Source organism: Eleutherodactylus coqui, chromosome 5 (assembly GCF_035609145.1).
Source record: "Eleutherodactylus coqui strain aEleCoq1 chromosome 5, aEleCoq1.hap1, whole genome shotgun sequence".
NCBI lineage: Eukaryota > Metazoa > Chordata > Amphibia > Anura > Eleutherodactylidae > Eleutherodactylus > Eleutherodactylus coqui.
Genome location: NC_089841.1, coordinates 254068086 through 254212264, shown reverse-complemented (window position 1 = coordinate 254212264; position 144179 = coordinate 254068086). Strand labels below are relative to the sequence as shown.

At 45.9% G+C, this 144179-nt stretch overlaps 1 protein-coding gene and 1 long non-coding RNA gene across 8 annotated transcripts; one reads left to right on the top strand and one right to left on the bottom strand.

Annotated features, from left to right (window-relative positions):
- The first annotated feature begins 57182 nt into the window (after positions 1 to 57182).
- GATAD2A (GATA zinc finger domain containing 2A) lies at positions 57183 to 128950 on the top strand. 7 transcript variants are annotated; one of them, XM_066604519.1, is made up of 11 exons: positions 57183 to 57436; positions 108636 to 108883; positions 115090 to 115216; positions 116432 to 116572; positions 117393 to 117509; positions 118038 to 118202; positions 120864 to 121122; positions 121550 to 121839; positions 122640 to 122823; positions 125087 to 125155; positions 126837 to 128950. In XM_066604519.1, exons 1-11 carry the CDS (start codon positions 57395 to 57397, stop codon positions 126962 to 126964), a joined length of 1770 nt encoding a protein of 589 aa, XP_066460616.1. In that variant the 5' UTR covers positions 57183 to 57394; the 3' UTR covers positions 126965 to 128950. The 7 variants fall into 7 exon arrangements, with proteins under 7 accessions (XP_066460616.1, XP_066460615.1, XP_066460614.1 ...); XM_066604518.1 differs by having other exon boundaries at positions 118035 to 118202; XM_066604517.1 differs by having other exon boundaries at positions 118014 to 118202.
- LOC136628536 (uncharacterized) lies at positions 93260 to 104292 on the bottom strand. The gene is made up of 3 exons (XR_010792885.1): positions 103834 to 104292; positions 97702 to 97780; positions 93260 to 94063 (listed from the first exon to the last, which is right to left on the bottom strand). It is a non-coding gene; the product is annotated as an uncharacterized lncRNA (long non-coding RNA).
- Positions 128951 to 144179: the final 15229 nt, after the last annotated feature.

Here is a 144179-nt window from a genome sequence, read left to right as displayed (position 1 = left end):
TGGCTGTTTTCCCAGAAGCGCAATATCAAGATGTTCAAATGTACATAACTTTCACTGTCCCAGGCCGGAAATCCGGACTTCCCATATATGGAGAATGCATGCTTGGCCGTTTTCTTAGAATTGAGTGGGTGATTCTTTGTACTGGAGTTAATTGAATACGTGATTTTCTGTACATAAGCCAGAGGCGCCATAAGCAAGATATCGGCTGTTTTCACTGTCTCAGGCCGGAAATCCGGACTGCCCATATATGGTTATAAGCCCATCACCCCTTGTTGGTGATGGGACAAAGGGTATAAGATCTCATGTAATCTGTAATAAAGCACGTCGGAAAAGCGCAGCCATGTCCCGTGTGAGAAACTATACCAGACCTCCGTGTGGTGTTTTCTTCTTTCAGACGGCAGCGGGGCAAGTGGGGTGGGCCTGATTGGTGCTGTACTTAGAATTTTATTACCCTGACATTAGGGGTTATTTTCCAGTGAGCCTTACATAATAAACTATTAAAGGGGTGGTCTCGCGAAACCAAGTGGGGTTATACACTTCCGTATGGCCATATTAATGCACTTTGTAATATACATCGTGCATTAAATATGAGCCATACAGAAGTTATTCACTTACCTGCTCCGTTGCTAGCGTCCTCGTCTCCATGGTTCCGTCTAAATTCGCTGGCAGCTTGCTTTTTTAGACGCGCTTGCGCAGTCCGGTCTTCTCCATTCAGCACGAGCCGCTTCAGTGTGCTCCCCGCTACAGCTCTTCTGCGCATGCGCAGACGAGCTGTCACTGCTCGGGAGCGCGCTGAAGCGGCCATTCTGCACCATCCTCTGTTAGAGGAAGGTGCAGAAACTGGAGCTGCCCAGCGGAGAAGCCCAGCCCAGCCCAGCAGCCCCGAGAAGCCTCCCAGGTAAGTGATGGGTCGGGGGGGGCTGCCGCTGCGCCGGGGGGGGCTGTCGCTGCGCCGGGCTGCGCCGGGGGGGCTGTCGCTGCGCCAGGCTGCGCCGGGGGGGCTGCCGCTAGGCCGGGGGGGGCTGCCGCTAGGCCGGGGGGGCTGTCGCTAGGCCGGGGGGGCCTGCCGCTAGGCCGGGGGGGCTGTCGCTGCGATGGGGGGGCTGTCGCTAGGCCGGGGGGGGGGCTGTCGCTAGGCCGGGGGGGGGGGGCTGTCGCTAGGCCGGGGGGGGGGGCTGCCGCTAGGCCGGGGGAACTAGCGCTGGGCTCCGGAACCTAGCGCTGGGCTCCGGGGCCTTCACCTGGGCTGAGGGTCTAGCGCTGGGGAGCCGGGGGCTAGCGCCGCTTACCTGCTGCCTGGCGGTGGGCGTCTGGTCGGCGGCTGCGGGGCGTCTGGTCGGCGGCTGCGATGCGTCCGGTTGCCATGGAGACACAGCTGGCGGCGTCTCGGGAGCGCGCACGTCGGGCTGCAGCGAGCGACGGGGAAAGAGCCGGCGGCCATCTTGAGGAAACTTTTATAAGTTGCTGAAACGCTGGAACGGTAAGTACGAACCAGCTAGAAATGTCATTTACAGGGGGGCTTAGTAATGTGTGTTTAATGGGGGGGACTGGGCAAAAAAAAAAATTAACTGCTTCCTCGAGACATCTCCTTTAAAGCTTGCATGTTACATCGATTTCTTTCAAACTAATACTGTAGCCCTCCCTGGAAAATGAATCCCTAACCCAAAATCCAGGGCCTGCAAACATCTCTAAACACTCTGCTGCTAGAGCCTTACTGATGTCAGCCTATCAGGAGCCAGGGGTGTGACAGGGGCGTTCACCCTGTCAAACCCCTGGCTTCCTGGTGGCGTCAAGATACACTAATACCGAAGACATCTCCAGAGCATCCATCCTGGAATCAGTGCAGAGTCGTCCCGCTCAGGTCCTGGATAGCAGGTGAACTACTTGTCTATGGAGGTGTGTCAGAGATGGGCTCAGCTCCTATCTGCTGCATGCTGATCCTCCCCCAAGTTTGCTGATCCCCCTGATCAGTAATGCTGTACAGCCCCCTACTCTCCTCTTCCCATTGCTACAACTGTAGTCCTCTATTACCAGACAGCATCAGGCTGTTACTACTTGTATCCAGTATGGAAAATAAAGAAAAGCCTAAAATTGTAACAATTGTTTCATGTATTTGGGAAAGCAAACAAACAAAACCAGAGCGTTAAAAGATGATGTATAAAGTGTGTGCACCACCTAGTGGTCAGACAGTGGTGATTTCCAATGACTGTTTCTGAATTAGATAATTCCTGCAGAATGTGAATCAGTGTTAGTCTATGTTGTGGGAATGTCTATACCTATATGGTTAATAACTGTAAGTCTTGCCATAGAATTGATAGAGTTATATAGCAAGGATCAAAATAGGCCTGTTATTAAATTGATAGATTTTTTTTACATCTAGGACAGAAAGGTCTGGAGTCTGTTTTCCCCTCCACTCTCTTTTGATGAACCTCAGGGTGCCTATCCACTTGCGATTTTTTTTCCTGTGATGTTTTGCGTTTTTTCTCAAGAGCAATTAGTATAGAATGTGTTCTTGTTCATCTGGGGTTTTTTTCCGTTTCGTGGGGGTTTTTTCACATAGGAACTGTCAGTTGCATATGTCTCCTTATTTTTCTCTTAGGCCTCATGTCCACGGGGAAAATCAGGCCCGCTACGGATTCTACATGTAGAATCCGTAGCGGGTCCCTCCTGCCCCGCGGACATGAGGGCTGAAAATAGGAATTTAAAAGAATTTACCCATCCGTAGCGGGCGGGGAAGGTCTGCTGTTCCTCACGGCCGGATCTTCTTTTTCGGCCGGCGGATTAATTCGTCACGCCGGCGGCACGTCGCCGGCACGTCGTCGACGTGCCGCGCGCATGCGCCGGGCACATCCGCCGAGCCGAAGCAAGAAAGATCCGGCCGTGAGGAAGAGAAGACCTTCCCGGTCCGCTCCGGATGGGTAAATACTTTTAAATTCCTATTTTAGGTCTCCCGCGGATCCGGACGGCTTCCATAGGCTTCAATAGAAGCCCGCGGGAGCCGTCCCCGCGGGAGACCCGCACGAAAATGGAGCATGGTCCAGATTTTTTCATGCTCCATTTTTTTAAAAATCCCTTTTATTGACCATCCGCGGGTATTTATCTACCCGCGGGTGGTCAATGCATCCCTATGGGGTGCGGATCCGCATGCGGGAGATCCGCTGCGGATCTTAAATCATATTTTGCCCGTGGACATGAGGCCTTAATGCACCCATGATTGTCAATGGAGGGCTGCAAAAACGCGCAAAAAATGCTGTGAAAAACGCGCGGAAAACGCGCAAAAAACGCACGAAAACGCCGCGTTTTTCACGCACGAAAATCGGCAACGCAAGTGGGTAGGCGCCCTTAAAGAGAAACTGTCATCGACTATGACTACCACAAACTAGTTTTGGTGCTTACAATTTAGGTGACGTGGAGTCCAGGCACCCTTTTTTCCTACTCACCTGGTCCCCCATTCCTGAGGTGTCCTCTGGGGAAGTCACTGTGCACACGCCCACTTTAACTATTTTTAGAAGGCTTTGCATGTATGTGCATTCCCATTCATCTCTATGAGAGTTTGAGGCCATCGTTGCATTCAATCTGACGTGACTGCAGGTGGGAGACGCATCCCCCCAGTTCTCCAGCATTGTGGTGGTCTCATCGTTGAAACCCCTACCAATCAGACTTTTATCACCTATCTGGAAAATGTCTCTCTTGGCACAACCCCTTTAATCTAACTAGATTTCAACTTTAAAGAGGTATTCTGGACAGAAAAAAACTTTTCGCTATGAGATATGAATGTTTAGGCTAAACAACGTACTAAAATATTCGCTGAATTCAGGATTTTTTGTAAGACCTTTATCTCACTCACCCCTAGCCAAAAGTCCTGCAGTTTCTAATTTTCCACTGTGTGTCATTCCAGTACTCCATCTTCCCTTTTGGGATACTACTTCGTATTTCACGGTCATGTTTGTATTAATGCACTCCAGATCTGCAGTCGTCTGATCTAGAACCGCAATGACCAAGTGTTGTTATGTTCTGGAGACATTAAGACCAAACTCAATGCAAGAAACCAAAGTTTTCAGACTTACAGGGAAAAGAGGAAGCAGATGATCATAAGAGAAGCCTGAAGAGGTCAGGACAAAGCTGGTCCATCTCAGGGCAAGGTTGGTGTAACCCCCAGGGCTTGGCTGGCATTAGCACCTGGCTAACCTGGACAGGTGCTGTGACCCACTGACTCTAAGGGGCCCACTCAAGGGAGGGATTGATCCTGTCTTCATGCTTTTAAATTATTGAGGACATGGCCTCAGTAATAAATTGTCTTCCTTGCTATTTCATGGTCCCTTTCTATTCGGGCCAGAAGGTGCCAGAATAGGATTTCCTTTTAAACACTGCAAGAAAAAAAGGGGACTTTTTGTCATGCCTCAGGGTAATCGCAAGAGGCAAATGGGTATAAAAAGGTGAAACAGGGTGATGGAGTTATGCAAAAGGGGGGTAGAGGAAGAAATTTCCTCTTTACCACCTATCAAATAGATGATCCGAGACCAAAACAATGACTTCATTTCAGTATAGGGGTAAGATTACAGGCTTTTTGGAGAGTGCCTAAATTTCAACCATAAAAAAGGAGTACTGCATAGATAGAGCTCATTTCACACACCCCTCAAATTTTCGCAGTAGCCTCTTGCCCCTCATCTCAGAACAGCCTAATGCAACAGGGTCGAGATTTATTGCGGCTGGAAGCAGCAGCTCCGATTCCTTTAGCTGAACAAAGGAAAGGGCATTACTCCAAACTAATCATTGTCAAATAGAAACGCAGCGGGAAATTTCATAAATCTGAAACCTTTTGAACTAATCATTAAGGTACAGAAGATTCAAGATGGAGTCAATAAACTTGACAGTAAAATTAACTAAAGAGGGAGGCCTTTATGGCAACTGCAGACCTAAAGGACTTTCACGTTCCAATTCATTCCCAATCTCAGCAATACATATGTGGAGAGAAGTGGGCCATTTTCAATTCAAATGTCTGCCTTCCGAGATATCTTCTGCTTCCTGTATCTTTACAAAGATAATGGTGGAACTTGGCCTAAGGAAAAAATCAATTTATAATAATTCCATATTTGGAAGATATTCTGGTCATAGCTAAACCTGAGATACATAACTATCCAGCTTCTTCAATCACTGGGTTGGATAATCGGGAAAAATCAGAAACTACTCCCATTCAGAGAAAGACCTTTCTCAAGATAATCCCCACAAACAAAATGCAAAGCCTTCAGCTTCAGATCAGAACCTTTCTGAAACTGAGGAGTTCCATCAGAACGGCTATGTGACTTCTAGTGAAACTACCCTCTTGTGTCCCAGCAGTAGTGTTAGGGACCGTTACACATGACCGGTCACATTAACCTTTCAAGCCTTGGGTTCCAAATTAGTTTGTACCTGGATGCATCAAGGAGGCCAAAAACTATATAATTTATAGTTATGAGTTCCCACAGATACGTAGAGTTGAGCCGCGGCAGATATACAGCTCACTCTGCTTAAGGCGTGCGTACTCTGAGTGTTTATTGACTTGGTATATTTCTAATACAGGAAAGGAATACGTCATTAGTCACGGGGTTAATCTTATTGGGTTAGAAAATAAAACATTACAGCATAGTGTGAGAATATATATGAAATGTCCTTCAAATGTTAATGTTATCTCGTCCTCCCTTGTGAGTTTGGATGGTCGCAGCATCTTATTAGCACGATTCGTTCTTTTCCCAGAGCTCAGGGCGTGGGTGGGTTTCTTCTGATAACGATTTTTTCAGGCTTGGTTCTCGGAAGAATAAAAACAAATCATTAGACATTGCACCGAATCTCATGCTCTAAAGCTATTTCTGCTTGAATTATTGTTTCACTACACACAAGCTTATTTACATCTTATAATGCTCCATTTTGTATCTAGCGGCCATTTTGAGACAGATTCTTCCATTTTATGAGCCTGTACTTTCTCAGTAGCATGGGCCCAGTTTCATACAAAAAACCCCCAGAACACAATTCTTTCTGTTTGGGACAAGAAGCGGACTTCGCTAGAGAAGATGGTAATGGGGAATACCTTAAAAAATGTCCCTATACTGGTGGCTATCAACCTGACAAGGGAGGTATGTTGGTTTCAAGATCCCATGATTCAGATCACAACAGATGCCAGCTCTTTTGGTTGGGGGACCCAGATGCAAGAAGAACTTGGTCTCAGAATATCAATCATCAGTCTTCAAATTTCAGAGAACTTTATGCAATATGGAAGACCCTTAAGCAGTCGGCAGACATAACCAGAAATCAACACTGAAAGATATTCTCAGAGAACCTCACGGCAGTAGCCTGCATTCGTCACCAGGCATCTACAAGGCATACCTCCGTACAGAGCATTGCGCAAAAGATATTAAGTTGGGCTGAGAGAAGCCCTAAATGCAAAAGTGGAATTTCTCAGCTGTCAAATACTAGGACCCAGGAAGATGGTCTGGTTCCCAAGTGGCCTTTCAAGGCTAGATGTTCAGGCTAAGGAAAACTTAGCTTTGGGACGAAGTCCTTTCTGCAGTAGTCCCTTCTAAATGCATTTTGTTGGTACTTCTCAGGTGGTGCTGTTGTGGAAACGACTGGGAAAAAGACGTATTAGTCTTACCGATAATGCAGATACTTGGAAGTCTCCACAACTGCACCCATACATTTCTTTACAGATTTTGTTTTGGTGAACATATGTAGGTTATAAATTTGGTTCCTACCCTTGCTGATTTGTTGTAAATCGCAGAGGAGGGTGAACAAAAATGAATAAAAACATGTAGTAGGCCGGTGGGCTTTAAACCTCTTTTTTCCTTCCCTTTTAGGAGGAAGAGATCTCAAGTGGTGCTGTCGTGGAGACTTCCAGAAAACCCGATTACCAGTAAGACTAAGGCCTCCTTCACACGGGCGACAAAGTTGTGTGATTTTGCCACGTTGCTACAATGCTACAAATCGCATGTATGTGAAGCCCCTGCTTTCCTATGAGTTAATTCACACATGCGATGTTTTGTAGCACGTGACATCCTGACACAAAAACCTCGCGGGTCCCACGATATGCACGTGACTCAAGAGGTTTTGTAGCCCATGTTTCCCTGTGAAGCCTTCCTCTCTGTTGCACTGCATTCTACAAAAAAGCTATTTTTGTGCAGTGCGATGCACCGTTGACTGTAGAAAATCCTACTGACAAACCCTAATCTACGCTCTGGTTGCAGGGGAAAAAAGGGTACATTAGCCCAGTCGCTTCTTCTCTCTAGGTCCCTGGCACTGTTCTCCTTCATCTCTTCTGGCCAGGAATTGACAAATCCCCGCCTTCTGAAAGTGCTGCCTCTGATTGGCTGACACTTAGCCAATCAGAGCCAGAGCTCGATGAACCAATCACAGCCAGTCATCGAGCGCTGGCTTGGATTGGCTAAGTGTCAGCTAATCACAGCCAGCGCTTCAGGGAGGCAGGGATTTTTCAATCCCCGGCCAGAAGAGATGAAGAAGACCAATGCCGGGGACCAGGAAGAATCTGCAGCAGAGCCCCAGACAGTGCTTCTAGTTGAAGTATACTTTTTTATTATTCATTTTCTGCCGTTAGGGCTTATTTTAAGGGTAGGGCTCATATTTTTAAGCCCTCCTGAAAATCATTGCATGTGGTGCTACAAATTTGTGCGACTTTGTAGCACCACATGAGACTTTGTTGCACTACATGGACCAACGATTTAGCCTATGGCTGATGCTTTTTGAGGCTTTTACGCCAACCATGCTGGTGGGCGTTTTGGGTTCTTATGTGTGTTTTGTTTGTTTTTTAGCCTTGGGCTAATTTTTTATTTAATTAATAAAAGTTATATTTTAGAAAGAAATCTAGTTTTTCAGTGAAACACTTTCTAAGTTAGTCTATCCTGCTAGAGTGATTTACTTCCAGTGAAGGAGAACTCACGACCTCCCATGGTAACCTGTTCCACTCATTGATCCCCCTCACTGTCTAATATCTAATCTGTGTCTCCTCCCTTTCAGTTTCATCCCATTGCTTCTAGTCTTTCCTTGTGCAGATGAGAATAGGGCTGATCCCTCTGCACTGTGACAGCCCTTCACATAATTGTAGACAGCTATTAAGTCTCCTCTCAGCCTTCTTGTTTGCAAGCTAAACATTCCCAGATCCTTTAACTGTTCCTCACAGGACGTGATTTGCAGACCGCTCACCATCTCTTCTCTCTGAACTTGCTCCAGTTTGTCTATGTCTTTTTTAAAGTGGGGTGCCCAGAACTGGACACAGTATTCCAGATGAGGTCTGACTAAGGAAGAATAGAGGGGGATGATGACCTCACGTGATCTAGACTCTATGCTTCTCTTAATACATCCCAGAATTGTGTTTGCCTTTTTGGCTGCTGCATCACATTGTTGACTCATGTTTAGCCATTGATCAATTAGTATACCCGTCTTTTTCACATGTGCTACTGCTAAACCCAATTCCTCCCATTCTGTATGTGCTTTTTTCATTCCTCCTATTCTGTTAGTTGTCGCCCACTGTTAAAGCTTTCTAGAGCTTTTTGAATTCTCTCTTTTTTTTCTCCAGTGTTAGCTATCCCTCCTAGCTTTGAGTCGATGGCAAATTTGATTTTTTCCCCTCTCAATTCCCTCTTCCAGATCATTTATAAAAATGTTGAACAACACCGGGCCTAAGACAGAGCCTTGTGGCACCCCACTTGATACATTCTTCCACTTGGATGTGCAGCCATTCATGACCACTCTTTGAGTACGATCACTCAGCCAGTTGTGAATCCACCTAACAGTTGCCTTGTCAATCCCATATTTGGTCCTTTTTTTAAATAAATATCGTATGAGACACTTTGTCAAATGCTTTACTAAAATTGAGATATACTATAGCCACCGCATTTCCCTTGTCAACCTAGCTAGTGATTCTGTGAGAAATACTTCATCGCGTTCTGAAGATACAAGTCTGTTGCAAGACTGAGGCTCTTTTAATCCATTCTCACCCCATGACATACATGTATGTCATGAGAGGGAAGAAGTTTCCACAAAATGCTATACATTTACGGCTGAGGCCATGTCACCTGCAGTGGAAACCAGCTATAATTGAAAGCCAGGGCAGCTGCAATGGCAGGGATTGGAGAGAATACCGATCCCTGCTGATGACCCTGCTGCGAAAAATGTTATTCTTCTGTGATGTAATCCGCCCTCTCCCAGCCAGTCACAGAGGGCTGATAGGTTGCCATGGTAATAATGCGGGTCTATGGCTTCCAGGTCTTCCATAGCTTCTCGTGTAACTGAATATAGATAATACACTGCAGGAGAGAAGTACTGCAGTGTATTTGCTGAGCAATTATAAGATTGCAGGTTCAAGGAATATATAACAAGGTAGAAAAAAATTACCAGCTTTTGTTGACTCCACAACTGGCCCTACACTCTATCATGCAGGGCAGCCTTTCTTTTGTTAAAAAAATATATTTTCCCTATCGTCTCCACGACAGCACCAGCTGAGATGATCTTCCCCTGATAGGACAGGAAACACACTTAGAGGTTTAAAGTCTGCCCCCTTTCCTCAGTATTTTCCTGTCCTGTCAGAGGAAGAGCGTCTGTGAGGTGCTGGGTGCTCTCTGAATTCCTAGTGAAAGAGGATTTAAGTGTGGGAACCATACCTTGCCTCCTCTCCTTCTTGCGGGGGCTGCATCTCCCTGCTTTGGCTCGGCGGCATGTGGTGGCCGGTCCCAGCGTTTCCGGGTTACATTATCGTGTGTGTTTCGGGGGGGGGGGGGGGGGATGGGTGAAGTGATTGACTCTGGCAGGGGAGGCTTTGGAAAGGTGGCAGATTCAAAATGGAACCGAGAGAAGCAAGGAGCTGCTGCTAGAGATCTCGGGACAGTTATGCAAGTCCTGTGAAAGTAAGCCTGCAGCACTACCTGACCTAGGATGAGTGCTGCAACTTCTGGTGTTGTAAGTATGTTTTATTAGGCGGACAAATCCATGGCAGGATCCTCTAAGTCTAAGCCCAAAAAATGTGCTACCTGTATGAGGAGACTACCACAGGAATATTCCAAATTACTGTGCAAGATCTGTATAGCCCGTTAAAGAGGAGTCAGCGGGCTTTATGAATGATATTAAAATGCTGGTGATGGATGAAGTCCGCTCGGCCCTGGATGCGACTCCCTCCTTTTCGTCCTCTGCCCAGGCAACTAAAAGACCCTACAGTAGAGGGGTAGATTCAGACTCTGAAAAAAGTTTTAGGCTTTCAGAGGGTAAATTGGAGGGGGTGTCAATGGATTTCTCCAATGAGGAGGAATACAGAAAATTCCTTTTTAGTTCTGAAGGCATAGAGGAGCTAATCAGGGCCATCAGAGGCATGCTTAATGTGGAAGATCCTAAGAAACCAGGGTCTATTCAGGATGAAGTTTTGGGGGGTCTAGGGGAGCAGCAAAGATCCACCGTCCCGGTACATAAGAATATTCAGAAAATGATCAGGAAGGAGTGGAAAAAGCCTGATGTTGGAGGCAGTTATAAGTGCATTAAGAGGCGTTATCCGTTTTCTGATGAGATATGCACAGATTGGGATAGCCTTCCTAAAGTTGATGTTCACGTGGCAAAGGTGGCGAAACATAGGTCCCTTCCTTTTGAGGACGCCACACACTTGAAGGATCCAATGGATCATAAGGCAGAAAGCCTCCTCGAAAAAACTTGGGAAGCGGCCTCCGGTCTGCTTAGGCCTGGTGTTGCCTCCACGTGTATGGCCAAAACTCTGCATGTTTGGCTTCGGCAGTTAGAGATGCATGTCCAAAACAAAATGCCAAGAGAACAGATCTTGGATTCTTTGTCAATTCTTTAAATGGCAACTAGTTTTCTGGCAGATTCTGCCACGGAAACTGTGTGAGGCTGGCAGCAAGATCTTCAGCGCTATCTAATTCGGCTAGAAGAGTACATTGGCTTAAAAGCTGGTGAGGTGATACAGTCTCTAAGGACAAGTTATTCTACCAGTCTTTTCATGGTCAGTTCCTTTTTGGACCTGACCTAGACAACATTTTGGAAAAGGCATCAAATAAAAAAGGGGGGTTTCCGGAAGGGAAGACCCAGAGACAGAGGTCTTGTTTTCGGATGCCCTAGGTAACAAGAGAGTTATCGCAGCAAGGGTAAAACAGGGCACTGCAGCTATCCGAAAGGGGGGAAGGGGAAAATTTTTCTCTTCATCCCCAGTCAGTCGGCTTTTTAGGGGCGTAAACAATGATGCCATTACAGTTGGGGCGAGATTGCAGGCATTTTTGGAAAATTGGGCTTTGGTAAGCGGAAATGCTTGGATCTCAAAACCTTTAAAAGAGGGATACCACATAGAGTGGGATTCCCCACCCCTACAGTCCTTTCAGATTACTACAGGCCCTCCTTCCTAGATGTCTCTTCTACATCGGGGAGTTAGAGATTTAATACAGCTCAGAGCAATTGTACCAGTGACCCAGGAGCAGCAAAAGATGGTCCATTATTCATGTCTTTTGCTCGCCAAGAAACCGAACGGGGATTCCAGATTAATCGCGAAACTGAAACCGTTGAAGAAATTTGTGAAATACAGACAATTCAGAATGGAAACTGTGGGATCAACACTAAAATTGATCAAGGAAGGTGCTTTTATGGCAACCATAGGTTCGCGGTCAACATGGGAAAGAAGGTAAGGCACTTCCAATACAGGTGCCTCCCTTTCGTGATATCTTCAGGCCCATGGATCTTCACAAAGGTGATGGTGGAATTGGTGTCTATTTTAAGAGAAAGATCATTATGATCATTCCTTATTTGGATGACATCCTTATAGTAGCCGACGACAGGGAGTTGCTACGGTCCCACGTCAATATTACCATCAAATTACTTCAGTCCTTCAATGTTCCTTTTTCCGGTTACTACAGAGACAGGACCTCCTGTGAGTCTTTCAACTCCTGGGAAAAAATGATGTACCATCACGGCTGCCATGTCATTGTTGGGAAAATTGACAGCTTGTATCCCGGCGGTGGTATGGGCTCCACACTATTCAAGGACACTCCAGAAGTTTGTACTGTCTGTCTAGGACCGAAGACAGACTTCTTGGTCAAAAAAGTGGTTTTGACAAATACGGTAAAAAGTTCTCTATGCTGATGGTTGTTAAAAACCAATCTAACAAGAGTAGATTGGTTCCCGAACCCGGTGATAGTAATCATGACGGATGCCAGTGCCCAGGGTTAGGGGGCTCAGGTACATGATTATTTCCAGAGAACTTGGTCCCGGGAAATCAGGAAGATGTCAAATTTCAGAGAGCTTCTAGTAATCTTGAGAATCCTACAGAGATCCCAGAGTCTGATACAAGGGAACCATTTAAAAATCTTGTTGGACAATGTCACGGCCGTGGTATATATGCGACATCAAGGGGGAACCAGACATCCCTTGCTACAAAAGATAGCTCAGGAAATATTTCAATAGGTGGAACATCATGTCCACTCGGTGGCGGCAGCCCACTTGAGGGGAATTCAAAATGGTACAGCGAATTTTCTAAGGCGCAGGTGTGTGGATGTAGGAGAGTGGTCTCTTTCACAGGAGATTTTCCAGGACATAGTTCACAAGTGGGGTGGCCCCCCAAAAATTTGTTCGTCACCAGAGAGAATCGAAAAGTGAAGAATTTTGGCTGAGCGCAGTGACCAATCAGAGGCAGCTCTCAGCTGTCATTCAATAGCTGGGGGCTGCCTCTGATTGGTTACAGTGCTCAGCCAATCAGAGGCAGCACATTCAGCAGGCGGGGATTTTAAATCTCTACCTGCTAAATACTCCTCAGAGCAGTGCAAGAGAAGAGCTGGCTGGATGCGGCTGAGCCCCAGCAGCTGCAGAGAGGTGAGTATAGATTTTTTAAAAATGTTTTACACATTTTTAGGATGGTTTTCAGGGAAGGGCTTAAAATATAAGCCCTTCCCCGAAAATCACTGCAGTGCTTGGCGGCAGCCCATTGCTTTCAATGGAGCTGGCTGTATTGCCGGCTCCATTGAATTCAATGGGAGAACATTGTTCTTCTCTGCCACAGCTGTGGCAGAGGATCACAATCTTCACTATATTTTCTCAATAGGGTCGGCGCTGCTGCCGCCTGCCCTATTGAGAGCAAGGTGAAACCCTGGATGCAACAGCATCCAGGGGTTTCACATACACAGAACACCGGTTTGCCGCAGAACGCAGTTACATAATTTTCGCCGCAGGCGTTTTGCAGCATGTAAAATTTGCAAATGTGACCGCTGCTATTGAAAAGCATTGGTTCTATCTAGTGCGAAATTATTGAAGTGCTAAAAAATGCCTGTTACAAACACCCGTGTGACTGAGCCCTTAAGGTACAGGTGGCAGCGCTTAGTGTTTTTTATGACAGTAAGTTGTCAGAGGTCAGTTGGGTCACTAGATCCTTGAAGGCGGCAGACCATCTAAGACCGAGTAGTAAACCTGGTTCCTTCTTGGGACCTAAAGTTTGTGCTTTTGATACTATCAGGACCTCTGTTTGAATCAATAGGGTCTATATCCATTAGATTTCTAACCTGGAAAATTGTGTTTCTAGTAGCCATCACTAAAGCCTGTAGGGTTGGTGAGATTCAAGCATTGTCAATTGAAAAACTCCTTTTTTCAGAGACACGGGCAGTAAGATTGTGTTCAGGTTAGATCCCTCTTTCTTACCTAAAGTAGTATCTTATTTTGACAGATCTCAGGAGATAATTGTCCCTTCATTCTGTGATAAACCAAGGAATGATAAAGAACAGTCATTGGATGTGAGGAGGGCAGTTCTTCAGTAGATTAACTTCACAAAACAGTGCAGGAAGGATAAAAATTTGTTTTTATCGTTTCTGGTGAATAACAAGGGTAAGAAAGCAACAGAGTTCCATTGCTAGGTGGATTCATTTTACCATTACGGAGGGTCTATAAACTGTTAGACAAACCAGCGCCAGAGGGCTCAAAGCCCACTCTGCAACACCCATGGTGGGATACGGCAGGTAAATGACTTGCCACCCAAGCATACGGCTGGAGTTGGGAGGGTGTAGTGCGTGGACCTGTCACGGTGGCACTTACCAACTCCTGGGCCAGGAGGGAGTTACTGCAGCAAAGGATAGGCCAGTAGTCCTCAGGATGAGGGTGTATTAGTTGTCAGTTCGTGACGCTACCGTTCCACACACCAGCATTCATACACGGCGGATTAATAAACACTTGACAAGTATATTGTACCTCAGGAACGGTTGAGGTCCGGTAAAGCTTTACTGAGTTTAACTTTGCAAAACAGGTAATTACAGGTACATTGATGGCAGCAGTTACAGGCAGAAGCTCAGAAGTTGGGAGGCAAAAATACACAGGAACAATACGGCCCTATAGTCCACGTTATCTATATGTCACTGGTCCTGGACACAAAATATACTCCGGAAGAGGCAAAAAGACAAGATCCTCTCCACATACTCTCTGACAAGACAAAATTACTTAGCAGAAGACTTAGTTTAAATGCACCCCGCACATTGTCTGTGTGATTGTCATAATCACGGTACTTCTATGTGGTGATCCATTGGCGGACGGCCACATAGGAAAAATAGCTGCCGCATTGTGAACGGGTACCTGTTTCAGTAGCAATTAGGATTTGGTGTAGTCTCTCTCTCTCTCTCTCTGGATGGTGCTCACTCCTCTACATCCACACTCCATATGCTACGGGATGTCGTTCCTCCTTTTCCATCTTCACCAACACGGGAGCTAATGGTGCTCCCATGCGGCTTTGTGTTAGCTCCGAGCAGCAGGTAAGATGGAACCCTGCTCCAACAGAGAAAGAAGAAGCCCCCTTCCCGAACTCAGACACTCACATTTATAACCCTTACGTGTACCACATGACGCTATAAGATAGATACATCCAGTACGCACCAGAGCTGACAGGCAATGATTTTAAGGGGGTTAACCCTTCAGACGCTGCAGCTGTGCAACACACATACAGAAAAAAGACATGACAGATTTGCACAGTGCCTCCACATAAAACAGATCTGTATGCCAATTATGGAGGGGTCCAGGATGTTGTTCTGGGACACTACATACTCCATCAGGGCAGTCAGTGTCTGTTTCTCGGGCAGAGAATGCTGCTCCATTCATAGACCAAATATGCAGAGCTGCAGTGTGGAAGAGGCCACTTACCTTATACATTATAGGTTGGATATTTGGGCAGATGAGGACTTAGCCTTTGGATGCAAAGTCTTGTCTGTGGTAGTCCTGCCCTAAAAATTTTGTTTGGCTGGTATATCTCAGCTGGTGCTGTCGTGGAGACGATAGGGAAATTTAGATTAGTCTTACCGGTAATCGTTTTTTCGGGAGGTCTCCATGAAAGAGGAATCATTTTTCTTTTTGAACTAAGTTCCTACCTCCTACCGGGTACTTCTAAATACTGAGGAAGGTGGGGAAGGGAGGGAGCTTTAAACCTCTCGGTGTGTTTCCTGTCCTATCAGGGGAAGATCATCTCAGCTGGTGCTGTCGTGAGACCTCCCAAAAAAAGGATTACCAGTAAGACTAATCTAACTTTAGGGCTAATTTACATCTGCGTTAGGAGATTCTGTTTTCCTGCTCTGTTCAGGGAGTAGGAAAATGGAACCCTCTGGCCAAATGGTTCTTTCTTACGACAAACCCAAAATGTGCCGAACACTTTCTCCCCATTGACTATAATGGGGGTTGGTTTGATTTCCAGACAGCAGTCCAGCATTTTGCCAGAGTTTACAGGATGAAATACAGCTGCTTTCTGCACTGTTTTGTCTTGTTTTCTAGCAGAAATCAACAGCAAAGTCTTTGAATGGAACCTCTGATGCTGATGTGAATGAACTCTGATAGGACGTTATTCCTTGGCACAGAAGGAGCACACAGCCATCTTCACTGGTGGAATTTGGTGGCTGAAGATTTCCCTAATCCTAGTAATAACTTGCGTATAGCTCTCATGGTCCTCTTTCCCGGACACCTTAATCTCAGAATCTTCTGGCGTACGTCATGTGGGGCTACAGGGTATTCCTCTTTCTACCCTCTCTTCCATCCCTTCTTTTCCTCACTTCCCCTCTTTTTCTTTCCTCTCAGGATCTGAGGTTTTTCCGTTCCTGGCAGTTACAGCAGGAGCCTGGCTATCAGTAGTCAGCTAAGCTACTGCCATAAAAAGGTATACATGCAGGTTTAAAGCCTATTAGTGACCGCCATAAAAGGGCATATTGGTTGGTCACGAATCGATATAAATGGCTAGAGGGTTTCTGGTCGATGTGTCTGCTGAATTAGGAATTATAGCAGCTAGATTGGTGGCAGAATAGTTTTAGGTTTAGCCCTAAATATTACATTTTCTTAAGGGGTAGTGGGGAAAAAAAGCTACGCACAATTTTTTAAGCAACTTCTCCTGAGTACAGAAATGCCCTATATGTAGACATGAACTCCTGTTTAGGCACACGGCAGAGCTCTATTTGTCACACAGATTTAGCTGGAATGGTTTTGGGTACCATGTCCCATTTGCAGAGACTCTGATATACCAGTACAATGGAAATCCCCAAGTATATGTAGGTTGTGTGACGTACATGAGGGCATAATCATTTTTTTCCAGAGGAGGATGAAAAAAACTGCAATTCCTTCATTGTTGTACAGGTTTCAGGTTTTTTTTCATTCACTGTGCAGGATAATTGGCATGTTGACGCTATTTTATGGGTAGGTAATTATGGCACTGTGAAAATTGCCATACTTTTTCCTATAGTTTACAACTTTTGCACAGCAAAGGAATTTTTTGTATCATTTTGTTTTGCGCTGTCTTTCAGAGTGTTAGTGCGAAAGAAATAAAGTGGCCACCACTTAATATTCATCAGAAGGTGCAATAACTGTGTCAAGACAACAATGGAAATTGCAAGAAGGAGCGACACAGCATGAAACATGCACACTCTAAAAATGCATATATATATATATATATATATATATATATATATATATATATATATATATATATATATATATATACACACACACACACACACACATACAAAACCTTATATAGGACACCACCGTTAAAAGCACTAAAATTCAAAGGAAGGGAGACATCAACAAGATTATCAATTAATATGACTACATAAAACCAATATAAAAATGGGGTGTAGGCAGTGGCAAAAGATGATTATGCACAAGGCACCAATTTCATGTTTGATAAATGAAGTATAAGCCCCTTTAAAGGGTTGTCCAGTTATAAACTATTGATGGCCTATAAGTAGGATAGGCCATCAATAGTAGATCAGTGGGGCGTCTGCTTGCTAGGCCACTGAACTCGTACTCTGAGTTGATTTCTACAGGAAGCAGACAACGCCATTCCTACTGCAGTGGCCAGGCTTGGTTTTACAGGCAACGTTCCCATAGGAGTGAATAATAGCTGTACATATAATACCAAGGTTGGCTACTGCAGTGGGAATTGAACTGGCTACTTCCTGCAGAAATCGGCTCAGTGCACAAGCACACCCATCCAGTGAACAACTAGTGTGGTTCAAAATGTATTTTATTTATTTGTTCATTTGGAACAGTTTTCCACCAACCTCCTGCCAAAGTGGGCAAACCAGTGGGCAAGACTACCAGATATGAATGAAAAACACCGTAGCTCAGATAGCGCCAAGGCATTAGAAGCGGGTCATCCATCTAAGCATTTTTGAATCCTTTACAGGAAAGGAGAGCTGCAACGACAATTAGGGGGGGGGGGGTTCTCACAAGGAGAACGGGCCCCAAGGAAAATAAAACAGAATGTTTTATAATAAAAATGTTTGCGCTCGTGAAAATGAAAGAAAGTAGCCCGAATTTGTTGTCAAGTCCGGTGGAAGAGAAATCAAGACGGCACTTACTCAGGAGGAGGGGGTGTATGGAACAAGAAGTCCCCTCCTTGAAGTGTCGACTCCTCAAAGAAACTCCTAGTCGCGGATAATACTGCCACAGGAGGATTAGGTCTTCGTTTTTATTGTAAAATAATGTTGGCAACGTGTTTCAGTGTAAAGGAACACCTTTCTTAAGCCATCAATAGTTTACAACTGGACAACCCCCTCAAGAGTGTTATATTTGTATTGTACAATGCCCCCAATAAAGTACAATTTTTTACAAAGTACACTGCATGCACTGAAAACAATCCAAGAAAGACAAGGTGCCTAAGAAATGCCAATGGCATCCATGTGAGCCAATTAAAAATAACTCCCAATGGTAGCCAAAACATGGGAAGAAAGAAGCACAGACCAAAAAGTAAAGCCATTGCCTACAGCTACCATGTATGGAATCTTTCTTTTTCTTTTTTAAAATTTTTATGGTGTTTATAGTGTGCGATAAATGACTACATATTTTACAGTGCAGTTCATTACAAATGTGCACAAACTGATTTTGTTTTATTTCTTTTATTTGCATTTTTTCAATAATGGAGTTTTATTGGGAAAAATGTGATTTCTGTATTCATTTTTTTACACATAAAAAAAAAATTTAAAATGTTTTTTGTTACACCATTCATCCTACAAAAGGCCTTGAAGCTGCAATCGTCTGATCACTTATTATACAGTAACTAGCTGATAAACCTGGCTTTGCCCGAGTTAATTTGGTACAGGTGTGGACCTGTTTGCATGGAAAATTTTATGAAATCAAGGTTACTTTAGGGGAACCGAGGAATAAAATATGTATACACATAGAGGAGCGTTAGATTCTCCTCAGGCTGCATGTACCAATGTCCCTCTGCAGAATATGCCACCCCCCCTCCTCATTTAGGACCTAAAGAATTCTCGCACCAAATTTCACACTTGTACAACACCAGGAAGTTACATTACACAGGGGTGCACTTACTTTTTCAATTAGTGTTGAATAATCATGTTGTGACCCCTTTATTTTTCCTATTTAGAAACTAAAAAATGATCGTGCCAAATTTCATGTTTGTAAGACACTGGAAAGTTAGAGAATTAAAGGCCAGTCAGTCATTGAGGAATTTCACCTTTAAGCACTTAGGGACCACCCTATTACCAGAGGTAGCCGACATCCTGGAGCTGTCATGGGGAGCCGGGGGAAGCCTCAGTTCCCCTTATTGATCGGATACATAAGGAGAGCTTAGGATACTCACCCCCGTTCTCTGCGATGTCCAGCTGGGATTCTACTCCTCCAGGACTTGACGCCAGCGTCTGCGCATGTGTGTGAGACATCATTACGTCACGCGCATGTGCAGAAGTCCTGGTGGATCGGAAAATTCAAAAACTCCCTGCTATTACGAGTAGCCGAGAGCACAGAGCTGTCACTGGGCACCTCTGTATGGGGTTCCCGGTCACATGATCGCTGTTATCATATAAAGGTTTAAAAAAAAAGTTTAATTTTCATCTCCCGTCACAGATCATATCTGTGAGGGGAGATTAAATTACATACCTAAGGCCCCTGGATTTATCCGCACACCTTACCCCAGCTTCTGCGCACAACCCCATCGCCAAAATGGCGGATGCATGCGCAAAAGCCATGGATTGCTGGTGTAAGTTAAAATTTCCCTGTTCCTGGCTAAGCGTAGCCGAGAGCCTCAAGATATCACTGTGGGCTGCAGTACGAAGTACCTGATTATATGATCGCTGTTTTCCAACGGATAACAGCAATCATGTAAAATTAAAAAACTTTGAAGTTTCACCCCCCCCGTCACGGATCCAAGCAGGGGATGCAAATCCTCATTTTCATGTGCACTATAGTCTTTAAACGCTTCCCGCTATATGACATACATTTACGTCCTGCAACATTAGGGTATGTATACAAAGAGATCATGGGGTGACCTCTCTTTATGCAACACGGGCATCAGCTATTAATTTCAGCTGACACCCGTGGGCAAAAGCTGCAATCAGCCAAGCCTTTAAATGCCGCTGTTAATTCTGACAACGGCATTTAAATCCCCCAAACGACGTTTGGGTTCCCCCCCCCCCCCTTCGCGATGAGATTGCAGGGAGACGTGCGGGTGTCATGGCTGCTGGGGTCCTTCTGAAAGGCCCCAGGGCTGCCTTAGCGGACTGCCCATCAAGCAGTCCCTGTGGGATGGCTTGATAGACTGCCTGTCAGTTTGCAGTATGATGTAATGCTATGGCATTACATCATACTGCAGGAGCAACCAAAGCAACCCAAGTTGTGGTCCCCTAAGGGGGGCTAGGTGGGTATGTCTCTGATCAATTTAAAAAAAGCATTAAAAGTTTAGATCACCCCCCTTTTGCCATATCTATAATAAAAAAAATCTAAATCATAAAACAAAAATACATATTTGGCATCTCTGCTTCAGTAAAAGTCCCATCTACCAAATTAGCACATTATTTACCCCGCACTATGAACTGTAAAAAAAAATAAAGACCGCTAGAAATGCACTTTTTCAGTCCCCCTGTCTCACAGAAAAAAATGCAATAAAAAAGTCGTATGTATTCCGAAATTGTACCATTGTAAACTACAGGATATCTCGCCAAAAAAAGAGCCCTCGCACAACTATGTCAACAGAAAAATAAAATTGTGCGTAGAAGATGGCGGCAGAAAATAATTTTAAAAAAATTAAAAGTCTTTGAAAATAAATAAAAGTAGTACAGCAAAAAAATAAGAAAAACTATACAGATTTGGTATCGTAGTAATCGTACTGACCCATAGAATAAAGTTATCAGGTCATTTTTGCTGCAGTTTGTGCGCCGTAGAAACAAGATGAACTGAAAGATGGCGGAATGCCGGGTTTTTTTTTAAATTATACTCCTTAGAATTTTTTACAAATTATTCAGTACATTATATGGTACAGTAAATAGCACCATTGAAAACTACAACTCGTCCTGCAAAAACCAAGCCCTCATACAGCGACGATGATGAATAAATAAAAGAAGTTACAATTTTTTAAATGGGGAAGGAAAAAACGAAAATGGAAAAAACAGGACCGTGTCATTAAGGGGTTAAAGTTAGAGATGAGCGAGCACCAAAATGCTCAGGTGCTCGTTACTCGGGACGAAATTTTCGCAATGCTCGAGGGTTCGTTTCGAGTAACGAACCCCATTGAAGTCAAGGGGCGACCCGAGCATTTTTGCATATCGCCGATGCTCGCTAAGGTTTCCATTTGTGAAAATCTGGGCAATTCAAGAAAGTGATGGGAACGACACAGCAACGGATAGGGCAGGCGAGGGGCTACATGTTGGGCTGCATCTCAAGTTCCCAGGTCCCACTATTAAGCCACAATAGCGGCAAGAGTGGGCCCCCCCCTCCCAACAATTTTTACTTCTGAAAAGCCCTCATTAGCAATGCATACCTTAGCTAAGCACCACACTACCTCCAACAAAGCACAATCACTGCCTGCATGACACTCCGCTGCCACTTCTCCTGGGTTACATGCTGGCCAACCCCCCCCCCTCCCCTGCACGACCCAGTGTCCACAGCGCACATCAAATTGTCCCTGCGCAGCCTTCAGCTGCCTTCATGCCCCGCCACACTCATGTCTATTTATAAGTGCGTCTGCCATGAGGAGGAACCGCAGGCACACAATGCAGAGGGTTGGCACGGCTAGGCAGCGACCCTCTTTAAAAGGGGCGGGGCGATAGCCCACAATGCTGTACAGAAGCAATGAGAAATATAATCCTGTGCCACCGCCATCAGGAGCTGCACACGTGGGCATAGCAATGGGGAACCTATGTGCCACACACTATTCATTCTGTCAAGGTGTCTGCATGCCCCAGTCAGACCGCGGTTTTTTATAAATAGTCACAGGCAGCTACAACTGGGAATCCCCAACTCCGCAATGGGAATTCCGTGTGCACCCACAGCATGGGTGGCTCCCTGGAACCCACCGGCTGTACATAAATGTATCCCATTGCAGTGCCCTGGACAGCAGAGCTAACGTCAGATTAAATGCAGGTGGGCTTCGGCCCACACCGCATGCCCCAATCTGACCGGGCTTTTAAATTCATAGACACAGGCAGGTACAACTCCCTATTGTGAAGTCCCTGTGGACCGACAGCATGGGTGGGTGCCAGGAAGCCACCGGCGGCACATAAATATATCCCATAGCATTGCCCATCACAGCTGAGGTAATGTCATGTTTAATGCAGGTGGGCTTCGGCCCACACTGCATGCCCCAGTCAGACTGGGGTTCTTTAGGATTGGACACATGTAGTTACAACTCCGTGTGGACCGACAGCATGGGTGGCTCCCTAGAACCCACCGGCGGTACATAAATATATCCCATTGCAGTGCCCAGCACAGCGGATGTAACGTCAGCTGTAATGCAGGTGGGCAAAAAATTAATTGGATTACACTGTAGGCGAGGGCCCCAAAAAATTGGTGTACCAACAGTACTAATGTACCTCAGTAAAAATTGGCCATGCCCAACCAAGAGGGCAGGTGAAACCCATTAATCGCTTTGGTTAATGTGGCTTAATTGGTAACTAGGCCTGGAGGCAGCCCAGTTAAAATAAAAATTGGTTGAGGTGAAAGTTTCAACGCTTTAATGAGCATTGAAACGTATAAAAATTGTTTAGAAAAATGATATGACTGAGCCTTGTGGGCCTAAGAAAAATTGCCCGTTCGGCGTGATTATGTGAGCCTTCAGGAGGAGGAGCAGGAGGAGGAATATTATACACAGATTGATGAAGCAAAAATGTTCCCGTTTTTAATGGTGATATAGAACGATACTTCCATCCGCGGGTGCAGCCTACGTATTGCTTAGGTATCGCTGCTGTCCGCTGGTGAAGAAGAGAAGTCTGGGGAAATCCAGGCTTTGTTCATCTTGATGAGTGTAAGCCTGTCGGCACTGTCGGTTGACAGGCGGGTACGCTTATCCGTGATGATTCCCCCAGCCGCACTAAACACCCTCTCTGACAAGACGCTAGCTGCAGGACAAGCAAGCACCTCCAGGGCATACAGAGCGAGTTCAGGCCACGTGTCCAGCTTCGACACCCAGTAGTTGTAGGGGGCAGAGGCGTCACCAAGGACGGTCGTGCGATCGGCTACGTAATCCCTCACCATCCTTTTACAGTGCTCCCGCCAACTCAGCCTTGACTGGGGAGCGGTGACACAGTCTTGCTGGGGAGCCATAAAGCTGGCAAAGGCCTTGGAGAATGTTCCCCTGCCTGCACTGTACATGCTGCCTGATCTCTGCGCCTCCCCTGCTACCTGGCCCTCGAAACGGTGCCTTCTGCCACTAGCGCTGTCGGATGGGAAGTTTACCATCAGTTTGTCCACCAGCGCCCTGTGGTATAGCATCATTCTCGAACCCCTTTCCTCTTCGGGTATGAGAGTGGAAAGGTTCTCCTTATACCGTGGGTCGAGCAGTGTGTACACCCAGTAATCCGTAGTGGCCAGAATGCGTGTAACGTGAGGGTCACGAGAAAGGCATCCTAACATGAAGTCAGCCATGTGTGCCAGGGTACCTGTACGCAACACATGGCTGTCCTCACTAGGAAGATCACTTTCAGGATCCTCCTCCTCCTCCTCCTCCTCTGGCCATACACGCTGAAAGGATGACAGGCAAGCAGCATGGGTACCCTCAGCAGTGGGCCAAGCTGTCTCTTCCCCCTCCTCCTCATCCTCCTCATGCTCCTCCTCCTCAACGCGCTGAGATATAGACATGAGGGTGCTCTGACTATCCAGCGACATACTGTCTTCCCACGCCTCCGTTTCCGAGTGCAAAGCGTTTGCCTTTATGCTTTGCAGGGAACTTCTCAAGAGGCATAGCAGAGGAATGGTGACGCTAATGATTGCAGCATCCCCGCTCACCATCTGGGTAGACTCCTCAAAGTTTCCAAGGACCTGGCAGATGTCTGCCAACCAGGCCCACTCTTCTGTAAAGAATTGAGGAGGCTGACTCCCACTACGCTGCCCATGTTGGAGTTGGTATTCCACTATAGCTCTACGCTGCTCATAGAGCCTGGCCAACATGTGGAGCGTAGAGTTCCACCGTGTGGGCACGTCGCACAGCAGTCGGTGCACTGGCAGATTAAACCGATGTTGCAGGGTCCGTAGGGTGGCAGCGTCCGTATTGGAGTTGCGGAAATGTGCGCAGAGCCGTCGCACTTTTCCGAGCAGGTATGACAAGTGTGGGTAGCTTTTCAGAAAGCGCTGAACCACCAAATTAAAGACATAGGCCAGGCATGGCACGTGCGTGAGGCTGCCGAGCTGCAGAGCCGCCACCAGGTTACGGCCGTTGTCACACACGACCATGCCCGGTTGGAGGCTCAGCGGCGCAAGCCAGCGGTCGGTCTGCTCTGTCAGACCCTGCAGCAGTTCGTGGGCCGTGTGCCTCTTCTCTCCTAAGCTGAGTAGTTTCAGCATGGCCTGCTGACACTTGCCCACCGCTGTGCTGCCACGCCGCGCGACACCGACTGCTGGCGACGTGCTGCTGCTGCTGACACATCTTGATTGCGAGACAGAGGTTGCGTTGGAGGAGGAGGAGGAGGGTGGTTTAGTGGAGGAAGCATACACCGCCGCAGATACCAGCACCGAGCAGTAACCGCGTTGGTGAGGGCACGTACAATGTTGCGGGAGACATGGTCGTGCAGGGCTGGGACGGCACATCTGGAAAAGTAGTGGCAACTGGGAACCGAGTAGCGCGGGGCCGCCGCCGCCATCATGCTTTTGAAAGCCTCCGTTTCCACAAGCCTATATGGCAGCATCTCCAGGCTGATCAATTTGGCAATGTGCACGTTTAACGCTTGAGCGTGCAGGTGCGTGGCGGCGTACTTGCGCTTGCGCTCAAACAGTGGCGCTAGCGATGTCTGGACGCTGCGCTGAGAGACATTGCTGGATGGGGCCGAGGACAGCGGAGGTGAGGGTGTGGGTGCAGGCCAGGAGACGGTAGTGCCTGTGTCCTCAGAGGGGGGTTGGATCTCAGTGGCAGGTTGGGGCACAGGGGGAGAGGCAGTGGTGCAAACCGGAGGCGGTGAACGGCCTTCGTCCCACCTTGTGGGGTGCTTGGACATCATATGCCTGCGCATGCTGGTGGTGGTGGCTCCCCAGCTGATCTTGGCGCGACAAAGGTTGCACACCACTGTTCGTCGGTCGTCAGGCGTCTCTGTGAAAAACTGCCACACCGTAGAGCACCTTGACCTCTGCAGGGTGGCATGGCGCGAGGGGGCGCTTTGGGAAACAGTTGGTGGATTATTCGGTCTGGCCCTGCCTCTACCCCTGGCCACCGCACTGGCTCGGCCTGTGCCCACACCCTGACTTGGGCCTCCGCGTCCTCGCCTGCGTCCACGTCCTCTAGGCCTACCCCTACCCCTCAGCATGCTGTATTAGCAGTAGTGCAGAAACAGAACGCTGTAATTAAATGTGCCACTTATTGGCCTGTGGTTGGAGGCTGACTTCGCTTACGGAAGGCACAGCAGAGCCAGGAAATAATTTTGCACAAGCCTGCTGTAACACTTAGCTGGCTGCGTATGAATTAGGAGGACAACTACCCCCAGCACAGACCCAGTACACTGAGGATAGTCACAGGCAGCCCAAATAGATTTTTTTTCCCAAATGTTTTTGGAAAGGCCCACTGCCTATATTCAATAAATATGTCTTCTGTCCCTGCCTCACCACTACTGGCCCTGGAGTATGTAAAATAACTGCAGACTGTTGCACTGTGGACTGGAATACAGCGGTAATGTAACAGCCAACACAGAGCCAGGAAATAATTTTGCGCAAGCCTGCTGTAACACTTAGCTGGCTGCGTATGAATTAGGAGGACAACTACCCCCAGCACAGACCCAGTACACTGAGGACAGTCACAGGCAGCCCAAATAGATTTTTTTTCCCAAATGTTTTTGGAAAGGCCCACTGCCTATATTCAATAAATATGTCTTCTGTCCCTGCCTCACCACTACTGGCCCTGGAGTATGTAAAATAACTGCAGACTGTTGCACTGTGGACTGGAATACAGCTGTGATGTAACAGCCAACACAGAGCCAGGAAATAATTTTGCGCAAGCCTGCTGTAACACTTAGCTGGCTGCGTATGAATTAGGAGGACAACTACCCCCAGCACAGACCCAGTACACTGAGGACAGTCACAGGCAGCCCAAATAGATTTTTTTTCCCAAATGTTTTTGGAAAGGCCCACTGCCTATATTCAATAAATATGTCTTCTGTCCCTGCCTCACCACCACTACTGGCCCTGGACTATGTATAATTACTGCAGGGCGCAATGCTCTGCACGGCCAATATACAAAAAAAAAAAAAAAAAAGTGCAACACTGCAAAAAGCAGCCTCCACACTACTGCACACGGTTAGATGTGGCCCTAAGAAGGACCGTTGGGGTTCTTGAAGCCTAAAATACTCCTAACACTCTCCCTATAGCAGCTCTGGCACCAGCAGCACTTTACCTGAGCTATGTCAGAATGCATGTGTGGCGAGCCGCGGGAGGGGCCGATTTATATACTCGGGTGACACCTGATCTCGCCAGCCACTCACTGCAGGGGGGTGGTATAGGGCTTGAACATGGCAGGGGGAAGTTGTAATGCCTTCCCTGTCTTTCTATTGGCCAGAAAAGCACACTAACGTCTCAGAGATGAAAGTGAAAGTAACTCGAACATCGCGTGGTACTCGTCACGAGTAACGAGCATCTCGAACACGCTAATACTCGAGCGAGTATCAAGCTCGGACGAGTACGTTCGCTCATCTCTAGTTAAAATGAAATATTTTCAAAAATATGACATTTTATTTTTTCTCCTCTAAATTGCATTAGCTCCTGAAAAAATACTGTAGGGTCAAAATACTCCTGACCCCCCTCATTGAATACATAAAAATGTGTATTTTTTTAAAATTGGATCAGTTGTGGGAGTATCTATCCTTCTGACACCTATGAGCCTTTGCAACTTTGGCTTGGTGCAGAAAAACAAAATGTTCCTCAAAATGTTAATAATTGGGTTTGGCTAGCACACAAAGCGTTCATGAGGGGACAAATCATTAAAATTGCGTCACATATTAACCCCTTCATGACATGGCCTATTTTGGTGTTGAGGACCAAGCGATTTTTTGGTATTTTTCCATCTCCATTTTTCAAAAGCCATAACTTTTTTATTTTTCCGTGGACGCGGCCGTATAAGGGCTTGTTTTTTGCGTGGCGAGCTGTAGTTTTTATCGGTGCCACTTTTGGGTACATAGACAATATCGTAAAACTTTAATTATTTTTTTTATGATAACAGGGAGAGAAAACGCATCAATTCTGCCATAGATTATTTTTTTTTACAGCGTTAATCATGCAGCATAAATGACACACTACAATTTTTTCTGCGGGTCGGTACGGTAACAACGATACCAAAATTGTTATCTTTTTTTTAGGTTTTTACACTTTTTTGCAATAAAACCCCCTTTTTTTTGGAAATCTTTTTTTTTCTCTATAGCTGCATTCAAAGTCCTGTAACTTTTTTATTTTTCTATGTACGGAGCTCTATAAGGGCTTATTTTTTGCGAGACAAGCAGTAGTTTTTATTGGTACCATTTTGGGGAATGTACGGCTTTTTTGATCACTTTTATTGCATTTTTTTTGAGGCAAAATGCTAAAAATTAGCATTTTGCCTCTGTTTTTTAGCGTTTTTTAAAACGCTTTTTGTCGTACAAAATAAAACCCGTGTTCAACTTTTTGTACACGTCATTACGGACGCGTCAATACCCAATATGTGGGGTTTTAATTTTTTCCCCCTTTTTTATGTTAATATTAGAAAAAGCATAAAAAAAGGGTTTTTTTTACATTTTTCTTTTTTTTACACTTTTTTTTTTACACAATTTGAGCCCCTCTGAGGGACTTACATCACTGTACCGATGATCGCTGTCATAAGGCATGGCAGAGCTACTGCTCTGCCATGCCTTATCGCTTGTACAGCGATTATAGGCATAGGCAATACAGGACGCCAGTGTCTGGCGTCCTGTTGCCATGGTGACAGGCCGGGCTCTCGCGATGACATCGCGAGAGCCGTCCGGAGACATAGAGGGAGCGCGATCCCTCTGTGAACTCTTTCCCTGCCGCGATCTACTTAGATCGCGGCAGGGAAGGGGTTAACAACGGGGGGCGCATCTCCGATGCCTCCCCGCTGTTGCAGCGGGACGCCGGCTGTGACTGACAGCCGGCTCCCACTGCGGGATAGCGCAGGATCATATGTGATCCCGCGCTATCTCCAGGACATAGGTTTACGTCCTGTTGCGGGAAGTACCAGGCTGCCAGGACGTAAACTTACGCCCTGCAGCGGGAAGGGGTTAAGCGAGAGAAAGCTGGAAAAGTAGCTGACCTGGAGAGACGGCTAGGCACCTTGGAGCAAGCTAATCAACAGCTTCCAAGCCTAGCCTTAATTAAAGAAATAAGAGACATAAAACTACAATTAAACCTACTCTACACATCCCAAGCTGAGAAAGCCCTCCAGTGGACGAAGGCCCACTATTACCGGCTGGCTAATAAACCTGATAAACTACTAGCTGCCAAGCTCAGGCAAAGAGAGAGGCTCAACACAGTCTACTCTATACGATCCAGTAATGGGACGTGCACCTCAAACCCCCGCAAAATCGCCCAGACATTTCGGGAGTTCTACAGCTCCCATTATAAACATAAACCACAAAGACACCCATCAGCACCACAATCCTTCTTGAAAGGAATTTCCCTACCTCAACTAGGCCCTAATCAACAATCTGATCTAAACCAGCCCGTTACGACAGAAGAAACCATAAAAAAAAACAACTGGGCAAGGCCCCATGGCCGGACGGGTTGACCGCCCTCTACTATAAAAAGTCTGCAGAATCCCTTTCCGACCCCCTAGCACGCCTGTACAACGACATCCTATTGGGAAAACACATACCCAAAGAATTCTTAGACGCTCACATAGTAGTAATTCCTAAACCCAATAAAGATCACACCACCCTGAAGAATTACCGCCCCATCTCTCTCCTAAACCTTGATTATAAAATATTCACTAGCATCCTTGCCACCCAGCTAAATAAATTCCTCCCCACCCTGATCCACAAGGACCATGTTGGTTTTATACCCACGCGTCAAGCCCGAGATAACATCAGAAAAATTTTAAACCTAGTCCACATCTCACAAACTCAAAAGTCCCCATTGCTCCTCCTAGCACTTGACATAGAAAAAGCATTCGATAGCTTGTCATGGGAATATCTATTTGCGGTCTTAGACAGGATGGGTATGAGAGGCCCATAAGTGGCAGCCTTGAGATCCCTGTTCTCCTGTCCGTCTGCGAAACTGAAGCCCCCCAGTTCAGAAAACGACTCAATTCCTATTCAGAGAGGGACAAGACAAGGCTGCCCACTATCACCGGCCCTATTGGCACTCCCGATGGAACCTTTGGCCTCCCTAATTAGACAAAATCCGAACATATCGGGCCTTAGATGTGGGGAAAGGGAATCTAAACTGAGTCTCTTTGCAGATGATATTTTATTGTCTCTTACCAGACCCCTAACCTCCTTACCCAACCTGATTAGAGCTCTTGACTCCTTTGCGGAGATGTCAGGCTTAATGGTCAATATGGACAAGACTGAGGCTCTCTATATTAATATCTCCAACCAGATGAAAAAGCTGATAGACCTCAATTTTGGGTTCCACACTACCTCACACTTCCTTACATACTTAGGTATAAAACTAACCCCCGATCTAGCCTCGTTATACAGATGGAACTATCTCCCATTATTTAAATCCGTTAAGGCAGATCTGAGGAGATGGGACCAGCCCACCCTATCCTGGATTGGAAGCATAAATGCTATCAAAATGACAATACTACCACAACTTCTCTATCTTTTCAGATGCCTCCCCATAAACGTTCCGGCGGCAGATTTGAAAGAGATCCAAAAGGCAGTCTCCCAATTTATTTGGAGGGGAAAGAGACCAAGAATCAGGCAAAACGTTATGCACTACCACAGACGGGTGGGCGGACTATCTGTACCCAACTTTCAAAAATATTTTACGGCGGCCCAATTGTCTCAGATTCCCCCGATATTCGCAGGGGCGGGAGCACCAATCTGGACAGAACTAGAGGCCTCTATGATAGCCCCAGTGGACCTCCATACAGTCTTCTTGGATAGGGGCTTCAAGGGCCCGACCTTACGACTACTGTCCCCATTGACAGCTCATCTTTTTGACATCTGGAGAAAAACTAGATTCAAATATTCCTTGATGACAGATTTCCTTCCCCTTTTACCCATTATCCCTAACCAGGATTTCCCTTTGAGTACCCAACAGAGGGCTTTCCAGTGGTGGAGAGACAAGGGTATAACACACCTACACCGATTCCTACAGTTCCAAATGCTCCTTAGCATTCCCCAGATCACTGAGAAGTATGACATCCCCAACAATCGATGGCTCGAACTTTACCAGAGCCACAGTTTTGTTAGCGCATTGGTGCCTAGGTCGACATCTATACCCAATAACACCACATTCGAAAGGATATGCCTATGGACCCCCCTCCAACCGGGGACCATTTCCTGTCTATATGCATCTATGAACCAACCACCTCTCGACAGAAAACTTCCGTATATGATTAGATGGGAAAGAGACCTTGATATTTCTCTCTCATTGCCACATTGGCATCATTGTTGCACATTTGCATCTAAGGGCAGCCACCAGGTGACATTGGCGGAGACCTCAATTAAGATTCTTCACAGATCCTACTTGGTCCCGGAAATAATCAGTAAACACGATCAGACCCGTTCTTCGTCTTGCTTTCGAGGCTGTGCGGAACTAGGCTCTACTGTGCACACCTGGTGGACCTGTCCGAGGGTGACATCCCTCTGGAGACAGGTAGCTGGCCTAGTATCATCAGTGATCGGTAAGCCCTTTGACCGATCCCCAGCGACATGTTTGCTAGCGGATAAACAACTAGGCTTTAACAATCAACAGCATAAACTGGCTCAAAACATCTGTATGGCAACCAGAGTATACATACCCTCACAATGGTTATTGCCCATATTGCAGATAGGCCCGGTCAAAGCTAGAATCTCGCTGATGATGGCATATGAGAAGCTTTCAGCTATCAGAGAAGACAGGATGGAGCTGTTCTTGAAAACATGGCAACTGTGGTCCGACTACTTAGGAGTTCCAGGTCTCACAGAGGCCCTCGAGCAATAACCTTGGAGCCCTACGGAAAGCATAGATAGCAGCAGAACTAACGTCAAAAATAAATTACATGGTTTGCGGAAGTTGTTGCCTGGATACTTGACTGAACTTGCTTTTGTTATGTTTTGTTTTATAAACCTTTTTATATTGAAATCCCCCTGCGAGGGGTGTGTGTCTATATATATATATAGTTACTATATTGTAATAATTTGAGAAAAATTAATAAATCTATTTGAAACTAAAATGTTAATAATTAATGTTACATTTGTACGTCTCCTAAATAGTTTTTTTTAAAAAATACTTTTTCAAATGTTCGTGCAGAATAAAGCATACAGAAGGAAATATGTACCTCATCACAAATTTGTACAGTATGTACAAAAGACAAGGTCAGAAACACTTGGAGATGTAAAACCCTTATGGAGTTGTTTAATGCAAAGTGACACGTCAGATTTCCAAATTTTGGCCTGGTCATTAAGGCACAAACAGACTTGAACACTAAGGGGTTAATAAATCATATATATATATATATATATATATATATATATATATATATATATATATATATGTATATACACATACATACATACATATACTAAATTACCTATGTAATGCAATTTATTATCTCTAACTGCCATTTTTTCACTGACAGACCTACTAGACCGTGCCCTTCTGAGCAATTGGATCACAGTGGCGCTAATGGTGTGAAGGAGAGAGCACCTTCTACAAACCCCTTAGATGCCACCATTTGCCTTGGCCATCACATTTATAGGGTTATATGGCCGGAATTGGAACTAGCTCTGAGAAGTAGACCCCCTCTATCAGTTATAGCTGACTCTTGCTCAGCTCCTGAGCCCACATAGCACAAGTGCTGTACAAATGCAGCAACTTGTGCTAACACATTGGCAGCTTTGACGTATATTTGTGTGTCACATTTCATCAAGGGTTAAAAGCACTTAAATAATACATAAGATGTATATTTTAAGAGTTTTTGATGGAATCTGTTTTGTGCATAATAAAGGTGTTACCAAACTACTAACGAAATTTTCCTGGGACGAGCTCCATTGCCCAAAACTATATAGCCTGGAAGATTTCCGGGCTGTTTCAATATGGGACCTGCAGAGCACAATGCCATAAGCTGTGGCATTGCGCTCTGCCTGCACAGACCCACACAGAGCAGTGCAGGACTTTGAAAATAGAAGCAGGAAGATAGATCCGAGCTGCCGGGAACTTCCCGCTTCTAACTCCTGCACTGCTTTGTTTACAGGTTGTCATAGAGACCATTGGCTTATCAGAAGCCGGGCGATGGTCTCCCTGGCAGGGTAAGGGCTGGTGCTTGGCTGTCAGAGGATGTGTCTCTGTGGAAGTCCCCTAAAGAGACAAAAAGTTTTTTTTAAAGTTTAAAAGGAAAAAAAAAGGAAAAAAATTATTAGGAAATTAAAAATAAAAACACTTTTCTCACTTCACTTTGTAAAAAATTAAAAACAACGTTACACATGTGGTATCCCTGCATTGTAATGACCCAGAGAAGAAAGTTAGTACTTTATTTAACCCCTTAACGACCCGGCCTTTTTTTTTTCAATTTTTCTTTTTTACCTCCCCCCGTTTAAAAAATCATAACTCCTTTATGTATCCATCGACATCGCTGTATGAGGGCTTGTTTTTTGCGTAACGAGTTGTATTTTTTAATGTTCCTATTTAAAGTACCATATAATGTACTGAAAAACTTTTACAAAATTCTAAGTAGAGTAAAATGGAAAAAAATTACATTCCACCATTTTTTAGTACATCCTGTTTCTACGGCGCACAAACTGCATCAAAAATGACATGATAGCTTTATTCTATGTGTCAGTATGATTACTACAATACCAAACTTGTAGGTTTTGTTTTTTTTGCTGTAGTACTTGTATTTTTTTTCAAAGACATTTAATTTTTTAAAATTATTTTCTGCGGTCATCTTTTGCGCGCAATAACTTTTTTATCTTTCCGTCGGGATGTCCTGTATCTTACGTTAGTGCTAATTCGGAATACATACGACTTTTTGATCGCATTTGATAGCTTTTTTTCTGGGAGAAAAAGTGCATTTCTGGCGTTCTTTTTTTTTTTTTGGACTATGTTCACCGTGCGGGGTAAATAATGCACTACTTTGATAGATCGGACTTTCACGGACGCGGCGATACCAGATATGTATTTTTCTTTTATGATTTAGATTTTTTTATTATAGATATGGCAAAAGGAGGGTGATTTAAACTTTTATTACTTTGGTTTTTTTTTTAACTGTGAAAAAGTCACGAAAAAGAAAAAAACTATTACTATTCGGTGTTGGCATAATCGTACTGGCCTGTAGAATTACTTTATTATTTATACTGTTCAGAGAATGCAGTGAAAAATAAAAATAAAAAACATGCCAAAATTACAGATTTTGTTAATCTTGCCACTAGAAAAAATGGAATAAAAAGCAATCAAAATTTTACATGTTCCTAAAAATTAAATAAATGAAGACTGGAGTTCGTCCCGCAAAAAACAAGCCCTTCTAGAGCTCTGGCAATGGAAAAAAAAATAATACGGCTCTTGGAATGTGGCGACACAAAAGCAAACCTTTAAAAAAAATGTTTTAAAATGTACAAAAATAGCAAAACATAAAAAAACTGTATAAACTTGGTATCGCCGGAATTGTGTTGACTCATTCTGCACACTGAGCACCGCAACAATGAAATCCAAAAAACAAATGGTAAAATTTCTTTTTTTTTCCCCCAATCTCCCTACAAATTTTTTTACAAAAGTTATGCAATACATTATATATACCCAAAAATGATGCCATCAAAAAGTACAACTTGTCCCGCAAAAAAAACAAGCCCTCATATGGCCGTGTCAATGGAAAAATAAAAAAGTTGTGGCTCTTGGAACGCAACTGGAAAATTAGTTGAAATTAAATGATTGGCCTATTTCAAAAACCTGCCCTGGTGGGTCTGACAAGGTGGTAAGAAACCCTCCACTCAAGGGGTTAAGTCTCCTCTCAGCCTTCTTTTTTGCAAGCTAAACATTCCCAGATCCTTTAACCATTCTTCATAGGACATGATTTGCAGACCGCTCACAATCTTGGTAACTCTTCTCTGAACTTGCTCCAGTTTGTCTATGTCTTTTTTAAAGTGGGGTGCCAGAACTGGACACAGTATTCCAGATGAGGTCTGACTAAGGAAGAGTAGAGGGGAATAATTACCTAACATAATCAAGACTCTATGCTTCTCTTAATACATCCCAGAATTGTGTTTGCCTTTTTGGCTGCTGCATCACATTGGTGACTCATGTACAGTCTATGATCTATTAGTATATCCAAGTCTTTTTCACATGTACTGCTGCTTAGCTCAATTCCTCACATTCTGTATCTGCTTTTTTTTATTTATTTTGCCCAGATGTAGGACTTTGCATTTCTCCTTCTTAAATACCATTTTGTCAGTTGCTGCCCACTGTTCACGTTTTTCTATATCTTTTTGAATACTCTCTTCCCTAGTATTAACTATTAGAGATGAGCGAACGTACTCGGATAAGCACTACTCGTCCGAGTAATTTGCTTTATCCGAGTACCTCCCCGCTCGTCCTGAAAGATTCGGGACGCGCTGCGGAGCGGGGAGAGCGGGGAGGAACGGAGGGGAGATCTTTCTCTCCTTCTCTCCCGCCCGCTCTCCCCTGCTCCCCGCTGCGACTCACCTGTCAGCAGCGGAGCGCCCCGAATCTTTCAGGACGAGCGGCGAGATACTCGGATAAAGCAAATTACTCGGACGAGTAGTGCTTATCCGAGTACGTTCGCTCATCTCTATTAACTATCCCTCCAAGCTTTCTGTTGTCAGCAAACTTGTTGTCAGTTTCCCCTCAATTGCCCTTTCCAGATCATTTATAAAAATGTTGAACAACACTGGGCCTAGGGCAGAGCCTTGTGGTACCCCACTTGCTACATTCTTCCACTTGGATGTGCAGCCATTTATGACCACTCTTTGAGTACGATCACTCAGCCAGTTGTGAATCCACCTAACAGTTGCCTTGTCAAACCCATATTTGGTCATTTTATAAATAAGTATGGTATGAGATACTTTGTCAAATGCTTTACTAAGGTCAAGATATACTATATCCACTGCATTTCCCTGATCAACCCAGTCGGTGATAGTAGGAAATGAGATTAGTATGACATGACTTGTTAGTTACAAACCCATGCTAGCTCTGGTTAATTACTCTATTTTTATCCAAGTACTTGCATACATGCTGTTTAATAATTTGTTCAAAGATCTTTCCCAGTACTGAAGTCAGGCTCACAGGCCTGTAGTTTTCTGGATCCACCATTTTCCCTTTTTTGAAGATAGGGACAACATTTGCTCTTTTCCAATCTTCTGGGACTTCTCCTGTTCTCCAGGAATTTTCAAAGATTATGGCGAGTGGTTCAGCAATTACCTCCGCTGCTTCCTTTAGTATCCTAGGATGTAATTCATCTGGACCTTAAGACTTGAATTCATTTAAGTTAGCTAAGTGTTCCCTCACCATCTCTCTGCTTATAGATAGTCTGCATTCTTTTATTCCTTCAATAGCATAGGGAAGATCAGTTGATGTTCCATCTACTTTCCGAGAGAAAACAGATACAAAATAGGAATTTAAAAGTTCGGCCTTTTCAACCTCAGTCTTAACCAATTCACCATTTTCATCCTGAGAGCAACCAATAGCATCTTTGACTTTTCTTTTGCTTTTGACATACCCCCCAAATCCTTTTTTATTGCTTTTGGCCTCTGTTGCAAGCCTCAATTCATTATTATCTTTAGCTTTTCTGACACTTGTAAAAGAAAAACACAAACAGAAAAACAAGCTAATTTACTATTTTTTCCACCCCTCAAAAAATAAACAAAATCAATAAATAATGTGTCTTTCCTTATGGTGCCCTTGAAAAAACAAGCTCTCATATGATTACATAAATGGGAAAAAGGTATGTCTCTTGAAATTTGATAACAAATAAACCCAAGACTAGTCGCTACATCCTGAAGGTCTAAACATGAGCAGTTGATAGTTTCTTGTAACTGGAAGGTGGAGTCAATTCTACTGGTCCTGGGGCCCTGGTTTGGTATCAACTATTGACATAATTGTACTGCCCTGTAGAAAATTTTTTATATTTTATTCTGCATACTGCACGCCATAAAAAACTTAAAAAAAACACATCAGAATTGCAGATTTTGTTATTTTTTTCCTCTACAATAAATGTTATATGTTTCCAAAAATGGGATCAATGAAGTCTAGAACAAGCCCTCAGAGAGCTCCAGCGATGGAAAAATGAAAACTCTATGGCTCTTAGAATGTGGAGACTCGAAACAAATTATTTGTTTTTAGTATACAAGAATAGCAAAAAAAAAAAAAACTATGTAAAGGTAGCGGGACACATAGCGGAGCTGCTGCAGATTTCCAGAGTGGAAAAAAATCCACAGCCAATCCTTTACAAAAATCATGCTAAAATATGCATAATTTGGTATGGAACTCATCACGCATTTTGGTGTGGAGTTGCAGCATATTTCATACATTCAATTTAAATTCAATTGAAGGGGTGAAATGCACAGCAAGTCGACACCAAAATCCACATTGAATTGCATAGATTTTGAAGTGGATTTTGGTGCGGGTGTGCTGCGGTGATTGCATCCTAAACTTGGCATCTCCAGAATCGTACTGACACAGAATAATGTAATCACGGTATTTATTCTGTATGCGGAGCGCCACAAAATTTAAATCTAAAAACAATGGAATGTCTTGTTTTTTTCCAATCCCACCCAAAAAAATTATTTAAAATAACAAAAAAGGATTGTATATACCTGAAAATGATGCCATTAAAAATACAATTTCTTGCACAAAAAAACAAGCCTTCATATTGCTATGTTGACAGAAAATGAATGATATAGAAATATGCCGATGAAAATGAATGATACCTGAATAGGGTGGTGGTTTGGTGTGTTGCTTTGGATATTTTTGACAAAGTGGCTTAGTGCTGTGGTTCTGGGTCCAAATTCCACCAAGAACAATATTTGCATGAAGTTGGTATGTTATACTATCTTTAACATTATAATATCTTTTTCTGGGATGATTTAGTGATCCTGCATTGAGCATGGGGGGGGGGGGGGTGGACTAGATGGTCCTGGAGGTCCTTTCCAAGGTACCGGTGTATCTTGTCTACACTGGAAGTAGGGGTGGAGACATGGGTTGGCTGGGTACAGTAGTAGGGAAAGGCCAATTGCTCCTCTGGCATGTACGCTTTTCGCCGGACTGCAATCTGCGATCCTAGCGGCTGTTTCACAGCTGGTGGCTGCGGTATGCCATGTCAGCTCCTGCCGACCCCTGTGACTCTTCCCCCGCCGGTCTCCGACTTTTACAGCTGCTGGCTGCGGCATGTTATCTGTAATCCTGCCGACCCTGTTACTCTCCTGCCGTCGCCACTCAGCTACCTCCAAATGTCAGTGTTCAGGACCCTGCTGTGCTGCCTTGTTGCCACTGCCACCGGCAACCCTGTCACTCTCCCCGTTCTCCCTGCAGCCGCTGTAGAGGGGGACCGCTGTCATTCTCCTCCCTCTCTTCTTCCTGTGGCCCATGCAGACGCGGTAGCAGCTTCTCGGTTTCAGATGAGGCAGGAGGTACAGCTCAAGAGGGCACGCCTGTGGCAGTTAATCAGGCACTGGGGGCGTGTCCTTCAACTGAGGACTGCCAAACCATGTCTCCACCCATTATTCTGGTGGAGACATAATGCACCAGTACCCCCTTCCAACTCTACCATTCTATGAAACATTGGTTATTAAGGTCTAAAGCACCTTTAACCAGAAACTATTTTCATTCGAAAAATGAGCAAAAATGAATGATAACAGTCCAGTGGAAACATGGCGAACGACAAATCATTCGCTCATCGTTTGTTGTTCATTTTCTGCCGGCAGAAAAATTATTAGTAATTGTTTGAATTTCATTCCATCTAAACAGTCATCGCCCAGTCATTCGCAGACTCGAGCAGAGGGGTGATTATTTGTCAGGACCCTTGAATTTAATAGCCTGTAAATCCCCTTTTAGCAGCAATCATCTCCACCAAACGTTTCCTGCAGCTACAAGTAAGATTTGCACAATGTTGACAAATTTTGGACCATTCCTCTCTGCAAGCGTGTTTCGCTTTATAAACATTTATGGGATGCCTTGTGTGCGCTTCAGGTTGCGCCACAACATCTCAATAGGGTTAAGGTAAGAACTGTGACTTCGTAACTCCAAAACACAAAGCACCTTCTTTTTCAGCTATTGTTTAGTTGATTTACTTGCCTGCTCTGGGTCATTGTGTTACCATACCTCTCAACATCTCTTCATCTTGAGGTCATGGACTGCTGCTCTCACATTCTCCTGGAAGGTCTTTTGATAAACCTTAGAATTCATTGTTCCCTAAACGATTGCAAGGCGCCCAGGCCATGAGGCAATGCATAGTAAGGGTTAAATGGCTTTAGCATTCACATCTTTGAACATTCTTTAAACTCTTGACAACATGATGTACAGTTATGTCCTGTGCGTTCAGGGTTTGTAAGGACAGGGATCGGTAGCCAATCCCGCTCCCAACAATGCAGGTGACAACTGGGTCTTACAAGTGACACCCACTGGTAACAGCTGCGATCAGCCTGAATGCTGATCGTAGCTGTTAACCCTTTGAATGGTGCTGTCAGTTCTGATTGTAGCATTTAATTCGACTGATTGAAGTTCGAGGGTCCCGAATGGGTTCTCTCGTCCATTCTGCACAATGCGATCAAGAGGTTGCAAAGGCAGCTTGGAGCATTCTGAAGACAAGTTCAAGTCCCCTATGGAGACTAGAATTGCGCTTTTTTGATCACTCCATCTTCAAGAAAAAATGTAATAAAAAAATTGTATATACTCCAATATGGTACCAATAGAAACTACAGGACATCCCGCTGAAAATGAATCCTCAAACAACTATGTTGACAGAACAATAAAATGTTATGGTGGTCAGAAGATTGCGGCACAAAATGATTTTTTTTAACAATTCTGTTTTTTAAAACTAGTACTGCAAAGAAAAAACAAACATAAATTTGGTCTTGTCGTAATCGTACTGACTCTTAGGGCTATTTTAGATGACTGTATATCGGCCACGTATTCACGCCGGCCGATATACGGTGTCTCTCTCTGCAGGGGGAGGAGGCTGGAAGAGCCGGGAGCAGTGCTCTGAGCTCCCGCCCCCTCTCTGCCTCCTCTCCACTCCCTCTCCGCCCCTCTGCACCATTTGCAATGAGGGGAGGCGAGATGGGGGCGGAGCTAATTCGCAAAACTTAGCCCTGCCCCCGTTCCGTCTCCTCTTATTGCAAATAGTGCAGAGGGGCGGAGAGGAGGTAGAGAGGGGGCGGGAGCTCAGAGCACTGCTCCCTGCTCTTCCTGCCTCCTCCCCCTGCAGAGACAGACGCCGTATATCAGCTGATGTGAATACGCGGCCGATATACGGTCGTCTGAAATAGCCCTTAGAATAATTTTACAGCATTTTTGCTGCAGTGTGTACACCGTAAAAGACCCACCCACAGATGGCAGAATTCAATTTTTTCCACAACTTATACTGCAAAAAACAAGCCCTCAGAGGTGCAAGCTCCTCCATGCACCAACACAGAAATCTATACCAAATAGAAGCTGGAACAGATTTCTGATATAATTTACATCATTTTCTGTCATAAATATACATAAACATGTCAGTCCAGGGTGCCCCCCCCCCCAACAAGTCCCACCTACGTTTTAATAAAAGTGTCAAGTGAGCCACAGAAAGCCAACAAACAAGTGGGCCACAATGTGCAATGCCATGTTTGACGAAAACCAAACACAGCATATCAGTGCCAACACCTAAAACCAACTGTCAAGCATTGTGGTGGAGGGGATCATTTGGGCTTGTTTTGCAGCTACAGGATCTGGACACTTTGCAGTCATTGAGTCAAACATGGACTCCTCTGTATACCAAAGTATTCTAGAGTCAAATATGAGGCCATCTATCCAAAAGCTAAAGCTTGGCTAAAATTGGGTCATGCAGCAACTTAGTAGCATAGTATGTTAAGCCAAATGAAAACAACGTCCATCTAGTTCAGCCTGTTTCAACCTGCTTGTTGATTCAGAGGAAGGCAAAAACCCCAAGAGGCAGGAGCCAATTAGCACTTTCAGGGGGAAAATTCCTTCCCAACTCCCTAATGGCAGTCAGAATAATCCCTAATCAACCTCTGATAGTTCTCACCTGTCTGTAAGACCCAGATCAACAACCCGCTGGTCACCTAAAATCTATATCCTGTAATAGCCTTCCGCTCTAGAAAGAAATCTAGTCCCCTCTTAAATTCCTCTATTGATTTTGCGATCACCACATCCTCAGGCAGAGAGTTCCACAGGATAATGATCCCAAGGACACCAGCAAATCTACATCAGAATGGCTGAGAAAAAAAATATCAAGGTGTTGCAATGTTCAGTCAAAGTTCAGACCTCAACCCAATTGAAATACTGTGGTAGGATCCTCAGGCCGGGCTCACACGGCTGTACGCGGAATTCACTTGCGGAGGCCCACAGTAGATTCCAGCTGTGAGCCCGGCCGTGACTCTGCGTATGGCTGCATAATGTATGGCGTATGACTGTGTACTCACGCAGCGGTGATGTGCAGTACAGATTTTTTTGTTTGCATTTCCTACGCCGGCGCTTAGCGATGACGTGGATACCCACAGCATTAATGTAACTGCGTATAGGCTGCGGATATATCTGCGACCATAGAGCACTATGGGCTCTATGGTTGCGACTTCCACGGTAAAATAGAACATGTTGCATTTTATTTTTCGCGAGCGGATTATGCAATTTAGACCCGCTAATGTGAGCGAAACTGCATAATCTAAAGCATTAGATTGAACTGAGTATTACCAAGGATCAATCACTCAGTGAAATGGCAATTAACCCTTTTCAATCCAATTTGTATCCTGGTTTTCCTAGGGGGCTTACTCTTTTTCTGCCGTTATACAACAGCGCTATCTGCTGGCTAAAGCCAGTACTGCATGAGGTGACACGATGGATAGGCTCCGACAGCAGAGAGGCTGGCAATATACAGTAAGAGAACCCCGACGGACGTCTTCCAACATCGGAGCTGTACAGCCTTAAATCATAATGTCTACACACATCAGACAGTGGATTGGAAAGGGTTAATATCTGCTTGTGTGAGACAGGCCTTAAGAAAGCCGCGTATAAACGAATGCCTGTGAACCTCAATGAACTGAAGCACGTTGTAAAGAATGATGCGAGAGACTGACAGTCATACAGAAACCGATTACAGCTGCTAAAAGTGGTCACAGAATTGATTCATGGGGGGCACTTACTTTTTCATAGTGTAATTTATAATGTGTTGCTGTTCAACTGAGGTTGTACTTACCGAATGTTAAGACCCTCTAAGGACCAGATGTCTTCTTATTATGGCCATGACACATAAAACCATACAATTCAGAGGGTGTACTTAGTTTTTCTCAAACCTGTATATGAACATTAAATATATATGGAAACATCTGTTGGCTGAAAAGTAAAAATGTTATGGTCTTGGAATGCCGCAATGGAAAAACTATTTTTTAAAAGCAAATTATATTGTGGGAAAGTAGTAACACACAAATAATGATATAAATTTGCTATTGCCTTAATTGTATTGACGCGTAGAATAAAGGTAACGTCATTTATAGCATACAATGAACGCCGTTAAAAAACTATTTTTTTCCCATCTCTCCCATAAAAAGTTACTAAAAGTTAAGCAATACATTGTATGTACCCCAAAGTGCTACCATTTAAAAATACAAGTTGTCCTGCAAATTACAAGCCCTCATACGGCTATACTGATGAAAAATATAAAAGCTATGGTTCTTGGAACACAATAATAAAAAAAAATGACAATCTGGCTGGTCATTAAATGGATTTTCCGGGAAAAACTATTGATGATCTATCCTTAGGATAGGCCATCAATGGTTAAATCACTGAAGAACCAATCCCCGGTGATCATCTGATTGCCTGGCCCGCTGTCAATGCAAAGGGGTGGATGTACGTCCTAGGACACAGGAAAGGAAGTGGCCTAGCTGGCTTCACTCTCATTGAAATCAATTGGCGCTGAAGCGGTTATTACATTTTTGCACCCATCTCCAGTGTCAGAAGTTTAATAGCCACTTCAGCTCCCATTGATTTGGGAGATAAAGCCAACTAGGCCACTTCCTCTCCTGTCTACCATCACCTACATGCAGCCCGCTGTACTGACATCGGGCCGGGCGATCAGGTGATTGCCACGGATCCCATGGGACAGTTCCCCAGTGATTAACTACTAATGACCTATCCTGAAGATAGGATCAGCTCCTCCTGACACATGTAAAGAACAGCACAGGAAATGTAGCACCACACTGTACTGTAAGGCCTTAGTCAGACGGGCGTTTTTTCGCGCGAATTGCGGATCGCATGACGGATGCGCATCCGCAAATCGTGTGACCGGTGCGCGCAAGTCGCCCGCAAATCGCCCGAAAATCTGCTCCTAGCCGCGTTTCATTAGAAACGGGCCGGAGCTGTCCAGCGCATTGCATTCAATGGAGACGGCAATACAGCCGTCTCCATTGAAAGCAATGCGCTGCGGGCGAGCCCGGGTTGAATTGTCGGTAAGGGCTTAAATATATAAGCCCTTCCCTGCAATTCATCCTAAAATGTGTTAAAATAAAAAAAAATTGTATACTCACCTTCTCTCGGCAGCCGGAGCTCCGCGCGGCTGGCCTGCAGTGGGTGTGAAGGGGGTGTGAGTCAGACCTGCGCCCTGATTGGCTCAGCGCTGAGCCAATCAGAGGCATGCCTCACTCACACCCATTCATGAATTCATGAATGGATGTGAGTCAGACCTGCCCCTGATTGGCTCAGCGCTGAGAGGCAGCAGTCACTCACGCATTCATGAATTCATGAATGGGTGTGTGAGTGTTTTCAGCCTCTGATTGGTCAGGGCTGTGACCAATCAGAGGCAGATCATTCAGCAGGCGGGGATTTTAAAGCCCCGCCGGCTGAATAGTGCCAAGAAGCAGTTCAGGAGAACTGACAGCGGCCGCGGCTGGACTCCGGCTGCAGCGGAAAGGTGAGTATACAATTTTTTTTTATTTTAACACATTTTAGGATGAATTGCAGGGAAGGGCTTATATATTTAACCCCTTCCCGTCAATTCACCCCGCGCACGCCGGCAGCCCATTGCTTTCAATGGAGCGGCTGTATTGCCGCTCCATTGAATTCAATGGGCAAACATCGTTCTTCTCTGCCACAGCTGTTACAGCTGTGGCAGAGAAGAATGATTTGTCTTCTATATGTTCTCAATGGGGTCGGCGCTGCTGCCGCCGGCCCTATTGAGCGCATATACAGAAGAGAACAGGAATCGCAGATCGCAGATAGGTGCGATCTGCGATTTTTTGTTCTATAATTTATCGGACGAGCGCATAAAAAGCGCTCATGTGTCCGATACCATTGCAAAGCAATGGTTTTAAAAAATCGCCGGACGCATGCGCATGCGCAAATCGCGGGTAAAAACGCCCGTCTGACTAAGGCCTAAAGAGGCGCTAGTAAACAGCCAATCAGTGCATGTACTTCAGTATACGGGTGTTTTAGCAGTGAAATGTCCATGCTGATTGGCTGGACTTTCCAGAAAATGCCACAGATCTGGACTATTTAATCTGCATGTTGTATTTGGTTTCAAGTTACAATGGCTCAGGAAAGACCACTGTACACTGAAAATATTGCATCCTGAGGCCATTCTAACTCGAGGAACCACTGTAAATACATTCAAATCTCCCTGCAGATTACATTCAAAGTTTTCCCTGCAGTATAACCCAAAGCCCCCTCATAGTATAATTATATTCAGAGCTCCCCAGTGCAGTATAATTGCACTCAAGGCCCCTTCATAGTATAATTATATTGAGAGCTCCTCCCACAGTTTAATTACATTCAAATACTCGTCACATAATTACATTCAAAGCCCCCACCCCTGCAGTATAATCACATTCAGAGTCCATCCCCGAATGGACTATAGTTACATTCAGAGCTCCCTACCACTGTATAATTACATGCATAGATATGGAGGTTAGTGGTTGACTTTGGAGTCGAGTCTCTTGCCTTCACAACCCTGTCTCAGTAGCCATTACAATCTGTATTGTAATCTGCCACCCCTCTGGCTGATGACTGGCTCCCACCCACTGAGATGTTTGCCACAAACACCACACCCACCCCTATCCAGCACTAGACAGGTGTCTTGGGAAAGGAGGGTAAAACAAATAAACTGAAAACATAAGTTCTGGCAGCTCCTAGGCTCGCGCCCCCACCATAGCTGGACACCCAAGGCACTGGCCCTACAGTGCCTAGTGGCAAATACAGCCATGCCAATAGTATAATTACACTCAAAGCTCCCCTCACATTATAATTGTATTCCAAGATGCCGACGCCGTATAATTATATTCAGATCTCCACAGTAATCATGACAAACTAGTAAAGTCAGCTCAACCTCCCGCACCATCCATATTAAGGAATTGAACCCACTCATCCCGCACACAACATCCATAGTAATGAATTGATCAATCATCCCCTTTGCCATCCATAGTAATGAACTGAGCCTGCTCATCCTCCCTCTTGCCTTCTATAGTAATGAATTCTGCCTGCTCAACCGCTCCTTCTCCCCCAGTAGTCACTTTGACCATAGCCACTGGCAGCATTGCTCATATTACTTCCTACGGAGTCAGCAACTGAGCCCACACCATTATGGCACCGCAATGGTACAGTGGTTCGTAGGAAAAATCTGCTCACTGATATGGGTTACAGTGCAGAAAGGAGTTAAATAATAAACTTCTGGCTGTCTGCATCCACCATAAGGCTGCCTGTCCACTGGTGATTGTTCATTGCGTTACCTGCAGCAATAATCCGGCTTCAGGTAACGCAGTGAACGCTTTCCATCAGCCGCGGCGTCCATGAGGGGAAAATCATAGCGATTCTCCGCTCACGGGATCTAAATCACGCCACACCGCGATTCTCCGCGGTAAACCTATCTGTCTGATAGGCTCACTGCTGAGACCTGGCAGCGCTCCGCCCTCATCCCCCGCGGTGGAATATCGCTGGCGATGTCCTGCAAAGACCATCGACAGAAGGCCTTAAAAGTTGCTCACAACATACCAATTTATACAGCTCCTCAATGTTACCTATATCAATCCATATGTAAGTAGCTCCCCCTTGTGTCTGGAATCTAGTACTGCTCTATGTTTCAAAGAGTCTGTCACCAAAATCTAATATGCTCTTTCTAATCTACATCCGTAGGCACCTTATTTACAAATGAAGGTTATTCTTGGCGAATACGTGGTTGTGACTCCAATTATCAGCAAATGGCCTTGGCCGTGAGAACATGGTGCCTCTATGCCAGCTAGGCTGAGAGGAACCTTTGTAGGTAAATCTTCCACACTTGGAAAAATACTGCCCCTCGTTTCTAAGTGCCATGTGGTATTTAGGGGGGGTCAATGCACCCGTGCACTCTTTTGTAACAGGGCATCTATACCTCGAAGGGATTGTCCAATTCCAATTCTATCCGTTTAGTTGCCTCCGAGTCTTGGATACTCTGCAGACCAAATCTCTCCATGCTTCTCCATTCTCCACGGCTGCTTTCAAGTGCCTGATGTCTATTCCCATGTCCTTCTTGATGGTGTCCAGCCAACGTGTCTTTTGTCTTCCCAGGTTGCCTTTTACCACTGACCATTCCAAGTAGCACTTCTTTTTCCAGTGAATTCGTCCTCATTACATGCCCAAAGCAAGTCAGTCTCTGTCTGGTGATCTTATGGGATACCTCTGGGTTTGTACTGTCCAGGACAGCTTTGTTGGTGACCCTAGCAGTCCAGGGAATTTGTAGAAGTTTTCTCAAAAACCACAGCTCAAAAGCATCAATTTTTCTTCTATCTGCTATCCTCAATATTCACGTCTCACAGGTATATGTTGCAATCAGGAAGACGATGGCTGTAATTAACCTTCATTTGATGGTAACTAAGACATCCTTGCACTTCAATATTGGATCCATGCTTACCATGGCTGTAACTCCAGTGCTAATCAATGCTTTATCTCACCTGTCGAGCTGCCACTCTAATCGATGAGGAACCCAAGGAATATGAAACTATTAGCCACTTTGATTTCCCCATTGTTGACCTTTATATGGATTTTCTTGTTGGCAGTGGTCATGATCATTGTCTTCTTGATGTTCAGATGAAGTCCAAAGGGATTGTACCAAGATATAAAGTTAACCACAGGATAAGTCGGCTAGGGTCTGACTGCTAGGAATCCCACCGATAAGGAGAACAGGCATCCAAATAGTCGCCACACGAAAGGAGCAGAGGATGTGCACATGCCGTGGCACCATTCATTTAAATTACAGTGCAATAAATTGCCGAGTACAAGTGCTTGGCAATCTCTGTGGCTGTCATTGAAATGAATGGAGTGCTGGTGCACAAGCACATCCTCTGCTCCATTCATGCAGGGACCGTTGGGACCCCTGTTGGGACCCCTGTTCTCAGGATCGATGGGGGTTCCAACAGGCATACCCCCACAGATTATAATGTTATTCCCTATAGGGGATAACTTTACATCTTAGTATTAGGAGGGAGTGACGTGAAGTAATGTACCCCAAATGTTTTCTTATTATGTTTAAGACAGTGATTATCCTTAGTGCTGTAATGATGTTATTTGGTGGATGAAGTCTGACCTCATCTGGCCAGGATTTGTAATGTTTCAGTTTCCAATTGTCTAATAATGGTTTGTTCTTATCGGACAGAGGAATCACGTGAGGAACATGGGAATGCAGGACGTTTTAAAAAAAAGGGATGTTCTGACGCCTTGACATCAGTCCATGCATGCAGGGGGTAGCAACAGGAGCCTGCTCTAGTACCCTGTTGGGCCGCCTATATCTTGGATACAAGATGCAATACAGGCGGACATGGATGTGTACAGGTTTTGTATGGGTCATTCCAGGTCAACTGGCCTAATTTGGGGGAGGGTCCCTGCTCGGTCACCTTCTGATATCCAAGCTAGAGGTGGCCAAACAGTGTTCTAGAGCCTACATGTCTGCCCATATCACATTTTGTATCCAAGCTAGAAATGGACCAACAGGGTACTACAGCCTCCATGCCCGCCTGTATCAAATCTTGTATCAAAGCTAGAGACGTTCCAACAGGCTGCTAGAGCCTCCATGCCCCCCGTATCGCTTCTTGTTTCCAAGGTAGAAGCGGCCCATAGGGTACTAGAGCCTCCATGCCGTCTGTTTCACATCTTGTATCCAAGATAGAAGTGGCCCAACAGAGTACTAAAGCCTCCATGCCTGACCGAATCACATCTTGCAACCAATATAGAGGCGGTACATCAGAGTACTAGAGCCTGCATGACTAACCGTATCACATCTTGTATCCAATCTAGAGGCGGTACATCAGGGTACTAGAGCCTACATGCCTAACCGTATCACATCTTGCAACCAATCTAGAGGCGGTACAACAGTGCTCTAAAGCCTACATGCCTGCCCGTATTACATCTGGAAACCAAGCTAGAAATGGCCCAACAGGGTACTACAGCCTCCATGCCTGCCTGTATCACATCTTGTATCCAAGCTAGAAGCGGACCATAAGGTACTAAAACCTCCATGCCTGCCTGTTTCACATCTTGTATCCAAGATAGAAGTGGCCCAACAGAGTACTAGAGCCTCTATGCCCGCCTGTTTCACATCTTGTATCCAAGATAGAAGTTGCCCAATAGAGTACTAGAGCCTCCATGCCTGACCGAATAACATCTTGCAACCAAGCTAGAGGTGGTATAACAGGGTACTAGAGCCTCCATGCCCACCTGTATGACATCTTATATCCAAGCTAGAAGCAGACCATAAGGTACTAAAGCCTCCATGCCCACCTGTTTCACATCTTGTATCCAAGCTAGAGGCGGCCCATAGGGTACTAGAGCCTCCAAGCCCACCTGTTTCACATCTTGTATCCAAGATAGAAGTGGCCCAACAGAGTACTAGAGCCTCCATGCCCACCGGTTTCACATCTTGTATCCAAGATAGAAGTGGCCCAACAGAGTACTAGAGCCTCCATGCCCACCTGTTTCACATCTTGTATCCAAGATAGAAGTGGCCCAACAGAGTACTAGAGCCTCCATGCCCACCGGTTTCACATCTTGTATCCAAGATAGAAGTGGCCCAACAGAGTACTAGAGCCTCTATGCCCGTTTCACATCTTGTATCCAAGATAGAAGTTGCCCAACAGAGTACTAGAGCCTCCATGCCTGACCGTATCACATCTTGCAACCAAGCTAGAGGTGGTGTAACAGGGTACTAGAGCCTCCATGCCCACCTGTATCACATCTTGAATCCAAGATAGAAGTGACCCAACTGAGTACTAGAGCCTGCATGCCCACCTGTATCACATCTTGTACCCAAGCTGGAGGCGGCCCATAGGGTAATAGAGCCTCCATGCCCACCTGTATAACATCTTGTATCCAAGATAAAAGTAACACAACAGAGTACTAAAGCCTCCATGCCCAACTATTTCACATCTTGCAATGAAGCTAAAGGCCGTACAACAGGGTATTAGAGCCTCCATACCCACCTTTATCACATCATGTATCCAGAAGGGCAAAAAAAGGGTACAAGTGTGTAGTTCTCCACAATAAATGATCCTTTTGCTTTGATATTATAATCACTTCCTTATATCAACGTTACAATCACACAGAGAAAGTTTCATTCAATTCAGACAACTACTTCCAGCGGATAGATTTTTTTTGACAATGGGTGTATTTTTTGATTGCTGTGGTTCAGACATGCACAAAAAATGCAGAAAAAAAACAAAGGCTTACAGGCTTATATAAGTTGACACTGAGTTCGGGAATGTGAGTATGATCTGGAGGACTACTTCGCGTGTAAGTAGAATGAGAGGACTAGTTCTCTCATTCAATGCATGCACTGTATATTAACACAGGGTTGGAAAAATTAACTACGCCTAGCGTTTCTGATACCGGGCTCAGTACAATTACAAAAACTGGCGTAAAAAAACTTCTTAAACGTCCCCCAAAGGCCTCATATCCACGGGCAGAAGAAGAATTAAAATCCGCAGCGGATTTTAACTCTTCTCCTGCCCGCGGATCCGCATCCCATAGGGATGCATTGACCACCCGCGGGTAGATAAATACCCGCGGATGGTCAATAAAAGTGATTTTAAAAAAAATGGAGCATGAAAAAATCTGGACCATGCTCCATTTTCGTGCGGGTCTCAAGCGGGGACGGCTCCCGCGGGCTTCTATTGAAGCCTATGGAAGCCGTCCGGATCCGCGGGAGACAAAAATCTGAATTTACTCACCCACTCCGGATCTTCCCTTCGCCGCGGCTTCATCTTCTCTCCGTCGCGGCCGGATCTTTTTTCTTCGGGCCAGTGCATGCGCGGGGCACGCAGCCGACGTGCCCTGCGCATCCGCCGGGCCGAAGAAAGAAGATTCGGCCGCGACGGAGAGAAGATGAAGCCGCGGCGAAGGGAAGATCCGGAGCGGGCGAGAGGTGAGTTAATTCTTATTTTTATGCCTCATGTCCGCGGGGCAGGAGGGACCCGCTACGGATTCTACATGGAGAATCCGTAGTGGGCCTGATTTTCCCCGTGGACATGAGGCCTAAGTGTGGAAGGCCAAAAAAAACACATGACTATCCAGTTTAGCCTATTATCCTCCTAGAGGAAGGCAGTGAAAACCCATGAAGGGGAAAAAATTCCTTCCCCACTCCAATCTGGCAGTCAAAATAATCCCCAGATCACCGACCTGTCTCAGTGATATAACATATTATTACACTCTAGAGAGGAGTTCAAGAGCCTTTCAGTCAGAGGCCAATTTCACACGGCCAAGATAATCGCCAAGATTTGTGTGTTGTGAGAAACACAAATCTCCCACGAATATAAACCCCTTTCTTTTGAATGGAGCCATATACATGAGCGACACGTCCTATATTTTCGCGTTCCTCGGAACACATTGCCCATTGTTTTCAATGGGACAGGAAAACACGTCACACGGCCTGTGACATGCATCCGAGTGCGATGCGAGGTTTCCCATTGACAACAATGAGAAACACCGGTGGCGCTACTTCCCAGATGGCGAAAGCATATTTTTTATGCGTGAAATACAGCTGAATACCATTTGATTTGAATTGGGGTATTCAGATATTCATATTTATGCATGTAAAAAAAAGTTGCAGCATGTCGTATTTTGGTCTGTATTGTGTACTGAAAAAGACGATTAAAGTCAATGGGAGTGCGTAAATATGCATCAGAATATGCCTTCTTGCACTTTTTTGTGTGCATGAAAAACGCAATGAACAAGCATGCAAAAAGAAAGGAATACACCCAGTTTTGTGTGTAAAAACACTGATTTTACAGACCAAACTGAATACTCCCCTATGAATGAGCCATTGTAGTAAAGAACCCTTTCTATGTCGTGTATAAACATTCCTTCCTCTGGACTAGGGGCGTCACATTTTCACGCCACATCAGCCTTATGGGTGCCTTCAAAGGGTCCATTGTAATTGTAAGACAGTATAGTAAAAGTGTCCCCCATAGTGGCCGCAGTAGTAATAGTGATCCTCATAGTAATAGGGTCCCCACAGTGGTCCCAGTAGTGATAGGGACCCCCATAGTGGCCCCTAATAGAGATAGTAACCCCAAAGTGGCCACAGTAGTAACAGTGATCCCCATAATGACCCCAGTCATAATAGTGGCCTCAGTAGTGATTCCAGTAATAAAAGTGACCCCCATAGTGGCCCCAGTAATAACAATGACCCCCATAGTGGCCCCAGTAATAACAATGACCCCCATAGTGGACCCAGTAGTGATAGTGACCCCCATAGTGGCCACAGTGGTAACAGTGACCCCCCCCCATAGTAACCCCAGTAATAATAGTGACCCCAGTAGTAAGTGACCACAGTAATCAGAGTGGCTCCAATAATAAGAGTGGTTTCCATAGTGGCCCCAGTAGTAAAAGTGCCCCCTATAGTGACCCCAGTAATAGTGTCCCCCATAGTAGCCCCAGTAGTAAGTGACCAGAGTAATCAGAGTGGCCCCTATAGTGGATCCAATAATAAGAGTGACCCCATAGTGGCCCCAGTAGTAATAGGGTCCCGCATAGTAGACCCAGTAGTAAGTTACCCCCATACTGACCCCAGTAGTAATAGTGACTCCAATAGTAATAGTGACTCCAATAGTAAGTGACTCCAGTAATAAGAGTGACCCCCCCCCCATAGTGGCCCCAGTAACAACAATGACCCCCTTAGTGGACCCAGTAGTGATACTGACCCGCATAGTGCCCCCAGTCGTAACAGTGACACCCCATAGTGAGCCCAATAATAATAAAGATCCTAGTAGTAAGCAACTCCAGTAATCAGAGTGGCTCCAATAATAACAGCGACCCCCATTGTGGTCTCAGTATTGATAGTGACCCTCATAGTGACCCCAGTAGTAATAGTGACCCCCATAGTGAACCCAGTAGTAATAATGACCCTAATAGTGGCCCCAGTAGTAACAGTGACCACCACAGTAGTACCAGTAGTAACTGTGGCCCCAGTAGCAACAGTGACCCCATAGTGGCCACAGCCACAGTAGTAATTGGCCCCTGGCCGGCCAGCATTCCTTCAGGCATTCCAGTCACCCAGCCGCTGCTATGCCTGTAACCGCTAGCCTCTTCCCTTAGTATCCACACGGCGTACAGGACAGCTCACACAGACAGGGCAGGGAAGTGGTCAGCGGTCACAGACTCTGCACCGTTGCCAAACCGGAGCTGCAGTCTGTGTGAGTAAAGTGCCTGTTAGGGTTCTTTCACACAAGTGTATATCGCCCGCGCTTTCACGTCCGGCGGATATACACTGCCCATGTAATGCATTAGTTTCTAATGCATCAATGCAGATGGGTGTATTTTAGCGCCGTAAATACGGCCGGCCAGCAAAGGTACGTCGGCCAGGAAAGATAGTTCAGGAACTATCATCACAGCCGGAATACGGCAGCGGCTCCCATAGATTCCTATGGCAGCCATTGGTTGCTGCTGGAGAAGGGAGGGAGTTTACGACATCGGGAACTGAATTAGATTACGTACGTAAAATTTGGACGCTAATTCTTTTGCGCTAGAATTGAACAATCAAGTTGCGACCCATTAGCTTTTACTATTTATGACATAATCAATGCTCGTGCCAAATTTCAAGTTTTTAGGACATCGGAAAGTGAATTAGATTCCGTACGTAAAATTTGGACGCTAGTTCTTTTGCACTAGAATTGAATAATCAAGTTGGGACCCCTTTACTTTTCCTATTTTGGACATTATCTATGCTTGTGCCAAATTTCATGTTTCTAGGACATCGGGAAGTTGGAGATTTAATGGCGAGTCAGTGAGGGCTTTCGTCTTTCTATAGTTATTAGTCGCCCCATAGCCGTCTTTTTTCTAAACTAAATAACCCCAATTTTGGTAACCTCTCTGGGTATTGTAGTCCGCCCATTCCATTTATTACTTTAGTTGCTGCCTTTGTACCCGCTCAAGCTCTGATTTGTCCTTCTTGAGTACTGATGCCCAATATTCCATGTGTGGTCTGACCAGTGACTTGTAAAGAGGAAGAACAATTTCTCATCATGCGCCCCTAGACCTCTTTTGATGCACCCCATGATCCTATTTGCTTTTGCAGCAGCTGCCTGACACTGGTTGCTCCAGTTAAGCTTACAGTTAAAAATCCCCAAGTCCTTCCCCATGTCAGTGTCCCCCAGTGGTTTCCCTCGTAGTGTGTAATGGTGACATGTATGCTGGATGCATTCAGTGGCAGTTTTGATGGCATACAGTGGGGGAATGACAAGGAAGGTACATATAAAGGCTCTTTCACATGGGCGTATGCGTATTTTGGTCAGAGAATACGCAGCATACTCAGAGACCTAAATACACTGTTTCCCTGTGTGTTTATGCACGTAAATATGCAGCATATCTACACGCATTAAAAAACACAAAATCCCATTGATTTTATGCGTAAATATGCAGTGAATACGCAGGTTCCTGGGGTAGTCACACATGCACATTCATTTCCATGCGCGATTTCTGTGCGTGATACCCAGCAACATAGGTCATGCCAACTGAAAGTCGAGTGAGAAACGTAAGTAGCTATGAATCCATTGATGTACGCATGTAAGATGCTGTGTGAATACATGTGTGTGAATGCGCAGCACTCACAGCCTGAATTTCGCTCCTGCCTTGCGTTTTTCTCCTACTTGCATAAATACGTAGCGTATGTACGCACATAAAAAGGAACGAACGGAATTGCATTGATTTTGTGTGTAAATATGCAACAAATATGCAGATGGGACATGCTGCGTTTTTTCATGTGATTGGAAGTTGCATGAAGAGTACACAGCTGTGAATGAACCCATTGAAATCAATGGGGTCTATTCACTGTATAAGGCCGGCCTCACCCGGATGGGTCGGACTTCGGCTGTGAGCCGGCCGGTGACTCTGCGTTCTGTGAGTACCTGTATTGAGGATGATGGCAAAGGCTGGCAGGCGCTCATGCACAGTACAGGTTTTCTTCCCTTTGTTGGTATTTTCCGTGCCGTTGCTTAGCGATGACGCAGGTTCCCGCGGCCATACACAATGTTAACTGCATATGAGCTGCGGGTCGGACGCCTCCATTGACATCAATGGAGTCCGTCCACACAGATTCCGCGGCAAAATAGAGCATGTCGCAATTTTTAATTTGCAATTCGTATTCACAACTGTGAAGGAAGACTCAAAAGTCTGTGCCTTTCAATGCCCGCGTTTTACCTTAGTTCGTCCAATTCAAATCCGGTTGTGTGAGCCTGGCCTCATGCAGGTGTATGTGAACGCACCCTATGGCGGGCTTTACACGAGCGGATGAGTATTTACGCACGTGTTTGTGCTGAATGAACGATGTTTTTCTGCGTTCGCCTCGGTGTATCTTACTGTGCTTTTTGCGCCCACAATGCATGTTCATTTGCGCGAGGCAAGCGGACGCACCAAATCAAATGGCTACTTAGTCTTAATGATTTCCAGATGTGTTCCTTTTTCCAGCGCAATTAGTGTTTCACGCATCTCTTTGCGTATTGCGTGCGCATTTGTGCATCACCACTGACTTCTAGGTGGACCTTTTGTTCGCGACTATGGAGAAAAATATATGTGCACGAACGAGGGTGATACTTTGCGCACACAGGGCCAGTTCACACGCTCCCTTTCCGTGGATTGAAAGGCTAATTAGCCTGAGGTCCAGATGTCCCCCCACGCACACCCGTGTTTTGCGCAGTGTTTCACGCTTCCCCTTGCGTACTGGCGCATCTCCCATAGACATCTATGGGGCTTTGGTGCGCGAGTAGGCAGCAAAAGAGAGCTGATCCTACTTTTTTCCGCATGCGAAATATGTGCTGATGGAAGCGAACCCACTGAAGTCAATCGCTTCTATTCTCTGTTTTGCGCACAGATTTTGCGCGAACAAATACCCACGCCAACACGGTTGTGTGACAAAGCCCTTACACACATCAATACACGGCAAATTTAGGCGTGTGAAAATGCACTAAATTGCGTTAATTTTGTGCGCAAATATTTAGCAGATGTGCCGGTTTCCACGTATTTATGCAGTGCGCTTCTCTGTACCAAGATAGGGCATCCTGCGGTTTTTTTATCACGTAACCAAAAGTCGCGTGAAATACAGCTGCAAATAAACCCATTAACCCCTTCCCTCCCCATGACGTAAGGGTACGTCCTGGAAGCCTGGTACTTCCCGCAAAATGACGTAACCTTACGTCATAGGAATAGTGTGAGATCATGACTGATCCCGCTCTATCCCGCAGCGGGAACCGGCTGTCAGTCATAGCCGGCCTCCTGCTGCAACAGCAGGGGGCATCAGAGATGCGCCCCCCGCTGTTAACCCCTTCCCTCGCGGCATGGGAAGGGTTCACAGAGGGAGCGCGCTCCCTCTGTGAAGTTGCCGGGCTTTCGCGATATAATCGCAGAGAGCCCAGCTTGTTGCAATGACAACAGGACGCCAGATACTGGCGTCCTGTGTTGCCAGTTCCTGGGATCGCTGTATAAGCGATAAGGCATGGCAGGACAGAAGTCCTGGCATGCCTTAGCACAGCGATCATCAGTACTGTGCTTTAAGTACCTCAGAGGTACATAGATGGTGTAAAAAAAAGCTAATAAAAATGTACAAAAAAGAAAAATGTAAAAAAAAACCTTTTTTGTGCTTTTTCTCATATTAGCATAAAAAAGGTAAAAAAAAAAATCAAAATGGCACATATTTGGTATTGACACGTCCAAAAAGTTGAACATGCTGTTTATTTTGTACAGAAAAAGGCGTAAAAAACCCCGCTAAAAACAGAGGCAAAATGCTCATTTTTAGCATTTTGCCGCCCAAAAAATGCAATAAAAGTGATCAAAAAAGACGTATATTCCCCAAAATGGTACCAATAAAAACTACAGCTCGTCTCGCAAAAAATAAGCCCTCACATGCAGCGATTTAGAAAAAAAAATTCAAAAAAAGGGTTTTAATTGCAGAAAAGTGGAAAAACCTATAAAAAATATAAGAATTTTGGTGTCGTTGTAACCGTACCGACCCGCAGAAAAAAAATGGATTGTGTCATTTATGCTGCATGATTAACGCTGTAAAAAAAAAAATCTATGGCAGAATTGATGCGTTTTCTCTCAGTTATCATAAAAAATAATAAAAGTTTTACAATATAGCCTATGTATCCAAAAATGGCACCGATAAAAACTACAGTTCGCCACGCAAAAAACAAGCCCTTATACGGCCGCGTCGACGGAAAAGTAAAAAAGTTATGACTTTTGAAAAATGGAGATGAAATTCCGCCAAAAATCGTTGCGTCCTTAAGCCCAAAATAGGCCGTGTCATTAAGGGGTTAAAATCAACGGGCGCTATTCGCATTAAGTAATCCGTCTGTAATACGCTGCGTATGACGCTCATGTGAAGCCGCCCTATAAGACAAGACTCACACGGCCGTCAGCGTAAACCGCGGTGCAGCGCCCGCGGGGTCTTACAGCTCGGACCCCGTGTACGCTGGTGACCACGCACTCACGCAGACCCTCCTGCGCCGTACACCGGCAGGTTATGCTTATATTTCCCGCTCCAGCCCTTAGCGATGACGCATACACGCGCGGCCCGCACACAATGTAATTACAGATGGGCTGCGGGTATATACGGGACAATAGCGCACAGCCTCTATCTCGCATACATACGCGCCAAGATAGAACATGCTACATTTTGCTTAACGCTTGCGGATTACGCCATTTCAATGCGCTAATGTGAGTGGAACTGGGTAAGCCAATGGAATCGATTGCCTGTTACGTGTATCAGGCGGGCGCCCGCGGTATATGCGATTCCAATATGGCGGTGTGAAGCCACCGTACGAGTATGACGGGAGGACAGAACCGAATGGGCGAGCTTGGACGTGTCTGGCCTCACACAGCATTGCGCAGGCGGCCACCAGCATTCCCTCACGGACAGGGCGTGTTGCCCCGGTAACCGCCCCTCCACCACACGAGCCCTCTCCCTCGGCCGTCCGCGCCGACCGGAAGCTTCAGCCTCAGAGTTCTGGAAATGTTTACAATTTTGAATCCGTCCAATTCGGCAGCCCCTGTGACGTCACGGCCGCGCGCGGTGCATTGTGGGACTCCCCTTGTTCGCCACTTTAAGACTCCCTGTATTAACCCAGCGTCACGAAAAGGGCGGGAAAAGGCGTTTTTTTCCAAGCTCAACAGCCGCCTCCTTCCCGCCCACCACAACTAGGAAGCCTGACGTCACCGCACCTCCCCTTTCTCATTGGATGAGAGCGCTGCACTGGAATTTTTCTAATTGGGAAGCACATAAATGCCGTTGAAGCTCCTCCCAGCAGAGTGGTACTACGACTCCAGAGTGGAGCGCAGAAGTGGGCGGGGCTTCCGGCGTCACCAGCGAGGAATATTCTAATTCGTCAGCAGTCGCCGCCCAGTACGAGGCTCCAGCACTCAGTGCCGTAGCTCCACGCGCTTACCTCCCCTCCGCCGGCGCTGGTTGGTTCTCTTTCCTGTCAGTCACACAGCAGCTACACGGAAGCGTGGCGCCGGTGCAGTTTTCTGCCTAGCAACCATGAAGCCGGCTTTAAAGCGGTAATTTCGGCTGGTCGGAGTGCGCCTTCCCCGGCTGGAGGAGTTTACGGTCGACGAGACGGCGTTCCCCGCCACCATAGAGGTCCCGGCTCTGGTGGCCGAGGCCACCCCAGGCTCAAGCACGGAGTCCTTCATGCGGCCGGACTCGGGGGAGGAGCCAGGTCCCCCCGCTGAGGTGAGCGCGGAAGGGGTGATCGCCGCGGCGGCCGCGGCACCTAGTAATGTGGACGGTGCTGACGGGGCATTGCCGCACCTTTACCCCGGCGGCCGTCCCGGGACGGGTGAGCCGGCTGCTCGGCAGAGGGCCGCGTCCCCCCGGGGCTCCGGGGATTAGTACGTAGTCATTAGTCCGTCCAGCCTGTGCCGAGGCCTCCACCTAGGCGGGTCACGGCGGGGCAGCCATAGTTCCTGCCCTTGGTCGAAGAGCTTGCACTCTAGTGGGGGTCCGCTAGGGGCCCTCCGGGTGGTGACCCTCACTTCTCAGGGGGGCTGACAGTTGTCCTTCCCCAGGGGTGCGTTCACATGCTGTAGCCACAATACTCGCTCGCCTTGTGGGGTTTTTTTTGCCCAAAAGCAGGCTTTTTGAGCACAAAAATACGCAGCGTATTTATTGTGGGAAAAAAGTGCAAAATTCCATTAATTTTTTAGTGGGCTTAAAGGGGTTGTCCCGCGCCGAAACGGGTTTTTTTTTTTTTCAACCCCCCCCCCGTTCGGCGCGAGACAACCCCGATGCAGGGAGGTAAAGAAAGCTCACCGGAGCGCTTACCTGAATCCCCGCGCTCCGGTGACTTCTCTACTCACCGCTGAAGATGGCCTCTTCCTCCGTGGACCGCAGCTCTTCTGTGCGGTCCATTGCCGATTCCAGCCTCCTGATTGGCTGGAATCGGCACGTGACGGGGCGGAGCTACACGGAGCTACACGGAGCCCCATAGAAGACTGCAGAAGACCCGGACTGCGCAAGCGCGGCTAATTTGGCCATCGGAGGGCGAAAATTAGTCGGCACCATGGAGACGAGGACGCCAGCAACGGAGCAGGTAAGTATAAAACTTTTTATAACTTCTGCATGGCTCATAATTAATGCACAATGTACATTACAAAGTGCATTATTATGGCCATGCAGAAGTGTACAGACCCACTTGCTGCCTCGGGACAACCCCTTTAATTCGCCCCAATATAAAAACGTAGTTTTTTTTTTTGTTTGTTTGTTTTCACCTGACCGGAAAAATGTGCAGCTGTGAATGAGACCGCTGAATCTCCGACTGCTATGCACTATGACACGTGTTAGGAAGAATGTGCGCAGAACGCGCTGCGTGGTTACGGCCCTGCCACGAGCGTCTGCGCGCAGCCCTTTATCCGTGTAGTTTTTGCGTGCGTCATGCGCAGTGATTTTGAGGCTGTTGGTCTCCGTGGGTTCGTTCGCGGGAGCGGATCCTGTATTTTCCATGATCTCATGAGTGCGCCGCTGGTATTGGTGCTTATTGCGCCGGCATTGCGTAATTAAAGCGAATTGGCTAATACAGATATGTAGGAAGCCGTGTAATGGCGCAAAAAATACTTGGGCCCTTCTGCGTATTTTTGGCGCTGGCAAGTATGCGGCGTATTTGTGCGCAGAAGTGTGACATATGTCGGCGTGAGCAAATTTTTTTTCGTTCACGTAAATACACAGCGCATTTACACAACCAAATGCGCGACCGCCCGCGTGAACGAACCCCGATGAGGTGGAATTTGTGGATTGCCAGTAAATCGTGCCATGGGGATGAGCCCCGTCCTACAGTGTGGGGTCTCCTATTGTTATGTATGTTGGGGTCAGAGCCCCTCCCGCCCCCCTGCTGACCCCACACAGAGGCCATTGGTTTGCTAAGAGCCTCCCAGAAAGCTGCTATAATCACCTCCGAGTTGTTACATTGTAGCAAGAAGTTGTTCCCTAAGTGTAGCACTTGTGGCCGTCCCCAGTGTGCGGCGGCGCTGGGAGCGGGCAGGGTGGTGCAGCCGGCTCAGGGATAAATACTAGTCACCACTAATTGGCGGTGGAGCTGTTAAATGGGGGTTGGCACGGCCGGATACTTGTAAAATGGCTGCAGTCAGTGACGTCTGTCAGAAGGGTTAATGTGCTTACTGTACAGCTAGGTGGCTTCTGTACAAACAGTCACGGAGGATGTTCCTGGCAGCTGATGCTCCGTACTTCCGCCACAGCCCGGCTCATGACCCCTTTACTGCTGAGAAGCGTTGTCTGCCATGTTTTGGGGACCTGTGACTGTCGTTCCCCCCCCCCCCCCCCCACGTGTAATACTTCATGTCATTCGGGATACCTTTAGCAGATCTTACATCAAGTATTTAGCGTCTGCACTTCTGTAAATGCCCGTTTGACTAGAGTTTAGTCTTATATGTATTGGGGGGGCAGTAGAGAACTTCTCGCCGGTTTCACTATATATTATACTGTGCCAATTTTAGATATGAAGATACAAGTTTTCGGGAGAAGTTGTAGCTCCTTCAGACACGCGGTACGCAGTGAATAAAACCGATTGATCTCAATGGGTTTGTTCATATGCGCAAATTTTGTGTGCTCATCTTCGGCCGCGCAAAAAAAGATAGCTCATGCTCTCCTTCTGTGTGTGCAGCAATGGTCTCCATAGAAGTCAGGGGTGGCGGTGCGCAAATTCAAGCAGAATACGCGAGGATATGCGTAAAATGCTGTGTAATTCCTCTAGAGAGAGAATACTTTTGAACATATTGACTGTTTTAATCGTTGCGTTCGTTTGCCGCGCACAAGTGGACATGCCCTGTGCGCAGAAAAATAAGTGGATACGCCCACAAAAAAGCCTTATTCATAGCGCAAAAAAGTTGTGCTAAGGCATGGGCAATTGTGCTTACGCCCCTGTGAAGCCGCCCTTAACCTTTTGTAGAAGGGATCTTTCACACGGCTCTATTTGCGCACGTAAAACGCAGAGCGAAGAGCCCATTGATTTTTCTCCTCTGCTATTTTTGCACACGCATTCCTCATCGTTCAAAAAATAAAACTTGCTCTATTTTTTGCGTATTTGTGTACCAAAAAGCCCCATAGAAGTCAATGTGGAGTTCAAAACCGCAAGGAGATGCGTGGAACACTGCGCAACTCCGCTGGAAAAATAACACATGAGCAACTAATATGCCATTTTCAATTGTTTTTGCTCGTCGCGCACAAATGACCCATGCACTGCCGGCAGAAAAATACAGTAATATGCGCGAAAAGAAGGCTCGTTCATAGCGCAAAGAAAGCTGTACTAAGGTGCGCACTGTGGACCCCAATAGGGTAGACGACCTTTTAAAGCCGGGTGTGGGGGTGTCCCGCGCCCATGTAAACATGCCCTGTGTGCGCAAGAGTACATTAAAATGCGCCTTGTTCGTAGCGCAAATACATTACGCTAAAGCGTGCGTATCCGCTCGTCTGAAGGAGCCCAAACACATTAAAGGTGATCTAGAACTACCGTAAGTACATGCACGATCTGCTCATAGCTGGATTCCCAAGTGTTTGGTAACGCTTATTAGTCAGACAAGTGACTGTTGTGACACATTGTTGCCATCCTTCAGGCGCTACATCACTACTTGTTATCGAGCGGCTTCTAGGACTTCAAAGGGAAAAAAACATGACCGATGTAGGTTTAGTATGACTCCGTGAGAGAGAATGTAACAGCCCAAATAATGCGATATTATATAGGAGATGGATCTATAAAGTGCCATGCACATAGCAGACAGGACTAGCGGGCATGGGCGCAGGTAAAGGGCACATCTTGGAACTCCTTAAACTAAGGCCGGTCTCACACGGACAGGTTGGATTCCGCATGGGGGAGCCTGCAGCAAAATCCGTCTGACCTGGCTGCCGTCCCTGTGTACCTTGTTTTCCTGTACTGCGGATGATCACGGACGCCCGCCATCGGTCATGCGCAATGCAGATTTTTATTTTTTTCTTCAGACTTTAGTTTTTCCCGCACCTCGCTAAGCAATGATGCAAGTACCCGCATCAATTGGCAATGTCAATTGCTGATAGGCCATGGGTCCGATGGTTTCCATTGACTTCAATAAAAGCCTTCTGTTCACGGAGCGCTCAGTTGGTATACAGCTGTGCGCTCCAAGCTGGATATGAAGAACACAGCTGGATTGCTGTGTTCTTCAAAGCCTGGCTGTTCATGGAGCCCTTAGCTGGTATACAGTTGTGTGCTCCAAGGGGGTATGAAGAACACAGCTGGACCGCTCTGTTTTTCATACTCTGCCGGTGTTCAGGGGGCAGGATACAGCTGAAACAATAGTATCATCTGTATCCCACTGTGAATTCCTGATAACGGATTGCTGATCTTTCAGCATGATGGAAGCGAATGATCAGCGACGGCTAACGAAAACTGCACGATGTCAGTGCATTTAGACACGATTCTCGTTCAAAAGACGGCTTTTGAGCGATAATCGTTGCCTAAATGGGCCTTAAGACATTTATCAATGGGTTGTCATGATAAAGGTTGTAGTTACACGGGCGATTATTGGTCCCGGAATCTTTAAGCAGTATTGCACTCTTAAACCAGACATTTTGCCAAAGGCCAGTCTTGCAAATCCTTTTTTCTCCGCAATTACTGTGGAATTTTGACCGCTGCGGTATAACGCGCTCATTGATTTTAATGGAGCCTCACAGACGTGCTTGAATGCTGCGCTTTCCAGCGGCATGATTTTTGAGCGCTGTCTGCTCTATTTTCTGTGTTCAGCGCACATCGGCAATGATGGGTTGTGCTAAAAGCCGCTGTCGGAGGCAGCAACTGCCTCTGAAAACGAAAGTAAAATCGCGGCGCCTTGCTGGGATCGTGTGAGAGTGGCCAAGAGTGCAACGTTTTTTCCCGCGCATGAAAATTGCATGCTTCCTTAATAGGAAAATGTAACACTTGCCCTCCTGTGTGCATGGAAGTCCAAGGCAATCCTTTAAAATGTGCCCATAGGAAATAATGAGCAGGTTTTCTGTTGAATTGCACACGCTGCGACTTTTCTATTTCACATCATTGCTGCGAGAGAGAACTTGCATATATAAATTAACCAATTGATAGAATGGTTCCCATAACCAGGGTAGTTGTGTGAAGCCCGAAAGAGAAGAAATGGCCAACCTTTTATAGTCAGCACAACGTAAGGTCAGAACGTCATGCTACTACATCGTAACCTGCACAACAGTCAGTAGAAATTCCAACCTGCTGGAACTATCACATGCTGGTATTTTGCATCAATGGGGCCAGATATTAAAGGGACAGTGTTGGGTCATATGGGCTCATAGGACAAGTGCTGCCTAGTCCAGGGATGTGACTGTCGTACTCGCCTGTCTCACTGTTTCATCGCTCTCCACCCAGGAAGCTGGCTCTCGGTGTGCATATTATAACTTCTTCCTCCTGTGCACATGCTGTCCTCAATGAGGACTGTGTGCATGAGTGCATGCAAACAATGAGCGGAGTCCACTGCACGTACAGAGTGCAGTATTCCTGGGTGCGAGTGATTGAAAGTCGTGTCCCCGTACTCTGCGGTCCGTGTCCCGAGTCCATTACTTTAGTTTATAGGGCTCCGAGGACATGATGTGCTTCCTTTTAAAGACCGACCTTTTTATTCCAGCCAAACTGCCATTTGCTGGAGTAGAAAAGCCTATGCCTCTTAAGAATTTGGCGCAATTTGGGTCATCTGAATATGAAATGTAATCCTGCTGTGAGCAGGAGTAGATTTGCCCTAAAACTTGCACGCCTGTTTGGGTATAATAGCAATAAGGCCGCTCTCACACAGGACGCTTCTTACCTCCGGCGTTACAAAGGCCATGCTAACCGCAGTACACTGACTTACATTACACTGTAATGTTTTCAAAAATGTCGCATTACAATTGCGGTAAAATGGCACGGTTTCTGAACACTTGAGAGCAGCTTATGGATGCATGGGGTGTAAGACTGAATTTGTATTGTGGATTCTGTGATTGGTGTCCACGCAGACCTTCCACGGTACAACGCAGGCATTAAGAGGCGTGCATTTGCAAATTTTTTCCCCCCCCCCTTCACATTCGCGGACGTGAATTGTGTATACCACGAGCAGAAGTAAAACCACAGCATGCTCTATTATACCATGGAAATCCGTACGGATGGCTTTAATTGATGTCAGTGGAGGCGTCTGACCCACAGCCCATATGCAATTAACATTAACGGCATGGGAAATGCAAACCAAAACCCTGTACTGCGCATGACCACCTACAAGCATCCGGTCATCCACAATACAGGTAAGTGCCATACGCAGGGTCACCGGTTGGGCTCACAGTTGGAATCCTCTGTGGGCCTCCTGCATGTGGAATCTAACCTGTTCGTGTGAGCCTCCCCTAAGGGTGCATGCACATGGACTACTTTTCCATTCAATTTGAAAGAAAATGGCCCCCATTCTTTTGGACGGGTGTATGCACACGGGATTTTTCACTTGGATTGATACTTTGAGTAAGCGGGGGCGGGGGGGGGGGATTGGAGTGTCTGATTTTCAGATGAGAATAGTGCAGGTCAATGTGCTGTGGTCAGTACATCAGACGGCACACGATGTCCAACGCAATTTATGCCTGAGAATGTCAGGTGCAACGTTTAAAGTGCATGTATGGAAAAAAATACATCCGACCATCCAGTTCAGCCTAATATCCTGCAATGTTGCTCCAGAGGAAGGCAAAAAAACTCCGGGAGGCTTTAGGAAAAAAATTCCTTTCCAACTCCAAACTGGCAATGAGAATAAAGGCCCTTTTACACGGAACGATTATCGTTCATTCAGTGAATGCAGCCAACGATCGTTTCTGCAGGCTTAGGGATCATCGTTGGGTCGTTCAATAATCGTTCGGTTTAAATATAGCTCATTCAGTCATTCTCACTTGTACAGCGAATGTGAATGATTTCTCATTTGAATGAGCCAACGATTTATCTGCCTTTTATAAACAGGCTGCAGAAGAGCGAACGAATGAACTGACGTTGATGGGTCATTCAAATGATAGATCGTTTGGTTTAAGCAGATCCTAATGTCCTAAATCTCCGACCCTTCTGAACTAATCAGTGATTTAATATAATATTATATTGCTCTTATATTCTTTTAGGCCCCCTGTCCACGGGCGTGATTCCACAGGGAGTAAATCGCTGGTGAATCGCGCAGCCTGAAGCTTTCCATAGTGTTGCTATGGAAAGCACCGGCCCCTGTCCACGAGCGGAGAATCATTGCGATTTCTCCGCTCGCAGACAGCAAATCGCAGCATGCTGTGAATTGCTGTGATTCTCTGTGGTCAGCCTATCTGTCAGATAGGCTGACCGCGAAGATTCGTCTGACTCCTGCTCCCGCGGCTGAGATTCGCCGCGGGACTTTGCAACGCCTGTGGACAGGCAGGCCATAGTGAGTTCTCAATCACCATGTCCTCAGGGAGAGAGTTCCATAGTCTCACTGATCTTACAGTAAAGATCCCCCTCTTATGTCAGTGTAGAAACCTTCTTTAATCCAGATGTAGAGTACCCCCTTGTTACAGTCCTGGGTATAAATGGGCAATGGGGGACCATACAGAGATCTCTCACAATATATTTATAAATTGTTATTTGATCACCTTTTGGCTCTTCTTTTTTTTTTTTTCTAAACTCCCAATTTTGATATCCTCTCTGGGTATTGTAGTCCGCTTATTCTATTTATTCCTTTAGTTACCTACTCAAGCTCTGATATATCCTCCTTGAGTTCTAGTGCCCAAAACCGTACACCATATTCCATGTGAGGTCTGACGGCCTTCTCGTCACACTATACCTCTGTTGATGCACCCCATAATCCTATTTGCTCTGGCAGAGGTCGTGTGACAAGATTGCCGTGTGATAGTGCAGCCTTGCACACTCATTGAGGTCAACTGGGCTGCGGTGCAAGTGGCCGTGACCTGCAGGTCACACAAATCTAACCTCTGCAGGTATTGGTTGCATATCTACACAGCCATCTCTTGTGGATAAGTCGCCATGTATTCCTAGCTCAAATATATTGGAAAGTTATCGGCCTTGCCAGTTTTAGGTCAAACTTGCTTTTCTTGCCACTTTTCAAAACTAAGTGACTAGTTCTGAAGCTATAAGTAGTTTCTTATAGGTTGTCTTCTCACAATAAGTCATCCCTTATCCACAGAATAGGTGATAATTGCGATGAGTGGGGGTCCCAATGGTTAAGGGATTAGCAAACTACGCCAGGCACTCATCCCCCTCATACTCGCTCCCATGCTGTTATGTAGGAGCGAGTATTACTGGCCTTCTGACAGAGCGGCTAGCAGGGGGCTGGGGCGGCTGGGGGAGATTTCACTTCTTGCTGCTGGCCACTTTGTCAGAGAGCCAACGATACCCGCTCCTGTGTGACTGCACGGGAGCGAGTGTATGCAGGAACGCGTCTTGGGCATCGGTGGCCCAATATTCGTCCCATCTAAGGCTGTCCACGGGTGTTGCGGTATCCGGCGGCGGAGATCCGCAACGGCATACCGCCACCTGGAAGCAGGAGCTGGCAGGTATGGATCTCTGCCGTCAGCCTATCTGACAGATAGGCTGACCGCGGAGAATCCCGGTAAATTCGCGGCATGCAAAAATCTCGTCTACGTTCTGTGGCCAAGCCGCACTGAAACTGACAGGCTGTGCGGAGAAAGACATGGCATGTCACTTCTTTTTTTAATTTCCGGAGATTCTGGAGATGCAGAAGCTGCTTTAAAAAACCCCCAGACTTGAGTTTTGAAGCTGCGCTTATCCTGCAGAAATCTTGTGGTTTTTCAGTGTGGCCAAGCCGCGGGATTTTCATCCCGTGAGAACTCGGCCTAACTCCACATCGAAATCCGCATGTTGGGCGTGTGGATTTTGGTTCGGCTCTTTCCGCAGGACATCTAATTTCAACGTATCCTATGAAGCAAGTCTGTCGGTGTGAAAGGTCCCAAAAAGACTTTCAAACTTGAAGATTTGCTTGAAGTGTCATTATAAAGAGAAGTTGAGGTCCATCCAACACCTATTCCTCTCTTGTGCGCACAGCTAGGTATTTGCAGTGTGTTCATAGAGGATATCTTCTGTGAAGGGTTTTCCCCTCAGAAGCTCCTTTCGTATTGAAGATGCTGCATTGATTGCCACGGTTGAGGGAACTAGACTTTCCACCAGCACTACCCCTTGGTACAGCAGACTGGTGGATAAGTTGTGATATGTGGACGTGTCACTAAGGCCGCCTTCACACGGGACGGCATTAGCCGGCGCTGCAGCACGGATTCCCCGGCCGGAGCATGTCGTCTATTCCCCCCCCCCCCCCCCCCCCCCCCATATTGTTACTGTGCTCTACTTTTATGGGAGCGTTGGCCGCACCAGAAAAGCATGTGGCCAGGCCGCTCTAAAACCCACAGCTAAGTGTCGCTGGTCTTGAAGCTGCGCTTTCCCAGCGGAAATCTCGTGGTTTTTTTCGCTGTGGGAAAACCGCAAGATTTAGCCTTAGGCCCCTGTCCAGGGGCGTTGCGGTATCCCGCGGCAGGTCTCCACCGCTGGGGAGCAGGAGCCAGCGGACGGTTCTCCACTGTCAGCCTATCTGAGCATGCTGCGACTTGCCAGCCGTGAGCAGAGAATCGCAATGATTCTCTGCTCGTGAACACGGGACCTGCGCTTTCCATAGCAACACTTCAGACTGCGTGATTCGCCAGCGATTTACTGCCGGCGAAATCATGCCCGTGGACAGGTGGTCGTAGGCCTCTTGTCCACGGGGAAAATCAGGCCCGCTACGGATTCTCCATGGAGAATCCGCAGCGGGTCCCTCCTGCCCCGCGAACATGAGGCCTAAAAATAAGAATTAACTCACCTCTCGCCCGCTCCGGATCTTCCCTTCGCCGCGGCTTCATCTTCTCTCCGTCGCGGCCAGATCTTTCTTCGGCCCGGCGGAAGCGCAGGGCACGTCGGTTGCGTGCCCCGCGCATGCATGGTCAATGCATCCCTATGGGATGCGGATCCGCGGGCAGGAGAAGAGTTAAAATCCGCTGCGGATTTTAATTCTTCTTCTGCCCGTGGACATGAGGCCCTTATAGTGCAAGCCACGTGGAGAGGATTTCAGAAAGCTCCTTCACACCGTGCATTGAATCCACAGCGTCTCTGAAACACTATGGATTCTAAAGGCACAGCATGCCTACCTAGGCTGTGGATTTCAATCCTTGGCATGAAGCACAGTACAGATCTCAAATCTGTGTGCACCAAAGTGACATTTCAAGGTCGATTCTACTCCAGATCCACATGGGTTTGCCTATTGAAAAGGCTGATCTGCTGCAAACAGAAGTGCAAATCTACCACACATTTGGTGAAAGGATCTGTACAGAAAATACACTGTGAACATTCACCGAGGACACTCAGATGGGCGGAATTTAGCCGCAACACATAGGAAACTTCTACAGCAAAATCCACATTTAGACATGCAGGTTTTGGTGCAGATTTCCATGGCGGCAGATTCGGCTATGTGCTGCGACCAAATTCCAACTGTGAAAGTGTCCCACATGTTCCAAGATGGTGACAACTACTCAGTCTCGCTTCTCTGCAGTAACGCTGTCTCACACTCACCACTTGATCAGCATCTCTCCTGACATCAGAGAAGGCAGAGCAGCTTTAGAGGCAGCCAACCACCACACCAGGGATCCCTCCACGTACCCAGTGGAGCAGATGGAGAGGCAGGACTGAGTAAATACAAAAAATTATAATTATGGGCTGGATTTAACAATAAACTATGCTTTTTTTTTTCCTGGATGAAACAATCCCTATAACATGCACCTGCTGTGACACAGATGACGTTAAATAGGGACCCCTGTTAGGATGTGATGGAAACTCTGCAGAATTCCCAACTGGATTTGTGGGCAGAAAATTTGTGGTGCGATACATTAGGAGTAAGGACTTGGCGTATTTGGCCTGCGTATTGCGCAGTATGAGCAAATATGCATATAACGTGTAATAACTGCATATTTTATGCAGCAGGGTATGATGATGTGTATTACGCACCAAGATAGGACATGCGGTTTTGTTTTGTTTTTAAGCATGTAATATACAGTTCTGAATAGTCCAATGTAAATCAATGGGCTTTTAACAGTGTATTATGCATGCAAGAAATACGCAGACTCATGTGAGTGAGCCCTGAAGTGTATTTTGCCTTGCAAGAAAGGCCACCAAAAAATGTTTTTCACTAAAAAAAAAAAAAGTGAGAACCTACCCAATATTTGCATTGTATCCATTTCTATTGCAAACTTGTCCTGGTCGTCTTGCAGAGTTTGACCTTTCCATAATGGAGAAAATCTGCAACAACCTGCAACTGTTACAGATGACCCACAAGTCTGAATTTCAAAAGTATTACCGTATTTTCCAGTGTATAAGATGACTGGGCGTATAAGACAACCCCCAGCTGTCGCCTTATACGCCGGGAATACGCTGTAGAAAAAAATCAATACTTCCCTTCCGCAGCGCTGTTGCAGGCTGTCACTCCATGCTGACAGAGCATTGCTCTCTGGAGGCGGGGCTTGAAAGCTAAAGCTCTGATTGGCTAACTCAATGTGGCGTCAGCCAATCACAGCCATTCAATGATGCCACTGAATGGCTGTAATTGGTTAACCCAGCGTCAGCTTTCATTGGCTGACGCTGCGCTGAGTTAGCCAATCAGAGCATCTGCTTTCTGGAGGCTGGGCATTCAAGCTCCGCATCCAGAAAGCGAAGCTCTGTAGGTGTGAAGGAGGGAGTGACAGCCTGAAGCAGCACCACGGGAGGGGAGCAGCGTATAAGACTACCCCCAACTTTGGAGAAGATTTTCCTGGGATAAAAAGTCGTCTTATACGCCGGAAAATACGGTACATTTATTTTTTTTGTATGTCATCTGTACCAAGCGGTGTAGCGTTTAGTGCTCTATTACGGTGACATTGCTGCAGGTTTACCTGTATTGGTAAATAAGAGGGATTTGATTGCAGGACCCCTCTATTCATGCAGTATGCCCTTATGGGATGTTTGTTTTAGGATTAGGCCCCTACCCACATTAACCCTTTCCACATTACTTTAGCTTATGACAAGCTTACACTTTTGAACAAAATTCTAGATATTTTGAAGAGTACTTGTGTGCGCACATCACTACTACTCTTCTGTAAACATGTAAGTACCTAGTAATTGGATAAACATCAGTCTGCTTTCACGTGGCCAAGAAATCGCACAAGATGTGTGTGTTGCGAGGTGCACAAATATGAACCCCATTCTCTTCAGTAGGGTCATACCCATGAGCAACGTTTGTTTTCTGTACGCATTGCACAAAACTCGTGTGAGAATATCACTCGCCAGAATAAGCCCTTATGGCACTATCTGACTATTATACATAATGCACTACCCATCTCTTCCTACAAAAGGCTAATCGCTTTAAAATTGGAGAAGGAACTTTCTACAAAACCTAAGAATTACTGATGCATAGTGCTCTGTATTTCTTTAAGAGGTTCTTCAGCAGCTGCAGTGCTTACTGAGTCGATGCTTTAATAGCCTTCCCCAGTTGCATCAAAACAAATACAACTCCTTCAGACCTTTTTGAAACCTATATCCCATAGCACTCTGTTAGTAAATGGGCAAGAAGTTCCCATTTTCTCATCAGAGTTTCTGCAGCAGCTGAAGTGTTCAGAGGAATAACGCGCCCCCAGCTATACAGGAAGGATATTGGGAGTCTTACCGACTGCCTTCAGATCACTTACTAAAATATATACTAGATGGGCACTTTATTAGAGACACCCAGCTAGTAGTGTGTTGGCTGGGCCGAGAAAATGTGGTTCTTTTTGCCTACTTTTAATACTGCGCAGGAAACGTCAAGAGGATTGTAAAGATACCGGGGCAGGTATAACGGTATAGAGCAATATGGCAATCTCATTATCAGCACTATTACATGCCTAGCTCAGATGGTAGAGGTAATCTGTTATGGCAGCTTCCCCTTTAAGATGGCAATGCCACTGGAACTGGTCACCTGATGCTACAGCCCATCTGTACTAAGGCCTGTTACAACTTTGGTTGGACTGTCCGTGTTGTAACTGGCTGCAATCTGCTTGACTCTGCACCGCCTCATTGTCAGACGAGTTCTTGACATCCTCCTGTAACTAATTTTTATGTTAGTTATTTACGTCCACAAGAACCCCTTTGGTTGGAGGTTTTTCCTCAATCACACCATTCTTCGAATGTTCTTGATGCAGAACTGGCAGTTTTTGAAATAGTCTAGTAGTGATGACCATGTCTCGCTCAGATTACTTGTTTCTTCCCATTCGAAGGTGGATACTTACTGAAGCTCATTCACAGAAAACTCGCTCACTAGAGTCTATGCTGCAGTCTGGGGTCGGTGTCTAACTTCCATACAATGATGCTCCAACTGTAAAAAAATAAAAATAAAAAAAAGCAGGTGTGTGTAAAGTGGCAATATCATGTATCTGCAGTAGTAATATGGGTGATGCCGCGGGATCTGCACAGGAGCAAGTAGACTGCAGGCGGCAGAGCCAAGCTTCTAGATGGGGTTGGATGTTTGTGCCGGTGTGCTGCATGGGGCAGTATAGTAATATGCAGGGATCAACTCCTTATAAACTGTGTTCTCTGAATGGCTTGGATGGGGCCCCCTAAAGGCTTTCTACAGTAATGCACTTGGGTTGAAGTGTCCAGTTGAGAGCGGTTTTTGTGCGTAAATACGCTGCATATTTACAGGAGTAAAAAGACTTCTAATAGGCAAAAAAACACAAGGCAAGAGCGCATCTCACCCCGTTAATACATGTGCACAGAATTATACATACGCCCGTGTGAATCCACCGTTGGGCTGCTCTCACACAGCCCGTGGTCTTACTCTGACAACTTGGGTTCAGGTTAGTCTCCTAAAGTGTGCTTTCACACTGGATAGAATTGGCCTGCAAATGTGGATTTTTCTTTTTTTTTTTTTTTTTCTTTTTTTCCCCAGCTGTGGAATTTCTTGCATCTTTTCCCAGACTTTTAAGTGCGCAATTAAATCTATTGTGTTACAAACCCGCAAGAACGATTCCGCAAGGCGTCCCTTTTTTTTTTTCCCACTGCGGAATTGAATCTTGCGGTTTTTGAACTTAAAGATGTGCGGATTTTAACAGGCGCGGAATTCAAGTCCCATAGAGCTAACATGGTGACGCCGAAATGTCCGGGCGGACTTATTCCGTGTGAAAGCACCCTTAAATTACAGCAGATGTCACTTCCTTGTGGAAACGCCTTGTCCGACTATTAACCACTTCATTGCCAAGAGCGCCACAAACCAGAGGAGGACAGATAATAATCATCTGGAAGGGCTGCTGTGCCCTTATACTCGCCAGCAGTAACCTGGCTTTACAGTGATACTAATGTATATGTGCAGCAGTGCAGCCCTCCTGTATATACTCTATAGGTGGCATGCAGTGTATAGAGGTCCAGCTCCGGCTGTACAGGCTTGTCCCTCTGGGTGGGCGGCAGTGAGACCCTCTTCCTCTGCACACTTACTACACTCGCTGTTTCCTTGAAGACCCCTCTGGCTCTCCTCGCCCTGTTTGGGGTAGTGTGGGTTAAAGGGCCGGCTGCGCATGCGCCACAGGAGGCGGCTGGAGCCTCCATGTGTAAGAGGCGCATTATTTGGCAACGTGAGCGGAGGCCAGGACTACCGGGGAGCCGTGTGTGCAGGGAGCCGGCGACAGAGGCCTCAGCCGGCCTGGCCCGTTCTGCCGCCCCGGTGACACGGTAAGGAGGGCAGCTGCCACCGCCGGCCGGGAAGTTTTCCGATCTGCTTGTTTTGGGGTTCCGATGGAAAAGTTGTAGTATTTATTATTTTATTTAATGAGTCAGATGCTCCTCCTCACCGGGTGGGGGAGGGGAGCGGAGCCCTCATTATCCCCCGAGCCCCGGTCCCTGCTGGTGTCCGCCGGGCTCCGCGGTCAGGTAGGTCCTTCGCTGTCCGGCGGGCGAGAGAAGTTGCCGGTGATTACGTGATTGTCTTTTCCGGTTATCCTATTATTACAGTCCGGGGTGGGGGAGGGGGCAGCGGGCTATTTACAGCACTCATGCGGGGAAAACCGGGGTCCGTCGCCCCTTGTGCGACCACCCCCCGCGGCCGCACACCCGAGTGCACACAAGTTTCCCGTGCTGTCCCGGCGGGGTGCGGTGCCCGGGGGCGGCTGCTCTGCGCCCCTTCCCTGGAGTTTAGTGCATCGCTCGGCGCGGGTAACCCCTGCCCCATCCCTCGCCTCCCTGCGAGCTGTGCGCCCGTCTCCTGCCCGTGCACCGGGCACACTGCTGGCACCGGACTGGTGACCAGCAGGCTGGGGGCGCTCTAGTAGGTGTTGTACGTGAACCAGGCGGAGCGCAGGCCATCTTATGTCTTACAAGATGCACATCTGTGTCCTGATCACTGTCACCAGAAGAGTCCTCCTCCTCCTCGCATCAGGCAGAAGGTTACGGCAACTTGCCTCCCCTCCTCTCATACGTCTTCTGTACTCCGCTCCACAGGACCACTACCTGCTTATTCATTCTTTATTCATTTATGTTCCCTAACTTTCTCCTTGCTGGCCCCCTACAGCTGTACTCGGTGCTATACACATGTCTATGGCAGTGTTTACATCTGCAGGGGGTGCCGGCTTCCTGCAGGAAAGGGGGACCCCATTGACCTTATTGGTGTCCGTTTTAGTCTCCGTTCAGCTGCCCATACGTTTTACCATAGTACAGACCGAAACAAGAAATGCTTCATTTTAATTTTATTTCTTCTGGAAATCCACTTCTATTGGGGTATTTCCAGCCTGTATGCTGCAGCTACGATGTCTGTAAGTCTTACTCACTTCTATAGGAGTTACAGAAACTATATCAGACAGTCCACTCAACTATTTCCATAACTCCCGGGGACCACCTGCAGCCCGGCTGGGGTGGTCTGCCTCGGAGGTGTCAATCAGCAACAGGGGGAGCCCTTCACTCACAAATATGAGGACTCCAGAGCACCTGCACATCATTGGAAGGACTTCATGCTCTGCTCACATTGTAGCTATTAGAATGGGATTTTTGGATAACTACTGCAAAACTAGTTACACAATATTTAACCAGGGTGTCTGTCCTTACTTTATACTGACCCCAGATTAGGGAGTGTAAACCTGGTGATAGATTGCATTTGAAGGGGTTTTCCTGCTTTTAAAAACTCATGACCCAACCATAGAATAGGTAATCACTAGCCATTCACTTCAATGGGAGCTGTACATGTAAAGCCACACTACAGGCACGCTAGGCTACTGCACAATGTATGTATATGCCTCCTGTTCTGTATACTGCAGTACAGCTAACAGCTGATTGGTTGGGGTCCTGCACCGCCATTGACCTGCTATTGATGCTCTATACTATGGTTGGGTCATCAATTTTTTAAGAGCTAGAAAACCCCCTTTAAAGAGTAAATACTTTGTTAAAAAAAAACAAAAAAACTTTTGACATGTTTAAGCAATATGTGAAAAGGTTTTATCAGCAGAGGCTGTTGAGTTTACACCCCTCCTCGCTGCAACAAGGGGACTACAGCGCTCACCCGAGTGTTGTGCCTATTCGGCTGTCTGAATCTGGTTGTAAGCCTGGATGGCGACACTGTATGCCTGCTGTCTGTCTTGTGAATGACTGCAGCGGCACGCCGGCAGTCATGCGCATTAGTGTTTTTTTTTTTTTTGTCAATTTGAATATTTCCCGCGCTGTTGCTGAGATGACACGGGTACCTGCAGCCCATACGCAATGTTAATTGTGTATGGCCTGCAGGTTGGACAGCCTCCATTGACATCAATGGAGGTCGTCCATGCCGAATCTGCAGTAGAGTAGAGCATGCTGCGTTTTCTCTTTTGCTCACGTAATATGCAATTCGTATCCGTGTGTGAGTAAAAATGCATGTCGTCTTAATGCTCGCGGTCTACCACTGATCACATGGATGGCGATCGTGGTATCCGCAATCCAAAGCCGCCTATGTGAGCCCAGCCTCAAAAGAATTGGTGTAAAATCTTTGGAGATCCATGAAAGCTGCAGGCCATTTCTATGTTGTTCCTGCCATAAATGACAGCATAAGCATATACTGAGCTAGTATTAAACATTGAAGCCTAAAACAGGATCCTACCTCTTCCTATTTCTAAGGGGGTTTTCCAGGCAGCGTCTGCTGTCAGTATTAGGATACACTGGCGGTTGGAGCAGAAGCTGCTGGCCCGACCCTTGTGTAGTGGTCAGCACTTGTAATTGCAGGCATTGATTTCAATGAGAGCTGCGCCTGCAGTTACTAGTGCTGCCACTACACGAGTCGGAGCAGCAGCTTCTGCTCCGACCCCTGGTGTATGCTGGTACTGCCCACTGGAGCCACTTAGAAAACCCCTTTAAACTATCTGTCAATAGCGTACCCTAAAATTGAGTTAACGTGTAACACTCTGCGGATGTTTGAAGTGTAGTGTTTGTGTTTTAAAGAGAAGCACAAGCGACTAAACTCAGCTGGCCACCGCAGTCATCTATTGGGCCCCGCAGGGAGCACAGTTAGGTACTGAGCACTTAATGCGGTAAAGGACCTCTGTTACCACCTTTAAGCAGCATAAACTGCGTTATGGCGCTCAAACCGGAGGGAACGGAGACGCCCATGTACTTGGTGCCTGCACAGCTTCACTCCCTTCAGACGGCTCTGTGCTTGCACTCCCCCATTCATCCCTGTGGGAGGTGGGTGCACATAGCCTTCTGAGGAGTCGAGCTGTGTGTGTGCACCAAGTTCATGGGGACCAAAACCTACCTCTTGGGACTCCCTGTTTCTTCACCTTTCAGTGCTATAATATAGGTTATGCTGGTCAAAGGTAGCAACAGAAGTACTACATAATGCCACTGAAATCACCAGGTTGTCTGTAATACCACACAGGTCTACCAGAAGATACTTTGTACCAAATCTCCACTCCAGACAAGACATGAGGTTCCTGAAGCTACTCCTGCTACATGGAGACTCTCTTTTAGTGCGGCTTTCCAGTTTTTTAACCATTAAGTGACCACTGCAGTTCACAGGAGTGCATGGAGTTACGTGCACCTTATAGTATTCCCCTGTTCTGCAGGTTGATAAAATTGGAAAGTCGTGCTACAAAAAGTCTCCATTTAGCCTCAACTTTTTAACCCCATTCACATTGCAGCATTCTAGTCAGTACTTTGTACTACTGTATCTCGGACCCATTCTTGGCTTGGCCTGGCCTTTCTTTGCAGACTGCTCCATTATACTTTTTTCTCTGTAGCTTCTTTTCCTGGTTTTGACTTTCAAATACTGACCAGAATACTGCTGTCTGAATGGGACCTTAATCGGGTATATAAAATGTGTTTTCTATACTAGACAACCCATTTAAATGGGGTACCTGGGCAGCCAAAAGAGGAAAAAAGCTCCAATATCCATTACTATCTTATTACCCCATAACAATACAAGTTTTTTGTTTTGTCTAGATACTGTATAGATCCACTGTGGCAACGATCAGCTGCTTACATTGGGCTGCTGCCCATGGCCAAGTCCTGGGTTAGCATCCTTGTCCTTTGGTCATATGGCTTTTCGGTATGGCACACTGTTTGCCATGCAATGAAGAGGTTGCGGCGCTTGCCCAATCCCTGCTTCAAATGGCTGATGGTGGAGGTGCCGGAGGTTGGTCCCCTCACTGATCGAAAGTTTATTACCCAAGCATAGATGATAAATAGTTAAAGGCTATGGACACCTTTTTTCTGGGGCAACTTTTTTCACTTAAATGCATGTGTTTTGGGCTGACAATCACTTTTGTAATAAAGCTTCATTAAAAATGTTGCAGTTTGTTCTACACCTTCTACATTTCACTGTCTGTCTATAGGATGATTGATGGGTGTTTAAGCACCTACCACTTGTCCCAACGACCATCCCTCCTGTTCTCTCACACAGGCGATAATTGGGGATCGCTTCAATTCACAGTAACAGGCAGCCTTTATAAATGAATGACTACCTGTTTGTACGGGCCGGCTATTAGGTTTTTATGCCTGCACAAACGAAATGACTAACGATAAGCAAATTATCATTCATCTGGGCATGAGCAGTGTTTACACTGAACTATTTAAGTTCCATCCGATCCAAGGATAAATCCACCTATTGTCACTATGTAACTGTCCCCCAATAGATCAGTCGGTGAGGCTGGACTGACTGCTTTCTCTTCTCCTGAATGTTCTTATCAGTCAATTTATCATGAGGGCTGAAAACTACTGGCCCTTTTACACTTGTGGTTCTCTTTTGCCCAATGGAACAAGCTGGAGATGTCATCCCTAGATCATTCGCGGTCGGGCAGTGTGTTAAGACAGGCAAATCATCATTGAAAATCATGGTGTCCGCGGACAACTAGCGTTCAGTGCTTCACATAGAGATGTGAAGCTTTGAACAATTGGTGTTTAAATGGCAGGATAAGTGCTCGAGTCGGCTGAAGTTGGTCGAGCGAGAACCTCATGATTTTCGCTTGTCGTTTGCCTGTGTTTTTAAACTGGACGATTATCGTTAAGTTTAGTTCGTTTGAACGATCGTTAGTTCTAAACGGGGCATTGGAGTACTTCTACATCGGGCGATTGCTTTCACAGAGGAGCAGTAATCACAGTGAATGGAGCCTGAATGCGCCAACCTCTTCCGGCTGCCTGCATTCAGAGTAAACAGGCAGTCCTTCATACATGGGCTGCCTGTTTAAACGGACCAACAGTCTCTTGGCACGGTACAAACCAAGCGACTCCAGCAGGTAGTTCTCACTCACTTACCCTGTTGGGTCCGGTGTTTGCACAGGATGAGTCGCCTGTAATCCTTCTTTTGAGTGATTTACTGTGGCAACTATCTGCCAGTGTAAAAGTATTGTAAGCTTCAGTCCATCCTCACCAATATCTTCTACCAGGACTTGGTCTACACTGTCTGCATACAGTGGTATGTAGAAGTCCAATGGCGCAACATGTTAAGTAAACTCAATGGCAAAAGTGATAGTCTAAAATACATGCATTGAAGTGAAAAACAAATTGCCCTCCAATGCTGGTCATAGCCTTTAAAAGGAGTCTGTCTCCTCTAAGCTTATGGTGACCCATGGAGTCCAGGAATGTAAGGATTATACTTTCCTTCCCCATTGTCAGCACTGGAAGCTGCCGCTGAATGCATTGGGCAGCACAAGAAGTAGTCCACCCATTATAAAATTGGAACAGGCGGAGTACTTAGGCCGCCTGCACACGGGCGGGTCAGATTCCACATGCGACATCATACCCTGGCAGCAGGGGTTGGATTCCACATGCAAAATCATGCCCCTGCTTTTGCTGTACAGCGAATGGTCCGCATGGTTTGCCCCCCCACCTCTGCACGGTTTCCACTCGTGTGCAGGAAGAATCACTTTTCAACAGCATGCTATGGACGGAACTCGCTGCGGACGCCCGCTCCGTATTCCGCAATGCAAATCCACCCGTGTGCAGCCGGCCTTGGTGCGTCACTCCATGCATTTAACGTCGACTTTCAGCGCTCGCACACGGGGAATGACTGGAAAGGCAAGTATAAAACTTTCATCACTGGACTCTATGGGTCACCTACTTTCAGCCAATGAGCTTATGGGGCTAAAAGAGGTTGACAGATTCCCCTTTAACACCCGGATATCTTACACTTATGGATGGTAAACCTTCTACTTCATTATATGCTCTTTCATCTTCTCACAATTTTTCATTATCAGTTTGCTGCCACTAAATATGAAGTTTCATGTTTACATCCAAAGGCTTAATAGCAGTGCTAACCCACTGCCTATTGTCCACCGTGTAGGCAATCCTCTGTGAGCTCAGCAGCTTGCTCTTCAAAGAATAGATAGTCCACACTGATGCATTGGAGCAAACAGACTGAAAACAGATGACAATCTTGGGGAAATGAGGCACAAAAGAACATGTTTGTCAGGCAAAATCAGACACTGCATGGAAGAAATGGTACAATCGTTGTGCTCCCTGCTCAGTAACATGTGACGGAGTTGATAAAGGATGCCTCGGGCCATGCTCATGTATCGAGGGTTTTATTAGGATTTACCTGCAGGAACTGCTGCAGTTCTACAAGTAGTGCTGCTGATACTTATTGTTACTATGTGTAACACATGCGCCCCTGTGTGTGAACCCTAATGGTACATTGACACATAGTGAAATTGCTGCAGCAAAAAATTTGCATTAATATCCACATTAAAAAAAATAATCACACCCCTGGTTCAGATCCACAGTATACCTCACCCATCCAATAGAAGGGGTCAAATCTGCACCAAAGACTGTCAAAATCCACACCAAAAAAATGTGGAATTTGACGTGGGTTTTGGTGCCGATGTGCACTGTATTCTGCAGCACAAAATATAGTGCAGATTTTGTTGTGAATCTGCATCAAAATCCATAACGTGTGAACATCCCCCTAAGCATGGCCTCAGGACGGCTGCACTAAATATTGGCCCAAATTGTCATTTATTGGATACAAAAGTTGTAGTTTCACCGCCATGAGGTTGATAGAAGGAAGAGAAGTGGGGCCCATTTAGACAAACCATTTCGTTAAACCATCGCTCATTGAAAGACACTGATGAGCCTTAGGCCTCCCTCACACAAGGCGTTTTATACGGCGTTTAGCGCTGCCTTTTCAGCCCAGCGCTAAACGCTGTACAACACTCCCATTCATTTCAATGGGGCTGCTCACACAGGGCTGAAAACGTAGCGCCTCCCAACGCTGCGCTTTGACAGTGATGCATGTTCTATTTTGGGGTGTTTTCAGCCCTGCGTCTCCCATTGAAATGAATGGGCCGCGGTTTTGGCACTGCTAAAAACGCGGCAACACTTGGTGCCGCGTTTTTGGCAGCGTTAACCGCTCGCCGATTTTCGGGGTGAGGGCTTGTAATAGAAGCCCTACCCCGAAAATCAGTCCCTACTAGGTGGGGGGAAAAAAAGCAATACTTACATAGCCGCTACAGTCCGGGTCGCGGCCGCTGGTCTCTGCCGCTGATCCGGACTTCCTCGGCACCCCTGTGATTGGTTATCGGCATGCTCGATGCCCAATCACAGACCTTCATTGACTGTCTCAGCCAATCAGCGCCGGCAAGCTCTGATTGGCTGAGACAGTCAATGAAGGGCTGTGATTGGTTGTCGGTGCTTGCTCGATGCCCAATCACAGCACTCTATTGCCGGAGGCGAGGTTCTCAAACCTGGCCTCCGGCAATAGACTTTGGGGTGCCGAGGAAGCCCGGATCAGTGGCAGAGACCAGCGGCCGCGACCAGGACTGCAGTGGCTAGGTGAGTATAGCTTTTTTTTTTTTTTTTTTTTTTTCTTTTCAGCATTCTTGGCTGCGTTTTCAGCCGAGCTGAAAACGCAGCCAAAACGCTGGCATAAAGTATGCCAGCGCTGCTGAAACGGGGCGGAATCTGCAGTAACGCAGCGTTGAAAAACGCTGCGTTTCTGCAAACGCCCTGTGTGAGGGAGGCCTTAGGGATTCACAGCGGGATACAGCTGATACTATTGTTTCAGCTGTATCCTGCTCCTTGATGACAGGTGGGGTATGAAGAACACAGCTGTCTAGCAGTGTTCTCCCTACACCGCATAGAGCGATCGGCTGTATACCAGCCGGGCGCCCTGTGCAGAAAACGGCTGGATGCAGAAGTCAAGCGGGACCACCCCGCTTGTCTTCTGCCTCCTCCGCTAAGAGCACTTGGCTGTATAACAGCTGGGCGCTCCAAGCGGGGAACAGCTGGATGCAGAAGACAAGCAGGGCCACCCCACTTGTCTTCTGCATCCTCCGCTGGGAGTGCTCGGGTGTTATACAGCCAGGCGCTCCCTGCGGGGAACAGCTGGATGCAGAAAACAAGTGCCCTGACACCGTGCAGTTTTTGTTAACCAGTTGCTGAGTGTTGTCTTTTAGCGTGCTGAAAGACAGCGATGAGTCTTATCAGGGATTCACAGCGGGATACAGCTGGTACTACTGTTTCAGCTGTATCCCGCTCCCTGATGACAGGCTGGGTATGAAGAACACAGCGGTCCAGCTGTGTTCTGCATACCCCAATCGGAGCGCTCAACAGTATAGCAGCCGGGTGCTCCAAACAGAACAGCTGGATGCAGAAGACAAGTGGCCCCGCTTGTCTTGTGCATCCCACGCTTGGAGCGCAAGGTGATCGCTCAACGTTTGAGCGATCACCTTGCGCTTAAAGGCACAACGATTGTCGCTCAAAAGTTGCTTGAGTGACATCTTTTGAGCGATAATCGTTGTGTATATGGGCCTTAATTTCTGTTGCGTATTACATGCACAATATCCACGCACGGAATACGTTGTTAATGAACGTACATTGATTTTTACTGATCCATTCACACTTGTGTATATTCATTGCGTATAATACGCTTGTAAAAAAGAAGGCAGCATGTTCCATTTTACCACCTATTACGTGGAGCCCTATTCTCTATGTGCGTAATAAACGCGCTGCATACGCAATTACATTGCATATCTGGTGTTTATACACAACATTGCTAAGCGACAGAGTGGAGAATAAAAAAAAAGTCAGACTGCACATAACGGCGTGCGTGAGATACGCGGCGATATGTCACTACGTTCTACACGCAGCTTCTTACCGCAGGCTTGTGTGAGCCCAGCCGGAGTCTCACTCTTGATTACCAGCTGAGTCTATGCATTGTGCATACAGCTCAATAAAGCGACCCTCTGGGCTTGGACAAACAAAGATGGCCGCAGCAGCTTCTCTAACTGCCTCATGCACGTTTAGTATGCATCATTAGTCTAAGACACAGTGCTCTGATTAACCAGTGCTTGCCAGGGCCGTGGAGTCGGTAGAAACGTACCTCCATCTTCATAAAGTGTATAGATAGAGAGAACCGGTTATAAATGTGGGATGATTCCATACCAAATTTGTTGTAGATTTCCTTTCATAGGAATTTGGGTAAGTTTATAAATATATTCTAGTCGTATAAGACCCATGTATCAAAAAACATTCCCAAACCATACAACTTTAATGCAGTAAAAGAGTCATAAATGTAAGGTCAGAAAAAGTCTGCGCTCAGAGATGGAGTGAACTGAGGACAGATTCACATAAAAGTAATAGTGAGGTATGACACTTACTTGAAAGGAGGGGGGTATGATGCACAGATGCCCCCTCCTCAGAGTGTCCTCAACACAGTGTGAAGCTATGCTCCAGGATGCATAGTAATAATCCAAAGGTTGAAGTCAGACAAAACTTTTAATAAGGCGACGCGTTTCAGTGCAAAACAGAGCACCTTTCTCAAGCCATACAGATCAGAAAGGTGCTCTGTTTTGCACTGAAACGCGTCGCCTTATTAAAAGTTTCGTCTGACTTCAACCTTTGGATTATTACTATGCATCCTGGAGCATAGCTTCACACTGTGTGGACACTCTGAGGAGGGGGCATCTGTGCATCATACCCCCCTCCTTTCAAGTAAGTGTCATACCTCACTATTACTTTTATGTGAATCTGTCCTCGGTTCACTCCATCTCTGAGCGCAGACTCTTTTTCTGACCTTACATTTTCTGTTTTATCTGGGTGAGCTCTGGCTCCAGAACCCCCAGCTTGTATCTGCAGCTCTCCTTTGCTTGAAAGGATTGGAGTACTGAGGAAAAGACACATTGTGACTGTATCCGCATATCCCAGTGAGTGTGGATTGGATCTACCTGTGGCGCTCTCTATCATTTTTTTGACTTTCAATAAATGTAGGGGTCGGTCTGAGAAATTAAGGTGCAGGTCAGTCAGCAGCATGTCGTGTCCTAGTCTGCTAATGCAGAACGGGGCGCAGCAGGTAGTCACAAGCGCTGCAGTCGTTCTGTGTGTCCGTGACCGTCCGGTGGCTTTAGTGTCATGGGGAATCTGGAAATCCTGCATTTCCCTTGGGGTAGTGCTACATTGGGATTGGGGTCTTGGGAGAAAGGCACCCTAAGTCAAAAGCCGTTGCACAGAGCAGACTGCTTGTGTTGACCAACCCAAAAGGGATAAAAGCATTACTGCAGATATGCTGGTAGTGAACGCTGCTGTGGATTTTAGATTTCTTACGTTGAAAAGGGTAAAATCTATGCTGAGAACTTGCAGCGGAATCTGCACCCTGGGTCCACTACCTCTTCACAGGCCGAATACTTTTTTATTTTCATTTTTTTACAGAAGTGGTAAAATTTAAACCACCAGTTAATAAAAAAAAAAAAATTGGAAAGGGGTGATCCAGTTTGGGAATTCTGGCATGTAAAAGGTTAACAGCACCGGGATGATTTGTTCATCTACTCTGTATGGCTGATGCTGTAATTCACTACTGACTTATCTGCAAATCCACTTGGCAGGTTCGCCACTTTTCCGGTGCATGTGCGCTTACCTTTTGATCTCCCATTAAAGTACATCCACATTGCTTTACTTATGCGGTGATTTAATAGGACTACAAATGGGAAGTCAGACTTTGCTATTAGAAATTGGGAGCACGATTATCGACTAGGTCTGTTTACACCAAACAACTTATCATATGAACTAGTGAAAGATATCCGTTCGCTGTTTATACCGGCAGATACACCGTTGGCTCTTCTAAACAAGAAATCGTTCAGTCTTTCACATTCGCTATGTAAGTAAAAGCGACTGAACGACCGAAATTTAAGGCAATTAATAAGTGAACGAGCCAATGATTTGTATAAAATGAGCGCTTAACGAAAAGTGAACGATCGTTGGCTGCATTTACACTGAGATTATTTTGGCTTGTTTGAACAATAAACGGTAGTCGTTCCGTGTAGAAGGACCAGTAGTGGCAGAATGTAAGAGCACATCACAGATAATGCAGAATCGTGGGTGAGTGGCTGACCCTGTAGTCCTGTATGAATGGTGCCTTGTCTGGCAGCTGTTGTCTCTCTCCAGTATTGTGTGTGTAATTAATAAATATTATATATATATATATATATATATATATATATATATATATATAATATATAGCAGCTGAGATGCCTCTTATCCATACGAGCACTATAATTAGATTATTTAGCTTTTTATTAAATTGATCCATGCTGTTGGTGGACACCAGTATGTGGTCTGGTGACTAAAAGCAGTAGTCTTGAAGTAAAGCTAGCCATATGCTTGAAGATGACATTGGCACCCACAAACATGTAAGATTAGATTAGCCAAGCAGGCATATACACTGATTGGCTGTAACATTAAAATCGCCATGCTCCACCTGCCCTGTATATACATTTTTGCAGTGGCCGGAGTTGGCATGGGCACTCTGACCGCTCCATGGCTGTACAGCCCGATACGCAGCAAGCTGGGGTGCAATGTGTTGTCACCTTTCTGTGGTAGCCAGTATTGGTTGTGGTTTGTGCTACAGTAGCTCTTCTTTAGATGGAACCATATGTGCCAGTCTTTGTTCCCCATGTGCATTTATGAGCCTTGTTTTCACCGGTTGTCCTTCCTTAGGGCTCTTTCCCACGAGCGCATATACGGCGATGGGGTTTTTATGTTTTCACGCCTTTTCCATATAAGCGCCTGAATGGGCTTTTTTCTGCGATCACGGACAGCATTTTTCGTCCATTCACATGACTGTCGTTTTTAGCGAAAAATACGCCGCACCCCAGATAACCCTCGCTCTGCCAAAATCCTCGGATGCCTTCCAGTACCTATATAGAGGCACCTGTAAGCTTTCCGCAAAGTTGGACACTGCAGAAATGCCGCCCCCTCCCTTCTCTTTCCCTGCTCCTATAGGAGTCTATTGGACCCACCGGCGTATATTAGCCAAAACCTAGTTCCGTGTTTTGGCTGAGCGTATATACGCCGGCCGTGTATAGGTTCTTTTTCGCACTGACAGCGTATTTACGTGCCGTATATTCACCTGTGTGAATGGCTGCATTGGAAATCGATGCTTCACATGGGTACCATATATGTGCCCGGGCGTGAAAACGCATCGTATATGCGCTCATGGGAATAAAGCCTTAGCCTGCTCTTGGTAGGTACTAATAATACACAATGGGAACAACCCACAAGACCTTCTGTTTTTGGAGACTGTCATCTACCCATCAGTTTGGTCCTTGGAAGAAAGTGAGCAAGCATAATGGATCTGAGTGACAACACATCAACTGCAAGAGCTGACTGCATACTTGATGCTTAACGCCTCACGCCTCGGTCATGAGACAATCAATGATGATCACTTCACCTTTCAGGGCTTTGAATATTATGCCTAATTGATGTATACCTCGATGGGGAGAGAGGGAATTCACTTATCTCCTGGTTACCCCCAACATGAGCAATCCTTGGTCCCATCAGCAGCTATATGATTTAGGCTAGGGTCACACAGGGCGGATTTGCCGCGGTTCTGCCGCAGCAGATCCGCCCGCGGCCGCTAATCCCGGGATTAGCCAGCCATGTGGATGAGATTTCTCAAAAATCTCGTCCACACGGGACAGCTAATCCGTTGCGGTAAATCCAGTTGAAACCGCGGCTGCGGCGGCCACAACCACAGTTTCAAAAGAAGCAGCATGTCCATTCTTTTTTTCATTCCGCTGCGGCCGCGCTCTCCTCTATGGGAGCGCCGGCCGCAGCGAAAGAGCGAGCGGCCGTGCCGCTTCAAAGCCGCCGCGGCTTAAACCGCGGCGGTTCTCCCGGCGGAAATCTCGCGGTTTTTGCTGCGGCCAAACCGCGAGATTTCCGACGAAAATCCGCCCCGTGTGAACCCAGCCGTATTGTATGGCTGATCCTTCCAAATCTCCCAAGATTGGTCAACGTTAAATGTGTAATAGGTTTAGTTTTGTGATGAAGGTAAAGTGTTAAATGTAAAGCTAGTGTGCAGAATGGTGATGGCATTGTAAGTGTGGGTGATGTGAGAAGTAATACTTTCTAGAACAGGTGGTGTAGTCATGGGATACTCTCCAAGTACGCCGAGCACAAGGAGTAGCTGCATTATTTAGCATGTTTTAACATAAATGTGCAAAATATCAAGTAGGAATGTAGAGGTTGATTTGGGAACTAGTCATTATTTCTAAATATTGTGACATCACATTTTATGTATGCCTAAACTTGAGTTGGCCCCTTGTGATGCTGTCACTTCCTTTAGGCCAAGACACAGCAATGTGTCTAGTCCTGGCTGAAATGACAAGCTGGGAGTGTAATAGGAGGCAGCGCTCACATTGAATTTAATGGCGGGGAAGCTGGCTATTACACTTCCGATGATGACGCTATCTGGCCTGCCGCACTTCAAGCTGAGGTTCACCTGATTGAGCGAGCGGTGGAGTCCTGTCAATCAACTATTAATGTCGTATACTGAGAATAGGTCATTAGTAGTTAAAGTAACGGAATACGCCTTTAAACTGTCGAGTAAAAATCCATGGTGGATCTGCACCAATATTAGAGGAAATCTGCATATAACACAACGTTTTTAACACTGAGAAATTCTGCCCCTTGTTGCTGTGGTCTTGGGGGACTCGTCACCACTCTTAGAGGGGGTTCACACAGGGCGGATTTGCCACGGAAATTCCGCCTGCAGCCGCTAATCTGGGGATTAGCCAGCCATGTGGACGAGATTTCTCAGAAATCTCGTCCACACGGGACGGCCAATCCACTGCGGTTAATCCGGCCGAAGCTGCGGCGCGGCTTTGCCGACTGCAGCATGTCCATTCTTTTCTTTCCATTGCGGCCGCGCTCTCCTCTATGGGAGCGCCAGCCGCAGCGGAAAAGCGAGCAGCCGGGCCGCTTCGAAGCTGCGAGATTTCCGGTGGGAATCCGCCCAGTGGGAACCCACCCTTTAAGGTCTCAGTAAATCCTTCGGTTCTGGAGCAGCTCTTCTTAGAAGTGCACTGTGCTATTTCTGGTATTCCTCCTTGTCTAAGCCGTGCTGACAGCATCACACACCACTTTGACAAGAGGAATAGCAACACCCAGTAGTGGACTTATTCACCAATATTCAAGACGCACAGGAAGCGATTGGCACAGGAAGCGATTCTCAAACTTTTTTTTTTTTTTAATGGAGAATGCAAGTCTTTACTAGGATGTCAAAAGTAGTAACGGGTCCTCTTCAATGTGGTTATACACCTTCTATCATGTTCGCCCAACAGCTATTTTCCCCAATCGCCTCATTCGCACAGTGTTTGACCAAGCATGCATGTGGCTCTTAATAGGGAGAAGGAAATAAGCTGCTGGCAGTAGTAATTGGCAGCAGCTTGTCTCTCTTGAGAGCAAAAGGTTTGTGTGTTGAAATTCAACGTTTTTGTGTCCCCTCCCTTCCTGCACCCCAATCTTCCAGAAGAACAGACCACCATCCAATGCTCATTAGATGGCCCACTGATAGCGGTGGGGTGAGGTGACCTTGGTATGTGCAGGACCATCTTAAGGCTGGGGTCACACGGATCGTATTCTCGGCGGAAATCTTGTGGTTTTGCCGCAGCGACATTTCCGCCGGGAAAACGCAGCTTCAAAACCAGTGGCACTTAGCTGTGGGTTTTGGAGCGGCTCCGCCATGTGCTTTTCTGCTGCGACAGGCTCTCCCATAGAGGAGAGCATGGCTGCAGCAGAAACAAAAGAAAAAATGGACATGCTGCGTCCCCGGAAACCGCAAAGCAGGCTTTGTCGCGATGGATTCGCCGCTCTGTGGACGAGATTTTTGACAAATCTGGTCAACATGGCTGGCTAACCCCGAATCATAGCAATTCTCTGCTCGTGGCTGGCAATTCACAGCATGTTGCAAATTGCTTCGATTCTCCCCGGTCAGCCTATCTGTCAGATAGGCTGACAGCGGAGATTCGTCTGCCGGCTCCCGCTCCCGGGCGGTGGCTCTCGCGGCAGAGCTCCACCACGGGATCCGCAACGTCCGTGGACAGGGGGCCTACATCTTATTTGTGATCCTCCTTTTACAGAATGCTGTGTGTAATGTAAGTAGTAACATTTTCAGTCCACAGAAGTTCTACACATGGTGTTCTGTTTTCATGTTTTGCCTGTATGGCCTCCTGCACACGGGCGGAAATTCCGCGGCGGGATTTCCCTCAGAATTTACACCTGTGCACGCTACCATAGGATTACATTAGATGCAATCCTATGCAGACAGCTGCAATTTGACTCAGAGGCTCGCACAGCAATAGGACATGCCGCGATTTGTTTACCGTGAGTTTTTATGCGGTCAAATCATGGCTGTCTGTATAGGATGGCATTATCTAATGCAGTCCTATGGCAGCGGGCATGGGTGGAAATTCTGCAGGAAATCCCGTCGTGGAATTTCTGCCCGTGTGTAGGTGGTCTAAGGCTAGGTTAATACCTGCAGTGTGGCCTCCCTTATAAATGGGATCCATCGCACTGCATCATCTTGCGCCGCGCTCGCACACATCTTGTTAAAACGCTACGCTTCAAATGCGTTTTCGACAGTGTTTAACACCCCCATTCATTACAATGGGAGATGAGGTGTGTTAAAAAGCGCTGAAACGCAAAAAATTAGAGCAGATGGCTTTCAAAAATCGCTGCTTTAGAATGCTTATTTGAGAAACCCCATTGAAATCAATTGAGGCGTTTTTATAGCCTTTAGCGCGGCATTTGAAACTCTGCACTAAGCTCTGTTACAATTTTTAAAACTGAGAGTTGTCTTAAGTTCCGCTGTCGTAACGAACAACCCATTCCCTTAACCCGCGTCCCAAACTATTCCATTCCAGATTCAAATGCTACTTTATATAATACGCTTTACTATATGTATGTTCTATATCTAAATGATATAGGGGCCAGAGATGTACATCAGGGGAATACTCCTGATTAATATGCCTACAAAGTGAGCCTGAAACGAGATGGGGACAGTATCTTGTGACTTTTGATTTATCGTGGTCGCATGCGATTGGCCCTTGCGTGTATGGAATGGGGACACGTTCGTTATTTAGATTTTATTTCTTTGTTTGCTCCCTGTATAGGGAAGCATCGCCCACTAGTCTACTGCCCTTTCTTATACAGAGGCACACAGGCGTAATTTATCTTTTTACAATGGGGATCAATAGCTGCCAGGTCACTGTGTATGTATTGGCATATGTCATAAGTATACATGGGGTGGCGGATACTTCTCATGGAAGCATGAAATAAGATGTAAACAGTTTTACTGATACGTTTTCTTAGTGCCGCATTACTCCTGTCTGTATGAAGTGGGATGTTTGAATCTGCTGGCAATGATGGGAATGGCACGTTCTTTGTACAGCTCTGTGGAGTATGTTGGTACCAGGTAAATGTAGATGTGTCTTTAAGCAAACTGATATACAAATGGGAGATGCAACAATGCCTCAGCAGTGTTGCCCATGTCCCAGAGGAGCGTTCCATGGCGCTGTCTACTCACGCCTACTAGGTAGAGTCTCTAGAAGGAGAAACTGTATCCCTCCCAACTGAGGGGCAAAAGCCCTGAAACAGCCGTCTGTACTTGGTTATCGCTTCCTCCTAGAGAAGACTCTGGCTTTGCTTTATATCTCCAATCATGTTGCAAAGCTTGTTAATTGCTGGCATTGCACCTTCTTGCCATTTGCATACTGAATTACTCTAAGGCCACCTGTCCACGGGCGTTGTGGAATATCGCTAGTGATATTCTGCCGCTTGGGAGCAGGGAAGAGAACTGTCAGTTCTCCCGTGAAGAACTATCTGACAGGTAGGCTCACTGCAGATAATCGTGGCATGCCACAATTTGCCATCCGCAAACTGAGAATTGCTATGATTCTCCACTCGTGGACAGGGGCTAAGCTTTCCATAGAAACGCTATGGAAAGCGTTCACTGTGTTCCCTGCGGCTGAATTATGGCCGTGGGGAATGCAGTGCTCAATCACCCGTGGACAGGAGCGCTAAAGAGTGTGCATGGCTTTTAGAGGGGTTTTCTGAGAACCACCTCATTGGTGGCAATGGGGACACTTAGTGTGTAATAAAACGTACGTGGTCTCCTCCCACTGCGTCAGTCTTTCATACATCATCTTCAGTAGTTTACCCACATGACTGTTGCAGACAGGGACGACGGCACGTTTACAGGATCTGGCCTTCTGTTCGGGCTACATCAGATGCTGTGACGGGGATCTCCGCCATGATAACTGTATTTTTGCATGTGGAGCCCAAAACTATATGAAAGTAATACGTTTTGTAAACCCCTTAAGTCTCCTCACACCTTCAGCCGGGCTCACACGAACAGGTCAGATTTCCATAGCAGAAGAGCTTGGATCATTCGCAGAAAATCGTGGATGCGTGCGGATGTACCGGTGTGCAAACTGTATCTTCTGCACGGAAGAAAAATCTCTCTCCCCTCCATCCAGCTTTTCTATCTATTTTCCTACAAATTTGCAGCTTTTCCGCCAATTGCATGCAATGTTAATTGCATATGGGCTGCAACTCTCTCGCATCCGTAGACTGAGGTAGTCTGCACGCAATCCGTGTTAAAATAGAGCATGCTGTGACTTTTCTTCCACTCGTGGAATCTGCAATTCGCACCCGTAAGTGTAAAGCAAAATTTGAAAATGCATGCCTTTTCAATTCCTGCATGTTACCGTGCATCTTCCGTGCGGACGGCGATCACGGAATCCACAGTTGAAATCTTTGTGTGAGAGATACCCCATCCCTTCTAAATGCTGTATTCCTCCTGTCTTGAGGCAAGCTGGAGTAGAGGTCATATATATTCAACGTGAAGTCTCCTATATACTGTAGATGGTGTCTGATATGTTGGATATCCTCCTAGGTGTACCTTGCGGTTGCTGCTGTGTTAGAATTCTATTGTTATAAGGTGGCTTCACATCTGCATTGGAACTTCCGGTCAGAGGTTCTGTCACAGATGTGGCTGAAAAAAGCTAGGCTGAAAGAAGGTGGACCCCAGTATAGCTAATGGGGTCCACCTGGCGCTATTTGGTTCCGTCTAGAGACCTCAAGGATTCCTCTCTTCTGCTCCCTGAAAGAGGAATCCCTAGATTCTTTAAACTAAGCCATGTGTTGCATATGTCTAAGACCCCATGTCCACTGGCACGCACAGATTCCACTACTGAATCCCATAGTGAAATCTGTGTGTGCCTGCGGCCATGGAGAGGGAAAATACCTTTTTCTCACCTGTCCAGACGCTGCAGGACTCTCCAACGTTCAGGCCAGATCTATTTCCTTCTGGCTGGCGGATGTGCTCGGCATGCTAGCAGTGCGAGGCGCGCATGTGCTGTGCACTTTTTTCTTAAACTTCTGCTCTCCCTCGTGTCCGCGGCACAGCGCAAACGCAGCTGCGGCTGTGCCGCGGATACGGACAGCTTACATAGGCTTCAGCGGGAGCCGTCCATACGGGAGACCCGCAGGGAAATGGAGCATGCTGCGATTTCTTCCTGTGCGTGCGACCTGCACGCCAGTAAGAAATCCTATCCGCATGCCTTTAGCTGCCCGGTGGATGCTAATGCATCCCTATGGACAGCAAGACGCACAGATCTCCCGTGTGGGGGCCACGCGCAGATTTTATAAATAAAATTCGCGCGTAGACATTGGGCCTAAGGCCTGTCTCACATGAACACGGAATCTGGCTCGGACTATGGCCAGCGACACCCCCCCCCCCCCCCCCCTTACATACCACGGATGCTCACAGTTGGTCATCCGCATTTAAAAAGACAAAAAAAACCTTTCTATTTCCTGCGATGACGCAGGTATCCACGGCCTATCCGCAATGTTAATTGTGGATGGGCTGCAGGTCGGACAGCCTCTGACTTCAATGGACGCCAACCGTACAGAGTCTGCACAAAAATAAAACCTGCTGCGATTTTAAATCTGCTCACGGAAATCGCATCCCCTCATCCAGGCGGATATGTGAATGGTCCTTATTTTTTTTTTTTCCAATTTGTGTGGATTGTCCGTGCGGGTGGCGATCGCAGATTCTGCAATTGAGATCTGGTCGTGTGAGAGCGGCCTAAGTCTTATGTGATAAGAACTTTCGTTGTAAATAAGTTCTGGATAAGAATTGTTACATGAGATTCCTCAATGTCAGCAGACTTGTGGCAGCAGTTACTTTGTATCAGTCTTCATGCTGGTTACCTCTTCAGCCAACATGTAGCAGAGTCCCTTGCTGAGTATATACTCCTGGGAAGACTGCATTGTTAAGGCAGGTCACAGGGAGGAGGTGGGCGTTTAACCCTTCTGCTGCCTTGTCGTCTTGTATAGCTGTACATTTCCTTTTGTCACTTGTCAACCTTCTTCAGCACCCTTCTCAGATCCAGCTGCTGCAAGGAGCATTCTGTCCTCCACCCTCTTGTGCCCATCCCCCCCCACCCACCACCTTTTCTGGCCCGGCTGTCTGCACTGTCACTTCCTGGACTCGCAGGGCCTGGCCTGCGTGAGGGCAAAGGATGCTGGGTAATTTACACTATGTATTGTACAGCACATGTGTTTTCACTCTGTATCCTCTTTGTTGTTCGGTCAGGGTGGAACAGGTTAAACGGCTTTCAGCTACCCTCATTTTCCAGCAAAGCCGTTGAACTATTTTTAATAGGTACTTGGGACCTGTGTGCCATATTTGAGCTGGTGAAGGCTGGGGCAATGTTTCATTGGCATCAAATGTTCATTTTGGCAATGGTTCATGTCTTGTGACAGCTGAATCAATATGTGCCACATAGCTTTTGTTTTATCATTAAAGGGGTTGTCTATTTGTAAACTCTCTTCAGGATAGGTCATCAATAGTAGATCAGATGGGGTCCACTGCCAAGAACTCCCACCAATCAGCTGTTCACCAAACCAGAACACTTGCCCACTGAGCTGATTTTTGCAGACAGCTCTGTTCTTATAGCAGTGGTCAGGCTTGGCATTACAGGCAAAGTTGCCATTTATTTCAATGGGAACCTAGCATGCAATACTAAGCCTAACCACAGCTACAAGAACAGAGCTGTCTGCTCAGCTCAGTGGAACAGTGTGTGTGCTTGGTGAACAGCTGGTAGGTGTTCTGGGCAGCGGACCCCATCCGATCTACTCTTGATGACCTGTCCTGAGGATGGGCCACCAATATATTACAACTGGACAACCTCTCAAAGATTTTCCTTTAAACTATGATGAAGGGTTTCTGCTCACGGGCGGATATTTGATTTGAAATCTGCGGTCTGTGTCCGCACCGCAAATCTGCATCAAATACCGCCCATTACTTATGCAGATCCCCTGCTTCCTCCACAGAAGCGGAAATCAATTGCGATTTCTACTCGCAGAGCAAAAATCACAGCATGCTCCATTTTTGTGCGGATTCTGCACAGACTGCTTCCATTGTAGTCAAATTAAAGCCGTCCGATCTGCAGCCCGTCTGCATTGAGCTACCAGGTCAATCCGCAGTACAGATTCTCCGGTGACAGAGCAGGTATGTGCAGACACCGCTGCTGGCAGAGCCAGATTCCGTCTGCAGGGTCAGAAGCTTAGGAAAAATGCGTCCTAGGACCTTCCGCTATTCCACCAATTGGGAGCAAGGGGTGTGACGGGCATTCCTGCATCGAAGCCCTGTCAAACCTAGCTTCCGGTGGTGCCAAGATACAATAACACTGAAAATAAATACCTTTCAATGCGTGCAATTTGCTATGGATGCTGATTGTGGATTCTCCAACCGCACATCCAATGCAAGCACTAAGAAGGTTCCAGTGCAGATGTGAGCACATCTTAAAGGGGTTTGCCCCACTTCTAGCTGTTTGGCTTCAGGAAGCAGACCGCTCTGTACATTGCGCATGTTGGTACTGCAGGCTCAGTCCTATTGAAATGAATGGGGCTCAGCCTGCAGTAGCAGCCTAGGCTGCTGTAAAATGTATAGAACTGTCTGAAAACAGCTAGGGGTGGGACAACCCCTTTAATAGGTCCTTGCAGCCCTATGATCCTGACAGTGCCTTTAGTGTGTGTTTTGTTTTTTTTTGTTTTTGTTTTTAAATGTCTTCTGAATTATATCCATCTGTAGACCAAACAGTTGTGAAGTTCCAAAGTGTGCAGATTCAAAAATGTATACATTTCTTGCATTTCTTGGGAGACTTTTCCTGCATATAAACAAACGTTAAAGAAAGCAAACAGAGCTCTATGAACGGTCTATTGTGAATGGGGGGCAGACAAAATACTTTGGTCATTTAGACCTGCTAAATATCAATATTTAGTGCCAAAAACTTTGAGAACATAAAGGAGTTCTAAACTATAAATGGCCTATCTGCAGGATAGGTCATCAATAGTAGGTTGGCAAGGGTCCGTCGCATAGGACCTCTGTCGATCAGCTGTTTCTGTGACGGAACTGATTTCTGCAGGAAGCGCACATCTGTTCCCACCGCAGTGGCCAGGCTTGGTTCCCGTTTATTTCAGTGCTTGCAGTCTTAAGCGAGGCCACTGCAGTGAGAACGGAGCAGTCTGCTTCCTGCTTATGTATAAACAAACTGGCCCAGAGAATAGCTGATCTGCAGGAGTTGCTGGTGACGGACCCCTGTCTATCCTGAGGATAGTTCATCCATTGTTTACTACTGGACAACCCCTTTAACCCAAAGGCAGCGGCCATTTTTTTGGCCTTCAAGAACTCTGGCTATCCTTGTGGACTGTTTTCTGCTCACTGCAAAAGATTAATGTCTAAAGCAAATGGTGCAAAGTTCTTGACTGTTGAAGGTGTCATATGCAGTACCTCTGGGTCTCTTATGTGATCTACTGCTGCCAACTCAGGCGACTATATGATGAATGTCCACTTGTGCTCTTGGAAACTGTGATTAGTTTGGGGTAGTCTGATAGTCACCGCCTATTTATTATTTTGCTCAGTCTCTTGCCTGCTGCCGGTCTCTCCTGTGCTGTTGTACTTCAGCTCTGGTTGCTCAGATGGGATGCGCTGTAGAATCGCACCAGCTTGTATTCTAAAGAAGACAAAAACAACAAATATTTTAGTACGGTAGATCAAGATTTTCCACTTAAAAAAAAAAAAAGCCTTGGGCTAATGTCCACGGACGGATTATTGCTGCAGAATTTTGCGAACAGACACCTGCCGCACATTCCGCAGCAATGAGCGTCCAAAGACATGCTGTGGTAAACAATTCTCCCCTGCCCACGAGCGGAAATCAACTGCGAACTTCCACTTGCAGGGGAGAATCGCAGCATGATCTGTTCTATGCGGACAATCGCACGGACGCGGTCCATTGCAGTCAATGGAAGCAGTCTGTCCCGCGATACTTCCGCAGTGAGCACTGCGAACGTACCGCGAGAATCTGCATCACAGCCCGGCGCGTCATGCACTGCACTGCACTGCGCGTGCTCTGGCTCGCCGGGTGAGACACTCAGGGCGGGTCCAGAGAGGTGAGTATAGGATCTTTGGGGGCATCAGGTCTGACTTCTACAGTGTACACACGGCAGCAGAACTGACTTACCCATATTCTGTAGGTTGGTACGATGACAAATTTTGTAAGTGTTTTTTTTTTTTTTTCTTCACTGCTTTTAAAAGATTAAAATGGCTTTGGGGAAAAATGCGTTTCTACTGCCATCTTCTGACAGTCGGAGCTCTTCTGTTGAAATAGTTGTATGAGGGCTCCCCCCCTTTTTTTATTTTTTTTTTTTGCAGGATGTCCTGTGGTTGGTACCGTTTTGGAGTATGTATGCGATTTGATTTATTCTATTGCTTATTTTACTTTGAGACAGGGTGACCAAAAAAGGTGCAGTTCTGATGGTTTTCTTTTTTTCTTTTTCCTATGTTCACTGTGCAGAAAAAATAATGCACTATTTTGATAAATTGGACTTCATACAGGCACAGCGATACCAAACCTATGTGTTTTTATAATTAAAGTGTTTTTTAAAACTCGTATTCTTTGTTTTAATGAAAACCTTTTAAACTCATTTGTACTTTTTTTTTTTTTTTTTGGTCCCGTTTTGGAAAGTTGAACTTGCAACTGTTCATTGCTCCTGCAGTATATGTAATTCCATGTTACATTATACTTCCGATCTGACAGGTGGAGGGGCTGATTGAGGCATTTAAGGGGTTAACAGTCGCTATCAGTATGAGCCCCAATTGTTGGTTGGTTTCCGATGTTGAAGACAGCCATTGTATGAAATTATTCCACTCCAAACCCTGAACCTACATGATATAACTACGTCCTGAACACGCGAAATCCTAATCTGGCCGTTAGAGGGACACAAACTGGATGGTTCCCATTTTAATTAATGGGATCCATTCAGCAGTTCATCTTGATGTCTGTCATTCTAGCAAATAAAAATAGTGCAGCCAACTGGTCAATCTTGGCATCGATGACCCCCCTAATGGAGCCTCCAATGTGCATGTGAAAATACTCTAAAGCTGCCTGTCCATGGGCGATCGCCCTCAGATCACACTCTGTTAAGCTTTCCATAGGGTTGCTATGGAAAGCACAGTGCCTGCGTCCACGAGCGGAGAATCATAGCGCTTCTCCGCTCGTAGGGATTTAAATCGTGGCATGCTGCGATTGCAGCGATTCTCCACGGTGAGCCTGTTAGCTCTTCCCCCTCCTCCCCTGCGGCGGAATATCTCTAGCGATATTCCGCCTCTGCCGTGGACAGGGGGCCTAAAAAGGAAATTGCCAAGTATAAATCGAAAAGTGCTCAAAGATTGTCTTGAGAAGCTGCCATGAAAATGTCTTGTTGATATCCTTTGCAGGGTGCTGAAGTATGAAAAACATTTTCTGAATAAGGGCTTCATCACACTGGCGATGGCGATATTGGTCTGATTCACAGCCTGATATCACTCCCGCAATCCTTGTGAAAGCACCTGGGTGCAAGGCGTTCTCACATAGAAACCATCTCTCATGACTGCGGGGGTTCACTTCATGCCTGCCACGGCAGGGGACAGATGTTCTCCCATTGTTATCAATGAGGTTGACAGTTGTGCTGCCGCCAGCCCCATTGAAAACATGCAGCAGCCTCTTATCCTGGGAATCGCGATGTTCTCCCATTGAAAACAATGGGCGATGCTGCAAAGACAAAAATGCTGCTATAATATATATACATACACACAGCATCGCAAGAGTGAAAGCATCACAAATGAGAATGAAACCATTGACAATCACTGGTTTCATAAGCATGCGTTTTCACTCACCAGTATGAAGGAGCCCTGAGAATACCCAGTAGTATAGTAAATGGCTCTTGTCGTCTATTGAGCTCTGATGTGCAGCTTGTAGTGTTAAAGGGGTATTCATGGGCGGGCAGAGGGGTGAGAATGTTTACTGTGGCCAAACTTGAACAGAAATGGCGCCCTTGACTGTTTCAGCCCATGTATTACAGAGGTCAAAACCCACTGTCCTAATCCACAGCATGAATTGGCATGGATTGAAATTTTCTAAACCATGCGGACAGAATTATTTAATCTGGTCACCAGCGCTTTTAGTGTAAATGCTGTGAGTTTACACTTCTATCCTGTGCCCATACCTTCAGGGTACGGCCCCATGCAGCGATTGCCACATGACTGCGATGTGGCCGACGACTAATTGCCATGTGATCTGCAGTGTAGGACCATGCCCTACAGGCTTCACACATTGATGTGTTAGGCCGCTCTCGCATACGGCGTTGGCGAGACGCCACGTTTTACTGCAATTATGATTGGTGTTTTCTAACACAGGTTACTGCATTTGACAGTGTTTAACGCACCCGTCATTGTGATGGGTTATGGTGCGGTAAACGAAAACGTACAAAAATAGAGCAGACGGTGCTCGAAAACACGAAGAAGTAAAAATGTTGTGTTCCAGCTTTAGTTCTGCGAGGTCCCATTAAAATCAATGGGAGTGTTGTACCGTGATTAGCACGGTGTTTGAAATGCCTGTGTGAGCGGCTTTGTATCTTTTTGCTATAATTTAACTGACTTTTTGAGTCCCGTAACCTATGTTATGGGGCTCAAAAGTTGGGGAGCAGTTTTATACTCGTTGGGCGCCCCATTCCTGCGGAATGGGGCACCTGGTGAGTATATATCTCATATGGGGCTCAAAGGTCATGACTGGTCACCTTGTAAGACCTCACATGGCTGCCAAGTTGGGGAGACTGTCCAACTTCAACAAACTGCAATACATTTAAGTTTTAACCTTTTATTGCAATTTCCAAACCCTTCCATCGATCCAGTCTTTCCTGTATTACAGAAGCAACCCCCTGGTGCCGGCCATTGGCGCAGCATGCAGTGTTCTTAGGCTTCTGATACACCGCCCATGCACGGTGCATTATGGGTAGTCCCAGAAATGGTGTGCCATCTTGGTTTCACTTTAACTTAAAAATATTGAGGTGGGTTTTTTCTTTTGTTTGTGTGTAGACACATACTTTGTAATAGTGGTACTGAAGAACACGCGTTTCTCCCCCCCCCCCCCCCCCCCTTCCTCCGCCCATGCTCTTTTGGGGTATTTTCTACGTCTTAGAACGCCTTTTTGGCGTTGCAGATCTTTGTCTATTGGCTGTTGAAATAATTTTACCCTTAACCTTTGCTGATTAGTAGCACCCTGAATGTGAGGGACCTGGGACGTGAACTTCCTCCTTCCCCCTCCCCCACCATCACCTTTTTCTGGAAGGCCAGCGGAGCAGACCTGTAACTTGAGCTTGTCTGTTGGGATTGGTTTGCATGTCCATCTGTGTCACTAGGAGAACAAGGCAAATACAAGATTTTATTCCTGCCGAATCTTAATGATGCACATAATCTCCTTTCCCCTCCCCCGCCGCAGCCTGGCCGGTCATGTAACAAACACTTCCTTATACCTCACACTTAGCCCACTGCTTCTTAATCTGCTCCTCATTAGGGCCCATTCACATGGGATGTATTTCCCGTGCATGTGGTGTCCCTGTACTTCATGATCAGAATGTAGACCCATTAGAGCCAATTAGGCCATTCACACAGGTGTTGGTCTTCACAGGGACTGATGGTCCTTGGGAAAATTTGCAGCAAGTCCTATTCTGGTCTGCATGACTAACAGATTTGGACATGCAATGTTGACTACCCGCAGGTACCAGACAGCACATGGTAGGGGTGTCTTGCGTGCTGTCCGATGAGGCGCGCCAGAGAACCTTTGGTACAGCTCGCATACACTTGTGTGAAAGGGCCGTTACCCAAAGAGGGTATGGGGGGAGGGCATGAAGTCTTTGTTGTGGACTTGTTAGCTACTTCCTAAAATGTGTCTTCAGTCACTTCTAATAGCTGAAACCTGTAGGAAACTTTGAATGTTTGACATGGCACTATGCAAGATCCCTTGTACAGAGGACCTCATTGACTTGTATTGGAGTCACTTTCATGGCAAGAATGGCACAGCATGCATGATCATCAGCTTTGCTAAATTTTGATGGCATATTGCTGGCATAAATGGGTGGAAGTGCTGAAGATTGGATGAATAATTGGAACTATTCGTCCCCATATTTGCCGTAATCTGCAGTGGCGTAACAATAGGGGATGCAGTTGCTCCCAGGCCAAGGAGCCTTAAAGGGGTTGTCTCGCGAAAGCAAGTGGGGTTAAGCACTTCTGTATGGCCATATTGATGCACTTTTGTAATATACATCGTGCATTAAATATGAGCCATACAGAAGTTATTCACTTACCTGCTCCGTTGCTGGCATCCCCGTTGCCATGGCCCCGTCTAACTTCGGTGTCTTCTTGCTTTTTTTAGACGCGCTTGCGCAGATCTAGCTTCTCCATTCGGCTCAGCTCGGCATCACCGGCATTTTGGCTCCGCCCCGCCCCCGTCACATGTGCCGATTCCAGCCAATCAGAGGCTGGAATCGGCACATGTGATGGGGGCGGAGCTTCGCGATGACGCGTACAAGGGGCGGAGCCAAAATGCCGGTGATGCCGAGCTGAGCCGAATGGAGAAGATAGATCTGCGCAAGCGCGTCTAAAAAAAGCAAGAAGACACCGAAGTTAGACGGAGCCATGGCAACGGGGACGCCAGCAACGGAGCAGGTAAGTGAATAACTTCTGTATGACTCATATTTAATGCACGATGTATATTACAAAGTGCATTAATATGGCCATACAGAAGTGCCTAACCCCACTTGCTTTCGCGAGACAACCCCTTTAAGGGGCCCATAAGGCCTCTCTTCTCCATATAGGGAGCCCAGGACTATGAATAAAGCATTATAGATGGGGCCCTGTTACAGGTTTTGCATTGGGGCCCAGGAGCTTCAACTTACACCTGTGCATTAAGAGTTTAAGAAGTTGGGGGACCCCAAGATAAACTTTTGCATCTGGGTCCATGAGCCTTTAGCTACCCCCTGGTCGGTCATCTGCCTATGTAAAAACTACTAAACTAGCACTGAATGTACGATTTGTCGATTGACGCTTTTGCTACAATGGGCCAGAATTGCCACATGTCCTTAGTTCACATAGTGGAGTCCAGTGTACTTGGGGATTCACACTGTGGGGGAATGGGAAAAGGTTTGAGAACTTGCTGCAGATTTCTTGTGGATGCAAATTGCCATGAGTTCAGACAAAGCCATAGTGGAAATCTTATGCCTTAGGCTGGGTTCACACAGGGCGGATTTTCCGCAGAAATTCCATCCGGAATTTCGCTTTGCCAGATCCGCTTGCGACCGCTAATCCCGGGTTAAGCCAGCCATGTCAACGAGATTTCTCAAAAATCTCGTCCACACATGGGCAGCGAGTCCGTCGCAACAAAGCTGACATTAGCCAGTGCTGTGGTGCGCATTTCCCTGGCTGCAGCATGTCTAACTTTTTTCAATTGCGGCACGCTCCTTTTATGGAGGAGCCGGCTGCAACGAAAAACCATACAGCCAAGCCACTCCAAAAGCCGCGGGTTTTGGGGATGCGTTTTTCCGGCAGAAAGTTGCCTTTTTTTTCGCTGTGGAAAGCCGCAATATTTTCCCCGAGAATACGTCCCGTGGGAACCCAGCCTTATGATGCAGAAATCTGACCTGGAGGTGTTGTAGCAACATCTGTCCATTCAAAAGCAAGTACAGCACACTTATCAAATAAATGCATCTGAAAAGTTCTATCAAAAATGTGTTCGTGTCCATCAAATGTGCTAGATAACATAAGTGCCAAGTGTGAGCATCTAATATAATCTAGTGGATAAAGGACTTGTCATGTCACTGGGCCGGCTGCATAGATTCACAGGCACAGTCCTACTGACTCCAACAAGGGCTCTTCCTTCGATTCCCTCCCATTACTCCATAAAAGCTCTTCTTAGTTTCAGTTGCCAGAGAATTGTCAAGTGGGCGGTCCTCGCTGCCAGTGAGCGGTGGGGACCTAATACACCAAAACGAAGAAGGGGAACCACGAGGGAGTAGAAGGTAAAGACTCATTGCTGAGTCACCAGGGCAACCGCTGTAAAGCTATGCAGCTGGCCGCCCTGACATCAGCATATGACCGGTCGTCTTTAAAGGGACTAATTCACCAGACTTATGTTGTCTTATTGGGAGGGGGGGCAGCATGAAATGGTTAGGAGACCCTGATTCCAGAGCCGTGTCACTCACCTATCCATAGGCAGAAAGCTATCAATCAGTGGTGGGGCAGCTGATGAATATGGGGGATTCCAGAGAGCGAACATGTTGAGAAAACTCCAGAGCTGAGAAACACTGACTTTACTTGGGGTCCAAATACACCTCAAACAGGAGCAACCTCTTCCTTCTGACCCCCAATCAAAGTTGACATTTCACAGCAACTGATTCAGTATTAAGCAACACAACTCCTAATGGAAGTTAAAGGAAACTTGTCACCTACTTTTAGCCCTATAAACTAGTAGGTGATCCGCTGAGTCCAGAGATGTTCTACTTGCCTCCCCCAGTTTGCATGAGGATCCATTGACTTTGGTAGAGCAACATTTCCTTGCATGGAGCTTACCAGAAAGTGATATTCTTGAAAAACTAGAGGTATAAATAACATTCATAACGCGGGAAAATGTCATATTGCTGAGTTCTTAAGGCAAAAAACTATGCTGCGAGGAGTTAAACCAAAGTGTACAAATTGTCATTAAAATATACTTTAGTTTTTGTTTATAAGGGAAAAAAATAAAAAGCTACATGTGGACTCTTTGAAGCATTACTTGATTTTAAAGGCTTATTCTAAATGTTCCTGACATAAACCACAGATTGTGAAATGTCTATTAGCTGTAGGTCGTTGGGCCGTCCCATCTGTCTCCACAATGGGGTTTCTTGACCATGTCCCACCTGGTAAGACAGCGGCCAGTGCCTAGCAGAGAATGGAGAGGTGGCTGGGCTGCTCTCACCATTCACTTCTATGGGAGTTAGCTCAGCAAGCGTACTTTGCAGTTTCTTACTCCCATGAATGGAGAGGGCCAGGTATATGTATGACCACCTCCTCTTTCCTTCCCTATCTGGATGCAGGGGCCACTTCACCAGGCTGGACCCCAGTTGCTGATCTTGTGGATATGCCATAAATGTCTAAAATAGCCCTTTAACTATTGAGCGACTACTGCAATCCACAAGTTTGCATAGAACTGTAATTTCTGTGGACTGCAGCTCTAGTTCAGTAGTTAAAGCTTAGATTAATGACTTGTCCTTCATTTGAATAGCACTGAGCAGCAAACAGGCCATGTGATGAACGTGACATCACAGGCTCCTCGGAGCATTGGGGCCCCTTCAAACAGTTGATCAATGTGGATGTCGGCACTCCTTCCTCTACCCTTAATCTGATATTGATGACCTATACTGAGGAGTGGTTATCAATATTTAAAAGCCTGCTGCTCCAGCAAAACCACACTTTTCCATCACTGCACCCCTCCTGATCCACACTCTGGACGTCTCTTAAGCCTCCTGTCTGATACTTGTAAAGGGGCATCTTCTGCGTGTAGAGGGAAGATGCATAGAAGGGGGCTCTTTACTGCAAGAGCAGTGAGACGATGGAGCTCTGAGGAGGTGATAATGGCGAATTCGATAAGGGTTTCAGAGGCCTAGACGTCTTTCTTGAGCGCTACAAAATTACATGTTATAGTCTCTAATTACTTCAGAAGGGTTGGTGATCTGGGGATTATTCCGATTTGCCAGATTGGAGTCGGCGAAATCTGGCTTTTACCTCATTGGGGTTCCCCCCCCCCCCCCTCTTGATCAGGAGGTTGTACTAGGCTCAACTGGATGGACCTATGTCTTTGTTCAGCCTAAGGCCCAATGGGTACTGGTGTACCTTGATGTGACTGTAAGCTAGGGGTGTGACAGCCCTTACATGGAGGGAGGGGCCTGTCACACCCCTAGCTCCCGATTGGATGAATGGTTCTTGGGGCAGCAAGCTGATTCATCTGCATGGGTGCTGTGCTGTCTCTTCCCCCGTGGCCACCACCCTGCAGCCGCTGAGGGCTGGGGCAGGGTGAGCGGGAGTCGGGGATGTGACTCACAGCGCTCCCCCCTGCTTTGGCTGCAGGGAAAGTGGCAGCGGAAGGTGAAGGTGCCAGTGCAGGGAGGGGGGTGGGGGGGAACGGTCCGGCAACTTGTGGCAGGGATCAAGGGATAAGTGTAACAGTTAGCCTGTCAGGAATTACGGCACGCCGCTCTCTGCCTCCTCAGAGCTGTGCTGGGTCCGCAGACAATCGGAAGCTAGGGGTGTGACGGGTGTTCCTCCTATCAAACCCCCCCCCTAGCTTCCGGTGGTGTCAAGGTACTCCTGTACCAGCCCAATGTCCGTGGGTGGATTTTAATTATAAAATCCGCACGTGTGTCTCCTTCGTGGGAGATCCGGACCTCTTGCCCCCCCATAGGGATGCATTAGCATCCTCACGGCAAGTAAAAGCATGAGGATGCGTTTCACCCCACCCCCCTCCTTAATCCCCCTCTCCCTGCACACGTTGCGTAGGCTGACAACTCTTTCCCTATGTACAAAAAGAGTTGTCAGTCTGATGCTTGTGGGGAGAGGTCGGCACGGTCTACTTCCGTGTTTCCGAGCGCCGTTTTGAGTCAAACTTCAAAGTATGTTCTGAAACACCGCAGTGTTTCAGAATAAAACCTACACAGGTGCACGGTTACCTGTCCGGGGTACGTGCGATCTGTGGTTTGCGGAGCCTGAACCTGGTGACTGGTTGACGTTATCCTCTCTACTCTCCTAAATAAGCTAGACCATACGCTGACGGTCAGGAAGAGGAACTGTGTGACCGCAGTCTCAGATCGGCAGTAATGTGATGGGAGTTTCCCCCTGTGATAGAACTTTTTTTTTTTTTTTTTTAATCTATTAAAAAATCAAATGTTTTGTTTGAGGCTGTTCTGTCATGAGCGTATGCTCCGGTGTATTACGTATGCAGTTTTTGGTACTGCGTATTAAGAACGCAGTCTCCTATAACCTTAAAATTGCACCGTTCACACAGTGTGCAAAATACCCGTGATTAAATTGTGTCACGCTCCAACTTGGTTTGCGTTACGCTCGCATAGATGCCAATCTAGCATGTGGGGATTGGCGGTCTGCAGCAAGTACGTACGTTGTGTGCTGGCTGGCACACGAGAGATTGGCACCCCGGCAGACAGTCGTGTAAGCCCGGCCTTCGTGTGATACAAAAATCATGGTAGTAAACCCCCTCAACCGAGTGCAATAAAACTACTTGTTAGCTGTAGTCGCGCGGGACGGATTTTTGCAGGTATTTGTGACTGAGACCCATCTGCGTCCGTCTGATTGTGTTTCCTGAGCGCTGCATTCATGAATGGGACGACTGCAGACATTTCTGTAATCTGCCACATGTGAACTTACCGTAAACGGGGATATGCAGGGCTTTAGTCTTGGCTGTAAATATCCATGTAGCTCAGTGCTGGAAGAAGTGACTCTGGTTGTTGTACATCCTGCTGCAGCGTTCCCCTTGTGGGGAGTAGAGCGGATCTCCAGTCGTGCGTCTAATGATTATTGTTGGGAGATACAAGCTGTGGAATATGAACTTGCAATCTCAATCAAGCCGTCTCGTCTTTCTCCTCCGTGAGGCACATGTATTTAAGGTCTCCTTCAGTGAGAGAAATGCAGTAACTTTTGCAGCGAAGCACTTTACTTCCTTCTCTGGCTGCTGGAGGGGAAGGGTTAATGACTTCCATTTTACTCTAACACCGTTAATGGACATATCAGTGAATGACACCAAAATGGCAGAGCTTAACCCATTGTGCTCCGGCAGACAGCTGTAAGCTGGCCGATCCTCAAGAGCTGCTGTGCTGCTGCGTCCCTTCTCGTCTCGCTGCTCCCACTGCTGGCGTCACGCTGTAAATTCCTCTTATTTCCAAGTGTTGGATGTCTCTTCATCCGGCTGTCTGTATCGGCATTATTGTTTTCTGCACGTTTTTGGTGTCAATAAAAATCTCCACTGGAAAGTGTAACCGTGACGTTTCTATAGAGTTTAACCCTGTCTTGGCTGATCTGATGGACACCTCTGCGCTTCCCTGCTATAGGGGCAGTCCATGCAGTACCGGGACAGCGCTTGTTCCTTGCCAGGTTTTAGGACTCTGACTTGCTGTTCAGGAGTCGAGGAAAGCTGGTTACACCGGTTTGGCTTTGACTTGATACAGTACTGTTAGTCAAGGTGGAGAGAAGAGTTAAACATAATAGGAAGTGTGCCGTATTACAAGGAATTAAGGGCACGCTGTTCAGGTCAGTGACCGGCTAGTAACCCATTCAGTGCTGGCAAGTGGACACTATTGTAGCAGTGCATTACTTCAGAACAGGTCCTGTAAACCAAAGTGTAAGGTCACGTTTACACCCCATTATGGTGGACATTCTACTAAAAGGCCTAAAGCAGGTGTGAATGTCGCCTACAGAGTTTTACTTCTTTTCAGGCTCTCTACTGTTACTTTTTTACCTAAATATAACTTGGAACACCACATATGTTGTAAATATGCTTACACATCGTTACAGTGTAAAAGGACACTGTATAAGGGGGTTGTCTGGGCACAAGGCAATTCATAAAAAAAATAGAGGTCTGTTAACAGTAAAATCAGTGGCGTTTGCCTGTCCCTTCCCCCTAGTGATCCAGTGCTGCAGCCCCATGGTCCGGCCAGACTACCACCTGAGCACTGCCCTTCTCCTGACAACACTACTTTGATGCTGGGAGCCTTGATGCCAGGAGAATGGCACGTGACTTCTGTGATCTCTCATTGGCTGCAGCAGTCAGGTGGTAGCTGTTCCAGCTCTGCAGTCCCTTGGTTTTTCCAGTCTTCAGTTGGCATCACTGGGGGTATAGGATGGCTAAGTGCCCCTGCTTCTGTTTTAGCAAGCCTGGATCAAATTTATTTATTTTTTTAATTGCCTTGCACATAGACAATTCTTTTAAATATTTGGTCAGTAATGAACTGATGTAGTCTTTGCTTAAAAGTTACCAACACCCGTAACAGACCATGTGGTCAAAAATTGCATTGTGAGGTGTGTCCGGCTTTGTCTTGCAATTCTCCGCCGTAGCTTACTGCTGCTATGAGCCCTCCTAAAACCTCATCCTCACACACTTGCATTTTTGATTAAGAAAAAAAACCGTATTAACGGATACATGCACTTCCTTCCACATATTTGTAGCATGCAGTTTTGTTTCATGCGTCTTTTTTTCCTGGCATTTCTGTCCTATAGGGGCCCATGCAAAAATAAGGTAGGAAAAATGGCACGTTTTCAATTGCAAAGACACCACTGACCCCAAAAAGTGTGACAAGTGAAGAAAAAAGTACCGGTGAAAGAAAAGCAGTGTTTGCAGTGAATTTAGTAATTCTCTGTTGACTTACAGCTAACATCTGGCCGTGGCATTTTTTGCCCTTAAAGCCTAGAAAAACTGTCACTAAAAATGTGCCTTTTCTGGAAAATGCTAAACTTGACAAACGGCACAAATGATTGTTCATGGTCTGAATGAAGCACACGAAATGTGATATTTGTCACAGTTCAATCGAAATATTTGCATTGCTGTTGGCACTTGGTAAGTGGATGCTCTGTTGGTCCAATGCTTGTCTCTTGCAGTATGTGAAAGCCTTAACACACGTCTTACATGTGGAATATGCAGTGACTAGAACCCATTGATTTCTATGGGTTTATTCATATGCATGTTTATGCAGCGTAAAAAAGCATATTCTGCACCAAAATGGCCCATAATAAAGTTAATTGCCCATTGAAAGCAATACGTTATTGAAATTTATTCCTAATGCATGTAAACATACTAAAACCCCGCAGTATGCAGTAAATTAGTCGTGTAAAGAAGCATTTTTACACGCCTGAAATACATGTGTGCATGTAAATGAGCCATTAGGCTGTGTTCACATCAGCACTGTAGATTCTGTTGGTAGACTCTTGCAGATTTCCGCAAAAGTCCCAGACAACTGGACAGAAACCGAGCGGAACCTATTGTAGTCAGTGGTGCCCATTCAGTTCCGTCATAAGCCACTGGGGTTTGTTTTTCCTAACAGAGCTGGAAACCATTGTGGTTTTAAGATTTAATCAAATAAAAAAACTATATAAAAAGTTCTACAACTCCTTTAAAGAAAAAAAAAAGCTTGTGCTTCCATTCCTTACCCTTTCGGAGATTTACTTGCTGTCATTACTGAGAAGTTTCTTATTTAGAGGCAGCAAAGGCTATAAAACTAATCCTGCTGTCAGCTGAGGAGTGGAGAGCTAGACTTTGTTCTGAGCAGTCCAACTCCAGACTGATACGTTGTAGCAACCTACCAGAGAGTTGTACTGCTGCAGCTGATGTGTCATTTACATAGTTGTCATCCCCTGTGGATACATGGTGGACACCACAGCGCCAATGATGCTGAATTTAAATCCTAACTAGCTGAAAGCAGTAAATGGCTGCATAGTTTATCTAAAGCTGTGGGGCCATTAAAGAGGTATTTCCATTTCGGCCTCTGTGTTTCGGCCATCCTTGTTCCATACTCTGCAGTTTCCGTAGCTGCCATACACTTTAATGAGATCTACAGAAACTCCTGTGGTGGTGCTGCAGGGAAAGTGGGCGCACGGTGTAGCCGACCCATGGCCAAACTGTACGGCCACTGCAGGTTAATGGGTATCCAGCCATATAGCTTTCCCCAAATTACAACTGTCTTCTGGGGGTCCAGGCTTGCTATACTTTGCCAAGGGACCCTTCTAACAAATATCTTGAATGGTGAGGAATTATAACAGGAGGGTCCTTTCTTATACAGATAATTTGCCTGTGACAATGCAGTAAATCTGCGCTTATTACTAAATCTATGCCCTTTAGACTATCCGATTCTTATTTGAACACTCTCTTGCACTTGTTCAGCCTGTTTAGACAGATCACGGTTGGGAATCCTTAGTTTTGTTTTTTGTTTTGTTTTTTTTTTAACTTTTTTTTTTTTTTTAATTTCTCCTGATGAAACCGAATAATAAATTAGAAGCAAACGTTGCAGGGTTGTTCGCTCAAGTTTAAACCGACCGATTACCATCACCACTTGTTTGAACGTTCTTGTTTTTTTTTTTTTTAAAGGATAATCGTTGCGTCTTAACGCAGTACTATATGTTGTAATCAGAGGATTTCGTAGGCACAATCGTCCTCCGTTTCCCAGTCTCGCGCACTTTGTCAGTGGGATGTCCCGCTCACACTGGCTGTACTAGTGAACTTTTGATACTAGGGCTACACTTTAACCTCTCCACTATACACCTTTTGTTACTTGGTAGATGCTGAACCTCCGCTAGCAGCGAGGTAGGTGGTGAACTGGCTGGCTACGTTTGACATAAGATTACGGTTATAGTCATGTTTTACTATTCTCCTGACTTTGTCATGGTTACACAATAAAGCCAATAAAAGAACTGCATCCATCCACAGCGAGGGCAGACTGGCATCAATGTAGTAATCTTTCCCTTTAAGAATGATGCTCTTTTGGACTCTGTACAGGAATGCCAGAAGCAGCAGGCCTTGAAGGGGGGGGGGGGGTTAGTGGAAGGCGGGTGTCAGTGTCACTGCAAGGGGTTAACGCCACTCGCAGCTCTCGTTGTCTGGAACCAGTTCAGGCCGGTTTTCCAGAAAGTGCTTTTGTGTCTCCAGCAGCATCCTGGGAAAATAAAGAGGTCACGTGGGGACTTGATGTCACAACGTAATGCCACCTGGGTTTGCCGTCCCCCCTTCTCAGAACTGTATTAAATCCAAATCTGTCCTGGAATGAGAAATGTGGAGTCCAGTGTAACAGAGAACATGTAGACTAGTTGTGGGCTGTAAGATGCCGGACCACAGGACTGCTGATATTAGATAAGTACATTAGTCCTATCAATCTCTGGCTGGGATAAGGGCTATGATCTAACCCATGTCACTGGCTTATTGGGGTCTGCCTTGCATGTCATGTAGATCATTGCACAACTCCTGTCAAGAAGTTCTGTGGCTCAGCTCAGCTTTTGCCTGTATACACAGTGAGAAGTGGAGTTGGTATATACCACTTCATTTGGACTGTAATCACCAGGCAGTTCAGACGCTTGGATTCATGATTTTAGAGGCAAAATTTTCAATGGAAGCTGATTGAGCCAAATAATTGAAGACTTTCATGTTGACACTTTTGGAATCTTACTGATTTTTGTATGTTTCCCCTCAGGCCAACGATATGGCAGATGAAGCATGCCGGACAAGAAGTCAAAAGAGGGCACTGGAGAGAGAGGTGACGCAGAATGATAGTGACAACAAGAAGTTAAAACTAGAGAAAGGACTGTTGGATGGTGATCTCACAATGAAAACAGAATCTGGCAAGATGCCGGGACTTCTGAAAAGTGGGGAGGTGAAGGCCACTATTAAAGTAGAGGTACCAACGGGTGAAGAGCCAATGGATATGAGCACGTCAAAGAGGTGAGTTTTAAATGGTCAATTAAAGGGGTTTTCCAGGCAGCACGGCTGTCGGTGCAGGGTTACACCGGGGTTGGAGTGGAAGCCGCTGCTCAGATCCATGTGTAGTGGCCGCCACTCGTAATTGCAGGCTCGGTTCCCATTGATTTCAATGAGCTATGCCGGCAATTATGAACACTGGCCAGTACGCGGGTCAGGGCAGCGACTTCACAGCCTACTGCTGCCTATAAAAACTCTAACTTTCAAGAAACTGAATAAATCAAATAAGACAAATAAGATATATTACACTGGATAGATCAAAGAAAAAAAAGCATCTTCACTTAAGAGGCTCCTTCCCTTTTAAAAATTATTTACTCACTCTGAAAAACTGCTAAAATCTGTATTGGTAAATGCAAGATTAGGGCCTCATGTCCACGGGGAAAATCAGTCCCGCTACGGATTCTCCATGGAGAATCCACAGCGGGTCCCTCCTGCCCCGCGGACATGAGCACTGAAAATAAGAATAAACTCACCTCTCGCCCGCTCCGGTTCTTCCCTTCGCCGCGGCGTCATCTTCTCTGCGTCGCGGCCGGATCTTCTTTATTCGGCCTGGCGGATGCGCAGGGCACGTCGGTGACGTGCCCCGCGCGGTCGCCAGCCCAAAGAAAAAAAGATCCGGCCGCGACGGAGAGAAGATGGCGCCGTGGCGAAGGGAAGAACCGGAGCTGGTGAATAAATTCCGATTTTTGTCTCCCGCGGATCCGGACGGCTTCCATAGGCTTCAATAGAAGCCAGCGGGAGGCGTCCCCGCGGGAGACCCGCACGAAAATGGAGCATGGTCCAGATTTTTTCATGCTCCATTTTTTTTAAAATCACTTTTATTGACCATCCGCGGGTATTTACCCGCGGGTGGTCAATGCATCCCTATGGGGCGCGGATCCGTGGGCAGGAGAAGAGTTAAAATCCGCTGCGGATTTTAATTCTTTTGCCCGTGGACATGAGGCCTAACAGATCACTAATAGGTCAGATTACATGCTGCTCATAAAAGTCTATGGATGGGGGGGCTGAGGAGACACGGGGGGGGGGGGGGGGCGGCACCTAATGGTGAGTTTGTTGCGGTCTCGGACAGTAGAGGTGTCATTCCAGTAGCTCCAACAGTTCATCTTCCATGTTAGATCTCCGTGTATGTGATGGAGAAAAGGAGATGCTGCTCCCTTTCACTGTGTGCTGTGTACCGAAGACCTTCTAGTTAATCTCACATCAGCTCACGGAAAACTGACAATTAGAGATGAAACCTGCAGACAGCAGACTGATGAAAAATATAGGATAGACGTAATCTAATGGCCAGAAATAGTGGTGTTCGGGTACACAGCAGCTGAAAAGCCACTTGAAAAGCTCTTGTGGTGATTTAAAGCAGATCTATCAATGCATTCATCCATTTGTATTTCTAATGCTGGCCATATTCATAAGATAAGTGATCTGAAAAAACATTTTGACCATTTCAATTGACAGTTGATTTAAAAATACTGTCAGGAAAAAAAATCCTGCCCCCAGAAGTTGTCATTTTGCTGCAAAACTTGGCTTGCAGTCACATCTTGGGCATATATGTAAATGATGAGCGTTGTGGTGTGACTAGATGAACGGTCTCACTGGAAGCCCTAAACGTAGTTCTCCCTTGTTCCTCTCATGGCAGCTTCCAATAGGTATTTTCAAGCAGGATAATGCTCGGCTGCGCACACAAGGGGGTCACAGGAAGCCCCCACAACACAGTCACACTTCCATGGCCTGCCTGGTCACCAGATTTATCACCTATAGGACATGTGCTAGAGTCTCCATGCCAGGCCATATCACATCTTGTATCCAAGCTAGAGGCGGTACAACAGGGTACTAGAGCCTCCATGCCCCCATATCACATCTTGTATCCAAGCTAGAGGCGGTACAACTGGGTACTGGAGCCTCCCTACAAGGGGGTCAGCTTTCCACAATAAATGATCCTTTTGCTCCTTTGTCTTGTCGTGTGGAATAGCTGCAAGTGGATTAGCTTCATTGGAAATCCCGATTTATGTGCCACATCTACGTTGGATTTTTCCAACTGATTTTTGCTATGTGCATGCCCTGAAATGTAAGATTGCCTCCGAGAGTGGTGTTACTGGCTGCTAGGCTGAATTCATCAGTGGCAGTTAGTTGCAAGAAATTTGAGATTGTTCCTTACATCTGAAATCCATACTTGTTCTTCCCAAACAACCCTATATAAACAGCTATTACAGAGACTTCTGAAACTGAAAATTAAAGCTTGTTCCATTTGAATTCACCCTTAAAGGGATCCTGCCATATTTTAAATGCAGGTCATACCGCAGCAGGAGCTGAGCAGGTCTGATATATAATTTTGTGGGAAAAAGCTACAAATGTATAAAACACAAGTTCTACTGAATCTTTCCCCATAAAATGGTACATCGATCTGCTCAGCTCCTCCGGCTCTAGAACGTCATGCTGTTTTTACAGAGGGAACCAGTCAGCTCGAACATGCTGTCCAGAGTGTAGTCACTTGACCTATAGCCAATTCTGGGTAGTTCTTTTGAAATGGGATAGGTTGATGTGACTCCAAAGGAAGCTGCTATGTCTGGTGGGGAGATTAATTGGGTTTGCAGTGATTTGGTAGGCATGGGCACTGCTTTAAGTACTAGAGACTCGAGGGCTGCAGTGATTTGGAGAGCATAGAACACTGTTTTTATTATGGGGGGGGGGGGGGGGGGAGAGATAACCTTGTGAACTCTATTCTAAATGCTGGCGTAGTAGTATCACAAGTGAAGTGAAGGGCCAAACTCTCATCTTAGCTGCTTCCTAGACTTAGTGAAGGGTCCTTTCACAGGGGATGGTTGTGGGGGGGTCCCAGCGATAATTCTGTGAATGGAGGTGGAGTGTGCTCCAGCCGCCCGCCTCGATTCCCAGTAAACAGACAGCCATAGATGAGCGGCGCCTGTTGACTGATCAGTTTCTGTGGGCATAAAGATCTGAAAAATTGTTCATTCAGTTACTAAAAGCATTTACACTGAAATATACAGATTCCCACGATCCAGCGAGAATCTGATCGTTCAGTGTAAAAAGCACTAAGACTTAAGCCCTCGTTAAATGCTAAAAATGTTATACCCTTCATTCAGCATTCACACCATCCTCTTACTGATGACCCATGCCACAGACTTTATCACAACAAATGAAAATAATGGTACCGAGAGTCTTCTGAATGCTCCTTCGGCTGACCGTTCATCTTCTCTTTCCCCCATACATGTGCGTGTTCTGAATCTGAGTAAGGATGGTCACACACATTGGATAGCGCTCCGCCAAATGCAGACGCTAGAACCCTATATACATGCACGCTCTGCCAAGTGTGCATAAGGTCAAAAGGGGAAAGGCTCTTGCTGGATACCCCTGGTAGTGGCTTATCCCCCGGAGAACAAATGGAACGAGCTGGTTTAAAGCAGGGGTCACCAACTCCAGTCCTCAGGGACCCCAACAGGTCATGTTTTCAGGATATCCTATAGTAAGAACCCCTGTGGCAATGTGTGAGGCACCGACAATAATTACATCACCTGTGCAATGCTGAGGAAATCCTGAAAACATGACCTGTTGGCGGAACCTGAGGACTGGGGTTGGGGAACACTAGTTTAAAAGAACACTCTCTCTCTATTTTGATTTTTTTTTTTTTTTATTTCTTTATGAACAAATCCCCCAGTGTATATAGAAGTGCGCTAGTGTTACCTTGGTAGGTTATTTCTTTCTATCTGAAGCTCCTGGCCTATTCTTTTCCTCAGTTATGTCATCTGAATTCTGAGCAGCTCAGATTTACTTGATGTTATGTGATCCGTTTCTAGTCAATTCGCGTTTGTTGGCTGCTATAACGTGGGTTCCACCGCAGAAACTGCTTAGAGGGGTATACAGACACTCCTGTCAGTTTGAGAATGATCACACAGCTCCTGTCATACAAGTTAGGGCCTTAAAGGGAACCTGTCATGTCTTAGAAGCCCACCAAGTTATAGTGTTTATTGCACAGGGAACTTGGAGTCTGGGGGTGTACTCTTTATACTTGGCACCCTCTTCCCATGCTGTGACCCCTGGAAGTTAGTGCTTAGTGTCTGTGAATGTGATTCTTCAGTAAGCGCACTAGTGGGGAAGGGTCACTCTGCTGGACCGAGCGCTGACTTCCAGCTGTGACAGCGTTTGAAAGGGGAGTCGGTAAGTTTAAAAAGTTCACACCGGACTCCATTCCTAGTTCTAGAAGCGCCACAACTTAGTTTCATGGTGCTTATAGAACATAACTGGTTACTTTTAATACAAAACGTGATCTACTTGTGAGTTGCTAATACAAGTAGTACTCTGACTAAAACCTATTGCTTGATATGCTGCAGCCTAAGGTTTGTGTGGATATTCTGAAGATGTGATCAAAATATGAATGGCTACACCTACACAGATAAGCCAAGCATAAAGCACAGAGTGGTAATTATGCGTTTGGGTGGAGTTGTCTTTTAAATGACAGTACTGTCATGGGAAATAATCGCCATGATGATATACTTTGCATGTCTGAAGGATTGCACGCCATCTAGTGGCATTTTTAACAAACATCACCCATGCCTTTTTTTTTACTCTTGCATTCATATGTGAGGTACATTTGGTCATTTGGTCTTCAGGTTCTGTATGCAGCTCACTGCAATAAAAGTTCACATTTTTATTTATTTATTTTTTATTGATCAAATGTAAAACAAGGTGAGCATAAAGCAAAGTTGCGTGTGGTTTTTTTTTTTTTTTTTTTTGGTTTTTTTTTTTTAACGTAGAATCCTGTTATAATCTTGGTTTGGTTGTAATAGTTGTTTTGTAATGCTGTACTAAATGGACGCTTTACTATTAACACAACTTCTGTTATTACACTTCTGAAGTTAATATTTACACTATATAATTTTTTTTTTACACTTTTTTTTTGGGGGGGGGGCGCTATGTTTGATTAATTTAATAGCACTGCCTTGGGTATGGCTTATGCATCACTTGAACAAATTAGTTTTTAGGGAGGTGGGAAGATGTTTTCATTTACACAAGTCATATTTTGCAGTAGGTATATAGATGACTTTTTAACTTTGTGGGATGGCGAGAAGTCTCAATTCCTTGATTTTCGTTAAGGCAGTGTCTCCCAACTGCAGTCGTCCCCCCCCCAACAGGTCATGTTTTCAGGATTTCCTCCATATTGCACAGGTGATGTAATTATGGTCAGTGCCTCAGATGTTGCTACAGGTGTTCGACTAGGGACGACTGCGGGACTTCTTGCTCAGTGCTATTTTGGCCATATGCAAACAGGCCGACAGTTACCCAAAATTGCTAATTTAAGCGATTATTCTGGCGACTATCTGTGTAAATGTATTTTGACACTTTCCTGCTGTACATGTGCTGTACATGTATAGGACATGTTGGGTGTCATTGTGTGGAGTTGTCTCAACAGCAGGGCCTGCTCCAAATATGGTGGGTGTCAACCGCTGCAATCTGAGATGACTACCATCACTGCTGTTAACCCTTTAAATGTTGTCAATTCTGACAAAGGCAGACTTGTGAATTGTAGTTACAAAATAACTCGTTTTTGTTTGCTCTTTAATCAGTTTTATTGAGTGTAATCTATTGTCAGCCATTTCAAGTTTGGGGGAGTCTGACTTCGCATTGTTCAATGGATTTACTTAAGTCCAGAAAAAATGCCTGCCTCCATGAGCCCTACTTTAAGGCCAGCTTCACACGGGCGTATTTCCGCACCCAAATTTTGTGAGGGCAATACGGAGTGTATAAAACCCATTAATTTAACGGGTTGCGTGAATTTTTCCTGCGCGTTTTTGGTTGGGCAAAAATAAAAGAACACAGCATGCTCTACTTTCCTGCACGTTTTGCACACCAAGAGTCTCCAAAGAAGTCAATGGGGTTGAACAATACACTTTAGCTACATTGATATATGTATATAACATTAGTGGCTCGTTAAAATATGCAGATTATAATAGCTTGTTAATTGATGCAAAAGCAAAAACTGCACATTTTGCTTTTAATTTAGCAGCTCAAGTGCCCATGATACGCCCCAGCTTCTGTAGATCTTGCAGACTGTCTGGAGCATTAGATTCCGAATTAGTGGCCAAAGTCAAGTTATGATGGCAGTGATAAAGCTCCAATGTTTACGGGTTATGACTAGTTTTCTTATGTATTTTCTGCAGTGAAATAAAGAGAGAGAAGAGGGTTCCTTCTCCCGATGTTATTGTTTTGTCTGATAATGAACCTTCAAGTCCACGGATGAATGGCCTAACAAAGCAGGCAAAAGAGCCCAATTCTGAAACCTTTTTGGTAAGAACATGAACTTTTTTAGTTGTCCTGTTATCCTTTGCTTGTATATATGTAACATTCTCTTGGAGGATGGAGTTTACTTTTTAAGTCCATTTGAGCTTTACCTTTTTTAGCCTTAACTAAAAATAAAGTTCCCAAAATAGGTTTAGGTCCTGTTAAGGGCTTATTCAGACGACCGTATATCGGACGCGTATTCACGCCGGCCGATATACGGCGTCCCTCTCTGCAGGGGGAGGAGGCTGGAAGAGCCGGGAGCAGTGCTCTGAGCTCCTGCCCCCTCTCCGCCCCTCTGCACTAATTGCAATAAGGGGAGGTGGTACAGGGTGGAGCTAATTCCAGGAACTTAGCCCTACCCCTGTCCCACCCCTTCATTGCAAATAGTGCAGAGGGGCGGAGAAGGGGTAGAGAGGAGGCAGAGGGGACGGGAGCTCAGAGCACTGCTCTTGGCTCTACTAGCCTCCTCCACCTGCAGAGAGAGACGCCATATTTCGGCCGGCGTGAATACCCGGCTGACTTGCGGTCATCTGAATAAGCCTTAAATGTGTAATTTCCATGCAGTTTTTGCATGCTGCTCTTTAAAGAGCACCTGGCAGCGCTACTGACACATCTGTTAGTAAATACTTGTATTTCCCATAAAATAACCAGTCCTGGAGTATTTCTTCTTGGACTTCATCATTGCACACTTCCTCTGTTGCCAGTTCATTCCTACATCTCAAAAAATTGAGTGTTAGGTTGCTTTCACACCTGCGCTGGGGATTTCGCTTTCCTGCTCCATTCAGGGACCAGGAAATGGGAATCCACACAGCCAAACTGTTCAGTCTCTGGATGGAACCAAATTGACTTTAATAGGGTCTGCCCGGTTTTGGAACGGAAGAAAAATGCTGCATGCAGCGCTTTTACCTCCGGTATTTGTAGCCTCGTCTGATGGAACCTCCAGGTTCTGACGCAGGTGTGAAACCACCCTTACTATGCCGATTATTAACAGATTGTGTGTCTGTACAGTTAGTACTGATTCAGCATCAGTCTGTAGGAACATCCGCTTCCTTATTTCTGTTGGACTTCCCCAGAAAATAAAGCTCCAGTCAGCTTACAGACAGATATCAGTCTGCCTCCTTATGATATTTTGGCTTGGTTCTCAACAGTATGTAATTTTTGTCTTCAGACTGTTCATCGTTGTTTGTAGTCCTTACTCAAGTTACTTATGCTTCTCAACAGTTAATACAGAGGAGCAGCCCTGAAGAAAGAGAGCGACTGATCAAGCAACTAAAAGAAGAATTACGGTTAGAAGAAGCTAAACTGGTGCTACTTAAAAAGCTCCGGCAGAGTCAGATCCAGAAGGAGACTGCACCTCAAAAGGTTAATTTTAATATTTGATGTTAAATGAGAGCAGTTAGGTGCTGCGCTGGTTAAGATCTCTACTTCTATTTGGCCGGGCTTTCATGACCTATTTGGCCGGGCTCGCATTGTAAAACACTACGTATAAAACACAATATTTTACCAGCGCGTGTAGCTGCGTGTCAGTGTTTGTGATCACGTTAGCCTGCGCTTGTCAGCAAGTTATGGTGGTATTAGGGGACGGGACAGGGAGCCAAGTGGTGGGTGTTTTTTTTCGTTACTCCTTGGATCCAGCAGTGTTCCCATCTGAAGTCCCAGCAATGCACAAATGATTTTTTTTCCCCAGAGTCCCATGCACATGCTAGATCACGAAAGTGAGTGACTATTTAAAAAAATAATCGCCCCACTCCGTCACATGACCTAGCTATTATATTATAACTTAAAATCTACTGTAATAGATTTCTGAGAATAGGTCATCGGTGTCTGATGCTTGGGACCCCCACAAATTGGCTGTTTGAAGTGACAGCCTTTTGGATTAGTGCTGTGGTCGCTTCAGTGCTTGTCATGCACAATACCATGGTTTAGCCGCTGTGCTTCGTATAGCAGATCGGTCCCATTCACTCGAATTGGACAGAGCAGGCCACGTCACAAAAGAACAATGTCCCATGATTGAGAAGATGCTGTGGTACTGGTGTGTCCTGTTGCCTCTTCAAACTGATTGGCAGCGGTCGCGAGTGGCGGACCCTTACCAATCTGATATCGATGACCTATTCTGAGGCTAAGTCATCAGCATGTTTAGTCCTAAAAAAAAAAAATAATCTTTTTTTCCTTCTGCTTTCAGGTACCATCCCGTATTGGTGGCACTGTTATCCCTCCTCCTTTAGTACGGGGTGGGCAACAGGCACCAGCCAAGCAATCTACACAAATAGTTATGCCACCTCTTGTGAGAGGAGCCCAGGTAAGCATAGCTTGCACTAAGCTGTATGTATTTTGTTCAGCCATTCTTTCCTAATGCTACATAAAGGATAGTTGCCAGCATAGTGATTTATTGTTTTCCATGGGGTTTGTATATAGTACTAATGAACTATATACGGTGTACAAGCTAAGTGAAGTGACTGACCTTCTGAATGGCTTCACCTAGGACTATTTCATGTATATAATACAGTATTGATCCTTTAGTGTTAAACGGGGATGATTTGTTAGGTGGGTGGCATTACTAAGCCTTCTACACTCAGTATTATAAGACTGGTGCATTTGTTACCATATTGACTTGTTCTATATGTAACTTGTCTACTTTTTGCTACATTTTGATAGCTTGCACTGGTAACGTTATGCATTGCTTTGTTGGGTGGTTTGTGTTTCCCTTACCCACTGTCTATTGTTGCTCTTTTTCACATTTTATCTTTTACTTCTCACGTGCTTTTCCCACTGTCTTTTTTCTTTTCCCCTCTCCCACCATCAGCCCATTTCTGTCTCTCCTCAGCAGATGCACAATATCAGACAATATCCAAGTACTGGCCCCCCTCCTTTACTACTTGCTCCTCGAGCATCAGTGCCCAGTGTGCAGATTCAAGGTCAGAAGATCATCCAACAGGGACTGATTCGTGTGGCCAATGTGGCGAACACAAGCTTGCTGGTCAACATACCACAGGTTGGTAAATGCACAGACTAAGCGGCTTTCTCTTTCCAGTGTTAAAAGAAGAGACAATGTCACTCTTGTTCAAGGGGGTTGTGACATCAGGACGTCCCTTGTCCATATGCTTTCTTAAGGTATATGAATGTCAGAGCCCAGAATAGAGGAATTTTTGCTCTCTCCCTCCAAGCGTTACTTGTTTGACTGCTCTTTTCAGTTGTATCCGTGCAATGCTACATATCTCCTGTAGCATCCCCTTTAGGATAAATGTTCTATTTCACTGTGTATTGCCTTATTGAAGAAGTTATCTGGGGTCCCCCACCCAAAACTACTCAGCCTGCTTTGTCAACCTAATACATATACACTTTGTCCAAAAAAAGCAACCTGGCCCCTAATAGGAATTGTTGTTTTGCTGAGTCCCTCTACTGGCCTTCACTTCAGAGTGCAGGGAGACAGCAATGACTGCACCAGGGCCACGTGACTGCTGCAGCTCATCAGCGGCCCACTTTGGCTAGTGATTACAGCAGTCATATGTCCTGGTATCGGGATGTCATCACACTGCAGCCAGAAGTAAAGACTAGCGGGGGTAGGGGAGTAGGGAAGGAAGTATAGATTCTTTTATGTTCCCTTTAATTCACAAACAAACTTCTTCCAGTGTTTTAAGGAGAAGTCATATATATATTTGTTCCTCTCCTTGGTGGTAGTTCAGTATATTGACTGACTGGCATATGTGAGTTTTAAGAAACTTTGTCATATATTGAATTACAAGGTTTTCTTCTGGTTTACAATCCTTGCTGAACTTTACTGCAGATGGCTTCTGCCAGCGGTGCATATTGCGGTTTCTATGTGAAATCCATGTACCACTTCAACTTATGCTTCCTTTGGGACAGAGACTCTTCAGCAAAACCCGTCCCCAGAGCAGCTGACTTCCCCAGACTCTGCAGCCCGTTCACCACTTGCTAAGAAGTGGAGTTTGGCTTAAAATAGAAACCAAGAGCTGCAGAATCTGTTTGCAGGGAAAGTCAGCGGTGATTTCAAACAAGGAGACAAGTCCTGTAATTAAGAACTATTCCAGACTTTAATGAGTTGTACCAGAATTACAAGTTATCCCCTATGCACAGGGAGTCTCACCGCTGAAGCACCCATCGGTCCTGAGAATGGGCGTCCTGCGTCCCCTTCCCATCACTGCGGAAATGCTTCTCACCCGCAGTGATATCACACTGGATGGAGTGCTGGCCGAGTAGACGAGGTCGGCACTCCATATCATTCTGGCTGACTGAAATACCCAAGCACTTGGCCATTTAGTCGTCCATTAGAATCGTATAAAGCCGCAGCACACGTGCAATTGTAACTCCATTTCAATCTTACCCTTGCTGTGGGGGATGCAGTAAGCCTCAGTGAGGGGGAAATGGGCACCCCGTTCTGGGATCGTGGAGAGGGGGTTGAAATTCCACAATTGTGTTTTTTCCTGGCTTTTGTTGTTAGGGTGTTTACCGTGCCATATAAAGAACACGATGATTCCCTGTTGACACAATTCGACAATACCAAATTTTATATAGACTGTTTTAAGTGTACATAAATTTAGAAAGCCATAACGCGCCCCCCCCCCCCTCAATCGATGTTTGAAGCGTATTTTTTGTGAGGTGATCTGTAGTTTTTGTTACTGCAGCATTCTGATCACTCTTTATTACATTGGAGGCAAGGTTAACACTAATGTTCTGTTTTTTCATGATTTTTGAACTGCATTTCAGAGTGTTGGTAGAAATGACATTACTTTAATTTTGCAGGGCAATGCAATGCCAAGTTTAGTTTCAATTTTACTACCTTTGCATAATAGAAACGTGTTTTTTTTTTTTTCTTCTGTAGACAGATTGTGAGCTCATCCCTACAGAATAGCCCTCACAGGAGTGGAGGAGGAGAGGAAGAGTGGGCAAGCAACTATGCTGTCTGCTCTACCACTCGACTCTCCCCAATACTCTCCTTTTTATTCATTTGTATTTACACTGGTCGACTGGATATGCTCTTTCCTTGCTGGTCTACTTTTGACCAATGTAAACCAAGCTTTAGGTGGAATCCACACGGGGCGCTATTGCCATGGAAATCCTGTGTGGAGCCTCCGCATGGAAATTCCGCGGCATTTAAAGTAGAAGCAAAGTGGATGAGATTTTGAAAATTTTGTCCACAATCTGCATAAATAACCTGCACAAAGCCCATGAGGAAATTGACATGTAGTGTGCAATTCAATTCCACAGCATGTCCCTTTTATCGCTGTTTCCGCACAGGAATTCACAATAAACCCCGCGCCTAATTGTGCAGTTTTGGAGGCGGGCTTTCCGCAGCTGATCTGCAGCACAGTGCCTGCTGCGGACATCAGCCCTGTGTGAACCAAGCCTTAGAGCTGGAGCCTGCCTATCATAAGACAATGGAGAACTTGTTCATCCCAGCACGGGAAACTCTTGCCCCACTTCCAATACAGTGCTATAAAAAGGTGCCTGCATCAGAAGAAAGCTCGTTAGTGACCGCCCATACGCCTTTTTACAGCATCTTCAATCCGATTTAAAGACATTAGTGTTTCACAAAATCACATCCTATGCAAATCTCGCCACTTTTTAACATAATGTTATTACTCCATTTATACATTTTTGCGACCTCTAAGCATGCCTGTGTGTTTTCTTTTAGGCATCCCCAACTTCATTGAAGAGCTCAGCTGGAACCGGAAATGCCACCGGCATCTCAAGTAATGCTAATGACTCTCCTGCTAGCCGGCAAGCGGCTGCCAAGCTTGCCCTACGTAAACAGTTGGAAAAAACCTTGCTGGAGATTCCACCACCCAAACCACCTGCTCCGGAGCTTAACTTTCTTCCAAGTGCAGCCAATAATGAGTTCATCTATCTAGTAGGACTAGAGGAGGTAGTGCAGAACCTGCTGGAGACCCAAGGTGAGATTAAATAAAAGGGGTTTGAGATCTCAAGAGTTGATGCTGATGGCTGCGGCCTATGCACAGTTTAGTGTCCTGCATTGTCAGATCTACCTCATCTCCCACATCTTCAGTTGTGTACTTATGAGCACTTCAAGGTTTCGGTAACATTCATGTCAATGTAGTGTAACTGCGCATTTACAGGGTTAAGTGTACAGCCGTCTACAGAGACCCTCAAATTCATTTTATGACATGCAAGAGATCTATTGGAAAACCTCCAAGTAACGTCTAATGTTGTACAGCTTTAAAAATGTTGTTGATGTACTTCATACGCGTCCTAAAAGGTGACCAGAGCTCTTCATCTGTCTTTGAGTTGGTGTCTGATACCCAACAATGGCAAGTGCATGCATCTTTTTACTCTATAGTGATTAAACTGTCCTCTTTACAGGTAAAACTGTGCCACCAACTGCATCTCATGAGCCTTATAGCTGTGCCCAATGCAAGACTGACTTCACCAGCCGTTGGAGGCAGGAGAAGAATGGGACCATCATGTGTGATGTTTGCATGACTTCTAACCAAAAGAAGGCCCTGAAAGCTGAACACACTACCCGATTGAAGGCCGCCTTTGTCAAAGCTCTGCAGCAAGAGCAGGAGATCGAGCAACGAATACTGCAGCAGAGCTCTTCCCCTGCACAGATTAAGTCAGAACATTCTGTTCAGCACCACTCTCTGAAACAGGTCAGCAAACAATAACCTGGGAAGAGAAATGGTAAAAATGAGACGTTAACAATAACTTAATATACCTTTTAGAGGGGGTTTCTGAGATTTAAAAAAAATGAAAGACCGATAATGGTACAAAACGAAGGAAAAGGGGAAAAAAATGAACTTTTTTTTTTTTCCCCTTGTCCCTCAGGTCAGGCTTCGGTCGTTCCAGTCCTAGAATCTCTTGCAGCAGTCGCATGCTGTTCATGCACATATGACTGCTAAGACTAGTGATTGGCGTCAGATGGCACATGCACCTCTGCAGGAGTTTCCAGAGACCAAATTGGCATCACTGGAACAGATAGACACTTAGGCGGGGCAGATTTGTATTGCGGATTCCACGTGGGGCATCTGCGATAAAACGTGGCCATTGAAAGGCATGAATTTCCACAGACAAGTTCATTGATGTCAATAGAGGCCATCCGATCCGCAGTCCATACGCAATTACCATTACAAATAAACAAACCACAAACTGTACTGCACACGACCGCCTGTGAGCCTCTGTGGTCATGCGCAATACAATTACTTGCTGAATGCAGGGTCACCGGCCTAGCTCACAGCCGGAAAAGATGGTTTGGCTGTGGAAGATCAAACTGCACGGGGTTTGTTTGTAGTCTGTTACCATACACATAGCTTGTAGATGTTAAACTGAATATGTTTAATGAACATGATTTGTAAGTAGTTTTATTTTATGTTCATTAGTTCTATATGAAAGGGGAAATAGTTGCAAAGATTGACATGTTCTCTAAACTATATTCGGTTAATATTTCTCTTAGAGCCCCACACCCATATCCCGTGGACTATCGGGGACCACCCGCGGTGTGCTGCACACGTTCCCACCTACGACCAAGCTGCCTAATGCAGCAACCCTTGCCAACCGATCGGTAAAACCTGGAGAGCGTCCCATGAACAAAACTAATCTGGCACCTGGAAACTGGAAGAAATCTCCAATGAATGCAGGTACGTACACTTCAAAGACCCCTTCTGACAGCTTAGTGGCCCAACAGTGGAGAAAATCGATGTAAGGCTTGGGCTGCAAGGTGATTTTGTCAGTGACTGGTGGTGTATGATCAAAACCGCTGTGTAGCGCATCCATGCCATTCAACTCAGTGAAGTCAGATTGCTGCGACATCGCCATTGGAGAACTTCCCACCAGGTTGTATTTTTTTTTTTGCAGCCACCGCAACCTGCGACTTGCATTGTGTTCAGTGGCAGTGTAATGTTGCTGTGCTACACAGCAGTTTTCTTTGCGCAACGCCCTCCATGGACAAAATGGTCATGTAGTCTTAGCCTAAGTGCATGTGTGACTTGATAAAAATTGTTGATCCCACCACCTAAATTTGTTAATTTTTATGCAAAAGTGATTCCGAAGTTTTCTTGCGCAGTCTCACTATATATTTTTGGCTCAAGCCCTTGTATTTACACAGATATGAAAATACCACTAAAGGGGCCCCTTCGGTGAAGACCTATTTTCCAATCACTGCATCTCTCGCCTGATTGACTGGCACACTTTGGATTAGGTTTACTGTACTTCCATGCAGGTTTTGAAAGCTGAGGCGTGTACTCGGCTAGAAGAAACACCATACAGAAAGTCTTGTTACATACATTGTCCAGGTGCCTTACACAGAGCCTGGTGAATGGCAAAACTTGTATGTTGCTTGAAAGTTCACTTCAACATCCATTTCATCTGAACATTCCAAGAACTATCCTGCCTTTCATGGTACAGATGTGTGTACAATCCAGGGTTTACTCCCCCGGCTATACTTGTTCCAAGAGGGGACCTTGGAATTACTACAGAAACTTTGCACTGCATAAAACCACAAATGCATCTATGGCAAGTGCTGCCATCAAGATCTTATCTGGGTGTTTGAGGTATCCTAATGATCTTCTGTGTTTGTCAAGCTGAAAGTAGCTACAGTAGCACCTATAGACAAACCAGGGGAGAATCCAGTTCTGCAAAGAGTCAATCTCCGTAAAGGCTTACTTCATACAGGCGAGCGCGATATCGCTGCAAGAAAATCGCTGCAATATTGCAGATTTGCTGATGCGATGTTTTGAGCATCAAACGGTGCCTTTTCCTTAATCATTGTAGCGTCCTGCGTTTTTCTCGTGCAATAAACAGAAGTTGCTAAAGTTAAAAAACACATCGCAAGTTCGTGTGTTGCGATGCGATAAATCAAGTTCCATAGGGGTGGGGAAAAATGGCAAAACGCAGAAAGATGGGGCGTGCAGTGATTTTCCAAATCTCACAACATCGCATGTGGGAATGAAGTCATTGAAAATCATGGCTTTCATAGTTCTGCGTTTTCTCGCATCGCTCAAATTGTGCGATGTTCTCACACACGTGAAGGCTGACGAAGTTTTTGTTTAAAAGGATGCCAAGAAGCTATTTGTAACTTTGAATGTTTTTTTGATGAATTCCTTGAAGCTGATCCCAGTACCTGGAAAAAAAATGAGGACTTCAGTCTGGCCAGAGAGTTGGCAGTCCCAAGTCATTAATGATGCAGCAGAGCATGGCATTTCACTGATAGTCTTTCAGTGCTGTGTTAACCAATCAAGATGCAGAAAAAGCACAGAAAACCCAAATCTAAATCCACTGACAGTCGTGCAGGACAAATGCCAATACTTGCTGGGATCTGAAGTATTGGTATTTTCATCATAACTCCTTTCTAAAACCCCAGTTGCTCTGAGACATCGCTCAATATTAAAATAGTCTTCAAAGTTTTGTACTTCACTTTTTTTTAATTAAAAAAAAAACATTCAGTTGGTGGGACATCAGTTTTTTTGCCAAAATGTTAAGGCTTTTGAGTGGTGTGTATGTACATAAAATGATAGTATCTACCATGTATGTGTTAGAACTGGGTAGTTACAGGTGTGTGGGTTAAACATGAAGGATCAGGGTCTACTACAGAGGTAACCACTCTGGCCAAGTTCCCAGTAATGCTCTTCCATGTTGCACTTATTTTTGGTGATAGTCTGAGCCCACAGATTGTATTCGGGATGACTTCCCGCACCTGCCGAATATCCCTGGTATGTTTGTGTGTGTGTGTGTGTGTGCGCAAGTTCCACTCCATCCACGCAGGAAATGAATAGTTTCTTGAAGCGGTCACGTTCTCGCCCAATTTCCTATTATATGATGAAGCCGTTTTAATCTCTTTACATTCCCCCTCCTTGGGTATTGCAGTATGTCATTGCATCAAATGGGTATAATTGTTTTCTATAGGACAAACTTCTAGTCAGAGAGTCATAGCGACACAACAATCAAAGAAACAATCAGTGGAGATGCACAGGGGTAAGCAACGTGGGTAATTTTGTTGCTGCAACAATTTTACCTGAATATCTCATGCAGCATTTAAGTATATTTTATAGAACAATGGTTTTTGTTTTTCGTTTTTTTTATAATTGTACAGATGGAGGCATGTAAGTCTGTAATCCATCTTTTTATGTATTTTCCCCCAATTCAGATTTTTCTTTTTCTGCCAGTGCACAGGTCCTAACTGATCTGCTAGGACCCATGCATGATGTGCCCCAGACGTCATACACTGTACTAGTGTGTCTCCACGCTACAGAAGATATGAATTACACATTATCAGTTTAAATAGCCACAGTATGACTCAAATGTAACTTCCAGTTGGTCTACTCTATTGACATGTGTAATGGCGTATCTAGTAGATTGCACAGTTATCTTATTGATCCTCCTGAAGGATGCAAGGAGATGCGGGCTGTAGTGTCTTTACTGCTCCTCTCCTCACTATATACAATGAGAACATATCAAGATTAAAGGCCTATTTAGGCACTATTATTGCTCAAAATTCACTCAAAAGCCATCTTTTGAGCGAGAATCGTTGGGTGTAAGTGTCCCCATCTTTCACTTTTTTGCCGAACGAAGAATTTTCAGTTCGGCAGGAAATCTATCATTTGACAGAAGAGCTGATAAGACCGCACGCTGTGTTCTACCTGTGGAGTGCTGATTACATGGTCTCAGCTGTCTGTCCCATGGCAGAACAAAGGGAATGTATTCAGAGAACAGCGGGTAGTTGGTTCCTTGACTATAGCTCCCGGCGGCTCACACGCTACTAACTGGTACTAATAGGTCTGATAAAATATGTGGGAACTATAAGATGTTGCTGGTATACCATAAAGATGATTTTTTTTTTTAGATTTAGGTCAAAATGATAAACGGGCATAGTTTCTTGCCAATGTAACAGCCACCCATTAGGGTTTATTCACATGTGGCAGTTCTGCTGTAGAAAGCGCTATGGTAGTCCCATTCATCTGATTACATCTTATGGAAATCCATGCACTTGTATATTGGTTTGTTCCTGCAAGATTTTCAATAGCAGCAATTTGTAAAATAAAACAAACAAAAAACTGCCTGGTGTCAATATACCCTTGAACCGGGTTCGAACGACTGTCGGTATAGCATATTCCGCATGGGGAAGACGCCGTACCCATCTCCCATGGGTGGCCGTGTTGCCACTCCCAACGAATTGGGTGAAAACCGCATGCAAGAAAAATGACAGCATGTTCCATCTTGGCTTGTATTACTCGTGCATACACACCAAGAAAGTACATGGCGATGTACGGTGCGCAGCAAGTATGCAATGTCACTGCGCACTTGCGTGAATTGCGGTCATGTGAGCCTGGCCTCAAGTAGACACTGGTTGTTCACCCATCAACGTTCGTTTTAACCCTTTCCAATCCAATTTTGGGTTCAGGGTTTCCTAAAAGGCTTTCTCTTTTTGCTGTTATAGAACAGTGCCATCTGCTGCCAAAGCCAGCATGTGTGAGCCAGATAGGCTCCGACAGCAGAGTGGCTGGCAATAGACGGTAAGAATACCCTGTCGGGCGTCTTCTGTCATTGGAGCTGTGCAAGCTTCAATTAGAATGTAGGAAGATGTCGGACAGTGGATTGGAAAGGGTTAATAGTGTCAGGATTGTTCTCTAAACATGTGACTCTTGATACCTTGCAGGAGGGACTTTAACCTTCGTGAACCCTGGCCTCACTGTGCATAAGTCAGCCGCTGTGGACCGCCAACGGGAATACCTCCTAGATATGATTCCTTCCCGCTCGATCACCCAGTCCTCTACGTGGAAATAATGAACGCATCCTTCAGCAAAACGACGGAAATACAGACAAAACAAAAAAAATGAACGCAGTCTTAGAGAACATGTGAAGGCAAGAAAGGACTCCTTCCGCATTAGTCCTTCTCCCTAACAGGATTGGGACGATCCTCATCACTTTTCCTTCTTTGCCATTTTCTACCACATATGGAAAGCCTGGTGACGCCCTACAGAGGAGGCGTCCAGACAGAGAGGAAGCCACTGCATCACCCTCCAATTCTTCATCTAGACTGGCATGATGTCTTATACTACAGTTTGCCATGCTCCAGATACATACTTTTCTGCATTCAGGTCTAACTTCCCTAAATAAACTATAATTCCCCCTCCTAAGGCATCAGATTTTTTTCCAAGGTGTGTTTTTGAAGATGTAACTGGATTTTTTTTTTTTTTTTTTTTTTTTAAATTCTAGGTATTGGTATTTTCTCATGGCTGCGTCTATCAGGTCCACTTCTGATTCTGGGGCAAAGCAAGTCCAGTCAGAACAAAATTTATATTTAAATAGATCTATGAAAAATATTACGTTTTATGCCCCACAGAGTTCCTAGCTGTGTGCGCTCCAGTCACATGGGAATGGTTGCCGCAGTCATTTCCTCTCCAACCCGGTTTGTATGGTTTTCACTGGACGCAAGTTTGTGAAGGGTTGGAGGATATTTAACAATAATAATAATCCGAGGTTGGCTTGTACCTCACGTTTAGGTAAATGCTGCATTGTTTGAGACTTTCCCCCCCTGTTTCCGAGGCTGTGTCCATGACTGCCCTCGACTGGCTTTGCAAAAAACAAAAAAGTAAAAAAAAAAAATTGCAAGAAAAGCGAAGTTGGGACAGTCTTGCGTTTCCAGTCTATCCACCTTCTCCTCACAATCATCATGCGTCCCCCGTTGAATAGATCATGCTTCTATTTCAGGAAAGTGGAAGCGATGGATTGGCAAGGTCACACCTCAGACATCCTCACTTTCTGACCCGTATAAAAATGTTCTTTTAATCCTTTTTCTGTTGTGTGGATATCAATGTTTAGATACTTTTTGATATATGCAGTTGCTTAGGGGTTAGGTTATATATATATTTTTGTTTTCTGGGAGGGAAGGGAGACTTTGTTTGTATAAAAGGAAAAAAAATAGAATTTAAACTTGAGACTTTGTGTGTATGATAAAACTAGCCGAATGAGAGAAGATTATATATTTTTTTTCCATTCCAAAACGTACGGCTGTTTTCAGGGCAAGGTTTACTTGGATCTTACAGGTTTTTTTTCTTTTCCATTTTCTGCCTTTTGCTGGAGAGCAGACCTTGTGTTTAATGATTTTTAACAGAACTACTGTTTTCGGTTTTGGTTTTCCCCCCCTTCAGTCTTTAGCAATAAGCACCCATTTATTTAAATATCTTTTTTTTCAGTATCTTTGGAAATGCTCTATAAGGTATGGGTGCGTTCACGGGGTAACCTTGCCTGTGACCCTTGAAATCGCACCTCGATAGTGCTTTTTTTTTTTTTCTTTAAATGGAAAAGTCCCATGATTGTACTCATTGCTAGTATATATTTATTCAATTACCTGTACGATTTTACTTCTCAGATATCCTTTTTTTTTCCCACGGCAGAGCTTCCCTTAGAAGTGAACTTATTTTGCTCCTCATGTTTCCCAAAATGAGGTTGAAAATGGTTTAGGAAACAATTATTTAAATGTTCTTAGCTGCTCTCATGACTCCCCTGTTGTATTCTTTAAGAGGACACCTTTTTTTTTTTTGTTTCCCCCAGAGCTTTTGTCTTTTTCCCCTTTTTGTTTAAACACTGTACACCTGATTTTTAGGAGGTACAAGTTTTTTGACTGTGGAAAAAGCATAGTGTGTGTGAGCCTGCCAGAATGTGTTGGATTCGGGGGGTTGCCCCATCACTGATAGAACTAGCCGTTTCTATTTAATCACACTGGCCAGAACCGCATTTCTGAATAATATTAATAAATAACTAAGCCAACTACATTTTCTTTGTGTTTTTATGGGGCGGGGGTGGATATATATATTCTATATAGTCTCTTGTTTCTTTAAGACAAACAGATTGGTGTATATATGGTTGGTGATGAGCACATTGTAATTACCACGTGAAGAGGATTACTGGACCTTTCTGACACTTCTGGTTTTAGTACATAGCGATATTCTTTATGGGATAATGTCGAAGGATCCTTTATTTTAGACAATTTGCATTGTCATTTTGGGGCTACACTGAATTTTTGTAACACTGCTAATGGGTAAAAATCGATCATGTGGACCTGCAGACCACGACCCTGCATATGACTCGACGGATTCCTTCTGCCTGCAGCCGTAGTAGCTGGAGCGCTGCAAAACGTCATAACGAAGTCCAAGCCTTCAGGTACATCTACTTGTACAGGGAATGCTGCAAACTGTAGCAACGGACATGCAGATGATTGTGAACAAATTTCATCCACATGCTGTAAAAATCAAGAAAATTGATCTGCAATGCAAATTATATATGTGTGTTTTTTTTGTTTTGTTTTTTTTTAAATTCATACAATGTCCCTTTTTTTTTTGTTTTTTTGCTGCAGAGTTTCCCTGTGCATTGCACCCCTTTGTAGGGAGTGATATCTGCAGCAAAATTCTGCATGTATAACATATGGATTTTGCTGCAAAGCTTTGTTTTTTTCCCCTGGTTTTTGGACCATAGTTCTAGTAGTCGAGGAAATTAATGAATGAATTAGGCCAGACTCGCATGGTGACTTTGGCCGTGCCGCCAAAGATTGCCGTGTAGCCCTGTGACCTTGCTCTGCCATTGAAGTATATGGGGTTACTTTGCGTTTCATTGCTTGTCACCAACCATGGATCATAAAAATCTGCAGAGGTTGGAATGTTTGTAAACTGCATCACCGCAGCCCCACTGACTGCTATGGTAGTACCAGGTCACAGGGCTATACAGCAGTCTTTGGTTGTGCGCTAAAAGTGGAGCCCCAGCCTGGATTGGGCATTACTGCGATTAAGGCTTCTTTCACACCACGTTTCCATCCCCTTATGCAGCAAACTTCATAGGAGAGCAAAACTTTATTTATTTTCTTATAGGGAACAAGTAAAGCCAGGTATGACATTTTGGACATTTTTCTTATTTTCTCGCTTTCAAATTTTTTTTCATTTGTTTTTACATAGCAACATGGGTTTGATTTCTGTGGGAGAAGTTATTAATAGTACCACTTTAATGTATCACAACTTACTGGAGTGAAATGGAAGAAAAACACAAATCTTCCATCTTTGTGTAGAAACAAGGCCCCACCTATTGTGGTAAAAAATGAAATTAACTTTATTCTGTGGGACAGTAGAATTCTGATGCCAAACTTGCATAACTTTACTTTTCCTGTACTATTAAAACAAAGTGAAAACTTTAGCTTTTAACTGCCAGCCTTTTGACAGCTATAGCTTTTTTTTTTCTTTTCAGCTTTCGGTTAATACAGTTGCTTGAAAGCTGATTTTTTTTTTTTTTTATTTTTTTTTTTTTTGTGCGACAGCCTGTAGTTTTTCCATTGGTATCATTTGGGAATGCGTGTGACTATCTTTTTATTACAGTTTTATTCTTTGAGCTTGCTTGACCAAAAATAGTTTGTTTTTTTAAATAAAAAAACAAGCTGAGTTGTACAGAGTCCCCATTGGGGACTTGAACTTGCGATTGCTTGATCACTTATGCAGTATAATGTAATTTTTGTGAGGTTGTTGAATATAATACTACAGTATTACAGTATACCACCTTCATAGGCAATGTATTCATGGCAGCCCTGGGGGCTTTCAGAAGGCCTCTTGCTAAAAAGGCCACCACACCCCGCCATCTTATCGTGGGGTGTTCATTAGAAAGTCCTGAACAATGATTTAAATGCCGCTGTCAGAATTGCAGACAGCCAGTTCCCACCTGGTATGCAGCGGGTCCGGCTTGTGATCCCGCTCCCATATAAATTCCGCACCCCCCAAACATGGTGTCCGGTTGGAAATTGCTTTTAAAATTTAGAGCCATATGATTAACCTGGTCTTCCGCTATCCGGCCGCAGCGGCATCACTCATTTTCTTGGGATCAGCACACCTATCCTGTGAGCCACGATTCTAGGAGTTACAAACTGTGATGCTCAGGCGTCTGATTGGCAGGCAGCAGTCACCTGACATATATAATGGCAAGAGACTGAATTGTGGGGCTGCAATGTTGGATTCATGGGGCTAAAGACAGGTAAGTCATTAAACTTTTGTGTTAGAAATTAACTTTTTTAGAATTTAGAGCCACATCTCCTAACTGGACAAGCCTTCAACCTGCATTCACTTTTTATGGAACTGAAAAGCCATTTTTAAACTTGCTTTCATCTGGCTGTAGTACCTGCGGTTCCCATAACTATTCATTGGATTGGCTCTATAAACAAACTTTAAAAAGCACAAGTGTAAAAATGCGGTTAGGACAGTTGTGCTTTTATTGATGTATTTGACAGTATACCTGGCGATAACCTAATCAGCAGAGCTTTATCTGATGTACACCTATAGACAGTCATCAAATTGAAGAACAATGGATTAACAAAAGGAGTGAAACTTCAAATGCATTTTTTTTTTCAGATAAACTTTTTAACACGTTTTTAAGAGTTTTCAGTACAGCCATGTTCCATTTAAAATCTCCACAGCCCTACAGGTTTATGTATATGTATAGCAATCAGAACGTCTTCAAAGAAGGGTCCCACCGAGCATGAAACCCTGAAATTCTACCCGGTTTGGTTAGGAATATACGTTCATACAGGCAGTGTTCAGATAGCATTCCTATCAATGGCTCAGCAAATGGAGAGGCAGTAGACCTCCAGCTCTTTGCTATGAGTTAAGCTGCGGCAAAGACATGGAATGATCTTCTGGTAGCTGGAGGGAGGATTTTAATTGCTTGGGCCAAAAGAGCCATAGTTTGGTCAGGTGCAATGCCAATCTGGAAGATCTGAGAGCAGATTAAAGGCCCATTTAGACACAACGATTATCGCTCAAAATGATCGTTGTCCAAATGCGCTGCCATCGGGCACTAGTCGTTCATCGTTTATTTCTAGCAAGCTATAAATCGCCAATGGCTGTTATCAACACCGCACGCTGATTGCATTCTTTCAGCTGGTATGCGGCTGGGCCTTCCCACTAGGGTACCAGCTGGAAGCTCAGAACAGAGGAGCAGTCAGCGCCACAATTCTTCCCAGCACAGATTAGAGGGACAATTTGGAAGGACAGAAGTAGCAGTTTTTAATGTACTTCCCAAAGATTGGTGCATGTGAAGGCTTTTGAAGCAGTTTTTATGGCTGAAGGTCATTGGGAGATTGGGGGAAGGTTTTGCCCAAGACTCTCACAATTGATGATATGCACTTTTTTTTTTTTTTTGAAGTCTGCCTCTCCATTTACATATACCTGTCCGGCAGAACTGAGGTCCTGTTTAGGATCACCAAAGAAGAAATCAAAGGCTTGTTGTGGAATAGTTTGTGGATGAGAGTCCAAGTAGAGTGTAAGGCCTCTTTCACACGGGTGACAGCGATATCGCAGCTGTGTTCTCTGTGTGATATTGCGAATTAGTCACATTCTTTCATGGGGACTTTCATGGGGTCTTAAAATATTAAAGAGGTAGGGAGGCTTCTACATCTAAAATTTTCTTTATTTTCAGGGGACAAACTTCATGAACGACAAATTGTCAAGGAGCTGGACGCGTTTCACATAGACCTGCAGCCTTCCTCAGCAGCTATGAACAGACTGACAGACACGGTCTTATATAACACACATCTAAAAACGGATACATGACTTGATTGGTTGTAGGGTGGATCCACAGTCATTCATTCACATCCAGGTTTGCTGCAGGTTTTCAATGGGTGTATTAAACATGTAACTAGATCTAGAGAGACACATTGATAAATCCCATATTATACATCCTCATAAACCTGCCAGACATTATTATACTGCTGAACCCTGGTGAGCATCGCTGTGTAATCATTAAAGTGCATGAATGCTGTAAATATGCATTTTTTCCCCCATATAAAACATGATTATCAGATTTGTCTGCAATGTACCAACAATAGAAAAAGGGGAAAAAAAAACAAATCACCTGCAGCAATAATACATTGTTATATCCTGGGATTATCCCTTTAACTTACCTGCAGATGACATGTGCTTATAGACCTGCAGGACATTACTGTGGGGCCGATCAGAACGCTATTAAGCATTACAGCGCAATCAAAAAATGAAGTGCATAAATGCTATGAACATGCGGGTTTTGTTGCTTCATGGAAAACATAAAAAGCATGATTATCAGATTTGTGGGCGCTGTGCAAGCAGGGAAAAAAAAATCATCAACAAGGCCCAATGGCCATGTGGGATTTATTTAGAAAATCTGCGCTTGGCCCCCTGTGATCTGTGAGTTTTGCTGCACATAGGGATGAATTGGCATCCGTAGGGCAGCTAAAGGTATGCAGATGGGATTTCTTTACTGGCATGCGGGTTGCACACAGGAAGAAATCACAGCATGCTCTATTATCCTGTGGATCTCCCGCATAGACTGCTCCCGTGGCTTCCATTGAAGTCAATGAAAGCTGTCCATACCCGCAGCTGTTTTTGTGCTGTGCCGCACTGCGCACGGCACGCTATCGGTGTGCCAAGCACATCCGCTGGGCAGAAAAAAAAGAACATCCGGCCACAATGGAGGGGGAAGGCCTGCAGCGTCTGGACAGGTGAGTATATTGACATTTTCCCAGGTTGTCTCCACGACAGCACCACCTGAGATCGCCTTCCTCCTGATAGGACAGGAACACACCGAGAGGTTAAAATCTCCCCCCTCCCCCCTTCCTCAGTGTTTTCCTGTCCTGCCAGGAGGCAGGATCACCGAGAGGGGCTGGTGGAGATGCCAGCCTGAAATCCTTACCGGCGGATGAGAGGGCAGTGGTCCAGCCTGCCCTCCCTTCCTGCAGAACGACTCCCGGGATGCCACATGGGGTGGTTCCCCCGGGCCAGGTTCCTCCCGCGGCGGCCCATGGGGGGTTCAAAGCGGGTCCCAGCTCCCCTCGGACGTCGGCTTAGGACCGAGCGCGGCGCTTCCTGCTTCCCCTTAACGAGCACGGAGGGGGGCGGGGCGCCACGGCACGTGACGAGCGTGATGACGTCATCGCGGCGGGCTCGGCTGAAGCGCGGACGGGGCGGGGCTAAAAATTAAAGGCGCCAAATTCAAAAAAATCACAAGGAACCTGAGAGAAGATGGCGCAGATCAACTAAAAGCCACTCTGTGAGTATATGGCTTTTGCCCCAAGAGTGTCTGCAGCACCAGCGTTAAGACATGAGTGCTCCAGCACCAGAGGTTGAGGAAGGTTCAGCCGCAGCAACCGTAAGTAGCCAGTGGGGCAAAATAAGGTATGCATATTCGGTGTGTTATGTGTGAATGTTGCATCCTTATACGCAAAAAATTTTCTCATTTATCTGCCAGGGGGATAAAAAGGATGCCCCTCCCAGATCAAAGGCGAAAAAATGCGCAGAATGTGGCGCAAGACTGCCGGCTTCGCATGTGAGGTCTTTATGCAAAACATGCATAGCCAAATTAGTCAAGGAGGAATCGGGGGGGGGGGGGGGGGATTCCTCGAGGACATCAGGAAGCTTGTCCGAGAGGAAGTATGGTCAGCCCTGACGACTCCAAAAACGCCACCAATGGCATCAGGGGCGAAACGCCGGAGGAAAGCGTATAGCCCAGAGGAGCACTCAGACTCTGAAGAGAGTTCAGAATCAGAACCAGAAGAGCTGGTGCTCGAGGAGTCCTCAGAAGAAGAGGACTATAAAAAATACCTCTTCCATAGAGAAGATCTGATGGAGCTTATGAAATCCATTAGAGCGACGTTAAAGATGGAAGAACCCAAGGAACCCCGCACCATACAAGACGAGGTCTTTGGGGGATTGGGGGAGAGGCGAAAACATACCTTCCCAGTCCACAACAATATATCCAAATTGATATATAAAGAGTGGAAAAAACCCGACACGGGATCCTTCTCCTCTAAGGGAGTTAAGAGACGCTATCCGTTTGAGGAGGGGGTATGCTCAAGCTGGGAAGAAATACCCAGAGTGGACGTCCCAGTGGCTAAGGTGACAAAAAGGACAACCTTGCCCTTTGAAAACGCCACACAACTGAAAGACCCAATGAATCGGAAAGGCAGAGGGCCTATTAAGAAGATCCTGGGAGGCAGCCGCCAGTACACTCAGACCACTGGTCGCAGCCACGCGTGTCGCTAGAACCCTGGGGGGTATGGCTAGAGCAGCTGGAGCTGCATATTTCAAATAAAACACCGAGGGAGCAAATGATAGATTCCCTCCCCATACTGAAAATGGCCACTAATTTTTTGGCAAACGCAGCGGCGGAGTCAGTAAAACTCTCCGCCAAAACAACGGCCCTAACCAACTCTGCCAGGAGAGTTCTGTGGCTGAAGTCATGGTCAGGCGACCTGGCTTCAAAAAGCAAATTATGTTCGCTCCCTTTTCACGGCCAGTTCCTCTTCGGTCCGGATCTGGACAAGATCCTAGAAAAGGCATCAGACAAAAAGAAAGGATTCCCGGAAGAGAAACCATATAAAGGGAAGACCTTCTTCCGGGCCCCAGCCCAGCAGCAAGAACCATACAGAGGCAAGGGCAAGACGGGCCGCTGGAGTTACCCCAAGGGAGGCAGAAGGAGAAATTTCCTCTTTAACCCGCACTAGGGGGATCCAGCCAAGCAGAAGCCCTGACGCCATCCCAGTGGGGGCGAGGCTGCAGGGCTTCGCGGATCGGTGGGCCTCAGTGTGCAGGAGCCCATGGATCCCGCAGATCCTGCAGCAGGGATACAGAATCGAACTAGTATCCCTCCCCAGGAGAAGATATGTCACTACCAGAGGCCCAGCGCAACAGCTGCACCTGCTCCAGCAGGCGGTTCGGGACCTACAACAGCTAAAAGCAGTGTCCCTTGTGCCACAGAGGGAAGAGACCTGGGGGCATTAGTCCAGACTCTTCCTAATAGATAAACCGGGGGGGGGGGGGGCACATGCATGATAATAAATCTAAAACCCCTGAACATCTTTGTCAAATACCGAAAGTTCAGGATGGAGTCAATCACGTCAGCAACTAGGTTGATCCCCCAAGGGAGCCTATATGGCTTCGATCGACTTGTAGGACGCCTATTTCCATGTACCTATCCACAAGGACTCACAAAAATACCTAAGATTCGCGATAGAGATGGGCAAGAGGACAAGACATCTCCAATTCAGATGCCTGCCCTTCGGAATCTCCTCTGCACCCCGCATTTTCACGAAGATCATGGCGGAGGTTGCAGCCTACCTAAGGCAGAGGTCGATCCTCATAGTCCCCTACCTGGACGACATTCTAATTATAGCCGAGTCCAGAGAACTCCTGACAGAAAACCTGGCGACGGTACTCAACCTACTATTTCTAGGATGGCTAATAAATTGGGAGAAGTCCAGCCTAGACCCCAGCACGGAGAAGGTGTTTCTAGGCATAACACTAGATTCAGAAGCTCAATGCTCCTTTCTCCCCGAGTCAAAAGCGCACAAGATCCGACAGGGTAGAATCCTTTCTTCAAAGACGGTCATGCTCAATCCGGGAGGCTATGTCCCTCCTGGGAAGCCTAACATCGTGCATCCCGGGTGTGGCATGGGCTCAGGCGCACACCAGATCTCTGCAGGCTGCAGTTCTCGCGGCATGGGACGGCAAGCAAACCTCGCTAGAGAGAAGAATGCAGATAAGGAACTCAGTAAAGGTATCCTTACGCTGGTGGACTTCCCCAGGGAATCTGCGAAGGGGAGTCCACTGGACACAGAACCCGGCCATGCAGGTCACGACCGACGCAAGCTCCTGGGGATGGGGGGGGGGCGCACGTCGGAGACAAGCTCCTACAGGGTCCATGGCCGCAGGGAATGAAACACCAGTCCTCGAATTACAGAGAGCTGCAGGCGATCTGGAAGGCCCTCCAGCAACTGGGGGACCAGGTAAGAAACCAGCACATAAGAGTGCTATCGGACAATATCACGGCAGTCGCCCATATTTGGCATCAGGGAGGCACGAGGTCGCCAGCCCTACAAAGCATCTCACAGAGAATCTTTCGCTGGGCAGAAGGCCGCATCCTCATCGGCGGTACACCTGAAGGGATCCCTGAATCAAAGGGCAGATTTCCTCAGCCGAAGGCGTATAGACCCAGGGAAATGGTCTCTATCCCAGGCGACATTCCGGGTAATAACGGACAGGTGGGGTCTCCCGCAACTGGACCTGTTCGCATCCAGACGCAACGCCAAAGTAGAGCACTTCTCCCTCAGACCGGAGGACCGGCCAGCAGCAGTGGACGCCCTGAGCCAGGACTGGGGAGGAGAACTGGTGTACGCATTTTCCCCCAATTCCACTAATCCCAAGGGTACTGCAGCACTTCAGGTCACAGGCATGCACCCTGATACTAGTGGCTCCCTTCTGGCCAAGGAGGAGCTGGTTCAGCCTTCTAAAGAACCTGTTCAGCCTTCTAAAGAACCTGAGCATCCAGGAGCCTGTCACTCTTCCTGCTCACGCGAGCCTTCTAACACAGGGTCCTTTGAATTATCCCGATATAAGCAGACTCCACTTGACAGCCTGGATACTGAAGAATCCATACTGAGAGGCAGAGGATTCTCAGACAAGGTAGTCAGGACGCTATTGGCAAGTAGGAAAGAGACAACAAACCGCATCTACCAAAAGATCTGGAAGAGGTTTACCTCTTGGAGACAGGGAAAGGACTCCTCGAGTAGCGGTGCTGACATCCCATTAATCCTGGACTTCCTGCAGGAGGGGCTGGACATGGGCCTCTCCACGAGCACCCTAAGGGTCCAGACGGCAGCCCTTAGTGCCCTTTTCGATACTAAGCTAGCAGGGGATAGGTGGATCAGTAGATTCCTGACGGCGGCAGACAGGTTGCGACCTAGACCTACTAATATATGTCCAGACTGGAACTTAAACCTGGTTCTGGGGGCTATGTCGGCAGAACCCTTCGAAACAATTGAGGGGCTTTCAATAAGGACGCTCACAATTAAAACAATTTTCCTAGTGGCCATTTCCTCAGCCAGACGGGTTAGCGAGCTACAAGCCCTATCCATCCGCCACCCGCTCCTCAAAATAACAGACACCAAGTTAGTCTTCAAAACGGACCCAACCTTCTTGCCTAAAGTAGTGTCTCCATTCCATAGGGCACAGAACATAGTAATCCCCTCGTTCTTTTATAACCCAAAAAACGAGGAGAGAGCCCTAAACTGCCTAGACGTCAGGGGAGCGATCCTGAAGTATATCGAGGCCACAGGTCCGTGGAGGCAGGACGACAACCTATTCGTCCAATTCTCAGGCCCTAACGAGGAAAAAAGCAGCTAAAAGCTCAATAGCCTGGAGGATCCGCCTGGCCATTAGCGAATCCTACAGGACCCTGGGGAAAGAGGCCCCCGCGACTCTTAAAGCCCATTCCACGAGGGCAGTAGTGACTTCATGGGCCGAGCATAGCTCGGCTTCCGTGGAACAAATATGCAAGGCAGCAGTGTGGAAAAAGCCACACACTTTTGTCAAACATTATAGGGTAAAAGTGCAACTTGATGAGGACATAACCTTCGGGCGTAAGGTCCTCTCGGCGGCAATCCCACCCTAAAAAATAGCTTTAGTTGGTACGTCTCAGGTGGTGCTGTCGTGGAGACGACCTGGGAAAAGGGTGATTATACCTACCCGATAATCGGGTTTCCAGGAGTCTCCATGACAGCACCCGTACATTCCCTTCCGAAAGAAAGATACAGATATATATAAATAAATTAAATAATAAATAAAATTTTACATATACCAGATAGGTAAAAAAAATTTGAGTTCGTTCCTACCCTGATAGTTTCGTTAAAATACACTGAGGAAGGGGGGACGGGGGGGGGGGGGGGCATTTTAACCTCTCGGTGTGTTCCTGTCCTATCAGGAGGAAGGCGATCTCAGGTGGTGCTGTCGTGGAGACTCCTGGAAACCCGATTATTGGGTAGGTATAATCACCCTTTTCCTCCCTATGTCCTCAGGCACGCAGGGATTCTGCTGCGGGAATTCATCAGCGGAATCTCTGCATGCAAGTGGACATTAGGCCTAAGGCCACCTGCAGGCGGCCGGGTTGGATCCCGTTGCGAGAATTCTGGCAAACAGGACACGACCCGGGCCCCTGCAGGGACCAGTGCAGCTCTAACCTGCTCCCACGTCTCTAGCTCTCTGATGTGGCAGCTGCTGGCCAGCCGGCACATGTGCAGAGCTGAGCCGGCGGCCCGGGAGTGACATCTCTGCGGGCCTCTGCAAGACCTGCACAGAATTAGAGCACGCCGCAATTTGTTTTCCCGCATGTGTTTTCATGCGGACAAATCGCAGCTGTCTGTTTTTCAGTGCAATCCTATGGCAGCGTCCGAGGGCGGAAATTCTGTGGGAAATCCCACTGTAGAATTTCCGCCCATGTGCAGGCGGCCTAACTTGGATAATTGTATTAACATATATCTGTAGTTTTTATCGGTGCCATTTTTGGGTACATGGACTACATTTTAAAACTTTTTAATTTTTTTTAATAATCGTAGGGAGAGAGAATGCATTAATTCTGGCATAGACGTTTGGTGTTTGTGTTTTTTTTTATAAAGCGTTAATTATGCAGCATAAATGACACTACATTTTTGTTCTGCAGGCTGGTACGGTTACAACGATACCAAAATTCTTACTTTTTTTTAGGTTTTTCCACTTTTCTGTAATAAAACCCCCTTTTTTTTTTTTTCCACTCTATATCGCTGCATTCAAAGTCCTATAACTTTTTACATTTTCCATGGACGGAGCTCTGTGAGGGCTTGCTTTTTGCTGATCGTTAAAATCAAACTCACTTGATTTTAATGGTCATTTTTTATCAGTTCTCCACGGGAAACCATGCTATCAGCACTCCCCATGGAGAACTAAGGATCTGAGTGCAGTTAATAGGCTGCACTCACATAATCTGTATTTAAAGGGGTTGTCCCGCGCCGAAACGGGGTTTTTTGTTTTTTTTTTTCAACCCCCCCCCCCCCCCCCCCCCCGTTCGGCGCGAGACAACCCCGATGCAGGGGTTAAAAAAGAACACCGCACAGCGCTTACCTGAATCCCCGCGCTCCGGTGACTTCTTACTTACCGGTTGAAGATGGCCGCCAGGATCTTCTTCCTCGGTGGACCGCAGGGCTTCTGTGCGGTCCATTGCCGATTCCAGCCTCCTGATTGGCTGGAATCGGCACGTGACGGGGCGGAGCTACACGGAGCCCCATTGAGAAAAGAAGACCCGGACTGCGCAAGCGCGTCTAATTTGGCCATTAGACGCCGAAAATTAGACGGGCTCCATGGAAACGAGGACGCTAGCAACGGAACAGGTAAGTGAAAAACTTCTTATAACTTCTGTATGGCTCATAATTAATGCACAATGTACATTACAAAGTGCATTAATATGGCCATACAGAAGTGTATAGACCCACTTGCTGCCGCGGGACAACCCCTTTAAGTAGCTGAGTAGCAGCTTGAATACCAATTAGATTTTTTTTTTTTTGCAAAATCGCTGAAAGCGATTATCTGCTCGTGTAAATGGGCCTTTACACCATGCCACCGATAATCGCTACGATAAGGCATTGCAGGACTTCTCTCCTAAAAACGAAGAAGAAAAAAACCGTAAGCTGCCTGGACGTTAGGAGAGCAGTCCTAGGCTACATAGACGGGACAAGCCACTGGAGATGGGACGACAACCTGTTCGTCCAGTTCAGTGGCCCAAATAAAGGGAGCAAAGCTGCAAAAAACTCCATAGCCAGGTGGATCCGCCTGGACATCAGAGTCCTATAAGGCCCTCGGGAAGGAAATCCCCTTAGCTCTTAAAGCCCATTCTACAAGGGCAGTAGCGTCCTCATGGGCCGAACATAGCTCAGCCTTGGTCGAGCAGATATGCAAAGCCGCAGTCTGGAAGAAACCCCACACGTTCATTAAACACTATAGGGTAAAAGTGCAGCAGGATGAGGACATGGCCTTCGGCCGCAAAGTCCTCTCGGCAGCAATCCCACCCTAGGAAAAGACTTTAGTTGGTACATCTCAATTGGTGCTGTCGTGGAGACGACTGGGGAAAAAATAGATTATACCTACCCGATAATCGGGTTTCCAAGAGTCTCCACGACAGCACCCGTACCTTCCCCCCTAAGAAGATAGAAAAGAAATTATAGAATATAACTTCCCCCCCCCCCCCCCCCAAAAAAAAAAAAAAACCCCAGTTGGGTAAAAATTTAAGTTAAGCTCCTACCCCGGCAATTCGTTAGAATCCACTGAGGAAAGTGGGGAGGGGGGGGGGGGGAGCTTTTAACCTCTCAATATGTTCCTGTCCTATCAGGAGGAGGCAATCTCAATTGGTGCTGTCGTGGAGACTTCTGGAAACCCGATTATCGGGTAGGTATAATCTATTTTTTTCAGATCGCTAACTATATTGCCTATGTAATTTTCAAGAAGCCCCAGGAACGAACGCTCGCCTTCCTGCAGTTCCAGGAGCAGCTTGTAGAGCGCCTTCTGTGTGAGACCGCCACACCTCAGCAAGCTTACGAAGGCTCACAGAGGGCCACTTTTTACACCCCATCCCTGCCACTGAGGTCAACAAAATATCGGTTTTGCAGAAAGCATGGGAGGAGGGATACAGGGTTTTATTGCTCCATGTGCCCAACACAACCAGCATCCGTAATTGCCCCTGTTTTGAGAGATATACCATACAGTTTTACATTATTACTTCTATCTAAGATTTAGGGAATGCCAAAAAGGAAGGGGGGGGGGGGGAATTTCTTTTCTGCACAAGTGTGCAATGGGGCCTGGAAGCCAAAGGGTATTCCTTCAATTTCAGGCCTAGCCATGTGTGCAGTAAGCAGATTGGAGCTACAATGGGGGTGTTTCTGAATACAGGACAAACAGTTGTTTCTGGGGCTCTGCGGAGGACGAGGACATGCGGTTGGGGCAGCTTGTCTGGTGTTGCAGCAATGGTCGTGGGAAATGAAGAACTGTTAGCAGTCTAGGCTCCTTCCTGGCAGTCCTCTTTCTGGTCACGACTGATTGTGGCGGTCGCTGTGTCTCTGCAGTGCGCTGAAGGTGTTGCTCGGCACTGCTAATTGAGGTATATGGGTGGAGCTCAGCAACACACATCTGTGCTTGAGCTCGGTTAGGCTCTGCCCAGGATAGTTGTCCTCCTTGACATTACTCAAGTTAATCAAAATATCAGTCAGGAATGTTTAACTATCTGTGGCTTATAGCTACACCATCTGCATAGAAATTCTGAGTTTTGCTTGGAAATATTCATTATGGCTTATTCAGAAATTATTTCTTGACTTTTCTCATTTTATACAAATTATTAGGATCCTATACAGAACAAAAAACATGGTAATTAGAGCGTAGCCCATCAAGCTTTTTGTTTTGACGTGCTTCAAGGTGTACAGCTCCAACTGTAATCTGAAAAATGACCACTAGATGGAGATGGAGAGCAGTTCTATACGCTCCTTGGTTATATAAGAAATGTTAGGAGAAAGCATTTCATGCAATCTCCCGCACCCCACAAAAAATGTATTATTTATATATATTTACATAGATAAATATATCTCTTAAAAAGTTATCAATGTTTTTATGCGCTTTAAAAAAAAGAAATCCTGTTTTAAAAAAAGAATGTACCAAATCTATTGCAATTTAAAGGGGAATAAACAAGAAAACCTGAATCACGGAGTCATGCATGTTAGCAGAACAAGTTACCAGTTGAAATATACAATTTTTAAATGTGGCAACATTCAGGTAAATAAGTTAGAAATAGTACAAAGTACAAATTTCCCATAATAGTTCAGGGTCCAATCTCATATGGACAGGCTGTTCTAATGATGGGCCATCAGTCCAATATTAAAGAAATGCAATTATTCATACATGCACCCCCTGAGGAATTCCTGCTATATATACAATGTGCATTGCACTTCTCCCCACCTTCAGAGACATTCAGTGTCTGGTGAGAGTTAGCATTCAGTAGCTCAGACAAAAAAAAGGTGCCATCTGGTGATATCCTCTGAGCAGCTAGACCCGACTAAACCCAGCAATTGCCCCACTCACAGTGACGCTTCCCAGAATGCATCGGGAATATGCAAATTCCCTTCTGGGAGCTCCAGTCTCTGATCTTTCTTGTTGAATGACTTGTCCACCCGAGCAGCTTTTAATGATCTGAAAGGTGCCACTGACTCCTGGCTGGGATACACTGGGTTATGGGCTAATGCCCAAGTAGCAGGGTGTCTGAATTCCCACTGCTATGTTTGATATGTGAGAGACTACAGTACCAGGTTTGGACACAAGAAGCAGATCCAATATACTTCAATAGGAGAGGATAAGCAATGATGATCTACGGACCAAGAAAGAACCTGCTGGAAGGTTCTGATAGACTGAGAGGATATAAAAGGGGGCTGATTGTGGTTTTAGGGCCTTCTGTGTGCTGCTGACTTGCGCGATAACTTTGCTGTGTTACTGTACAAGCTGAAATGTTATTCTGGGACAACTATCTGCTCAGGGACCGCACCTAAGAACTGCTGCTGGAATTCAATTTACATTATATAGGGGAGGAGTCTATGAATCTGGGAGCTCCTGGTGACTATCCCAGATGGTAGGGAATGAGTCAAGCTCCCCAACTGTGAGCTCAAAGAGAATTTGCGTAAATCTCTATTTGCCAATGGTACAAACGTAAGAAGTTAAAACCAGCCTTCAGCGATCATTGTGTGCATGCGTACTTCTCAAGGAGCAGTGGAATTGTAGACTGCCAGATCCTAAAGTTTGCTCCATCCATGGGGGGACTGCCCAAAATGGTCTAAGGACACCAAGACATTTTTGGAAACTTGTATGATTTTTTGCATTGATTGTGTGACATAATGAAAATTTGAAATTCATGGTTAATGAAGAGTGTATCTGAGAAATAGTGGTTTACTGTTAGCGTAGAGTGCTAGGAGGACCGCCATCAGTGTAGAGTTGCAACAGGTCTTCGGTAGCTGGTTATTAAGTACTTCAGGGTTTCTCTGTTACTGCTATCCCCAAGCCGTTATTAAAAACATGTATTATTCATTCTTGGGGGCTTTGCCTTTTCTGGCTCCATGCATCGCTCAGTTTGGATTCTGACTGTTCCTTCGTGTCGCTCCAGT

Coding starts and splice junctions, on each gene's coding strand:
- GATAD2A (XM_066604517.1), top strand. CDS start 57,395: ATGCGGCCGGACTCGGGGGAGGAGCCAGGTCCCCCCGCTGAG. Junction 108,884..115,089: donor GATATGAGCACGTCAAAGAG/GTGAGTTTTAAA, acceptor TATTTTCTGCAG/TGAAATAAAGAGAGAGAAGA. Junction 115,217..116,431: donor CCAATTCTGAAACCTTTTTG/GTAAGAACATGA, acceptor GCTTCTCAACAG/TTAATACAGAGGAGCAGCCC.